A 144,179-nucleotide genomic window follows, 5' to 3' on the forward strand; every position below is an offset into this window, starting at 1 on the left:
CAAGAAAAGGTTCGGAATGCAAAAATGTGATAATGTTTCGGAAATGACGTGTAGTGCGACCACCAGACCAGATGGGAGGAAACAGATGCCAACAAACTGTAAGTAATTACTTATTTACATAAAACCGTGACGTGATCTGTTTCGTAATCCAAGTTTAACATGTATCAAAACAAGACTGTATTGTTCCACATCCTACCGAAGATGCTTTAGAGTTAAAAAGACGAAGTGCGTCTGGGAGAAATAAATTGCAGTGCAGCAAGGAAAGGCGGGTTTTATTTACCATACAAATATTTCTCTGCTTGCTGCGGAGGATGGCCACGAAAACAAACTTATTAGGACGTTATTGACCTAACTGTTTAGGGTATCGTCTGGTATTTATAAGAAAAATGTTTATTATAATCACTGCAGAACGTCCAAGTTGATTTTAAATATTCTAGTGTATGGGGTGGAGTGGAAATGGAAAATTCTTTCTATATTGATATATTGACGAATATACGTATTTAAGATTTCCACTCGCCCATTTTTATGCAGTGTAAAAGTAAAAAGGAAAATGCACTCACACTTATACAAGGCAGAATAATGTGACCACCTGTACTTACTTGGGAATGGTTTATTAACAAGAGGTTGGATCCCATTTGCCCGTAATACAGCTGCTATTCTTCCTCGAATACTGGCATATAATTATTGCTTACAATACTGTAATGTTATGTCACTCTTCGATCAGAACCTCTTCTAACTTCTGTAGTGACGAGGGAGGCGGAAATCTGCTCCGGTACATCCCACAAGGGTTCGATAATGTTCAAGGCCATGAACTCTGCGGCAGTCCAGTTGCATGCTCCTCATACCACGATTGTACCGTCCTATCTGTGTGGATGGGTGCATTATCGTCCTGAAACATGGCATCATTTTTGGGGAACAACATTTGAATCATGGAGTGCAGCTGAGCTTCCACCTCCATGCTTAACTATTGGAATCAAACAATCATAACTGTAGACTACTTTCGGCGTTCTCAAGACGTAAACCCGCCACGATGTAGGGATTAACGAATACGTTGACTCTTCGGACCATATGACGTGTTTTCACTGATCAGTCGTCCAGGATTTATGCTCCTGACACCAAGTTTTACGCTTCTTTGCATTGCTTGTGGTCATTAATGGTTTCGGTATGGCAACTCATCCATGAATATTCGCTTTATGCAGTTCTCGGCGGACAGAGTCAATAGATACGGTGTCTCGAAATTGGCTACTGAGCTCTACAGTCACTTTAGCCGCCATAGTTTTGTGCTGTTTTCACACAAATCCTGTTAGCATACGACGATCTCCGTTATTTAGTTTTTATTTTCGCCCACTATTACATTTACGCGATGATGTCTTCCCATATTTTCTGTAGGCAGTTGAAACAATTGCTCTTGAAAATTGAATAAGTTGACTGTCTTGGTTACTGATGCTCCAGCTCTTAGGAACTCTGTTAGGTCCTTCAGTGCACGTCGACATCGGCCTCTCAATGCAAATATGAAGTGTGCACTACTCGAAAACAACCTGCTCTGCTGCCTAGTCCGTCCTGAAGATGAACAGTACTGCGTGAGACTTGCCATACCTGCGTCAAACACAACCATCCAGTTACGGTAGTACCACTGTTCACATTATTTTGCCTATCCCACCCTACTTTCGGAAACATAACAAGAGTGGCCATAGCACCATATCAGCAAATACCCTCGCTTCTCAAGTACCCTTATAACTCATAGCTATCTACGATCCAGCAGTTAACTTCACAGAAACGTAAAGAGAAGAAACTGCTTTGTGCGCTAAAATGTTAAAGCCAAAACATTTGAGTCCTGCTGTAACGTAATTAATGAGTTAGCCTAAAAGAGCTACAGAGGGACGCTCGAATGTATTTCCAAACAAGTCAAATCAAAATATTTATACTTGAGCAAAATTTAATTATAATAGTCATAGCATTTGTACCCCTCTTAAGATGCTTAACACAACTGAATAAAACAAGTTTGGTTGAGAACATAAATAAATTTTGGTCTATAAGAGGATTCGAATTGAATCAAACATTAGGGAAGAATGACTGCTAATGTTTGCAATGTAATCAACAAGTGATGGTCAACGTGTTTATTGGGCTATAGGAGGCCTGGCACATTAGAGAAGACGTCTTTCTAAAGCTGAATCCCTATATTTTCTTCTGTTTTGCCTGAGCAGCGCACAAACTGCGTAACATTTCCGGAATTCGTGAGAGGTTCCTCGGTTTTGTTCCTGCATCCACAACTGTACTCTGCAAACGCGACGCAGAGTACACGGTACATCATACGCTGAAGCGCCAAAGAAACTGGTGTAGGCGTGCGTATTCAAATACAGAGATACGTGAACAGAGAGAATACGGCGCTGCGGTCGGAAACGCCTATATAAGACAGCAAGAGTCTGGTGCAGTTGTTAGACCGGTTACTGCTGCTACAATGGCACGTTACGAACATTTAAGTGAGTTTGAACGTGGTGTTATAGGCGGCGCACGAGGTGGCGATAAAGTGGGTATTTTCTCGTACGACCATTTCACTAGCGTACCGTGAATATCAGGAAATCGGCAAAATATCAAGTCTCCCTCATCGCTGGAGCCGGATAAAGGTCCTGCAAGAATGGGACCAACGACGACTGAAGAGAATCATTGAACGTGACATAAGTGCAACACTTCCGCAAATTTCTGCAGACTTCAATGCTGGGCCATCAACAAGTATCAGCGTGCGATCCATTCAACGAAACATAATCGATGCAGGTTTCGGAGCCGAAGGGCCACTCGTGTACCTTTGATGACGGCACGACACAAAGTTTTACGCTTCGCCTGGGCCCGTCAGCACCGACATTGGACTGTTGATGACTGGAAACGTGTTGCCTGGTCGGACGAGTTCAAATAGCTGTAAGCGCTATAGAATGTAACATCTGAGGTCATCAGTCCCCTAGATTTAGAACTACTTAAACCTAACTAACCTAAGGACATCACATACATCCATTCCCGAGGGAGGATTCGAACCTGCGACCGTTGCAGCGGCGCGGTTCCGGACTAAAGCGCCTAGAACCGCTCGGCCAAACCGTCCGGCTGTCGGACTTGTTTCAAATTGTATCTAGTGGATGGGCTTGTACGGGTACTCTGACATAATGTGGGGCGTGTGCATTTGGAGTGATGTGGGATCCCATGATACATCTAGATACGATTCTGACAGGTGACACGTGCGTAAGCATTCTGTCTGGTCACCTGCGTCCATTCATGACCATTGTGCATTCCGACGGACTTGGTTAATTCCAGTAGGACAATGCGACACACCACACATCCAGAATTGGTACAGAGTGGCTCCAGGAACACTCTTCTCAGTTTAAACACTTCCACTGGCTAGGAGACTCCCCAGACATGAACATTATTGAGCATATCAGGAATGCCTTGCTTCGTACTTGTCAGAAGGGACCTTCAGCCCCTCGAACTGTTACGGATTTATGGGCGGCCCTGGAGGATTCGTGCTGTTAGTTCCCTCCAGCACTGCTTCAGACATTAGTCGGATTCATGCCACGTCGAGGTGCAGCACTTCTGGGTGCTCGCTGGGGTCCTACACGATATTAGACAGGTGTAGCAGTTTATTTGAGCACTTCTGGGTGTTCGCTGGGGTCCTGCACGATATTAGGCAGCTGTACCAGTTTCTTTGAGCTCATCTGGGTGCTCGCTGGGGTCCTACACGATATTAGGCAGCTGTACCAGTTTCTTTGAGCACATCTGGGTGCTCGCTGGGGTCCTACACGATATTAGGCAGCTGTACCAGTTTCTTTGAGCACATCTGGGTGCTCGCTGGGGTCCTACACGATATTAGGCAGGTGTACCAGTTTCTTTGAGCACTTCTGGGTGCTCGCTGGGGTCCTACACGATATTAGGCAGCTGTACCAGTTTCTTTGAGCACATCTGGGTGCTCGCTGGGGTCCTACACGATATTAGGCAGGTGTACCAGTTTATTTGGCTCTTCAGTGTATTATACCGGTTGTTTCGGCTTCCTCCCGTTACATTCAGGTATGGAGCGCGGGAACACTTCTCTGTGGGTGCTGTAATTCTCAGATGCTCAGTTTCAGACGACGAAATCGGTCGTGTAAATTCTATTATTTGAACAATGTTTTATAGAAAATTCCGGTATCTCGAGTTACCTAGCCACGTTTGGTAATGCAGAGCCAGCGGGGAATGAACACGGGGCCCTATGTGCCGGTGGACGCGGCCCGTCACCGCAGTGCGCGTGGAATGACGTGGCAGAACCCCGCGGGTCGCCGCACCCCGCCGGCGCTGCCACCGGTGCCAGCCGTTGACCATTACGCCATCGCGTAAACCGATTAAATTTAATCAAAGCTGTGAAATTAAAACGGGAGCGAGCCGTACTTTCACCGGAGCAGTTAACACTTCAACGGTGCCGGTTCTAGTTACTGCGTAATCCTGAATGGTGCGGCGCCGCGCCGCACACAAATTAATTGACTCACCTGTTTATGAACAGAAGGCAGCGCCGCAGCGAGCGCGCCCAAACCGCAATTCTGTTACGCAGATTGAAATTCAATTTACATATATACTGTAAAGTAGCGCGCCACCGCGGTTAGGGGGCGCGGAGCGGGCGGCAAGTCGGCGCCTGTTCCATCCCGGCTCCAGAGCGTCCGCACAGTATTCGAAATGAAAGATATTGCGTTTCTTGTACCACTACTACGAAAGAGTGTGGTGCGCCACAGACCTTACGGTAGACCCTTCTTTCGACCCTCTTTCCAATGTCGATGTTCCCTGGCTGCGTGTAGCTGAAATCCTTTTCGGGATTGCTATTTTCTCCCCCTTTATACTCCAGAAGTGGTTGCAGAGTGAAAGACAGGCGAACACGAAGTGAACGAATTCTGGGTGTATTACATTTACATGCATAATTTGGGTCTCTTTGTTAGACTTAAATCAGAACTTCCAACATGACGTAACTAATTTTATCTAGTTTACTGCTTATTTTCCACTTGATATTAGCGAAATAGTTCGAACTAATGTACCATTCAACAGAATAATCACTAATACTGTGGATCGAAGGCTTCTTAAATAATAGAACCCAGTACGTTGTCCTCGATGGTGAGTGTTCATCGGAGGTAAGGGTATCATCTGGAGTGCCCCAGGGAAGTGTGGTAGGTCTGCTGTTGTTTTCTATCTACATAAATGATCTTTTGGATAGGGTGGATAGCAATGTGCGGCTGTTTGCTGATGATGCTGTGGAGTACGGGAAGGTGTCGTCGTTGAGTGACTGTAGGAGGATACAAGATGACTTGGACAGGATTTGTGACTGGTGTAAGGAATAGCAGCTAACTCTAAATATAGATAAATGTAAATTAATGCAGATGAATAGGAAAAACAATCCCGTAATGTTTGAATACTCCATTAGTAGTGTAGCGCTTGACACCATCACGTCGATTAAATATTTGGGAGTAACATTGCAGAGCGATATGAAGTGGGACAAGCATGTAATGGCAGTTGTGAGGAAGGTGGATAGTCGTCTTCGGTTCATTGGTAGAATTTTGGGAAGATGTGGTTCGTCTGTAAAGGAGACCGCTTATAAGACACTAGTACGACCTATTCTTGAGTACTGCTCGAGCGTTTGGGATCCCTATCAGGTCGGATTGAGGGAGGACATAGATGCAATTCAGAGACGGACTGCTAGATTTGTTACTGGTAGGTTTGATCATCACGCGAGTGTTACGGAAATGCTTCAGGAACTCGGGTGGGAGTCTCTGGAGGAAAGAAGGCGTTCTTTTCGTGAATCGCTACTGAGGAAATTTAGAGAACCAGCATTTGAGGCTGACTGCAGTACAATTTTACTGCCGCCAACTTATATTTCGCGGAAAGACCACAAAGATAAGATAAGAGAGATTAGGGCTTGTACAGAGGCATATAGGCAGTCATTTTTCCCTCGTTCTGTTTGGGAGTGGAACAGGAGAGAAGATGCTAGTTGTGGTACGAGGCACCCTCCGCCACGCACCGTATGGTGGTTTGCGGAGTATGTATGTAGATGTAGAATACTGTGAAGTCAACATTAAACTATAACTGGAGAGTCTTAAATTAAAAAACTGTGACATGAATAAATACAATTTTAACTTTCAAGAACAATGTACCGTTAAGCGGGTATACTTCGATTTTTAGATTCAAACGTGATTATAATGACTGTTTTTTAACTTCTGAGATATTTATGTTAGTGAACGTAGAGGCCACAATGAAAATATTACATTCTAATTATCGCAACAGATTGCCACTTACTATAAAGATGTCAAGTCAAGTTGCTGACAGGCACAATTAAAAGACACATGCAAAAAACAGTCTTCAGCAGCAAAAGAGACACACACACAATTCATGCTTACAATCACGCACACCTCACACGAAGGTGAGCACCAACTCCGGCAGCTCGGTGCCAGAATGCAACTATCAAGTGGGATGGAAGCAGCAATCTGGAGGAGATAGGAAATGGGAAAGGATAGTAGTGTATGGGTGGAGGGAGAGTAGAACGGTGTCTGGCGAAGTGTGCAGAGACTAGAATGCCAACAGGCACAGCGTCAGGATGTTGTGGGGCAGGGAGGTGGCGAAAAAAGAAACACAAAACGGAGAGAAGTGTGCAAAGATGCTTAGGTGTGTTGGCGGGGGACAGCAAACAAACAGGGTAGGAGACGAGCGCGGGGAGGAGGTGGTAGGAGAGAGGAGATGGACACTGTTGGGTGGAAGGTGTATGTCACCAAGGTCGAAGGCGAGACTTGGTGGGCATACGTTCGTGAGGTGCACTTGCTTCAGAGCCAGCAGAGAGCTGTAAAACTTCTGATGTGTGAGCGACCAAAGTAACAACGGTGGTTAAAGCATACCCGGTTTAAGGCAACTCCAAAAACCAGCTAAAAATTTAAAGAGCCCTTCTGAAGAGCTTTTAATAGTGATACTTCCACAGCTTCAGTTTGTTGTGCCACAGATTCTGTCGCTTACGAGGAGAACACGTTAAGTGCCATAACCCAATTTCCCAGAAACATCTACCAGTAGAAATAGGACTCAAAATAAGTGAACCTGTGTCTTGGCTTATCCTGAGATACTCGACCTTTTCTGAGAAAACAACGATCAAAGATTTCGAGGTACTTAATGTGCCTTTTAGGGAGAAAATAGTTCATCGAAGAGCTGGCACAGTGGCACGCGTCGTGGCTTCGAACTTTTGCGCCACGTATTCGAACCCCTATTACTACTTCTATTTTTTTCACTTACCTATCCATATCTGAATAAGGTTTATTACATGAATTTCAACCTATATTGAAATAATGTTGACCTTAATCGTCTACTAATTGCATGTCTGGTGAATGAACTAAGAAAGAGACAGTAAAAGAATGAAAAAACATTTGAAATCATTCTCGGTGAAATTCCTCCACTGTATCGTTATTCATAATCAGTTATAAGCACCACTTTACGGAAAGTGATCCGTTATGCGTGTTTTTCCATGAAATTATTACCACTGCGTGAAATCTTCAGCAGGGTTCAGACATTTCTTCCCGAGTGAGAGTCATACCAAGAAATATCACTGCGGAAATCCTGCTTTCGTGTGGTGCTAGTGGTGCTCGGAATTTCTGTGTTTCGAATGTTTATACGATCGATATCATCGACGGTGATGCAAGAAACCATCATGATGAATAAACATAAGTATAAAATAAAGGACTATAAGAATTGATATGGATATGAAGTATAATAATATGAAAATAAGATTCCACCCCATGTATCATACATATATACGTTATATAATAAATGAATGACATATTCCGAAATTCATTTACAATTTTACAAGTAATGTAACGCCCCTGCATCCCTTACTTATTGACAAACATTCGTACAGTAACCTTCTTTAGGCAGGGGTGGATAAACGAGAAAAATAATAGTAAAATAAAATGAATAAAAAAATAATTGGGTTTCGAACATAGCGGACAATAAATTGAGAAACCGTGACCCTAGCCATTGTGCTACCAATTCGGCTGAGTTTATAATGTGCTAAAACGCACATAAAGTACCTCGGAAAATTTTTCCATCGTTTTCTCTGTAATGTCCAGTGTCTATGGTAAGTGTACACACGTGTTCACTTATTTTCACTCCTCTTCCCCTCAGAGAAGGTTCTGGAAAATCTAGTTACGGCACTTGCCGTGTTCTCCCCGTTAGTGGTCTAAGACCCATGGCCAGGTCAGCTGGAAAATGTCGCCGACCAGTATTTATGGCAGCTCGGTCCACTACGGTTTTGACAGGCCATCCATCCTCATCATGTAGAGAAAGGGAGCAACTACTATATCTACTATATTTATCATTTAATTAACCTGCTTTCGACTGACAGCCGAGAATCAGGTACAAATATAAATTTGAGTGGTTGTGAACTTTGTTTAAGAATGCAGAGTCCAAGAGACTGTCTGCTGGCTGTCAGGTAAGACGATGATTAACGTTCGATGAAAGGCTAAACTAAGAATAATTATTTCATTAAAATTCTGAAGCAAAAACTAGTAAGCTTAGATAAATTGTATTACACTATGAGTTAATGAACTTCAATGGATCCTAAAAGAAAATTAAATCTGGCAAACTACAGTAAACGCTTGTGACATGTTTAAAGGGTATGACTGAACAACATGAATCTGCTTCAGACAAGTACTGTAAAATATTACAAACAAGTACGATATTACAGGTGATACACACATGTTGAGACTTGACTAGTAAGTGAAATAGCCGTAACTGAACAAAGTAAAATTGCAGGGCAAGTAAGACCACAATAACAGAAATAAAGTACCACATAAGTTGGAAAGGTACCTTACAAACTATTTACAGTGGGTTTATTTGCATCATCTGCTGCTCCAAAAAGGGAACAAGAGAAAACTGTTCATTCAGCACTTAGGCAAATATTCGCTTGTTCATTAGTTGCCATTGCTTAAAGTTGGCTTGTATTCCTCCCTTGTGGATGCTGTGTAGAATTTAATGTTGCAATTTTGTCCTCAGTACTGCAGTGCCAGCGCTTATAAGTGAAGCAGCGACCGATAAACTTATCCTGAGAGTTACTCTTGTAAATCCATTACCATTGAAAACGGTCCCAACAGCAAAATTATCTTTTCTTCTGCTGCAAAAAACTGATTATCAGTATTTAGGCTAGTCTAAGTTTGCTGTTTTGCTAAAGACTAGGACTATGAAAGAATCAATACTTCTCTGTTTTTGTGCCGGCCAGTGTGGCCGGGCGGTTCTAGGCGCTTCAGTCCGGAACCGCGCTCCTGCTACGGTCGCAGGTTCGAATCCTGCCTCGGGCATGGATGTGTGTGATGTCCTTAGGTTAGTTAGGTTTAAGTAGTTTTAAATGTAGGGGAGTGATGACCTCAGATGTTAAGTCTCATAGTGCTCAGAGCCATTTGAACCATTTGAACCTTGTTTTTGTACCTGTACCAGATATCTGTCATCATTCCATAGTTAGCCAAATTTCTGTGTCTTACTAGAATCAGTTAAAAATATGTATACAGATTATTCCTTATGTATATTGTTGGTTTTCTTTTATTAGGGATGTGGGGTTGAATGAAATTACATACCTTAATCGTTTGGCTTATTTATAGTCTCGACAATCCACGATTTCCGCAGAAATTCTTAAATCTCAACAATAGTTCATGAGGGCCTCTTGTGGCAACATCTCGATAAACAGTTACTGAATGAAACCGGTGGGAACATAAATCTCTTAATCTAACATGGTTCAAATGGCTCTGAGCACTATGGGACTTAACATCTATGGTCGTCAGTCCCCTAGAACTTAGAACTACTTAAACCTAACTAACCTAAGGACAGCACACAACACCCAGCCATCACGAGGCAGAGAAAATCCCTGACCCCGCCGGGAATCGAACCCGGGAACCCGGGCGTGGGAAGCGAGAACGCTACCGCACGACCACGAGATGCGGGCAATCTAACATGGGGGTCGGGGGGAAAGTTAAAAGAAATCGTGTACGAAATTAATGATTATCATGAACTGAGTTAGTAAAGGACAGATCTGCTGAAGGTAACACGTAGAATTTTGGAAGATAGTACCTCCAACCTATTGTAGAATGCTGAAGCAAACGTTTCATGACTTGCAAGATAACTCATTAGATGATACAGTTGTAAATTGATTTGACTTTCCATGCAATTCACAAAGAAGAGGTTCGAGCTCACAATGCTGTAGCTGTTGGAACAAAAATACAGTGACCTCAGACTGCAGCAGAGCCAGCCAGCGTCCTCCCTTCTACATTGGCGCCATAAGTTGAAGATCTGTGATGGAGATCTAAGCAGAAGTTCTGTGGAGAAGCTGTGAGAGGCGAGCAGGAGGACAGAAGAGATGATCTATATTTTTACTGTGTGATGGCATTCTTCAAAGAAGCCTTACTGTTCCCAGTTTTTCGTCACAAATTAGACATGATTGGCTGGATTCTACTTCTTGCTAGTTCCAATCGCTAAGATGGCGTCTGTGAGAGCGTAGGTACTCTTCTGTGGGCAATTTTTGACTTGATGAACCAGTGATATTCTTCCCAACTGTTCCCTTCTAAAAAGTCGTTCTTCGCTCTTTCTGCCTGCTTTTTCAGCCAATAAAGTAGCTTCCTTTCGGCATGGACGATCTCTCACTCAGTCTGGGAAAAGTCGTTGGGACTAACGATCATGTCCATCTATCTTATGCTGTTACGCAAGTTTTTGTGTGTGAGAGCCCCATACAAAGCATCGTCCCAAGGTTTTTGAACACAGGGGGATTTCTTTTCACCTTCCCGGTAGCGATCTCTGGTGTCCATCCCAAAAGTCATGTATACTTTTAGTGGACAATAGCGCTTTCTGCTCAGGTTCCTCCTCACTCCACCTCATAAAACGTTCTCGTGCGCAGTCGCTACAGAAAGCTCTCCTTGCTGCGCAATTCGCACTGCGGCGCCGCAGAGCGTCTGAGAAAGCTCTGTCGCCCCTCAGCCATTGTGTGACTGCCAACCCTCGTGATCCCTTCTCAGAAGAAGTGCTGCGAGGCACCTGGCCGTCCTGCCATTCAGTTCACTGGCCTAGTCACCCAATTTGCTTCCGAAACATTTCCCTCCTTCCCAATAGCAGTCAAGTCCTTTTTTATTCTACTGGAAGTAACGATCACTCGTATATTTAAGATCAATTAATTACGTAGCTCAAGGGTGGGTCTTTAACTCAACTCTTGTGAGTTCGCATATGTTGCTGGCCCTTCCGAAAAACGGTCCCAGTAGAAGCAAATAGGAGCATTTCTTTTAACGAGGTGTACTGGGGAATGTTACTCTACAGTTCTACAGTTTATCACTTTAATTTTGTTAACACATTCTTCTTCAATTGTTTTATTCGTTTTGTTTATTTAAGGACCACACGCTAATTTCAATGCTTCTTTCTCTGTTTTTCTTTCCCCTTGCTCCAGAATTCTTTCATCTTCACACTCTGTCCTTTTTCTCTCCTCAGGCCATTTTAACCCTGTCTTCTTTCCCCTCCTGTCTTTTTTAACTCTTTCTTCTTAAATATCTCTCTTTCTGTTGCATCTTTTTCACATACACTACTGGCCATTAAAATTGCTACACCAAGAACAAATGCACATGATAAACGGGTATTCATTGGACAAATATATTATACTAGAACTGATATGTGATAACATTTTCACGCAATTTGGGTGCATAGATCCTGAGAAATCAGTACCCAGAACGACCACCTCTGGCCGTAATAACGGCCTTGATACGCCTGGGCATTGAGTCAAACAGAGCTTGGATGGCGTGTACAGGTACAGCTGCCCAGGCAGCTTCAACACGATACCACAGTTCATCAACAGTAGTGACTGGCGTATTGTGACGATCCAGTTGCTCGGCGGTCATTGACCAGACGTTTTCAATTGGTGAGAGATCTGGAGAATGTGGTGGCCAGGGCAGCAGTCGAACATTTTCTGTATCCAGAAAACATGCGGTCGTGCATTATCCTGCTGAAATGTAGGGTTTCACAGGGATCGAATGAAGGGTAGAGCCACGGGTCATAACACATCTGAAATGTAATGTCCACTGCTCAAACTGCCGTCAGTGCGAACAAGAGGTCGAGACGTGTTACCAATGGCACCCCATACCATCACGCCAGGTGATACGCCAGTATGGCGATGACGAATACACGCCTCCAATGTGCGTTCACAGCGATGTCGCCAAACACGGATGCGACCATCATGATGCTGTAAGCAGAACCTGGATTCATCCGAAAAATGACGTTTTGCCATTCGTGCATCCAGTTTCGTCGTTAAGTACACAATCGCAGGCGCTCCTATCTGTGATGCAGCGTCAATGGTAACCGCAGACATGGTCTCCGAGCTGATAGTACACGCAGCTGCAAATGTCGTCGAACTGTTCGTGCAGATGGTTGTTGCCTTGGAAACGTCCCCATCTGTTGACTCAGGGATCGAGACATGGCTACACGATCCGTTACAGCCATGCGGATAACATGCCTGTCATCTCGACTGCTAGTGATACGAGGCCATTGGGATCCAGCACGGCGTTCCGTATTACCCTCCTGAACCCACCGATTCCATATTCTGCTAACAGTCATTGGATCTCAACCAACGCGAGTAGCAATGCCGCGATACGATAAACCGCAATCGCGATTGCCTACAATCCAACCTTTATCAAAATTGGAAAAGTGATGGTACGTATTTCTCCTTCTTACACGAGGCATCACAGAGTTTCACCAAGCAACGCCGGTCAACTGCTGTTTGCGTATGAGAAATCGGTTGGAAACTTTCCTCATGTCAGCACGTTGTAGGTGTCGCTACCGGCGCCAGCCTTGTGTGAATGCTCTGAAAAGCCAATCATTTGCATATCACAGCATCTTCTTCCTGTCGGTTAAATTTCGCGTCTGTAGCTCGCCATCTTCGTGCTGTAGGAATTTTAATGGCCAGTAGTGTATGTTGTTTCTTTCCAAACCTCTCCTAATTTCTTGAATCCAGGCTATTTTTGACTTCTTGTCCCAAGGATATTTGAAAATCTGTTTGGTTAGCCTGTCGCCATTTGTTCTGTATAATTGTCCGAAAACAGAAGTCGCCTCTTCTGTAGTGTTTTAGTTACGTTTTCTATGTTGCGATATACTTCTTCATTACTTCCTAACTTCCAGTAGTAACTACTGTGCTGTAAAGCTAGATTTTCAGATTTTTAGACGGCTTTTGTTGTAAATATTAATCGTCATATGTTCTCTCCATTTTATGTACTCTTTCCTTTACAGTGAATTTTTCTAAGCCAGGGTCTCTATTTCTCACAAACATTTAAATTTATTAACCCTTTATAAACAGTAGATTAACATTCTCTGGAACGCCTTGTTAAAATAAATGCTCACTACCTGTTAATAGGATTTCTGAAGTATTTCTTGTTTGTCATAATTTTGTTTTTTCAACAGAAATTCTTAAGGCAGCCTTGTTGGCAGACTGATTCATATTTCTGCATTGTTAGGTGTTTAGAAAGAATGTCAGTATCATCTGAAAATGCTAGACCATTAAATTCAATAGCTTTCTTCTTAGTCCCCAATCTTGATGGTGATAGCTTATGTTCTTTTGGGTTTGGTTTCCTCTCTCTAACTATTTCCTGTAGATTGCAGTTCGAAGACTAGTGGAGAAAGGCCATCACCTTGCCTTACAACTACTTTTATTCCTAATGCCTTAGATATTTCACCCCAAAACTTATCTTTTAATTTGGTGTCTGTGAGCGTTTTATGAATAAGGTTTGCTCATTTAGATTTAATGCCAGGTTCTCGGATCACTTTACCTTGGGTTTCCCTGTCAAATGATCAATTCTACAAATGTTGCAGTGTTTTTAGAGTTTTTAAGTCTCTGACGGATTATGGGCATTAGATTGAAAATCTGTTCTGTACAAGTTCTGCCCTTTCTACTCATAATTCCACTCAGATATTCTCTCAAAAGGTGTCAAGATTAACACAATATAATTGTGTAAACTGAAGGTTCCTCGGGATCACATCAACTCAGGTTAACGAAAATGTACATAAAGAATAAATCTTTTCTCATTTGTCATAACCCTTAAATAAAGGGATTGATGAAATGGAAGATAACTAACGTTGGTGATTTCTAGAAAATAAAGAAGCAACACGAAAGAAAAGTGATCTCCCAGTGTAGAAAAAAAAATAACGATGAAAGGCCTCGGTTCTGAGCCAGTGGACCGCAGATTTTTACATCGTCCAAAGCAAGCTACACCCCAGCTTAATACCACAGTTCAGCGATTGTGTAATCTAGAGTCCCTGCACATTAAATTTCGCCTTTTATCGCCAACTTCATTGTGGCCTGCTTGTTTCCGTATAATTTCATGGGAGGAAATTTAGCATTCGTAACTCTAAAATACATGTAGGTGGTAATTTACTACTTCCCACCACTACAGCAGTTTGAAGCTGACTGACTTCAACAGTAGCTGAACGATGACTGACTATATTGTACCCACCTGTCAAGACACAAGATACAAGGGACATTGGTACTTACAGTGTCTCATGGTAGACGACCATGATACGAAAACCAAAGGTATTATTCACTTCGGAAAAATCAGGCAATACCAGTTTACTAGCAGATTCATAGTACCAGTCACAGTTTTGTTTCCAGTATGGACACGATCTGAATAAGCATCTCTAATGGTAAGCTAAAATATTATGATCACTGCTCATCGCGACGTTGGATGCCGCCTAGTGGCGTTGCGGGGAAGTGACGCAATACCAGAATTATGTAAGCGAAGCAGACACGGCCAGGGAATAGCGAAGAAATGGACAGGAAATGAGGAAATCCAATGAGATACATGACTGTGACAAAGGGAAGATTACTAATACACAGCCGCTTGGGATTAGCCGAGTTGTCTAAGACGGTGCAGTCATGGACTGTGCGGCTGGTCCCAGAGGAGGTTCGAGTCCTCTCTTGGGCATGGTTGTGTGTGTTTGTCCTTAGGATAATTTAGGTTCAGTAGTGTGTAAGGTTAGGGACTGATGACCTTAGCAGTTAAGTCCCATGAACATTTTTGTTTGAACTAATACACAGAGCCTCTGAACAGGTACCTCAAAAATGGCGACGCTGGTCGTATGTTCAGGTGGTAGGGTTGTGAGCATCTATGGAAAGAGGGAGATGGGTAGCGTGACTTTGGATGTTCACAACTCACCACAGAAGGTGGAGTTTGGAGACATGTTTGCTCTGTAAAGTAGGATAGATGGTGATCTGTGGCATCTCTGGCGAAAGAACACAATGCTGGTGCAGTGTTGCAGAGCACACCATTCATCATATATTGTTAAACGTTGAGCTCCACAGCTGAACATCCCTATGTGTTCACTTGTTGACCCAACATCGTCAGTTACGATTGCAGCGGCAATGGGTCCCGCCATTCCACCCTCAATGTTGCAAACCTGTCAGCTCTTTAGGTGAATCACAGTTTTACTACAGTAGGTCGATGATCATCAGTAGAAGGGCAACAGCTATGCAGCCTCACTCTGCATTGTTGCCAGATTTATTTAAGATGGTTGACCCAAGATGGCGGCCATAGATTTCGCAACTTCGCACTGACTGCATGGTGGGAAATTCAAATTTTTGTGGGAAAATACGTCAACCTCCTCTAACCGAACTCCGCCACCCCTTTCCCCACACCTACTCTCCCCATGTGGAAATTTGGCAGGAAAAGACTCAGTCTGTGCTGGACTGCTGGACTGTTGGACAGGATGGACACAAGTCTTTAATTTGAATGCGTGCCATAATGCTTATTTAAACAAATTGAGTTGTCACTGATCAAGGACTAGGCAGAAGCTCTATGCAGTGTGTTCACCTTGAGGTCTGGAGATCAACTGACCTAGTACACAACACCACCACCAGAGAGCGCTGTTGACCCTCCCCTCTCCAAATCTGTGAGGTAATTCAAGATGGTGGCCCAGGCAAAAATGACAGGAATTACTCTCTGTCTGTATCTGGCTGCTGTACTGGAAGGATGGATGTAATTGTTGACTGTGTACTATGTGTTCAATAGATGAAATGGTTCAAATGGCTCTGAGCACTATGCGACTTAACATCTAAGGTCATCAGTCCCCTAGAACTTAGAAATGCTTAAACCTAATTAGCCTAAGGACATCACACACATCCATGCCCAAGGCAGGATTCGAACCTGCGACTGTAGCAGTCGCGCGGTTCCATACTGAAGTGCCTACAACCGCTCGGCCACAACGGCCGGCTCCAATAGATGAGATGTGTTTGCTGGAGAAGTAGGAGTTTAATGGATACACAAATAGTAATCATGAAGCTGAGAACTGTGATACTAGCAGTAATCATGAAGCTGAGAACTGTGTGCATAGCCACACACACAATGCCCGGAAACCAATGATACTTGCAGAATACATCCGTGACGTTAGTATTCGTTAACCATATATGAAAGGAACTATCCGCTTCCTACATTTTTGAATTTTCGCGAAAGATCTTCGCAGACATGATAAGATTTTAGTTATTCAGTGGCTTGCAGCATGTTCCTCATAATGAACTCGCTGAAGTTTTGGGTTTCTAGAGATACAATTTCCACTCTTTATCTTCGTAATTACACTGTGCAAAAGACTGGTACCATACTGCTATGAGGCTGATATTGGGATCTATAACGTAAATGGTAAGATATTCTGGCAAACAAGTCAAGAAACTTATGTTCTTGTAATCCCAGTGTCTGTAATTCATCGCAACTCGTTACACCGGTTCCGCTGTGTATGGAGAGCTCTCTGATCGCTCATCATGGATGTGGGGAGAGCTGTTGACTCGCGACCGTGGGCGCGAGGATGACTGACTGACTCTGTGGGAAATATACAGCGCTGGGACTATATATGGTGCATACAGGGTGTGGTAGATAAGTAATGAGACTCAGTCTAGAAAAACAAATTTATTGATACAATTTGTACAAAACGTTCATATTCTTCAAAGTACTGGCCTTGGGCGTCGACACAACGTTGCCAGCGCGTTTTCCAAGCTTCATAGGCCCCACTGTAGTCCGTTTGAGTTATCCCAGTTAGTGCCTTCGTGACAGCACGTTGGATGTTCGGAATATCGTCGAAACGATGACCCTTCAGGCATCTTTTGACCTTCGGAAATAGGAAGAAATCAGGAGGACTCAAGTCAGGGCTGTATGGTGGCTGTGGCAAAACTTGAACTCCAGTTCAGGTCAAGTAGGAGGTCACGAGGAACGCTGTGTGCGCCGGAGCGTTGTCGTGGTGGAGACGCCAGCGTTGAGCAAGGTCCTGTCGCTTCCATTTGACGGCTCTGTGCAATCGCTGAAGGACTTCTTTGTAGAATTCGGCATTGACAGTCTTCCCCTGAGGGACAAACTCTTTGTGAATTAACCCCCGCTTGTCGAAAAACACAATCAGCATTGTCTTGATGCGGGACTTTGACATTCTTGCTTTCTTCGGCCGCGGGGGTGCCGGTGTGTGCCACTCCGAGCTCTGGGCTTTCGTCTCCGGGTCGTACTGGAATGTCCACGATTCGTCGCCTGTTACTACATTGTCTAAAAAGTGTGGATTATTTTCCAAATCATTCAACATCTCATGGCAAACGTCCACTCGTTGTTGCTTTTGTTCGGCGGTGAGCACTCGGGGAACCAATTTTGCGCAAACTTTCCTCATCATCAAATCTTGCGTAACAATTTGGTGAACCGTAAATTTATTCACAGAGACCTCATCGACGATCATTTTGAGACTTAAACGACGGTCGGAGTCCAGGAGTTCTTTCACTTTGGCCACCGTTTCATCCACACGACTCGTTGAAGGGCGTCCAGATCGTTCCATGTCTTCAACGGATTCCCTCCCGTTTTTAAATTCATTAAACCACCGGAACACTTGAGCTCTTGATAGGGAATCTTCTTTGTAGGCCTCCGTAATCATAGCAAAAGTTTCCGAAGCAGTTTTGCCCAAGTGAAAGCAAAATTTGATTGCATACCGCTGTTCTATCGAGCGATCCATCTTCAGCGTTTTCACAAGTGTCACGGGCACACAAACAACGTAATACGCGAAGCTCGACCCTCACTGCACCAGAGCTCCGACGCGACTGCAAACCGGTTCTATTGTTAGCTCAGATCCCCCACCACGTGACGTACAGGTGGAGACCGCCCTGCGAGCGACTGCGGCGCCGCGCGGCGGCCAGTCTCATTACTTATTTACCACACCCTGTATGCTTACGTTTTTTGGGGTTTGCCTGGCTGTGCAGTCTATGTACATGTGTCTGGTGGTCGATAGCTATATGCAGAAGTCATTATTTTTTATGGTGCACGATACAAATAGTGTTTACTACATCAACATGTTGTGGTGGTACAATAGCCTGTGGTAATACAGCCTGACTGGGGATCGGTTTCACGACGAAAATTTCCTCGACAGTAGCAGTGTAATTGAGGGAGTGTTTTTTTATCTGTAGTTTCCGTACTTCATTAGCCGTAGACCACTTTTGCAGGGTATAATTGCCAGTGCAGTATAACTGCTGTATGCTTTTTCTGTCTGTACAAAATAATTTGCTGATTAAATTCTAGTAATTTGTCTGTCTGCTTAAAGTGACAGACAGTGCTTCCTCACCAATATCACCAGATTGGCTGGCAAATTCAGTGAGAATGCTCCATTTACAGTAAGTTCCAGCATGTCAGAGAATTAGAAGACATCCGTTGTGGCTTTGGACATCTTCAGGCCAATGGATGTAGGACACGGAAAATTTGCCGAGAATTCCACCCATTTTTCTCATCTGTAGGACACTGCTTACAATTCTGTTTGTGTTTCTTTCACGATTGTTGTGGGTTTCGAAATATGTTATGAACTTTTAGATGTATAATTTTTCTGGTTTTCCTGCCTCTGCTTAGACACTAGCGTGCTTCGAGAAGTGAAGAAAATGAAAAAAAAAAAAAAAAGAGTAGGAGCTTTACATCCCTGACTCCAGCAGTAAATATAAACTAAGGCCAGTCAACGTTTCAGGCAAGTGATGGACACCAAAGCTGCTGTAGCACTCAGAAATGTTTCTCTCTCTGAAAGTGCCTTCAAATAAGCAGCTAAAGCTCGAAATGTGGCGAGAGTCCTATTTAGAGTTACAAAGTATTTATTTAGACTTCCAGATGTTGACGTTTTAGCGTGTAAAATCGAATATTGCAGCTGATATCGGTTTCGAGCTCTATTTCCCACAAAAGTGAGCGAAGTTGGGGAGGTTTCATAAGTGAGCCACGATCTTTTTAGAGTTAGCCTTCAAGGGTGGCGGTATTCCTCGGAATAAAAGGTGTAATTACATCGCAAATTGCTTAAATATTCTTGCGTCATCTGCGTGTGTGTGTGTGTGTGTGTGTGTGTGTGTGTGTGTGTGTGTGTGTGCACTGGTTCATTTAGCTTCTGTGTCATTCTCAAGACATGTATGTAACAATACCCTGCACATTCATCCCTGCTCATCACCAGCATTTCTTCAATTGTACACACGGATGCTTGCAATGCAGTGGGTGAAAATCTTGCCTCTTTAACTTTGACTGGATTTTTATCTAATGATCTACAGTTACAGCACATACATATATCAGTAATAGTTTAGAAGTGTAACATAGCTTCATCCTGCTTCATCTTCATTATTTTGTGAAGCATATTCATATTATTCATACATTCCGCAAATATCATTTGTTTCCAAGCATTGTGCGTGTGGCTATGGACACAGTCCTCAGCTGATGGATTATTGCTAATATATCCATAAATCTCCTACTTCTCCAGTACACACATCTTATCCATTGAATGCATAGTACACAGTAAACAATTACATCTGTCCTCCCAATACAGCAGCCAGACACAGACTGAAAGAAATTCCTGTTATTTCTTTCCTGGGGCGCCATCTTGGATTACCTAACAGTTTGGCAGGGGGATTGTCAACAGTGCCCTCTGATGGTGGTAGTATAAACTAGGTCGGTTGGCGTCTGGATCTCAAGGTGAACAAACTGTATGGAGCCACTGCCTAACTCTTGATCAGTAACAACTCAATTTGCTTAAAAAAGCATTATGGCACACTCCATACAAAATAAAGATTATGTCCATCCTGTCCAGCAGCCCAGCACAGACTGAGTCCTTTTTCATTCAAATTTCCATCAGGGGGATGGAAGGGGTGGGGAGGGTGCGGTGGAGTTGGGTTAGAGGAGGAAGCCCAGTTGATCAATTTTCGCAACAAAATTTGGTTCCCAAAATGATATCAGTGTGACATTGCTACATCTATGGACGCCATCTTAGATTCACCATCTTGAATATAGATACAACAATGCAGAGTGGGGCCACACCCCTGTTACCCTACTGCTATCATCTCCAATAACACCTTCACCGAGGTGAATGGCGGCTCGAAACGTGAAGTACACCATGGGTTCAGGCTGCTGGGAGCAGTGTTATCTGACATTCTCCTGCCCTCGCATGGGACGCTGGTAGTACCGTGCTACAGTGTCTTAAGAAGCATTATAGTGAACTCAAGTTGATGTCTCAGCATGATTCACGTGATGTAAATCCTGCGGCCCATCTGGGTCGCTATCAGTCGCCATCACAGCGTTGGCAGATCAGCACCCCTTTTTTCCGCGAATTACATGACCTGTGCGTGGATATCTAATGCGACGTACCTCCACAAAACTTCTGACAAACTGTCAGAGCCCTGTTATGCAGAATCAGTGACGTATATCGCGCCATAGACGGATAAACAATCTGTAGTGTTGGCAGAAAAGCCAACACTGTTTTTCTAGAGGAGGCCGAAATGCACGCGTTTAATTACACGCTGACTGGCGTGAGGTCTGGAACAGGACAATATCTTGAGAATTGCAAATAAAGTACGTAGATGATGTAATACTTAACTTTAATCCACAATTGTAGAACATCTCTCGTTACGGTACATGCTTCATAATATTAATTATCAATTGAATACGGCGCCTTGCTAGGTCGTAGCAAATGTAGCTGAAGGCTATGCTAACTATCGTCTCGGCAAATGAGAGCGTAATTTGTCAGTGAACCATTGCTATGAACGTCGGCTGTACAACTGGGGCGAGTGCCAGGACGTCTCTCTAGACCTGCCGTGTGGTGGCGCTCGGTCTGCAATTACTGACAGTGGCGACACGCGGGTCCGGCGTATACTAATGGACTGCGGCCGATTTAAAGGCTACCACCTAGCAAGTGTGGTGTCTGGCGGTGACACCACACAATCTATTAAACAAGTGTTCACAATGTTTTGGTGCATTAATGTGTAATGTACCCCTTATCTGATAAGGGCGCATTTTACTTTATTCCTAGATTTTTTTCCATTTTACATACATGCAGTGAATGAATCACTGGCGCTGTCGGAGCCAGTGGGATGATGTGCAGATGCAGAAACCGCTGGTGACTCTGACGGGAATCAAGTAATTGTTATTAATAAATATTTGCTAACCAAAGTTGCCTTTTACCACTCAGGCATTAGGAGTCTACGGGTCATAAATACTACCTTTCAGCAATTTTACAGAGCCGGGAAACGTTGATACTTATAATTAAATGAATGACTTTGGCATAACAGAAGATGTACGATCTTACATGAACTATACCAGATTGTACGCTCAAGTTACAAACTGTGCATCATAGTCGGCAGTCGTCAAAAATGGTTCAAATGGCTCTGAGCACTATGGTACTTAACATCTATGATCAACAGTCCCCTAGAACTTAGAACTACTTAAACCTAACTAACCTAAGGACAGCACACAACATCCAGTCATCACGAGGCAGAGAAAATCCCTGACCCCGCCGGGAATCGAACCCGGGAACCCGGGCGGGGGAAGCGAGAACGCTACCGCACGACCACGAGCTGCGGACCGGCAGTCGTCGATAGGATGCATGTTGAATATAGTCCTGCGGTATATAATGCTCTCCTACCGTTAATAGTTAGCTTATAACCAGTGTGAAAAAGTTAATTTTACCGCGTTTCTTAAATAAACACAATGTAATGGCACACTGTGTAAAAATTATTTGCACAAAAAACCTCTTCCCGTTTCATTACAGAAAACATAGACAGTGGTATTGCAGAATCCGACAGTGCTGCTATGGCTCTGCAAGGGTTCATAAAACTACAAGAGCATATCCACATAACAGGTACGAATAATTCCTAAGCGGCGCCCCACTAACTCATTTCAAGGACGGACTAGCTTAATTATCGCAAAACTGGAGTGGGAAAACGTCAGTTATACTGTACGCCCTTGTACCACCATCTACGGACTCACCGGCCAAAATGAATCATATCTGGAGATTTAGTACGAGTGCGGGGAGGAGGGGGGGAGGGAGGTTCTTGCATTTGGCATCCCTTCCGGGGATGAATTTCTTGCAAATTCGGAAAGACTAAAATGGATGCTTCTTGTACGTCGTCGCAGTTTGGGTAATTTTCAGTGGATATGTCTTGTACTTGTCATCTTGTGAGTGAAATAAGACTGTAGAGAAATAACTTGCAGCAGAAAAAACTATTTATTTCACCGTGTTTAAGGAGGAGACAACGCGACACGACGGCATCGTGTGGATAGCAACTCACCGCAACGCAGCAGCGCAGATCAGGTGCGTTAAAGGCGCTATAGATGAGGTCCGGAGTTCGATGCACGGCGAGGCAGTGAAGAATTACTGCGCCTGGTAAACTATACATTTTTCAAAGTACGTTAACGTGATATAGCAGTGTTGTATCATTTAATGATACTTAGAAATGGTTGAACAACTAAAAGTAAAATTAGCGAACCTAATATTAACGAAAATATGGCTCAGGAAACCTCTGATTGTCAGAGTTCATTATGTATTGCCGCTTGCAAAATGAAAACAAGGCCCTGTAGTCAGGATGAATGATGTTGTAGGTAACGAGGGCAGTAAATTTCAATAAATACTTTAGATACCATAGAAAATGCTGCTGAGTCAGGCGCTCAGCCAGTGTTTAAGTATCACGACAGAAAATGAACCTAACAAAACTAATGGTTCAGAATTTAATGTGAAGACCATGTTTTCAGCTGTGGTGAGTAAACTAGAGGAAAGTACTAGGGAAACTAAACAACTGAACCAAAAACTGGAAATCACTAACAACAAAATAGAAGACACTGCTAGTGAAACTACCAAGAACCAGAAGAAAATAACCAAAGACTCGAAGCAACTAATAAGAGAATAGAGGAAAGTAACAGAGAGACTATAAGAACAGTTAACAAAAATTATCAAAGAAATTAACAAGTACACAGCCGATAGGCTAGATAAATATATGAGGTATACTAACAAAAATTTCAAAGCAGTAGTTGAAAAAATGAAGAATTATCAAGAAACAACGGGCACTGGCTCAAAATTTGTAAAAAAGAGTTACCACTGGGGAAGCAGCCGTAAAAAATCACATTAAATTTATTAAAGAATTACAACATAATGTTAAAATTCTAGATCACAGTTTTGGTAAGGAGATCGAAATATGCAATGCGTCGAACTCCAAAGTAAATAAAAAAAGGAGATGAAGCAGAGACAGCTTTATGTAATGGAATGTCTGCAGCAGAATCAAATACATTTTTGACAAATGTGGCTAGCGTTAAGAAAGAGGCTAGTCATTTTATTAACAGAGGCCCTGATATTTTTGCCGAAAGAGTTCAAAAGAAATTACATTCAAAATTAAGATATATTATTGCTATAACTAATGGTCTAATGGTGAAAACAATACAGATGAAGGGCACTCTTTAAAAGTTTGCATTTTAAATAATCTTTTGGCAAAAGGGAAACTTCGTCCTACAGCTTTTATGAAACACTTCCAAAGTCTGTTAGCATAAAAAATGGAAAATCGGATGTGTTACAAGTAGAATGGAAGGAGATGCCCTTTTATGGGGACTGAGAGCTAGAGAAGTATGTCAAACGTATAGTTAATTTATTACAAAATTCTTAGACAAGTTCTGGTTCATCAGTACTCAATGTAATGTTACAAGCAGCATCTTCCAGGGGAGAACATTCTTAGGCAGTGGGCATGATAGCTATGAAGAATATTTTCAAAGTTTATCCGAGAAGGACTTGTATTTAGATAACACACTTAGTGAGGAAGACCTCATTGGTGTAGTATCGGTCAAACTACCAGTGAGTATTTAGGGAATACTAACAGAAAGACGTTTTACAAGCTCTAGACCAGCTGAACGCAGTTTCTGGGGAGGAAACATCCATTAACGGCTGGAGAGAAGTAAGTTGGAGATCGAGAGAAAGTGGAAATTGGAGGCAATAAAACAGAAACCATAACGAGCAGAGGGAACATAATAGAAATCAAAACGGCAGAGACAAAGAGAAAGGATGGAGATGCGTTCAACAGACGTGGTAGAGTAGTTTTGATCGGAGGAGGTAATAATAATCACTGGTTGGTAGGATGCAACACGGGAAAGTGGTGGAAGTATCACATAGAGAATCCCATTTAGTAAGGGGCATACATGATGTAGTCGATGTTAAGAGATTCCATGATAATTAAAGGGGGGGGGGGGGGGGCGGCCGAAGTGGCCGTGCGGTTAAAGGCGCTGCAGTCTGGAACGACAGGGAGTTATCAGCATGAGCAGGCATTGTTGGAAGCGTGTACATTGCAAATGCATGTGGGGTCCATATGTGGGCTCTCCTGCAAATAGTATTTGTTGTGTTCTGCCCACTCGTGTGATATATGGTGCCTAGTAAAACCTGCTTTCTCGGATCGTTAGACAACAATTCAAGCAAGTCGCATTAATAGATTTTATTACAGTAAGATAAATGACAACATTTAACTTTGCATCTTCACAAAGGTGTGTCGCAAGCAAATGGCGACATGGAGATAATCAGTGTCCTTCGATATATACAATTCCAATTCAAGTCAAGCAATGTGGTTCGTAAGCCTTCACCTCGGGCCGCGGCTAGGAGGCGCGGCGCTTACATTCTCTCCGTGTAGATGCCGCTCCCGTCTCGATGTCGTCCTAGAGAGGGGTCATTCGGCGTAGTATTGGCTGACGTCGCCTCACAGCCCCCTCTGCTCTAACGTTGTTGATCGTCCTGCCGGCACTTGAATTTATGCCGGAGTAGCATTTTTTCTGGAATTTAGAACAAGTAGGCAGTTTGACGACATAACTGTAATTCCTACAGTGGATGTTTGGGGCTTGAAATCCATGTGCAGCTATTTAAAAAAAATAAACTAAACCCTGTCCGAAGAGAGCCGTGATGGTCCAATGGCACCGACCGGCCGTCGTGTCATCCTTAGACCACAACCACTACGGGGGCAGATATGGAGGGGCACGTAGTCAGCACACTGCTCTCCCAGCTGTTGCTAGTTTTCGTGGCCATAGCCGCTACTTACCAGTCAAGTAGCTCTTCAATTGGCCTCACAAGCGGTAAGGGCACCCTGCTTGCCAACAGCACTCGGCAGACCGGACGGTCACCCATCCATGTGTTAGCCCAGTCAGACATGCTTAACTTTGGTGATCTGTCAGGAACGGTGTTACCACTGTTGCAAGGCCGTTGGCTTTGTGCAGGTATTAGAAAAGACAAGACTATGTCGAAGCACTTAGTGGGGACAGAATTCTGGGCACACGAATCTCCCCAGCAGTTTGCATACAAAGCTTTCAGTTGACAAGGCAGGAAAACCGCCTATGTGGATTAATCTGTTAGGCGCCTCATGCCATAACACAGGCTGGCGGCGAGAGAGAAATCTAGGTTGCTCAGCCAACACATTACGACAGCGTCGTAAACATCCTTTATGAACAGGGATGACGGCCACAAAAATTCGCGACTTTCCTTGCGCACTGTGGGCAGCTAACAAGGCAGGAAAACAGCTTATGCGGATTGACCTGTTAGGCGCCTAATGCCATAGCAAAGGCTGGGGGTGCAAGAGAAAGCTAGGTTGCCCAGCCAACACATTACGACAGCGTCGTAAACATCCTTTATGAATAGAGATAACGGTCACAAAAATTCGCGAGTTTGCTTGTGCACTGTGGGCAGGACAATGTTGAGGAACGCAACATTTATGGGGCAGCTCCTAAATGATCTATGCTAGAACACAAAAGTACTTCTGTTGGTTTAGTGGGGGCTCCTGATCGGACATGCGGTAACGTTCAGCCCATCGAGATTATGAACTCCATGATAAATTTGTTGTTTACTTTAGAGCTTTACGGAAACTCAAAATAACGCACTGTCTGAAGTGGCCATGCGAAAAAAATACAAGCCGGGAGCACACTGTCTCCTCCTCTCTGCCCAGGAATTTGCAAGTTTGAGCTTGTCTGCTTCTCCTGAAAAGCGAAGGATATTGTTAACTTTGATTTTGATTGGCCAATGACTAGAGCAGACGAGTTAGAGGGGACACATGGAGCTCGTGGAGTCTTGTGACTGGCACGAAACCCTTGTGGGGGCGGTTGCTGGAGTGCTTTTGTGGAGGTCTGATGCAAAGAGGTCTTCCGATTCAGACTCCAGGCTGCAGTGGGTCTTCTGATTCAGACTCTGGTCTGGAGAGGATTCTGATTTTGACTCTTGTTATGAATGGGTTGCACTACGAAAACTTGTCCTATGCATGACTTCGCACGGGCATTGGTCTTGACTGGGGAGCCAGTAGTCAGGACGCAGCTGTATCGACGGTTTAGACCTCAGTCATCTCGGAATCTCTTTGTGCACATTGCCGTATAAGTCAGTCAAACTGGTCCGTGGTATGACTGGCGAGTGGGAGTGTTACACACTGGGCTGTAGCGAGATTTCAGGGCTCAGTTGGAGAGTAATTCCAATCCATCTAACAGATCGCCAGCCACGACTTTGCATATTTTGTGCCCACGACAGTGAATCACAGACGCTGAACATCGCTGTTCTGCGGACGCTTGAACTACGACGGTCACCTGAGACAGCCCCGCACATCGAGAAATTGGGTATTGTATTGCACTGCTCTGGCGCTTGTTAGGGCGAAAAAGATAACAGTCCTGTGACTTGTTCTCAGCTGGATCAATGTTGTGTAACTTACGTGTAGAATAAATCCATCAAGGTCTATTCAGCGTTAGATAATTTCAGATTGCGTTATCTATATTTTGAGCCAGAGTAAATAGTTTAATCTGACAAACCCTAGTATTGGCAACCAGGCACCTCACAAAGTTTTCAACTGTTCGTGGCATGTTTGTGCTACCATCAGATCATGTTTATTTTCGTCATCACATTAAACATTTATTATTGTCCGGTTTATCAATGTACTTTGGCGTCACTTTCATAAAAGATCAATCCAATTTTGATATGTTTATCACTCATCAACAATAAACAAAACTTATGACTGGACTACCCATTTCAATAACGCCACTTCTGCATTCAGTTCATTCAGATTCTGATAACTGAAATAACCTCTAATGCACGCTGTCAACAGCCAACACAGTTAAAGGACAAAATCGGTTTAGCGGGTGCGTGGGACAGGTAGTCAAGGAGAAGGTCTACTACTTAAAGTGACTGCTGTCAGGGTGGTAATTCTGAGTCACCTGTTGCCTTCCAAAAATAGCGCATGTCCACTGTAGTTTTGCAGTTGCTATTAAACAAATTGTACTCTTGTGACATGTACTAAACCAATTTTATATCCCTGACCAATGTTTCAAAAGCTAATGTTTATTTATGTTTGTGAGTATACTTGAACTGTTTTCTACGGTATGTTTGGTTGACATACGTTATGCCATATTTTGACAGAATATTGGTTGTTATAATTTACGAGAGAAGGTAGTCAAAAATTCGAAAATTATTCAAATATTAATAATCAGAAGATAGGAAAACTGTTTCAGTAAGTGCAAATGTAATAAGATTTCATACACCAGTAGATTTTGCACTGTAAAGATTTCTGGCGAACTACCAAAATTGTGTTTAAAGAGGAAAATAAATTTAAAGTAACTGGCACAAAATAAAATAACCTGTAATGTAAATGCTGCTCCTAAAAAGTGAGATACTGTATTTCTAATGTTTCCGAAATTCCGATTTTGGCTGAACAACAAAAACCACAATTTAGGAAAGAAATTACCGAAGAGGATGTGTAAGGCACCCATTACTTGCAGACAAGAGCGCACTGTACTTTATGTGCAGTTTTGCTATTTCACTTACAGGAAGTGAATGTAACAGTGTTGCAGTGCGTACAGAGTAACGAGCGAGCGATAGATTCCCACGCTGGCTAGCAGAGATGGTTCCTCTGACGGTTTCAGAGCCAGTGGGATGAGGCGCTGAAGCAGAAGTCGCCGGTGACGTCAGCAAAGAGACACGTACGGAAATTACATTGACTCTGGCGCTAATCAAGTAACTTTTATTAATAAATATTTGTTAACAAAAGTTGGCTTTTGCCATTCAGACGAAGGAGGCTACGGGTCATAAATACTATATTTCGTAATTTTACAATGCCAGGAAACGTTGATATTAATAAATAAATGAATAACTTTGGCATAGCTGGAGATGTACGATCTTTACGAACTATACCGACTCTACGCTCCAGTTACAGACTGTGCGCCATAGTTGGCAATCGTCGATAGGATACCTTTCAGTTCAGTCCAGCGGTAGACTGTGCTCTCGTACCGTTAATAGTTGGCTTATAATCAGTGAACAAGTCCATTTTACCGTGATTCTTAAATAAACACACCATAATGGCATCCCTTGTAAAAAATCCCGCATCATTACGTAAAACTTTGACAGTAGTATTCCATTTTCCGAACCCGACGGCGCCGCTACAGTTCTGCAAAGGGTCATAAACCTACGAGAACATCTCCACGTAACAGATAAGAAGAATTCCTACGCGGCGGCTCACAAAGCCAGTTCAAGGACGGAGTGGCTTTATTATGCCAAAACTTGGGCGGGAAAGCGTGGCCAGTTACACTACACGTCCCTAATACCACCATCTACGGACTCGCCGGCTAAAATGAGTCATTCCTGGAAATCCCGGAACCCACTTTCAGTTGCTTGTTGCGAATCTAGTGTATTTCAGGGGCAATAAAAATTTAATGTTCAATATTCTGCGTATTTCTGGGCGACATTTAAAAATTTAAAATCTTGTCGAGATCTATATATGAAACGGTGTAGTACTATAATTTAACGCAGTAACAGAAGTATTACAGTTAGAATTTTGGTACATGTCTTGAGAAGGCGTGGCTTACGACGCTGAAGTACCCAGACTTTATTCATGCAGTATTTGTGAATGAGAGGGCTTAGTGACTTGCAGCAAGCTTTACACATCATTTGAAACCTTTGCAAAACTTTTCCTCGCTGACACGCCGCAAAAAATGATGAAACGAAAAATGTTTATTGCTTACTACGTTTTTGCTGTTCATGCACTCAAACTTCAACATCACACGCGAAAGAACTTGCCCCACTTCTAACAGCCGTGTACCGCAAGTCTCTAGAGAAACGGAGGGTTCCAAATGATTGGAAAAGAGCACAGGTAGTTCCAGTTTTCAAGAAGGGTCGTTGTGCAGATGCGCAAAACTATAGGCCTATATCTCTGACGTCGATCCATTGTAGAATTTTAGAACATGTTTTTTGCTCGCGTATCATGTCATTTCTGGAAACCCAGAATCTACTCTGTAGGAATCAACATGGATTCCGGAAACAGCGATCGTGTGAGACCTAACTCGCTTTATTTGTTTATGAGACCCAGAAAATATTAGATACAGGCTCCAAGGTAGATGCCATTTTCCTCGACTTCCGGAAGGCGTTCGATACAGTTCCGCACTGTGGCCTCATAATGTAAGACCCTACGGAATATCAGACCAGCTGTGTGGCTGGATTGAAAAGTTTTTAGCAAACAGAACATAGCATGTTGTTCTCAATGGAGAGACTTCTACAGACGTTGAAGTAAACTCTGGGGTGCCACAGGAGAGCGTTATGGGACTATTGCTTTTCACAATATACATATATGACCTAGTAGATAGTGTCGGAAGTTCCATGCAGCTTTTCGCGGATGATGCTGTAGTATACAGAGAAGTTGCAGCATTAGAAAACTGCAGCGAAATGCAGGATGATCTGTAGCGGATAGGCACTTGGTGCAGGGAGTGGCAACTGACCCTTAACCTAGACAAATGTAATGTATTGCGAATACATAGAAAGAAGGACACTTTATTGTATGATTATATATAGCGGAACAAACACTGGTAGCAGTTACTTCTGTAAAATACCTGGGGGCATGCGTACGGAACGATTTGAATTGGAATGATCATATAGAATTAATCGTTGGTAAGGCGGGTGTCAGGTTGAGATTCACTGGGAGAGTCTTTGGAAAATGTAGTCCATCAACAAAGGAGGTGGCTTACAAAACACTCGTTCGACCTATGCTTGAGTATTGCTCATCAGTGTGGGGTCCGTACCAGGTCGGGTTGACAGAGGAGGTAGAGAAGATCCAAAGAAGAGCGGCGCGTTTCGTCACAGAGTTATTTGGTATGCGTGATAGCGTTACGGAGATGTTTAGCAAACTCAAGTGGCAGACTCTGCAAGAGAGGCGCTCTGCATCGCGGTGTAGCTTGCTGTCCAAGTTTCGAGAGGGTGCGTTTCTGGATGAGGTATCAAGTATGTTGCTTGCCCCTACTTATACCTCCCGAGGAGATCACGAATGTAAAATTAGAGAGATTCGAGCGCGCACGGAGGCTTTCCGGCAGTCGTTCTTCCCGCGAACCATACGCGGCTGGAACAGGAAAGGGAGTTAATGACGGTGGCACGTAAAGTGCCCTCCGCCACACACCGTTGGGTGGCTTGCGGAGTATGTAGATGTAGACACACTTAGCTTTTTTTAAATTCTTTACTACTAACTCTATTTGCAGCACACTTTGCAGACACTATCTACGTATATCACTGAATGTACTTACAAAATTATACCACTGTGTGTCTCATAATTCAGGGGACATGATGTCATAAACATTGAGTTGTTTGAAACACAAGCTTTGGCTCAAAATCCGCGCGTATTATACAGTTTGTGATAAAGGAAGCGATTAGCAATTTCTGATAAACTTAAAGTATAATTTCAAATCTTTGTGTTGTTCAAATGCGTGTGAAATTTAATGGGACTTCACTGCTAAGGTCATCAGTCCCTGAGCTTACACACTACTTAACCTAAATTATCCTAAGGACATACACACACACCCATGCCCGAGGGAGGACTCGAACCTCCGCCGGGACCAGCCGTACAGTCGATGATTGCAGCGCCCAAGACCGCTCGGCTAATCCCGCGCGGCTTCAGATCTTTCCTAAACATTTTCTCACTTACATGCTTAAAGACAGTAAACACATTACCTCATTTTTACAGTAATCAGAGATCGATTCTTTAAGGAATATAATGTATGTTAGGACTCATGGTCCGCTTTCTAATAAAGAAAATAACGAGCCCAGAAGGGGATGAGGAAACGAAATGAATCTTTACGGCTTCAGAGGTTGTGTGATGTTAACTCAGTGATTACAATATCTAGCCAAATTTAGAGAGGAGTTAGCAATATGAGCCATTTAATATTGAGCCAAATTTACAAACAACTTAGAAGTATGAGCCCACTTACCAGTTTGATGTTGCATCTCCTCTGACCTAGATGTATCGTGCAGAACCACGTTTAATCGCTGAACGCCGTGCGATACCATTCATCTGCAGTCCATGCTTCGTGGTCACGGTAACATTCCATGGCGGTAACAACACTAAACACCAACAACACGAATGGACTCTGCTGGCATTTCTACCTGTCACACAAAATTACAGCTCTAACAATTTACACAACCGCCGATGTTGTACATGGTGGGCGAGAAGCTCCCATGATGATGATGATGATGAGTCCCATACTTCTTTACAGAGCGTAGGGGAGCGACGCGGGAGAACCGCGCCGCCTTACTAGGCAAGGTCCTAGTGGAGGTGGTTTGCCATTGCCTTCCTCCGACCGTAATGGGGATGAATGATGATGATAACCCCTATTAATTGATTTTCCCACAAGTACTTACTTACGTATTAAGTGTCCAATATACCGGTATGTTCCCCATCATACTATACACACATGTTTGTACGCGTACATGTCCCTCTTGACATATTTTTGAGCAGGTCCGGTGTCATAGTGCGAAATGCGACCTGGACAACATTGCGCAGCTCTTCGTTTGTATACTCTTTTTATCATAAGAGTAAACCTGATGTAAACATTACGCCATGTATTCTTCCGCGTTTGCTTCAATCTCATTGGATTTTGTTTCACACGGAGCGGAAGCCAACCTGTGACCAGTTCAGTCAAATACGATCATAATAATACGTTTTATGCTTTGTTACACGCGCATAGAGCTACAACGCGGGAAACAGCTTTAGCTGCGCATTGAACTTTGACAACACTGGCCAGCCAGTGGTCCTACTAACATGCAACAGTGTGAGCAGTTGCAGTTCAGACGTAAAATGAGACGAGCAAAGAAACAATATAGCTTCGAATGTCATTTAATTTTTAAAGAGAATGAAACATTTCGCAAAACTCCAGCACTACCGCACGCTTTTTATGTGACCAGACGTTCAGCATGAAATGCTCTCGTTCTAACCTGATATGGTATTCTAATTACAAGCAAGAGCGATGAAAATTCCTAACTTGAACACAGGGTAATTTTTCTGAGCAAGCTATCTGTGATGCAAAACGTAGTGCAGTGATTTCACCGTACTGTTGAATACTGAAGCCAATGAAGATATTAATTACAGTCAGTCGTCAGGTAATCTCTTATCTCCTTCCTTATTCGAATCTGAGAAATACGTTTCAGTTTCTGGTACTGCCATGTTCGGCAGTGACATGTCAAAAATATGCGTGCGCTAGTTTCAGTATGTCTGGCAACTTAACAGTCACGTTATTTCTCGCGCCAAATTCCGTAATTTGATTCCTGATCAGTTCTGTTGGGTACATGTAAAAATGCAGCATTGGTATGGTGTGCTCGGTGCTGTGAAAAAGATTGTTTTCTATATTTCTACGACATTTATAAACATCTGTCGTATAAAAGAATGGACATAGTCCAAATAAGGAGTACTTGGATTTTTATGTTTGCCTTCAAAAATTAAACTGTTATGTTTTCTTAATTTAAGCAACCTTTATTAACAAACTTTCATAAAATATGGTTAATTAAGCATTTACATTTGAAATGAAAACAGGAATTTTATGTGCAATATGTAATTAGAAAGAAGAAGACGTGCATTATTCATAACAAGTAATGATAAATTTTACAATTACGAGATGTAGGTATTTCATTTTCAACGAGAAAAAAAAATGATTCATGCATGACCGAACCAGCGAATCATGAACCGAAATAAATAATCAATCTGTTTCTCTACCGATAACGCTATACATTCCACGTAAAATGGTGTCTCAACTGTATTTAATAGGTTCCATCGAAAAACTTCAAAGTCGGTTATCTCTGTGAATTTATGAAAAACATTAAGAACAATCTATTACTCGGCAGTTTTTAACCGTATTCCACTGCGGAACAGCAAGCTTATCGGCCATTTTCACACTGCGTATTATCAGCGCGACAATGAAAATGTGACTGTACACAATTTTTGAAATAAAAGCTACATCGATGAAGTCTGATTAAGAACCACATTGATAATTGTTTATGCATTTGAATACGTTATAGTTTCATTTAACGTGACATAGTAATAATATATCTCATATATAAGTAGGATCTACTTCCAAGAGCTTAACAATACCAGTGTACGTGTGCTACGGCTTCTGACCAATCGTCGCATTTGTGTTTTCTTACATCATATTTATTCTTATGATGAAGGGAGTACAGTAAAACGACTTTCAGATACATGCCGCTTAACGACTTCGCATAAATGGCACATTCATCTGAAAACATAACCATGGCACGGCTCACTGCACATAGAAATGTGACAAAGCACGGCATGCCAAAACACGCTCATTCCGGTCTGTATACGATAACCCCTTTACGGACATCGGTCTCAAATATCTGACGTTACGATCCTTTTTATGTAATCTTGCACTGTTGTCCTCGGTATACCGAAGCACGCTTCCATGTCGACTTCATAGGAAACTGGTCAGTCGAAGCAGAGACTCCGGCACGTGTTTCTCCTCGTGTCTTCTTCCTTACACTCCGCGCCCTATGTTTAACACCACCAAAAGCAAAAGCATGCCTTTCCCGATCTAGAAGTGCTGACTTTCGTGGTGGAGCTTTATTAAATCCTTTCTCGAATGCTTCCATAATCTGCCTCATTGCCTGCTCTGTTTGTGTCGTTCGTGCATCCGCACGCTTGTCACTAAGCGCTCCTCAATAGTATAACTATGACCGTTCACATCTGCCATGGCTACAAATTAAGAAGACTCGAGTGCGAGTGCGACTGCGAGAACATGTAAACATGAATTCCAGCAACTGATAAGTAATATACGTCTCAACCTGCATAACAACCTTTGTTACTAAATGGAGGTCACAGGGGTGTGGGGACTTCTCGCTTACCCTGTACGTAATGTCATTGACAACCTGCTGTTTTTTTTTTTTTTTTTTGATCAAACAGTGTATGTATGTGGGCTGCGTTCTTTGTTTCTGGAAAACCAATACAAAAAACTTATCAGTTGCAAACAGATTCGTTGTTCCTAAAAATATCGATCTTCACAATTTTTTCCAGTCTGATGCTAGTAGCTTAAAACAACATTTGTTCTCGAAGTACTGAACAAATACTTGAGCTCAGGAAACATGCAGGTTACGCTGTTTTTTTTTCAGGTAAGGGAACGAAAGATGGTTACGTCATAGATAGTGTGATTAGGAAGAGTGAGGTGTTTATTCGATAATTTCATCCGTCCAGTAATTAGTTGTTTTGACTTGCTATGTGACTTCTGGAATTGAAGTGTTACGCGACATTTTAAGTTATTTTTCCTAATTTCAGCGATGAGAGTTTGAAAATGTTGACTACCATTCAGTACCGATATTTCTGTGGTCCTCTAAAGTAGAGATGGTATCATGTCAGGTGTTACAGTACAGAGCGTTTTGTAGCAAGAGCTTCGCGAACGAACCTCATTTGTTCTTTTAGACTCATCTCAAATCACCAAAACGGTTGACTGCAGCGAAATTTTTGGCTGTTAGCAGTGCAGGATGTATGACAATCAACGACGTAAATGCAAACATTTGAAAGTACACGATGCTAGAAGCAGAAAAGTCTCAGTAAACTTAGGTCCGCAAATGAACCGTTTGCGAAATAATTGTGACTTTGTGGTTACCAGCCACTACTGACCTGATTGCTTGGGGAAAAGGTAACAATACTGAACAAGGTGAAGAAAAGTTGTTAGAGATACTTTGGTAGAGGTGAAGGTGTTTTGACTCGTTACATAACAGTACTCGAAGTTTAGGGTTGGTTCAAATGGCTCTGAGCACTATGGGACTTAACTTCTAAGGTCATCAGTCCCCTAGAACTTAGAACTACTTAAACCTAACTAACCTAAGGACATCACACACATCCATGCCCAAGGCAGGATTCGAACCTGCGACCGTAGCGGTCACGTGGTTCCAGACTGTAGCGCCTAGAACCGCACGGCCACCCCGGCCGGCGAAGTTAAGGGAAATGTTCAAAGTGTTGTCCTTGTACCCGGATGCAGGCCGGTACCTGTCACCACACTGAGTTTCCAGTTATTTCAAACACGCCGTGATTATTCCGAAATTCTTGGCAGGCATTGGCAAGTCCTTGTTCCAGTCCTTTAAACGTGTTCATTGGAGTGGCGTACACAACACTTTTAAGGTGACCACAAACACCGACATCCATGGCGTTCACGTCAGGTGATCTTGGAAGCCACGTAAATGTCCTCCCCGCCCAATCCACTTTTGGCCATATCGACGCATTAGATGTCGTTTCACCACAGCAGCAAAATGTGTCGGTGCTCCGTCATAAGTGCACCATATCCTCTGGCGTTGCTCTAAGGGAACATCCTCATCAAACCCTGCAAGGCATGTGTTTCGATTTATCATAAAACGTCTTCAGTGTTTAGTTTTTGAAGATGCTTAAAAATTAAGCGATACGCTTCTGGTCTAAATAAGACTTTTATTACAATGGCGAAGATTCGATGTATCCCATAGTACTTGTAAAACTGCAGCTGCAGAAAAGAGGCTTAAAAGATAACATGTACTGACAACAGAGATTACAGTTTTAAAAATGATTTACTTTTGTAATGAACGATAATAGAACGTCTTGTTAACCCTCACAAAGCTGGGTGTTTATAAATTAGTTATACAAAGAAGCAAAAGTAAAAATTATACAAAAGTAACCTGTGAATAAGGTAAATAATTTACAGAAATGTCTGGTACAGCACTGAATGAGGTATATCTTCAAGTTTTATTTACAAATGTTCAAAGTGGCACCGGCCAGTGTGGCCATGCGGTTCTAGGCGCTTCAGTCTGGAACAGCGTGACCGCTACGGTCGCAGGTTCGAATCCTGCCTCGGGCATGGATGTGTGTGATGTCCTTAGGTTAGTTAGGTTTAAGTAGTTCTATGTTCTAGGGGACCGATGACCTCAGATGTTAAGTCCCATAGTGCTCAGATGCATTTGAACCATTTTTTTTTTCAAAGTGGCTACCGTCTGCAACACGACGACTGTTCCACCTCTAACCAGTTTCCTGCCAAACCCTATGAAGCGTGTCTTGACGTATGGTGGCAACTGCTCGTGTTGTCTGCTGTCGCAGTTCGTCAACGTTTCCTGGAGGTGAAGAAACAAACACTCCACACGCAAGTCCAATGGGGATTAACTCAGGTGATTGTGGTGGTCATATAATTGTTCCACCACGTCCAGCCCAAGTCGGCACATTACTACGGAATGTGCCTTCATCCAGGTGCAACATGCCAGGTCGAGTTGACTAGAAAGAAAAGAGAGGACCGTAAATGCTGTTACATCTTACAACGAACCTTAAGTGTGACCCTTTATGTTCGGTTAAGTCGATTCTGTTCACCCTACACCCAAACATTGTACCGATTCATTTTACCACGAATGTGGAAATTCTTGATGACTGAACACAGTTTTATTAAGAAAATTATCTTCATTCTGTTACACCACACTCAGCTCATTTTTCTTCGTCACTATCTCTTCAGGCTTGCAACAGTTCCAATTTGTAGCGTTTGAATGACATGCGTTTCCGGAATACCTTCCTCACTGTAATACTACTGTGCGATTAAAATTACTCGATAGTTGACACTTCACGCGCTGGAGCTGGTTTCTCCAATCAGAGCGCACAACGTCACGGCCGAAGCGTTCGCCGCTGCCCGCCGTCCTTTCTTGTTGTGTTTAGGTTCCGAAGTCTGGAAAAAATTTGGAAATTTCTGGTAAGTTCCTATGGGACCAAACTGCTAAGGTCAGCGGTCCCTAGGCTTACACACTATTTGATCTAACTCGAACTTAGATTAAGGACAATAGCGCGCGCGCACACACACATGCCCGAGGGAGGAGTCGAACCTCCGACGCGAGTAGCCACGCGAACCGTGGCTGGTGCCCTAGACCGCACGCCTCCCCGCGCTCCCCAAGCCTAGCCTGGCCCTTTTGTTTCGTATTTCATCACACATCATAGCGGCACCAAAGATAACGCACATATAACGATATTAACGTTATACATCCGTTTCATACACAGCACAACTCAAATACTACTGGATCCTTCGGCACTAGACGCGATTCAGCGTCACATGTTATACACTTACTATAATCACAGAGATAAAATTGCATTAGATAAGTTTTGCATGACATTACGTAAAGCCGAGTTTTAAAGGCTACGTTTCATCGTTACTGCTGAGATAGCTACAATGTACAGTACGGTGTTGTAGCGCAGTAATTAACACACAAGTCGCCTTTCGGCACGCTAGCGGCACGGACGTCTTGTTTACGTCGTCGCAGCGCAGCTCGCTCGCAGAGTTGTTTACGTGATTCTGTCGTCTTAGCGCACTATATTTCCTTCGAAAGATAATGGCTTATGCCCACAGAAAATCGACACTGAAGCTAGCTCAAAATGTTCAAATGTGTGTGAATCCCTAAGGGACCAAACTGCTTAGGTCATCGGTCCCTCGACTTACACACTAGTTAAACTAACTTAAACTAACCTATGCTAAGAACAACACACACACCCATGCCCGAGGGAGGACTCGAACCTCCGACGGCAGGGGCCACGCAGTCCGTGACATGACGCCTCAAACCACGCGGCCACTCCGCGCGGCCGAAGATTAGCTTTTAACCTGAATGTGCCCGACGAAAAGCACTTGAATTCGAACAGTTTATCTGAGATGAAGTCAAGATTTATTGCAACGACCTTGTTGGCATCCACCTGTCTATAGTGAGCAGTGTAGTATACGTGAAATTGGTTAACGAAGACATACGTGACAAAATTCACAGTGCAACTCGAAGTGGTCTTAAATTCCATAACTCTGATGGACACATCGGTGACATAAGGAAGTTGAACTTTTTACAGATTGTTTATTGGAATATGGGCTACAACTTAACACAGGGATTTTACAAAATTTTAGTTCAGTTATTAAAGATGATATTTTTTCAATTGTAATGAAAATTCACAACATTGTTTTGCAATTTTTTATTTATATATTCAAAAATATACAGTTTTTTGGAAAAAGGCTGTGTTAAATTATGCAGAAGGTACTGTGTAACATTTACTGAAAGTTTGAAACAAATATGTTTGGAAGATCCTTAGAAAACATGTTATTAGTATGAGAAAATAAAAGTTTTGGGAATCGAGCGACAAAGATTGGATTAACTTTTGAGTGCATTCCAGGTCCATAGGATGGATTATCTTCATCCTCTGCAAACTCCTCCTCCAGCTTCCTCTTGTTCCTCCTCCTGTTTACTCTTGCTTGTATTTCTAGACTCTTTACAGCCCTGTCTGCAGCCCGAAGGCGTTCCTTGTCTAAAGCAAGCATCGCTCGTTGTTGTGTTCGTGGATTTTGCTACCATTTTCTTCAGTTGCAGTTACTGCAACACTGTTCCAAAAGGTGGTCATGTATGAACACTTATCACATTTCAGTTGTATTTCACTAGCAAGTCCTACGTGCTTTATTATGGAGAGTTCCAGACCAACTTCACTACAATGAATACATCTTACACAGTTTGAAAAAATTCCTTTGTGAACCGACATATCAAATATTTCATTCACATCCGATTCGCCCATAAAACATTCATAGTTTTCACTCATTGAACCATGCTTCTTCTGTGAAGTATTTTCTTTCCCACTTTGACTGCTATGGGCAGGTGTACTTGAGAGGTTAAGTTCACTCACTTGGTTATCGTCTTTATTGTTTACAGTAATAACACATACCTTTGGCTTTCCAACATTTCTCCTTTTCTTAAAAGCCTTCAGAGGATTTTTAATAACTTTACTTTTACTCATTATTATACTTCAACAAAACAGAGACTCAAGAAACAGAATTAATTACGAATATTTTCGAGATAACGACAGAGTAAATAAACGTGAAACAATCGACAATCACCCAGTGATATATATTGAACCATCACAGGTTAGCCACAACACATACTTTATCTCACATCACTAAAATGTACCTGATGAACACGGACGTTAATAATAACACCATTTGACAGCAGTTTAACAGCGCCACAGTGGGTCACGCCCATGTAGAACACATTTCAAAAAAATTTAAAAATAGTTGTAGTCTTCGGAATTGAATAAATTATACATCCATTGAAAGGTAATAGTCTGCAGATTCAGAAAACGCAAAAAAGTAAAAATTGAACTTTTCATGATTTTGAGCCTTTCCGGAGCCCCTTAAGTCCCATATTGCTCAGAGCCATTTGTACCCTCTGCCGGCTACGATCGCTCCGACAACGCTACCGCTGACGGTTGTCGAGGTTCTCTGTAACGACCCCCGGCCGCGATCACCACTGGCTCGTACTACTGCCACATCGTCGTCTCCGGTAATGCCTCAGGCTGTTGCGGACCGACCGACGCCCTTGCCTCCTCCTCCCGCCATGTGCAGTGCTGAGCAATCTCTAGTGCAGGGGATGGCCCTTGACTCCATGGTTGCGCCTACCGATGATTTTGTACATGACCATCCGGATCTTCAGGCGTCTTTGAAGATCACGTTCGAAAGCAACGGTCGCCGAAGAGACGTCGGCGGATCGCCCCGTCTGACTCCTGTAGGACGCAGTCTCAAGACGACGAGGATCACACCTATCAAGATGTTCCCCCGATGGACGATTCCGTGATGGAAGCACCAGTCTGCACCCCGTCGGAGGTACAACCATCTTTGCAGGCATCAGACGCTCTACCTATGGACGTTGAGCAGCAGCTGAGCCAGCACCACTCTTCCACCGCCGACGTGACGCCGCCTTCGGACTCTACAGGTACTCCACTGGACGGCACACCATCCACGCACCTTTGCATAATCTGACGATGTAGACGACGAAACACCCACCGTTTAGACAGCAGCGAATGCTGCTGCTCCAACCCACGACTGCTAATCGACAGGGTTACTGGATGGGGATGTACAGCCTTCCGAGACAACGTTCCTGTACGCTGCTGCTCTTCGTGCCTCCATGAGCGCCCCAATTCGCCCACAAGCTCACAGGATTGGCTCCATCAATGTCAACACCGTTGGCACCCCTGTCAAACTACAATTGCTCCGTGAAATGTTGAGGGCGTCGGACCTTGATGTTGCCCTTTTACAGGAAGTTTGCCTGGCGACGTTTCCTAATGGTTCAAATGGCTCTGAGCACTATGGGACTTAACTTCTGAGGTCATCAGTTCCCTAGAACTTAGAACTACTTAAATCTAACTAACCTAAGGACATCACACAATTCCATGCCCGAGGCAAGATTCGAACCTGCGACCGTAGCGGTAGCGCAGTTCCAAACTGTGGCGCCTAGAAAGTTTCCTAATATCTATGGCTATATTTCCTACCTCATGCCATGTGCTGCCGGTGACAGTGGGACAGCAATTCTTTTAAAGGATGGCATTGAGGAAGACGACGTGATTTTCCTCCCATCGACTAGGGATCTTCCTGTGACTTTGCATGGTGTCGGAATGATCAATGCTTACGCTCCCTCGGGCACGGCCAAGCGACGTGAGCGGTCGTGATTCTATTCAGAACAGCCGGCCGCTGTGGCCGAGTGCTTCTAGGCGCTTCAGTCCGGAACCGCGCGAACGCTACCGTCGCAGGTTCGAATCCTGCCTCGGGCATGGATGTGTGTGATGTCTTTAGGTTAGTTAGGGGACTGATGACCTCAGATGTTAAATCCCACAGTGCTCAGAGCCATTTGAACCATTTTATATTCAGAACAGGTCTCTCCTTTGTTTGTAGGCCGCTACGACCATATTATTCTTGGCGGCGACTTGAGTTGTGTGTTATCCCAGAAGAACCAACATCCCCATTTCACCACATGCCAAAAACTCAAGCTGCTAGTGCACCAACTGAACCTCACCAATACTTGAAACTGCGTGCATGTTGATCGACCTGGATATACATACGTCACCAGCCAATCAGCAAGTCGTCTTGACCGTGTCTACGTTTCCCAAGGAATCGTAACTGCCACGCTTGACGCTGAGTTATGGCCTTCCGCCTTCTCCGACTGTATCGCCTACATTTGCACTGTTTCACTCCAGAGGCAGAAGGTGTGGGGCGGTGGAGACCCGTGAAAGCTGATTGTCGCCCATCTCACGGATCCGGAATGCAGGCAGGCCGTGGAACAATTGTGTGAGACTCCTTCCAGCGTATCCTTCAACACTCCGGTGGTGGATCGACTGTATCAATCCTGCTTTACGTCGTTCGATGATGAATTATGGTTGTGACAAAATGCTGTGGCAACGACACACCATGGAATACTATTTCACAATTCTCCAGGAACTCTCAAACCATGCCCCCTCCGTTCAACGACAGGTTGGAATTCAACGTATCAAGGCGAAGATAATTACTCTTGTGCGTCACCGCCTTGAAGGCACAATAGTACGCGCAAGATGTCACGATTGTGTATTAGGAGAGCCCCCTTCCATGCGTCATATTGTCCGAGAGAAGCAGCGGTGTCGTAGAAAGCTGGTCAACGCCCTCGATTTGCCAGATGGTCGTCGATTGACGTCCCAGAATGGCATTGTAAAAGCCTTTGTGGATGACTACAACCAGTTCTATGCAGCAGAGGACCAGAACATGACGGTAACGACTGATGTCCTCCGTTCCTTACAGGTGCCCTTGACGAGGCCGCTGCGGAGATTCTCACAGCGACAATTATGGCTGATGACCTCGATGATGCTCTTTATAATGGTGCGGCGAACAAAGCCCCAGGTCCCGACGGGTTTCCGCTGGAGTTTTACCACACATTCCACGACAACATGGGCTCGCGTAGGACTGCGATGTATGAAGAACTGATGCACCCTGACCTTCCCTTCTCACCCGAATTCGTAGAAGGCTTGCGTATCCCGGCCCCAAGCCACCGGGAGATCGGGGAGTTGGACATTATCGGTCGCTGACCTTGTTACATTGTGACTTCAAGATTTTTACCCAGATACTTGCCACTCGACTTCGGAACCTCATCCCTCATTTAACTGGATCAAACGTGCTTCGGTGGTGACAGTAATATTCAGACAGCACTCAGCGATTACCATGACGTCATAGCCCTGGCCACGAACTACAGCAATCGCGGTGCCTTAGTGACAGTGGACTTCGACCACGCCTTTGATAGAGTGAGTCATGACTTTCTAGAAAACGTACTCCGACGGATGGCCTTTCCCCACAGGTTTATACACATCGTCTTGCGGCTCTTCCGAGGTGCTACGTCACGAATGCTGATCAATGGCCATGTGGCGGGCCCTATTGATGTTCAAAAATGTTCAAAGGTGTGTGAAATCTTATGGGACTTAACTTCTAAGGTCATCAGTCCCTAAGTTTACACACTACTTAAACTAAATTATCCTAAGGACAAACACACACACCCAAACCAGAGGGAGGACTCGAATCTCCGCCGGGACCAGCCGCACAGTCCATGGCTGCAGCGCCTTAGACCGCTCGGTTAACTATTGATGTCATGCGGTCGGTCCGCCAAGGATGTCCGTTGCCACTGCTGCTTTTCGCCATCGCCCTTGAGCCACTGTTGTACAGTTTGAGGAGCCGGCTGACAGGGATAACAATGAGGCGGCATGCTTTCATCTGCCGCACCTACCCAGGTGACTTGGTGTTCTTGGCTCTATCGCAGGATGAAGTGAGAAAGGCACTGGCATGGATCAACCAGTACGGGATTGCTGCGGGCAGCCGTGTGAAATCTAGTGCTATGTCCGTCGGTAGAGGTCTTCCAGCAGAGAGTATTGCTCCATTGCCATTAGTGGAGACGCTCAAATGTTTGGGGATCACCTTCACGCGTATTATACAGCGCACGATCTCATTTAACTATAAACGCCTGCTTCACGCTATCAGCACGGACGTTTGTGGCAACCTCTGGACGGCATTGGACATGTTACAAAGGGTGGATTTTGTTAACACTCATCTAGTCTCGCGACTACCCGAATTAGTACAGAATTTACCGATGCCAAAGGCTATGGCACACAGACTTCAGGGCCGGCCGCGGTGGTCTAGCGGTTCTAGGCGCTCAGTCCGGAACCGCGCGACTGCTGCGGTTGCAGGTTCGAATCCTGCCTTGGGCATGGATGTGTGTGATGTCCTTAGGTTAGTTAGGTTTAAGTAGTTCTAAGTTCTAGGGGACTGATGACCACGGATGTCAAGTCCCATAGTGCTCAGAGCCATTTGAACCATTTGAACAGACTTCAGGCGGCGTTAGGCTACTTTGTAAGCACGGGTCTTGTCTTCAAAATCCGCTACGGTACGCTGACACTTCCTCCTCGAGATGGCGGCCTCGGCCTTGTCAACGTCCAAGCGAGAGCAGCTGCCCTGTATGTAAGTACGATGGTTAAATCGTGGACCCGCCGCCGAAGTGGATCATCGGAAAGCCTGATTGACGAACTGGCCCCTCCCTATCGAGTGGCACCCTCTGCAGTAGCCCATATTTCTTCCTCTCTCTCACATGTCAGGACCTATTTATCAAATACAGCTATATTCATGCCGACATGCCTAGTACCAGGAACTCTAAGGCACGTGATGTTTACCGCCAACTGATGAGAAATCATACTCGCAGTGTTGTGAAAAGCCGATATCCTACGATCGCATGACCCGTGGTTTGGCGTTCTGTGCACCATATCCTCCTCGACACTAGCGCTCGTCCGACCTGGTATCTGGTCGTTAATGGAAAATACATGACAGAACGTCGTCTATATGCCATAAAAATGACAGATTCACCGCTGTGTCCTAGTTGTCACACGCTTGATACGGACGAACATCGACTGATGTGTGGATCTTCTGCAGAAGTGTGGCAGCTGATTGAGAAGATGCTTGCCTTTCTTCTACCTACGGCTGCCCATGCCATTACACCGAAATCTTCTGTTCCCAGATGAGACATATTTCCCCCGTACGAAGATCAACGCTGTGATCTGGATAAAATGCCTCTCGATCTCTTATTTGTTCCATGAAGGTGATAAGAGTGTTCTTGATTTTTGGACGTTCCTGCAAGATCGCTTATCTCTTCTACCATCCGTGATACCGTCAGTACTATGCCAACTTTTTGGGTAGTGCCTTCTTCGATCGCGCCCTGCAGCTGGGGTGTCCCAAATATGAGAAGGTGATTGCATAGTACCTGGACTCGGTCCAGTGTACCAGAAAAATGCAATATTCTTCGTGAAGACGTGCCTATAACATGCCTGACTGGCATGAGATTCAGTGTGCGTCTAACCACTTGCCTTTTTGTTTGTTCCGCCAGGAGGGCGTTTTCTTTATTTAATTCCCTTTTTATTTTGTTTGTGATTGATGGTAATTATACATCACTACTTATTGCCTGGAGGGCGTTCTATGTGATGTCAGCGAATATAAAAATGTTCAAATCTGTGTGAAAACTTATGGGACTTAACTGCTAAGGTTACTGCTAAGCTTACACACCACTTAACCTAAATTATCATAAGGACGAACACACACATTCATGCCCGAGGGAGGACTCGAACCTCCGCCGGGACCAGCTGCACAGTCCATGACTGTAGCGCCCTAGAACGCTCGGCTAATCCCTCGCGGCACCGAAGGACATCACACACAACCATGCCCGAGGCAGGATTCGGACCTGCGACCGTAGCGCTAGCGCGGTTCCAGAATGTAGCGCCTAGAACCGCTCGGCGACACCGGCCGGCCGCATTTTTCAGTTTCTCCTTCGCTGTCCACTCATTCCTGATTCCGGTGATGTTATTTGATAGATTTTTCCTTTTTAGGTTGCCTTATAGTACGTTTTATACGGTGTCATTCCTTCTTGACGGATGTTTTTTCCATAATATTTCTGATTTTTGATACCCCTTATATTTTCATATGGTGCCATATCCGAACGAAACGAGTCGTTCTTAATTTAACAAAGAACATTCTGGAATCTACGACCGTTTTTTAAATAGTAGCAAGAGAAGTTTGTTGTACCACCACGTCAAGATGGAATGGAATTATTTTTGAATTACAGGGTGTTTGTAAATTACACAAAAGTAACCTTTAATTGTGAAAAGAGTAAATAACGCACAGAAATGTTTGATACAGCACTGAATGAGGTGTATCTTCAAGTTATATCGCCGCCTTACGCTGTTATTTCCCAGTGTTTCCATCAGGTGTCATGGTGAATGTGTTATTCCAACGGTCATCATGAAGTCGTATAACCAGGTCATGGGCGGCCAGCAGACTCGAACGCTGCAATTGGACCAGTTTGGAAGACTTACATTCGTAAATAAACGAGACGTGCCAGCTTAGAACTAAATATGTCTACAGTTCAATTAAAATTACTTGATAGTTGACGTCTGGCACTTACCGCTACAGTTTTGCCACGCCGGCTGCCGGCTGCCGCTCGGTTATAGCGGACACACGAACACGGCGATCCACTCCACAAATGCTATTAATGTTTGGTATTGAGTAATGCAGAGCAATGTGGGGAGCGACCGCCTGAGGTATAACGGAAGATGCTCTGTCGACAGCCGATTTCAAGTGACCAATGACTGAAGCGCAACAGACGACGCGTTTTGGAGCCCTGATTTTAAACTCACATCCTAATCTAACCACAACCTCGTGATGTGTTATGTACCAGACAAAACGGCGGTCAACAATCAGCAGCACAACCACAATCACGATCACTTTGTTCCTAGCGATGAAAGTTAACCACTAAGAGCAAACTCAAGACACAAAAATTTCAGTTTCAGCGCTACAAAACAAGCTGTAATTTATCGTTATCATTCACTGGCTACCTGAAACTATTCTTGCACTAGCTACACGAACTGCCGCGTTACCAGTCGATATGTAGCTCTGGTGGAACTTTGTTGTAGATTGTAGACAATAAAGAATGACAGGGAGGAAAACATAGCAAATAAAAACGTGAATACGATAGTGAAAATGACGCGGCAAAGTATTAAAAATCTTAAAAAATTTAACTTCAAATCAAATAACTGAATAAAAGTAATAATGAAAGTTTTTGATTAAATTTGTTTACAAAAAATATATCACTGTATTTCACGAGATTCGCCTAGGAACTTCCACAAAATACTTAAAAGTTTTTTGTAAAATTATATGTAACTTAACACTTTTTTTATATTTGTTGATAGCTACGCGGGATTAGCCGAGTGGTCTAGAGGCGCTACAGGCATGAACACTGTGCGACTGGTCCCGGCGGAGGTTCGAGTCCTCCCTCGGGCATGGGTGTGTGTGTTTGTCCTTATGATAATTTAGGTCAAGTAGTGTGTAAGCTTAGGGACTGATGACCTTAGCAGTTAAGTCCCATAAGATTTCACACACATTTGTTGTCCTTAAGTTAGTTAGGTTTAAGTAGTTCTAAGTTCTAGGGGACTGATGACCTCAGATGTTAAGTCCCATAGTGCTGAGAGCCATTTGAACCATTTGATCTGAAAAATGAGTATTACATCATGGAGACGACGACGGGCGTATCAGCGTAAAACAGGACTTCGCGCGCAAACTCTAAGCAGAGTCGTACACTACCCCAGACCCGTCAGTATTCACACAGTGCAGCCATATGAATGATAAACAGAAGAGCCAAAGAAACTGGTACACCTGCCTAGGTCCTCGCGACCGCGCAAAAGTACCGCAGCCCGACGTGGCATAGAATCGACTAATGTATGAAGTAGTGCTGGAGGGAATTGACACCATGAATCGTATAGGGCTGTCTATAAAATCGTAAGAGTACGATGGGGTCTTCTGAACATCACGTTGAAAAGCACCCGTGATGTGCTCAAAAATGTTCATGTGTGGGGAGTATGGTGGCCAGAGGCAGTGTTTACACACAGAAGAGTGGTCCTGGAGCCAGTTCATAGCAGTTCTGGACGTGTGGAGTAGCGCATTGCCCTGCTGGAATTGCAGAAGTCGATCGGAATGCGCAATGGATGTGAATGGATGCAGGTGATCAGACAGTATGCTTATGTACGTATCACCTGTCAGAGTCGTATCAGGTGTCCCATATCTCTCCAATTGCACCATTACAGAGCTTCCATGAGCTTGAACAGTCCCCTGTTGACATGCAGTGTTCGTGGATTCATGAAGTTATTTCCATACCCGTACGCGCCCACGCGCTCGATACAATTTGAAACGAGACTCGTCCGACTACGCAACATGTTTCCATTCATCAATCGTCCAGTGTCGGTGTTATTGGCCCAGGCGACGCGTAAACCTTTGCACCGTACAGTCATCAAGGGTCACGAGTAGGCCTTTGGCTCCGAACGCCCATATCGATGATGTTTTATTGAATGGTTCGCACGCTGACACTTGTTTGTGGCCCAGCATTAAAATCTGCTGAAGTTTTCGGAAGGGTTGCGCTTCTGTCACATACACTCCTGGAAATGGAAAAAAGAACACATTGACACCGGTGTGTCAGACCCACCATACTTGCTCCGGACACTGCGAGAGGGCTGTACAAGCAATGATCACACGCACGGCACAGCGGACACACCAGGAACCGCGGTGTTGGCCGTCGAATGGCGCTAGCTGCGCAGCATTTGTGCACCGCCGCCGTCAGTGTCAGCCAGTTTGCCGTGGCATACGGAGCTCCATCGTAGTCTTTAACACTGCTAGCATGCCGCGACAGCGTGGACGTGAACCGTATGTGCAGTTGACGGACTTTGAGCGAGGGCGTATAGTGGGCATGCGGGAGGACGGGTGGACGTACCGCCGAATTGCTCAACACGTGGGGCGTGAGGTCTCCACAGTACATCGATGTTGTCGCCAGTGGTTGGCGGAAGGTGCACGTGCCCGTCGACCTGGGACCGGACCGCAGCGACGCACGGATGCACGCCAAGACCGTAGGATCCTACGCAGTGCCGTAGGGGACCGCACCGCCACTTCCCAGCAAATTAGGGACACTGTTGCTCCTGGGGTATCGGCGAGGACCATTCGCAACCGTTTCCATGAAGCTGGGCTACGGTCCCGCACACCGTTAGGCCGTCTTTCGCTCACGCCCCAACATCGTGCAGCCCGCCTCCAGTGGTGTCGCGACAGGCGTGAATGGAGGGACGAATGGAGACGTGTCGTCTTCAGCGATGAGAGTCGCTTCTGCCTTGGTGCCAATGATGGTCGTATGCGTGTTTGGCGCCGTGCAGGTGAGCGCCACAATCAGGACTGCATACGACCGAGGCACACAGGGCCAACACCCGGCATCATGGTGTGGGGAGCGATCTCCTACACTGGCCGTACACCACTGGTGATCGTCGAGGGGACACTGAATAGTGCACGGTACATCCAAACCGTCATCGAACCCATCGTTCTACCATTCCTAGACCGGCAAGGGAACTTGCTGTTCCAACAGGACAATGCTCGTCCGCATGTATCCCGTGCCACCCAACGTGCTCTAGAAGGTGTAAGTCAACTACCCTGGCCAGCAAGATCTCCGGATCTGTCCCCCATTGAGCATGTTTGGGACTGGATGAAGCGTCGTCTCACGCGGTCTGCACGTCCAGCACGAACGCTGGTCCAACTGAGGCGCCAGGTGGAAATGGCATGGCAAGCCGTTCCACAGGACTACATCCAGCATCTCTACGATCGTCTCCATGGGAGAATAGCAGCCTGCATTGCTGCGAAAGGTGGATATACACTGTACTAGTGCCGACATTGTGCATGCTCTGTTGCCTGTGTCTATGTGCCTGTGGTTCTGTCAGTGTGATCATGTGATGTATCTGACCCCAGGAATGTGTCAATAAAGTTTCCCCTTCCTGGGACAATGAATTCACGGTGTTCTTATTTCAATTTCCAGGAGTGTAGATACTATTCTATTCAGTCGTCGCTAGTCCCGTTCTTGCAGGATCTTTTTCCGGCCGCAGCGACGTCGGAGATTTGATGTTTTGCCGGAATCCTGATATTCACGATACACTCATGAAATGGCCATACGGGAAGATCCCCACTTCATCGCTACCTCGGAGATGCTGTGTCCCATCGTTCGTGCGCCGAATGTAACACCACGTTCAAACACACTTAAATCTTGATGACCTGCCATTAGCAGCAGTAACCGATCTAATAACTGCACCAGGCAGTTGTTGTTTCATATGGGCGTTGCCGACTGCAGCGTCGTGTTCTGCCTGTTTAAATATCTCTGTATTTGAAAACGCATGCCTATACAAGTTTTTTAGGCGCTTCAGTGTAGTACCTCATGCAAAATACGGACCTAGTAGTAACGACAGTCGCCATGCGGCGCTGCCGCCAGTTTTACAGTGACATCCACGCTTCTCTACACAATTATATTATGTCGGTTTTTTAAGCTTATTTTCCTTTTATAATAGTCCAGCGTAGGACCGAACCGGATTTATTGTAATGTCGCCGTCCCTTTATAAGGATGTTCGGATATTCCCGTTACAGACTTCTAGGAGTTATAGAGAGGGGTTAGTGCATAATATCTGGAATGAGAACCAATGTCCGGAAATGAACTGTCTACGTTCTACGACGATTTCAGTTCACATGTGCAAGTATCCACGTCTGCTGAAGGAAAGAGAAAAGTCTGAGTTGCTTGTCCTGGTATGCAGTAGGGTGGACTGGATTACGTCAGACGGCCGTCTGATGCCACTTAACGTCTGCCTTGGTGCGAGACCTATTCAAGACGATGGTGCACCACCTACCTCACTTCTCACGTGCGATTAGGAGACGTCTCAACAGTCGATATGGTAAAAGATTGGTCTAACTGCATGGCCGCCGTAATCGCCGGATTTAACTCCTTTTGCACGGTTTCTTGTGGGGTCGTATGCAAAGTGCGATTTACATGACTGTAGAGACATAGAAGGGTCTGCTGGCACTTCTCACCGCTGCACTATAAACAGAAGAGACACCAGGTGGAACGAACAGTGTGTACCAGCCGAACTAAGTTAATAATTGGCTCCTTCTACCGACCCCAAGACTCCGATAATATAGTTGCTGAACAGTTCAGAGCAAATTTGAGTCTCGTAACAAACAAATACCCCACTCATACGGTTATAGTTGGTGGGGACTTCAACTTTCCCTCGATATGTTGGCAAAAATACTTGTTCAAAACCGGTGGTAGGCAGAAAACATCTTCCGAGATTGTCCTAAATGCTTTCTCCGAAAATTATTTCGAGCAGTTAGTCCACGAACCCACGCGAATTGTAAATGGTTGCGAAAACACACTTGACCTCTTAGCCACAAACAATCCAGAGCTAATAGAGAGCATCATGACTGATACAGGGATTAGTGATCACCAAACGCAAAATAATTTTATTTAAAAAAGCGGATAAAGTGTCACTAGAAGCCTTACTAAGAGACAATCTCCATTCCTTCCGAACTGACTATGCAAATGTAGGCGAGATGTGGCTCAAATTCAAAGATATAGTAGCAACAGCAATTGAGAGATTCATACCTCATAAATTGGTAAGAGATGAAACTGTTCCCCCATGGTACACAAAACAGGTCCGAACGCTGCTGCAGAGGCAACGGAAAAAGCATGCGAAGTTCAGAAGAATGCGAAATCCCGAAGATTGGCTAAAATTTACAGACGCGCGAAATTTGGCACGGACTTCAATGCGAGATGCCTTTAATAGGTTCCACAACGAAACATTGTCTCGAAGTTTGGTAGAAAATCCGAAGAAATTCTGGTCGTATGTAAAGTACACAAGCGGCAAGACGCAGTCAATACCCTCGCTGCGCAGTGCCGATGGTACTGTTACCGACGACTGTGCCGCTAAAGTGGAGTTATTGAACGCAGTTTTCCGAAATTCCTTCATCAGGGAAGACGAATGGAATATTCTAGAATTTGAAACACGAACAGCTGCTAGCACGAGTTTCTTAGAAGTAGATACCCTTGGGGTTGCGAAGCAACTCAAATCGCTTGATACGGGCAAGTCTTCAGGTCCAGGTTGTATACCGATTAGGTTTCTTTCAGATTACACTGATACTACGTAGCAATCATATACAACCTCTCGCTCACCGATAGATCTGTACCTGCAGATTGGAAAATTGTGCAGGTCGCACCAGTGTTTAAGAAGGGTAGTAGGAGTAATCCATAGAACTACAGACCTATATCATTGACGTCGGTTTGCAGTAGGGTTTTGGAGCATATACTGTATTCAAACATTATGAATCACCTCGAAGGGAACGATCTATTGATACGTAATCAGCATGGTTTCAGGAAACATCGTTCTTGTGCAACGCAGCTAGCTCTTTATTCGCACGAAGTAATGGCCGCTATCGACAGGGGATCTCAAGTTGATTCCGTATTTCTAGATTACCGGAAAGCTTTTGACACCGTTCCTCACAAGCGACTTCTAATCAAGCTGCGGGGGGCCTATGGGGTATCGTCTCAGTTGTGCGACTGGATTCGTGATTTCCTGTCAGGAAGGTCGCAGTTCGTAGTAATAGACGCCAAATCATCGAGTAAAACTGAAGTGATATCAGGTGATCCCCAGGGAAGCGTCCTGGGACCTCTGCTGTTCCTGATCTATATAAATGACATGGGTGATAATCTGAGCAGTTCTCTTAGGTTGTTCGCAGATGATGCTGTAATTTACCGTCTAGCAAGGTCATCCGAAGAACAGTATCAGTTGCAAAGCGATTTAGAAAAGATTGCTGTATGGTGTTGCAGGTGGCAGTTCACGCTAAATAACGAAAAGTGTGAGGTGATCCACATGAGTTCCAAAAGAAATCCATTGGAATTCGATTACTCGATAAATAGTACAATTCTCAAGGCTGTCAATTCAACTAAGTACATGGGTGTTAAAATTACGAACAACTTCAGTTGGAAAGACCACATAGATAATATTGTGGGGAAGGCGACCAAAAGGTTGCGTTTCATTGGCAGGACTCTTAGAAGATGCAACAAGTCCACTAAAGAGACAGCTTACACTACACTCGTTCGTCCTCTGTTAGAATATTGCTGCGCGGTGTGGGATCCTTACCAGATGGGATTGACGGAGGACATCGAAAGGGTGCAAAAAAGGGCAGCTCGTTTTGTATTATCACGTAATAGGGGAATGAGTGAGGCAGATATGATACGCGAGTTGGGATGGAAGTCATTAAAGCAAAGACGTCTTTCGTCGCGGAGAGATCTATTTACGAAATTTCAGTCACCAACTTTCTCTTCCGAATGCGAAAATATTTTGTTGAGCCCAACCTACATAGGTAGGAATGATCATCAAAATAAAATAAGAGAAATCAGAGCTCGAACAGAAAGGTTTAGGTGTTCGTTTTTCCCGCGCGCTGTTCGGGAGTGGAATGATAGAGAGATAGTGTGATTGTGGTTCGATGAATCCTCTGCCAAGCACTTAAATGTGAACTACAGAGTAATCATGTAGATGTAGATGTAGGTACAATGTTCGTAACTTTGCACGGCTTCTTGTGGGGCAGTCTGCGAAGTATAATTTACAAGACATTGTAGAGGCAGAGAAAGGTCTGTTGGCACGAGTTCTCACCGCTGCACTAGAAACTGAAGAGACATGAGATGGAATGAAGAATGTGTACCAGAATATGTTTCGTAGGGACAATGTTCGTAACTACGTTCGGTGGTCGTCACGTCGAGTCGCTGTTGTAATGCATCGATACTGTTCTGTATGTACAGTGTGCTGTTTTTTTTTTTTTTTTTTTTTTTTTTGTTTCGGAATAATGCAAAGACGTAGTGTTTAAGTATTAATATAAATGTACTTAAGTGATAAATGGATGTTTCAGTATGATCCAAGATGCTACCAGGCGGATGTAAAAGTAAATGTGCGTAACGGAAAATAATGAATCCTAAAATGAAGATTTGGCCCTGTCTGACTACCCCCTGAAGCAGGTTTTAGGATCTCTTAATGGACTTCAATATATACATTGGTTATATTGGATCATATAAGCCCTCGGTCACAAATATTTGTGACCGAGGGCTTATTTGTTCCAATATAATTCTGACACGGTCACTGAACCTTATCAGCTATGTTGAAAGTTTTATATAAATTACAACCTAAACATAAATGAATGTTAAGGCAACTAATACTACTAAATGATAAACGTTGTTCCTGCTTATATATTTATTGTAGATTAAAAAACCTTTATACTACAAAGTTTATACAGTAAAATTACTAATCAGTTGCCCAACTCTGCCCCTTATTATTCCAGTAACGTGAAATGACTGACATTATCTACGTACCAAACACTAAACGACAATACTTTCAAAGATGATCTACGGTGGTGTGGAGCCTCACTAGAAATGAACTAACGTGATCACAGCTGTTATAGCTTTTATAGCCCTAATAAGGCGAAGCAATTTGCGATATCACCGCATGTACTGCATCCGGTTCGTCTGCGACGATGGAAGAACTCCAGCCACAAATAAACTCTTTCAAACACTAGGACGGCAGAAGGCTGTTCTCTGACTAATATACTCTGTCTTCTCCTCCCGTGTTCTACAGACGAGAAACGCCAACTCCCAGCCACGAGGACGGAGTTCAGATAACATCTCAACGTAAGAATAGGCAGAAGTAGTGCCCTCAATTACTGATCACTGCGTGCTCAACGACGACTTCCAACCCGGAGGTGAAGTCCAGAATCATAGTGCTCTGAATTACTGATCACTGCGTGCTCAACGACGACTTCCGAACCGGGGGTGAAGTCCAGAATCTTACATGTTCCCAACAGTACAGTGCCTAACTATTCCAACTATAAACTCTCCTGAGAGCAAAGACAGCAAGTCTGTCTGTACCAACAAAGCTGATATCGAGCGACCGTCACACACGGGCGCTCACTACGGAAGAGCTCGTCTCTCCACTACTGGCTTCCCAGCAAGGCTCGGCTCCCCACCCTCGTAATTCCGAAAACGAATCATATTCCCGAAACCACGGAATATTCTCCCTCTCTACAGATTCTTCCGAACGCCAACCCCAACCATATTTTAGTCTTTTATCCTCCAGAGCGGAAACTTTTGCGAGGAAAAACCTATACTCGTACAGTGGTACGCTTCTGAGTAAAACTCCTTGGCAATAACCCAGCCTGCATGGTTTCCAAGCTGCCGCTTCTTCGTTCCTCTCACCTGCGTCCAAGATTTTCAGCGTTCGGAAGTATTATCCGGTTATCCTTCTGGCCTCTACTACAACAGCGGCCGGCCGTCACCCTATTGTGATCCAGAGCTCAGGTGCCAGGACATCTGTCTACCTACTTCCTGCTTTTAAGCAGGATCAACACCTGTGCGGGCCTTTCACTCAGAGCTTGAGTTCTGCGTGCCGTTTCATCTCCACTGACGTTCCAACCTCTACTAGTATAGGCACTTATTCATTACGCCGTTTTTATAATAAAGCCACTCCGTCACCTTTCATGCAATAAGCGTTAAGAATTATTTACAAGACAAAAAAATGGTTCAAATGGCTCTGAGGACTATGGGACTTAACATCTGAGGTCATCAGTCCCCTAGAATTTAGAACTACTTAAACCTAACTAACCTAAGGACATCACACACATCCATGCCCCAGGCAGGATTCGAACCTGCGACCGTAGCGGTCACGCGGTTCCAGACTGAAGTGCCTAGAACCGCACGGCCACACCGGCCGGCATTTACAAGACAGACGTGACAATTGTGTATCTAGATCAAGGCAAAGTATGTGGATGAGTTCTTTTAAAGTGCGGAATTATAGCCACCTTAAAATGTTTCCTTTCGAATTGTTACCTAATAACTGTACTGCCTCACCCATAATTCAGTTTCTCAAGCAGAAGTGAATGAGATAAACATCTGAATTGAAACCGTCGTAGATCAGAAACGCTACGTTTCCAGACATGGGTTCCTATTCCGAATGTTACGTACTCACTCCCCTGTACAAGCCCTGGAAGTCTGTAACGGAAATTCTCGAACACCCTGTGTTTTTAGATAACCTGACGATGGCCTAGCCGGGCGAAACGCATCGTTCTTAAGGGGCTCCGGAAAGGCTCAAAATCATGAAAAGTTCAATTTTTACTTTTTTGCGTTTTCTGAATCTGCAGACTATTACCTTTTAATAGATATATAATTTATTCAATTTCGAAGACTACAACTATTTTTAAATTTTTTTAAAAATGTGTTCTACATGGGCGTGACCCACTGTGGCGCTGTTAAACTGCTGTCAAATGGTGTTATTATTAACGTCCGTGTTCATCAGGTACATTTTAGTGATGTGAGATAAAGTATGTGTTGTGGCTAACCTGTGATGGTTCAATATATATCGCTGGTGTGATTGTCGATTGTTTCATGTTTATTTACTCTGTCGTTATCTCGAAAATATTCGTAATTATATCTGTTTCTTGAGTTTCTGTTTTGTTGAAGTATAATAATGAGTAAAAGTAAAGTTATTAGAAATCCTCTGAAGGCTTTTAAGAAAAGGAGAAATGTTGGAAAGCTAAAGGTATGTGTTATTACTGTAAACAATAAAGACGATAACCAAGTGAGTGAACCTAACCTCTCAAGTACACCTGCCCATAGCAGTCAAAGTGGGAAAGAAAATACTTCACAGAAGAAGCTTGGTTCAATGAGTGAAAACTATGAATGTTTTATGGGTGAATCGGATGTGAATGAAATATTTGATATGTCGGTTCTCAAAGGAATTTTTTCAAACTGTGTAAGATGTATTCATTGTAGTGAAGTTGGTCTGGAACTCTCCATAATAAAGCACGTAGGACTTGCTAGTGAAATACAACTGAAATGTAATAAGTGTTCATACATGACCACCTTTTGGAACAGTGTTGCAGTAACTGCAACTGAAGAAAATGGTAGCAAAATCTACGAACACAACAACGAGCGATGCTTGCTTTAGACAAGGAACGCCTTCGGGCTGCAGACAGGGCTGTAAAGAGTCTAGAAATACAAGCAAGAGTAAACAGGAGGAGGAACAACAGGAAGCTGGAGGAGGAGTTTGCAGAGGATGAAGATAATCCATCCTATGGACCTGGAATGCACTAAAAAGTTAATCCAATCTTTGTCGCTCGATTCCCAAAACTTTTATTTTCTCATACTAATTACATGTTTTCTAAGGATCTTCCAAACATATTTGTTTCAAACTTTCAGTAAATGTTACACAGTACCTCTGCATAATTTAACACAGCCTTTTTCCAAAAAACTGTATATTTTTGAATATATAAATAAAAAATTGCAAAAAAATGTTGTGAATTTTCATTACAATTGAAAAAAAATCATCTTTAATAACTGAACTAAAATTTTGTAAAATCCCTGTGTTAAGTTGTAGCCTATATTCCAATAAATAATCTGTAAAAAGTTCAACTTCCTACCTCAAATGCTTTGTGAGGAAAGATGTAATTTATAAGCGTTATTTTAACATTGCAAGTATAGGGCGTTCCGGAGCCCCTTAAGTTAATAAGGGACATTCTACGAACTATGTGAGTTGTTTTTTTATTTTTATTTTTTAAATAGTACCCTGCATTTCAGATTAAGCCGTCCCCCTGCCCAGCAGTACTGAGCCCTCAGGTTGGCACAGCCTGGTGTAAGTGACGAACAGAGGCGCAGCACGGTGGCGGCGGTAGGCAGACGCTTCGCGGGCCGCCTCGCCAGCTCTCCGTATCGCCAGCTCTCCTTGGCGGCGTTCCCAGCGCCGCGGCGCGCCGCCCTGCGCCCCCGCCGCCCCCGCCGCCTCCGCCGGCGGCACTCCTCTGAGCGCCGAGGGGCGGGCCAGACAATCGATAACGACTCGAGAACGGCAATAAGCAACACAGCCAATTTATTTCATCGTCAAAGGAGAGGGCGGCCGCCCGGGCTCCTTGTCCAAACTCGGGCGCAAGTTGGGTCGGCTGCGCTCGCGACCCCACCGACCGGCACTTGAACAAATCGGATTTCCCCTTCCCGCCGCCGCCGCTGCCTGGCTCTGGCCCGGCAAGTTAGTTTATAGCGAGCGCCGCGCCGAGTTTCCAGGGGACAGACTGCCTGGTGGCCGGTCGCCGCCCGCGTAGGCACGCGCCTGCCAGCCAGAGGGGGAGAGAGAGACCGCCGTAGTAGCGCGCTCAGGGGCAGCACAGGCCTACAGTTCCGACTCCCCCCCCCTCTCTCTCTCTCTCTCTCTCCCTCTCTCTCTCTCTCCCTCTACACACACACACACACACACACTAACACAAACAAATGAACAGCTAAATTTAAAGTAAATGTGGTACATATTACCATATTACATACTCTCAATATAATCGCCACGTATCTTGATCACTGCGGTGGTCTAGCGGTTCTAGGCGCTCAGTCCGGAACGGCGCGACTGCTACGGTCGCAGGTTCGAATCCTGCCTCGGGCATGGATGTGTGTGATGTCCTTAGGTTAGTTAGGTGTAATTAGTTTTAAGTTCTAGGGGACTGATGACCACAGATGTTAAGTCCCACAGTGCTCAGAGCCATTTGAACCATTTTTCTTGATCACTTTCCGCCACATGGATGGTGTCGTACACTCTCCGCGCTTTCTTTGTAAGTAGGCTGTTTAGGTTTCTATGTTGGTAACGCCTCGTAGCGCTCTGTATGAAAACTGACTGTGCTGTGTGCAGTCTGTGGCTGGTTGGCATTGTTGGAATATTTGGTATTGTAGTGTTGGGCAGTTGGCTGTTAACAGCGCGTAGCGTTGCGCAGTTGGAGGTGAGCCGCCAGCAGTGGTGGATGTGGGGAGAGAAATGGCAGAATTCTGAGAGCGGACGATCTGGACGTGTGTCCATCAGAAAGAGTAAATTTGCAATATTGGATATCATGGACCGATATACAGGGTGTTACAAAAAGGTACGGCCAAACTTTCAGGAAACATTCCTCACACACAAATAAAGAAAAGATGTTATGTGGACACGTGTCCGGAAACGCTTAATTTCCGTGTTAGAGCTCATCTTAGTTTCGTCAGTATGTACTGTACTTCCTCGATTCACCGCCAGTTGGCCCTGTTGAAGGAAGGTAATGTTGACTTCGGTGCTTGTGTTGACATGCGACTCATTGCTCTAGAGTACTAGCATCAAGTACTTCAGTACGTAGCATCAACAGGTTGGTGTTCTTCACGAACGTGGTTTTGCAGTCAGTGCAATGTTTACAAATGTGGAGTTGGCAGATGCCCATTTGATGTATGGATTAGCACGGGGCAATAGCTGTGGCGCGGTACGTTTGTATCGAGACAGATTTCCAGAGCGAAGGTGTCCTGACAGGAAGACTTTCGAAGCAATTGATCGGCGTCTTAGGGAGCACGGAACATTCCAGCCTATGACTCGCGACTGGGGAAGATCTAGAACGAGGAGGACACCTGTAATGGACGAGGCAGTTCTTCGTGCAGTTGACGATAACCCTAATGTCAGCGTCAGAGAAGTTGCTGCTGTACAAGGTAACGTTGACCACGTCACTGTATATAGAGTGTGCTACGGGAGAACCAGTTGTTCTCGTACCATGTACAGCGTGTGCAGGCGCTATCAGCAGCTGATTGGCCTCCACGCATGAGGCTTCATTCCAACGTGATCAAATTGTAAATTTTCAAAATCAACATGTGTGGGCTGACGAGAATCCGCACGCAATTGTGCAATCACGTCATCAACACAGATTTTCTGTGAACGTTTGGGCAGGCACTGTTGGTGATGGCTTGATTGGGCCCCATGTTCTTCCACCTACGCTCAATGGAGCACGTTATCATGATTTCATACGGGATAGTCTACCTGTGCTGCTAGAACATGTGCCTTTACAAGTACGACACAACATGTGGTTCATGCACGATGGAGCTCCTGCACATTTCAGTCGAAGTGTTCGTACGCTTCTCAACAACAGATTCGGTGGCCGATGGATTGGTAGAGGTGCACCAATTCCATGGCCTCCACGCTCTCCTGACCTCAACCCTCTTGACTTTCATTTATGGGGGCTTTTGAAAGCTCTTGTCTACGCAACCCCGGTACCAAATGTAGAGACTCTTCGTGCTCGTATTGTGGACGGCTGTGATACAATACGCCATTCTCCAGGGCTGCATCAGCGCATCAGGGATTCCATGCGACGAAGGGTGGATGCATGTATCCTCGCTAACGGAGGACATTTTGAACATTTCCTGCAACAAAGTGTTTGAAGTCACGCTGGTACGTTCTGTTGCTGTGTGTTTCCATTCCATGATTAATGTGATTTAATGAATCTAACATGGTAAGCAAGCGTTTCCGGACAGATGTCCACATTACATACTTTCTTTCTTTGTGTGCGAGGAATGTTTCCTGAAAGTTTGGCCGTACCTTTTTGTAACACCCTGCATATGATGAATTTGGAAAATTATTAAGGTAAATACATTGTTTGTTCCCTATCAAAATCTGTCATTTGCTGACTATGCCTATCAGTAGTTAGTGCCTTCAGTAGTTAGACTCTTTTATTCAGTGGGCAGTATTGGCACTCGCTGTATTGCAGTAGTTCGAGTAATGAAGATTTTTGTGAGGTAAGTGATTCATGAAAGGTATAGGTTATTGTTACTCATGACCATTCTTTTGTAGGGATTGTTGGAAGTCAGATTGCGTTCCGCAAAAAATATTGGCTGTCAGTTTAGTGTTGATCAGAATAGGTAAAGAGCGAAATGTCTGAGTACGTTCAGTTCTGCTCAGCTGTTTACCAGCACAGTAATCCATAATTTTTTTTTCATCTTCTCTCACAATGTCTCGCAAGGACCGCCCTATGGCGCGGATGATGGCTCTTGTGTTGTATCACAATGAGATTCATACTGAACAGCCAAAGAAACTGGTGGTACACCTGCCTAATATTCTGTAGGGCCCCCGCGAGCACGCAGAAATGCCGGAACACCACGTGGCATGGACTGGACTAATGTTTGAAGCAGTGCTGGAGGGAATTGACACCATTGATCTTGTAAGGCCATAAATCTGTAAGAGAACGAGAGCGTGGAGACCTCAGCTACATAGACCATTCGCTTCAGTCATCGTTGGTCCCGTTCTTGTAGGATCTTTTTCCGGCCGCAGTGATGTCGGAAATTTGATATTGTCGCCACACCTGTGAAATGGTCGTACGGGAAAATCCCCATATCGTCGCTACTTCGGAGATGTCGTGTCCCATCGCTCGGCCGGCCGGAATGGCCGAGCGGTTCTAGGCGCTTCAGTCTGTAACAGCGCAACCGCAACGGTCGGAGGTTCGAATCCTGCCTTGGGCATGGATGTGTGTGATGTCCTTAGGTTAGTTAGGTTTAAGTAGTTCTAAGTCCCACAGTGCCCAGAGCCATTTGAACCATTTGAACCCATCGCTCATGTACCGACTATAATACAATTTTAATCTTGGTAACCTGCCACTGTAGCAGGATTAACCGATATAACAACTGCGCCAGATATTTATTGTGTTACATAGACGTTGCCGACCGCACTGCCGTATTCTGCTTGTTTACTTATCTCTGTGAATGCGCATGCCTGTACCAGTTTCTTTGGCGCTTCAGTTCATTTTGGCTTATAGACAGTAACCACACTTATTCATATCGAGTGAATTCGGTGGATGCTCCAGTATCTTCCAACCTCACATATGCAGGAGTTCCGGCAGGGGATTCGCCGTGTGAAAGTGTGTGTTGTCATGAAGGCTCATGGGATTCAGGCCACAGGAGATCCACTGAGGTAAGGAGCTCAATTGTCATGGCGTCCATGGGGGTTGTGGTAGGGGGATCGACATTTCGAACGGAGGCGATCTCGAATGACATCCCTGCCATCCCGAAACACTTTCACCCATCTCGCCACCTTGCCATATGGCAATGCTGTATCACCACACGCCTCACGCACTTCCTGAATCATTGTTGTGTACCTCGACCACGTGCCACTTCAGTCTCGATCCATGCGTGTTGTTTGTATCTCCTTAACATACTGCTAGCCCTCTTGAACTGGCCTCCCGCACTTCCAGACAGCACACACTGCAACTGACTCAAACGCAGCCGTCGCCGCTCACTGTTCTGCTTAAACTGACCGCCTGCTATCAACTACACAGAGCGCGCATGCCGTTGGATGCACAACTTGAATATTTTGGCAGTGTTCTTACTACTTTTTATCCAGTCCTAGTACATAGAATTGTAAAACTACCATAGACTGTCATAGACTATAATAAATAAGGGTTGACTACTGTCACTTTCCCAGTAGCTCTGGTCAGTTATGCTCGTATCCATGTTGCCTGTATGTTAGGTGTGTTGCATAAGTATCGGCCATTCTCTCAGAAAGATAACTTTTTAAAATTGTGCGATCGATGTCTTACTAGATTCACCTAAAAACCGCAAGCGGTGTACTGTCTAGAAACTGAGTAAGGATATACGGGATGTACATAAAGCCCAGGAACACTTTCAATTATTTATTGCACAAGAACTAAACATTGTAGAGATGTCATACATATTGAATTTTGAAGAGGAACTCTAAAAGTTGGTTTCTTTTTTATGTTTTTTATTTTTTGCTTCAAACATTCGATATGCGAACCATGAGTGACACGGCAGACATCAATACGGTTAATCGAGCTCTTGCCATACCCGCCCCAACACGGCATCGTCGACTGTGGCAGTCGCTTCACGTACTCTCTCCCGGAGCTCTGCAACATCACGTGGTAGAGGCGGTACAGACACCAGATCTTTAATGTATCCCCACAGAAAAAAGGCACACGGAGTGAGATTTGTTGATCGGGAAGCCCATTTCATGAAACAGGTCGTTCCGAAACTGAGCTCGCCATGTTTCCGACTAGCGCTGACTATCGGCAAATCACCAAATTACGCCGTGGGGGTGTACATGAAAAAAAAACTTTCAGGGTTTCTCTTCAAAATGACATACATATGACATCTGTACACTGTTTGGTTTTTGTGCAATAAATAATTGAAAGTGTTCCCGGACTTTATGTACACCCTGTATAAAGCTCCGTGTAACCTGCAGAACATTTTTGTTCTATATAATTACCCTGCTGTCTGTTACATAAAAATAAATAGTACTCGTAGCAAAACTGATATTTTCAGTGTTTAAATCAAGATTTATTCGAAAATCCTTCATTTCTAACGTGAAACAGAGGGATGTTCGCCGGCCGAAGTGGCCATGCAGTTCTAGGCGCTACAGTCTGGAACCGAGCGACCGATACGGTCGCAGGTTCGAATCCTGCCTCAGGCATGGATGTGTGTGATGTCCTTAGGTTAGTTAGGTTTAATTAGTTCTAAGTTCTAGGCGACTGATGACCTCAAAAGTTAAGTCGCACAGTGCTCAGAGCCATTTAGAGGGACGTTCCAGTAAAAGTGAAGAAAACAGTACAGATTTACGACGGATTTATTGCTAGAAAACGTAATTTCCTGAACAAGAGGGTAAAGTAAAAACAACCTAAAACAAAATATATCAAACATAGCTTTAATACTTCGTCGAACTTATATGAAACATGTTTCTCACGTTCATAAACAAGTTTCGCATTCAACAATAATAACAGGAAACTCTTGCCTTTATTCATGATGAGGAACGTTATATTGCGTACAAAATAACAACAATAATTATATGTATATTGTTTTATGTTTGTGCAGGTAAGCTGTACTTCCATCAAAAGTAATCGCTTTCTTTACATAAAAGTGAAAAAGTTACCTGATCAATTAATTTTATTACTTATAGAAGATAATTTATATTCTATAAGGACAGAAAATAGACAGTGTACTAACACTGGGTGCTGTACTGTTCTAATTATGCGCAGAAACAAAGAAGAAGAAGGTCGTTGGTTCCCAGTCTCTCTCTTACATGTTCATTTATGGTTCTTTCCCTACCAGTGGTACCAATACTACGGGTAATACTATCATAATAGTACCATTTAGAACGTAATTTATGTAAAGTACCAAAGGTACCGAACAGTACTTGCTACAGGGCAACGCTAATCGTATGGGATTGTTGGCGGGGTGGTGTCACCCACTTGTCGGAAAGGATTTTGTACCTTCACACTCGCTGATCCCTGTCCTTCCGTCCGCAGCTCGTGGTCGTGCGGTAGCGTTCTCGCTTCCCACGCCCGGGTTCCCGGGTTCGATTCCCGGCGGGGTCAGGGATTTTCTCTGCCTCGTGATGACTGGGTGTTGTGTAATGTCATTAGGTTAGTTAGGTTTAAGTAGTTCTAAGTTCTAGGGGACTGAAGACCACAGATGTTAAGTCCCATAGTGCTCAGAGCCATTTGAACCATTTTGAACCTGTCCTTCCTCATACGTGAGAGTTGTGTTGTTGTGTAAACAATGCGTTTCATCTACCCCTAACGATATCGTTTTATGCAACCCGCAATGTTACATCTCTCCTTCAAAAACTACATGCGAGATTTTTACATGCTCTTGCTCACTAGGAGCAATCAGTACTATAGAAAAAGTTAACAGGCCCTTTTTTGCAGGAAATATGACGTAGTTCAATTTTGTGCTGTGATACGTTCTCGCTGGAGGCGACGGTTTTCGAGTTATTCAAGAAAAACGCACAGAAGTGCCCTTCAAACACTCCTCAACCCCTACACTAATCTCTCTCACCAGTCACGATTCCTAATACGTTGTTCGTAGCATTCCCTCATACCACCGTACAAAAATTTCCGACTACGCGAACTATTCCCGATATTTCACCTTTTTCGTCTCTAATGATTGGGCTATTACGCCACCAGCTCAGTCGGCTATTTCGTTAACATTATTAATTTAGACGTGCCCGTGACAGCAATGAAAGATAAATGACATCTGTAGACGTTACACTAAAACTAGTCATGTTGACTATTCTGTCCAAACTTAACACTTACAAGCACAGTAGTTTCGTAGTCGTACGGCCTGACGAATATAACGACGTAACGGTTTATTTTATGCTGTTAAAATTCACAAAATTGTTGTATAATATTTAACCGAACGTTTATTTTAAACTTTTTAGTGGCCGACTAAGTCGGTGGCGTAGTAACACCAGTTAATGAAGACCAAAACAGGTCGATTGTGGAAAATAATTCACAATGTTGTGCTCGGTGGTAGGTGTTAATGCCATGAACATCATACCAGGGTCGATTGTGGAAAATAATTCACAATGTTGTGCTCGGTGGTAGGTGTTAATGCCATGAACATCATACCAGGGAATTCCGGACTGGCGGGGGCTGAGTGTGGCAAAAAGGAAAGATCACTTTTCTGCGTTTTTCTTGAAAACTGGAAGCCTACGGCCTCTAGCGAAAACGTATCCCAGTATGAAATTTAACAGCACTGAATGTCTTACAAAAACATCCTATTCATTTTTTTTCCCTAGAAGTATCAACTCGCGAATGTGAAAATCTCGCTCGTGGTTTTTGAAGGCCAGATACAACATCGCGAGTTCCATAAAACGACATCGGTAAGGGTAGCTGAATCAGCCTGCATGCAGAGTGTAGTTCAGTGTAACAGGTGTGTGTGCGGTTACTCTTATGTTTGTGGTGTATGATGATGATGACGATGATGATAAGCTATAAGGGGGAGAACTGTACCAGCACACAGCCTACTCCTTTGAAACAGCATCAGCAGTATGACGTGTCCTCCGCCCCCTCCTCTTCATGAGACGCTGCAGAGACGTTTGGAATTGAATCCAGGACATCAGCGCAAAGCGCGATGATCAGAAATTGTACGCCACTACCACACCTCCACCTGCCAGACATATACCGACAGCGGAAATTTCACCCACCACCCATATTCGAATAAGTTTACCTCCGAGTCATGCGCCATCGCAGGGACGTGCACTAGCAACTTCGTCTACGAAGGTGGGTCTGAACAGGTCCTCAGGTGCCACAGGTATACAGTTGGCAACTATGCAGGTGTCCAGAGAAATACTGGTGTGTTCTCTGCTTTTAGTACGCTACCATTTCGGGACAAGTACTTAAGTATTTAATTGAGTAATGGATTTTTGTCTTGGATGTTCTTACTAATTCCAGTTCCAGCGGGCCCAATGATGATATTTTTTTTTAAGAGGTGGAGCCCCTCTACGCCCACACCGGCACGATGAGCTACCATCTCTGCATAAGGGTTAGTTTTCACTACATTGAGGTCTCGCATTTCTTATTCCCTTTATTTATTTCAAATACGAGCGAGAAAAAATGTTGATCCCAAATTGATGCTGGGTGATTGGAGAAGGGCTAAAAGTGAAGGCAGTCCTTTTATTAATATCTGGAGGGGAGAAATACGTTTCATGTTGATTTCAACAAAGAATTACCGAGCCGTTACCCACCTTAGAATTTCGCAAAATGCAGCATCTAAGAGGCCGAGGAACTTGAAGCAGAGGCGCGGAACAATGGGCCAAGCATTACGCAGACCACAACGCAATGTCGCCCTGCTGAAAATAAAAGTAAAAATAAAGCAAATAAATAAATAATGTCCGTTTATCAGTCGTTGATGCCTGTCCATTTTGGAATGACGTATTTTTGGTTGCAACAAGATATGGCTGCTATTATCACTTTTAATGTTAATTTGCAACAGTTACGTAGTCAGTACCACGAGGCACAGTGACCGTATTTTTCTTTCAGGAGTATATAATGTTATTTTTTCTCACTACTTTATCGTTATTTTCACAAACCATTTGAATCGAGACTGTTTTATTTTATTTCCTGTTAGTGGCGGAGAGTGCCATTCTTTTTTCCGTTAACTGCTGCCTGAAGCTAGGGTCATTGTTTATTCACAGTTTTAACATCGCTTCCTCTCTGCAGGGGACCGGAGCAAGTTAACTGTTCTAGTCAGATGCGTATTCCAGGCCACCAGTCATGACCTTTGAGCTGATGAACTAATATTTTCGAGGGATTTTCACTTTAGACCCTTAATATAAGTGTCCCACCGAGGTCAAACGTCATAAAAAGTTGACATAACAGTTTTCTGGGTATGGTTCCGTATCATATCGTAGAAACTTATTGGTTAAAAACGGTTGCAATTTTAGATTTTTATTTTTCATCTACGCGTTTCGCCTTATTTAAGCATCTTCAGGTTGATCCTAATTTGGTATTTCTTAGAACGATCCGTTAGCCAGTTTAGCCAAAAGGCATCGTCGAATACATCAGGCCAACATTGCCTTCGTTAAACTCAGTAAAAACTTTTCTAGGTGTTTTTACCGAGATTAGCGAAGGCGATGTTGGCCTGATGTATTCTACGATGCCCTTTGGCTAAACTGGCTAAAGGATTCGAGAATGAGATTTTCACTCTGCAGCGGAGTGTGCGCTGATATGAAACTTCCTGGCAGATTAAAACTGTGTGCCCGACCGAGACTCGAGCTCGGGACCTTTGCCTTTCGCGGGCAAGTGCTCTACCGTCACTTTTTTTTTTTTTTTTTTTTTTTACATCTCATTTTGCTCGTTTTCGTTTGTTGTATCTGCTCGGGGCGGACGTCGCAAGACACACATTTCAGTTCGTCGTTGATCCATTAACTCAGTTCTTTTTATTACAGAGGGCAGCTAACCCTCTGACCGAACACGCAGAGTTACCGTGCCGGCACCGTCTGAGCTACCGAAAGCACGACTCACGTCCGCTACTCACAGCTTCACTTCTGCCAGTATCTCGTCTCCTACCTTCCAAACTTTACAGAAGCTCTCCTGCGAACCTGCAGAACTAGCACTCCTGAAAGAAAGGATATTGCGGAGACATGGCCTAGCCACAGCCCGGGGGAGGTTTCCAGAATGAGATTTTCACTCTGCAGCGGAATGTGCGCTGATATGAAACTTCCTGGCAGATTAAAACTGTGTGCCCGACCGAGACTCGAACTCAGGACCTTTGCCTTTCGTGGGCAAGTGCTCTAAGAAATACCAAGATCAACCTGAAGATGCCTAAATAAGGCAAAACGCGTAGATGAAAAATAAAAAATCTAAAATTGCAACCAAGACTGTCTTTAACCAATACTGTTTACCACTGGTTTGCTGTATGCCACTTATGATTGGAAGAATTTATATATAAACCTATTACTTTTGAAACAAACTTTCAGCCACTGTTACAGTAGCCTTTTTTCTGGTTTCACTGGTGTCTTTTTGCCGTCCAGAGTCATCACTGCTCAAATGAGTAAGACATTACTTCATAATTAAAAAAGTCGATATAATTGCAGAGGAAGGAGGAACTTTACTGTACGAGGGTGGTTTGAAAAGTTCTCGGAACGGAATAGAAAAAAGTACTTACATCACTGAAACTTTTTTTATTTTTCAATGTAGTCTCCTTGTAGATTAATGCACTTGCTCCAACGATGTTCCAGTGCCTTGATCGCATCTCAAAAATGAGTTTCCTCTAGGCCAGCAAAATAAATGTCAACTCCGGCTATGAAATCTTCTTTTGACGCGAATCTTCGTAGACCAAGAACAATTTTCAGTTTTGGGACGATATGGAAGTCTGAAGGTGCCATATCAGGCGAATAAGGCGGATGTGGCAACAGTTCGTATCTTATTTCGTGTAATTTTGCCATGGCGACGGCATACGTTTTTGATCCAGTAGCGGCAACCATCTTGCAGATAATTTTTTCATTTCTAATTCTTGTGTTAAAATGTGATGTACCCTTTCAGATGACATTTGGCAAGAGTGAGCAGTTTTGCGCACTTTCAATCAGCGATCCTCCATGACCATATTGTGCACTTTTGCAATGATTTCTGGATCAGTGATGCATATTGGTCGACCACTGCTCGGTTCGTCATCTAAGCTCTCCCAACCAAATTTAAATTCATTTGTCCACTTGGCAACAGTTGAATATGAAGGAGCAGAGTCTCCAAGTGTATTCTGGAAATCGGCATGAATGTCCTTTGCTTTCATATCTTTCTTTACGAAGTACTTAATCACTGCTCGAATCTCGATTTTTTCCGTCTTCCAAATCACTACACGGGAGCAACAACAGAGCCACATTACCGCCACAGGTCACTTCCAAGAGCACTGACATGGCACGTGTTTACAAGCAACAGTGTAATGGATATCACGTGAGCAACTCGTTACGCTAGCGCTGACCTCTCGTGGTGATTCTGAGAACTTTTCAAACCACCCTCGGTAAAGGTTGCAGCGGTGGATGGGTGTGGTTCTGCTGTTGTCTCCAACCTGTTGAGCTCTGATGGCTTACAGCCAGGTTTGGGGCTAGCGTGAGTTCATCCTTTCTCTTTGCCTTGTCGAGGTGTTGGGATACTTCGATAACTTTCCTGATGTTGCGTTTCACCATCCTCAAGTTCGCAGATTTCGCTAAGATTTGTTTCCTTCCCACAGTCTTTCTAGACTTCAGCCACTACAGTTTTGTTATATTGCTCAAGTCTAATTCCTAGACGTCTGGGACAACGGATGCCACATTAGGGCACAGAGTATATCAAGAGGCTACACGTATTTGCAGCCCCATCGAAGCACCACCTTGCACGGAAGAACTCAGTCATCCGGTCTGTGGCTATCCAAGTATAGTACCTAAATGATTCCTGCAGTACAATATCTGAGCTCAAACAAGCTTTGGCCAATGGCTATTACCATAAATCGATCCACACTGTCACGACAAAAAACAAAAGAGTGCTGCTAGACAAGCAGGAAACCGACAAACTACAGCAAGCAGCTCACTTACCGCCTGTGAAGAATGTTATCGACCAGACTGGTAAACATCTTCGCCAGGTTGGTGGCCAGCCAGTCTTCTATAGCAGCCGCTAGATGCACGATGTGTTAGCCTCCATCGAGGGCAGGGTAGATCCTCTGCTCACAGCAAGTGCGTACAAGGTGGAATGTTAGTCTGGAGAAGTTACTACGTTACAGTCATGTGATGACTATTAAGTGAAACAAGAATGAGAATTAATTCGGTTTATTGTGTTGAAAACATTTGACATGCAATGATAATGTTATTCTATTTAAGCCTTGGCACATCTGGTAGAACTGTCTGGGGTAGGATTCTAATAATCATGTAAAGGAAACAACTGTAATCAAGAAGTTGTACCATGGTTATCGTGACATTAAATCTGGTCATTGAATCAGAATGCAAGTATTCAAAGTGAAGCTTGAAGTTAAGAAATTCTATAAAACGGAATTAATGTCCTTATACATAGTCTTACAGTTGCGGCTCGATCCCACGGTATTACATTATAGGTGGAGGCTGAAGTTGCTGCAGAGTCAGTCAGTGTCGACCTGTCAACGACCCTCGCTAACGGCCAAGTGCAGATGAGTCTGAAATATCTCGAGATCCCCCGATACATCTGCTCTGTTGCGTCGCATTCCGCTCTCGGAGATCAAAACGAAACGATGAAATGGACCTCTACGAAGAAGTAATTTTGTGAAGGAAAACTCGCATTGCCGCATTTTCTCTCTTTATTCCGATGAATCGGGCTACAGATCTTCTGAATGCCAACTGATAAAAATATTCCTTAGAAAACCATTCCCTCTTCCCTGCGCTCTTCTTTAAGTTGCTAACTAGTAAGTTGCACTTTACCCTTTGACACTGAAAAGGGCACTTCACTCTCTTAGCCTGTCTGTTTGTCGCTGATGAGTTGGCCTCTCATCAGCAAAATAAAGTTTCTCTGTCTACCCCCTAGTATACTCATGTTAGGAATTTGTAATGTACTGTAAACATTGGATATTTCTGATGTAGTGTAGCAATGGATTTTTGCGAAGTCAACGTTTAGCGCATCCCCTCTTCGTTTTCAAGATAGCATACGTAGTATCCAGTACCTTCCACAGAAAACACAGCTTTCTACGTTCAGCGCACAACAGTGCCTTCTTGGAGTTCGCCAAAAATGACATTCTCTCACATTCGAGTTCTGAGTTGTAAAAACGGTCGCTGTTGGGGTGTTGCGCCACAGGAGATCTTATCTGTGTTTATTTCTGTGCTTCGAACAGCCATCAGCAGCACTATGAAAAATCGTGCACTGGTCTGCAAGCCATTGGCGTGCACACCTCACAGAGTCGGCTTCTGAGAACAGATTGAAGGCTGGGGGCCCATGTGAGTCCATGATGCTCTTGTCTCGTTCCAGTTTGCTTTCAGTGTCCTGTATTTTAAGGCATGTAAATTTGAACAATAAATTGCAAACATTTCTCACACACTGGCATAGCAACATTGGCAAAATTCCAGGTGATGACCACCCCAGATACCATACTGCGCTACTTGCGTAAGAATAATTTACAAACAACAGTGATCACAAAGAGCGAAGGCCAGCCCCCTCCCAAACGCACAGGTAGAGCCTGTGAAAAAACATGGCCCTTGCATGGAGCAAGGAAACGTATTTCTATGCTGAATCCCATGTGGTAGTAGTAGACCAAAGAGAGAGGTGGTTCATTTTGTTAGTGCAGGTTGCCTACATCAGGGGCAGCTAAGAACTCAGCGGTAAACCTATTGTACTCCTTTGATCGACAGTTACTTAACCCCTTGTTCTTCTTTGATTGACAGGTACTTAACCTATTGTTCTACTAAAAGAATCCTTCCTTTTGATTGACAGGCACTTAACCTATTGCTTGCCTGCGCCCTCCCAATCCCTTCCCCCTCAGGAAATCTCACCACTTGCTGCTACTGGTACACTTTCAAGTCTGAGTTATTGGATAGCACCTCTCATCAATTTCATTGACTACTTAATTAAATTGATCATCTATTTAACCTCTCCCCCTCTGGTAAAGCCCTCACCTCCCAAACCCCCTCCCAGAAATTGACAGGCAAAAGATTCAGTTCATCAGTCATTTGGAGGGAATTCGATTGCAGTGTGTGGAATATTGTTTAAGCACTTTAGACAATGTATAGGATATTAAGTAATTATTTATGGCACTGCATAGACTATAGTTTATTTATTTAGTTAAAGAATTTGTCCAGTAAACGATTTCTGCGTATGGAATGTATGGAAATCCGTGTAGAGGATGGATCTCATAACAGGAAATTCAAGGGTATATTGTTTATTTATCAGTTTTTTCAGTTTGTGGGGGTTGGAATTCTCTTCCTTATCATCCTCTGCTGTTTGGGAACATCTATGTCTTGTAAGAAGTGGCTGCATGGGACAAATCTGTTGCATAACCTGATGTTCGGCACTGTACTCTGGGTGTCTTAAACTAATGTTCAACCCTTTGTTGGCACTTAATCTATAGTTCTGTTAAGTGGTATTCCAAGTCACCCCAATTTTCTTGAACTATTCTACCACGTTTGATACCAAATTAAGTAGTTAGTTATGTCCTCCCATCACTTTCTGGTACAATTTACGATTGTCACATGCTTTTGAACGCCATTTTTGGTGCTTTCATATTTTGTCATCCACCTCCTTAAACTACTGTACTGCATTTTACATAAGAATTATACAAATTATCCTAGTGTTCTGCACGTAACATGCTGTTATGCTATATGTCACCCACTCATGCACACCCTCCCCTTAATTACTGTACTGCTAGCACCACACTGATATAAAAATTTATGCGAATTCGTTGCATTAATGGGGTAGTTTTTTTTTAATTTGTAGCATCCTATTGGTCGGTGAAATCGATGGAATATAGTTTAAATAATAGAACACTGATAAAAAACACATACCACCACTCGTCACCTGACACCAGCGCCACCGAATCCACAAGGTGTCTGTTCCGGTCCCGCAAGTGTGAGGTGGTGGCATCTCTTTCATACATGACACCCAAGAAATTCCTGACGAAATACATGTTGACTTAGGTACTGATGCTGGCGCAATGACGCATAGCTGTGGGTCAAGTGCTGAGAGAGATGTTCCAGTGCTTCCCAGAGTAGCACAGGGTGCATTCTTCTAAGCAAACCTAATGGGACAGCCCATTTGTCACTAAATTTACCCGTCAAACTGCTGCCGCTGCCAGTTTGGGAGCGCCGTCTGCCATTGTTTTCTGCAGACAACACTTTCAGTAGCAAAAAACTATTTTGTACACATTGCCATATTGCACTGGCAGTTAAACCCCACAACAGTTGTCTATAGATCATCAACGACATACAAGACTCACAATAACATTGGGAGCCAGGAACATATTTACCGGTCTAACTACAATTAAATATTACGATTTCTGCTGCAGTCTGACACTGATCGATGTGCATGTGTTGTTGTTGTTGAGGTCTTCAGTCCTGAGACTGGTTTGATGCAGCTCTCCATGCTACTCTATCCTGTGCAAGCCTCTTCATCTCCCAGTACCTACTGCAAACTACAACCTTCTGAATCTGCTTAGTGTATTCATCTCTTGGTCTCCCTCTACGATTTTTACCCTCCACGCTGCCCTCCAATACTAAATTGATGCCTCACAACATGTCCTACCAACCAGTCCCTTCTTCTGGTCAAGTTGTGCCACAAACTTCTCTTCTCCCCAATCCTATTCAATACTTCCTCATTAGTTATGTGGTCTAGCCATCTAATCTTCAGCATTCTTCTGTAGCACCACATTTCGAAATCTTCTATTCTCTTCTTGTCCAAATTATTTATCGTCCATGTTTCACTTCCATACATGGCTACACTCCATACAAATACTTTCAGAAATGACTTCCTGACACTTAAATCTATACTCGATGTTAACAAATTTCTCTTCTTCAGAAACGCTTTCCTTGCCATTGCCAGTCTACATTTTACATCCTCTCTACTTCAACCATCATCAGTTATTTTGCTCCCCAAATAGCAAAACTCCTTTACTACTTTAAGTGTCTCATTTTCTAATCTAATTCCCTCAGCATCACCCGACTTAATTCGACTACATTCCATTATCCTCGTTTTGCTTTTGTTGATGTTCATCTTATATCCTCCTTTCAAGACACTGTCCATTCCATTCAACTGCTCTTCCAAGTCCTTTGCTGTATCTGACAGAATTACAATGTCATCGGCGAACCTCAAAGTTTTAATTTCATCTCCATGGATTTTAATACCTACTCCGAATTTTTCTTTTGTTTCCTTTACTGCTTGCTCAATATACAGATTGAATAACATCGGGGAGAGACTACAACCCTGTCTTACTCCCTTCCCAACCACAGCTTCCCTTTCATGTCCCTCGACTCTTATAACTGCCATCTGGTTTCTGTACAAATTGTAAATAGCCTGCTTTTCCCTGTATTTTGCCCCTGCCACCTTTAGAGTTTGAAAGAGAGTATTCCAGTCAACATTGTCAAAAGCTTTCTCTAAGTCTACAAATACTAGAAACGTAGGTTTGCCTTTCCTTAATCTTTTTTCTAAAAAGGGAACCTCCCCATCGCACCCCCCTCAGATTTAGTTATAAGTTGGCACAGTGGATAGGCCTTGAAAAACTGAACACAGATCAATCAAGAAAACAGGAAGAAGTTGTGTGGAACTATGAAAAAAATAAGCGAAATATACAAACTGGGTAGTCCATGCTAATGATATGTATATAACATTAAGGACCACGGCGCTCCACATCTCACACTGTCCTTGATATTGCATATGTTGCACATAGACTACTCAGTTTGTATATTTTGCTTATTTTTTTCATAGTTCCACACAACTTCTTCCTGTTTTCTTGACTGATCTGTGTTCAGTTTTTCAAGGCCTATCCACTGTGCCAACTTATAACTAAATCTGAAGGAGGTGCGATGGGGAGGTTCCCTTGTAAGATAAGTCGTAAGGTCAGCATTGCCTCACGTGTTCCAGTGTTTCTACGGAATCCAAACTGATCTCCCCCGAGGTCGGCTTCTACTAGTTTTTCCATTCGTCTGTAAAGAATTCGTGTTAGTATTTTGCAGCTGTGGCTTATTAAACTGATTGTTCGGTAATTTTTACATCTGTCAACACCTGCTTTCTTTGGGATTGGAATTATTATATTCTTCTTGAAGTCTGAGGGTATTTCGCCTGTTTCATACATCTTGCTCACCAGATGGTAGAGTTTTGTCAGGACTGGCTCTCCCAAGGCCGTCAGTAGTTCCAATGAAATGTTGTCTACTCCCGGGGCCTTGTTTTGACTCATGTCTTTCAGAGCTCTGTCAAACTCTTCACGCAGTATCGTATCTCCCATTTCATCTTCATCTATATCCTCTTCCATTTCCATAATATTGTCCTCAAGTACATCGCCCTTGTATAGACCCTCTATATACTCCTTCCACCTTTCTGCTTTCCCTTCTTTGCTTAGAACTGGGTTTCTATCTAAGCTCTTGTTATTCATACAAGTCGTTCTCTTATCTCCAAAGGTCTCTTTTATTTTCCTGTAGGCAGTATCTATCTTACTGCTAGTGAGATAAGTCTCTACATCCTTACATTTGTCCGCTAGCCATTCCTGCTTATTCATTTTGCACTTCCTGTCGATCTCATTTTTGAGACGTTCGTATTCCTTTTTGCCTGCTTCATTTACTGCATTTTTATATTTTCTCCCTTCATCAATTAAATTCAATATTTCTTCTGTTACCCAAGGATTTCTACTAGTCCTCGTCTTTTTACCTACTTGATCCTTTGCTGCCTTCACTACTTCATCCCTCAAAGCTACCCATTCTTCTTCTACTGTATTTCTTTCCCCCATTCCTGTCAATTGTTCCCTTATGCTCTCCCTGAAACTCTGTACAACCTCTGGTTCTTTCAGTTTATCCAGGTCCCAACTCCTTAAATTCCCACCTTTTTGCAGTTTCTTCAGTTTTAATCTACAGGTCATAACCAATAGATTGTGGTCAGAGTCCACATCTGCCACTGGAAATGTCTTACAATTTAAAACCTGGTTCCTAAATCTCTGTCTTACCATTATATAATTTATCTGATACCTTTTAGTATCTCCAGGGTTCTTCCATGTATACAACCTTCTTTCATGGTTCTTAAACCAAGTGTTAGCTATGATTATGTTGTGCTCTGTGCAAAATTCTACCAGGCGGCTTCCTCTTTCATTTCTTAGCCCCAATCCATATTCACCTACTACGTTTCCTTCTCTCCCTTTTCCTACACTCGAATTCCAGTCACCCATGACTATTAAATTTTCGTCTCCCTTCACTATCTGAATAATTTCTTTTATTTCATCATACATTTCTTCAATTTCTTCGTCATCTGCAGAGCTAGTTGGCATATAAACTTGTACTACTGTAGTAGGTGTGGGCTTCGTATCTATCTTGGCCACAATAATGCGTTCACTATGCTGTTTGTAATAGCTTACCCGCATTCCTATTTTCCTATTCATTATTAAACCTACTCCTGCATTACCCCTATTTGATTTTGTGTTTATAACCCTGTAGTCACCTGACCAGAAGTCTTGTTCCTCCTGCCACCGAACTTCACTGATTCCCACTCTATCTAACTTTAACCTATCCATTTCCCTTTTTAAATTTTCTAACCTACCTGCCCGATTAAGGGATCTGACATTCCACGCTCCGATCCGTAGAACGCCAGTTTTCTTTCTCCTAATAACGACGTCCTCTTAAGTAGTCCCCGCCTGGAGATCCGAATGGGGGACTATTTTACCTCCGGAATATTTTACCCAAGAGGACGCCATCATCATTTAATCATACAGTAAAGCTGCATGCCCTCGGGAAAAATTACGGCTGTAGTTTCCCCTTGCTTTCAGCTGTTCGCAGTACCAGCACAGCAAGGCCGTTTCGGTTATTGTTACAAGGCCAGATCAGTCAATCATCCAGACTGTTGCCCTTGCAACTACTGAAAAGGCTGCTGCCCCTCTTCAGGAACCACACGTTTGTCTGGCCTCTCAACAGGTACTCCTCCGTTGTGGTTGCACCTACGGTACGGCTATCTGTATCGCTGAGGCACGCAAGCCTCCCCACCAACGGCAAGGTCCATGGTTCATTGGGGGGGGGGGGGGGGGATGTGCGTGTAATGTCTCCAATGACGGCTGTGGTTCTGGAACAAATTTCAGTATCTATAGCGCACACATATTCCCTGTAAAAACCTCCCTCATACCCTCGCGGTTATCATTGTGTTGAATCCATACATCCCTTACGATAGGACACACATTTATTTTCTCTGGTCATGCCACGACATTTCCACAGTAACATTACATTGTAATATATACACCTTTTACAGAAATGGTACAGCTATCTTTTATATAAGTACAGCACCAGAAGAATGTATGGTATACCTTCTCTTGTACCCGCAATATGTCTCGATTCTCCTCAGCCCTAGGAAATTATCTGACAAAGTCTTCGAATCAGCACTTCTGGAAGGTGCTGCATCCTGCCAAGATTCTCTCAAACAATTGTTATGAAGTACAGCCGTCTTCCACGATGTGATAATGAATCCCACAACTGCGGACATAATGCTTGGGAAGACATCACTGATGTGGGTTGGTGTACTGCAATCAACATCACCATCGACAGAACAACAAGGAAAATGCTAGAGTACACTTAGGGATGCCGATGAAAGGACGTATTGTTACAGCCATATTGCCCATCCTGTTTGCCGTCTATTTCATGACTTCAATTTCGGCCTTAGGCCATTATCAAGACTAGAATTTTGTGGCTTTAAGCCATGTCAACTTAAAAGGAGTTGACACAATTATATGTCATTGTCGTTACTATTAAATACACTCCTGGAAATTGAAATAAGAACACCGTGAATTCATTGTCCCAGGAAGGGGAAACTTTATTGACACATTCCTGGGGTCAGATACATCACATGATCACACTGACAGAACCACAGGCACATAGACACAGGCAACAGAGCATGCACAATGTCGGCACTACTACAGTGTATATCCACCTTTCGCAGCAATGAAGGCTGCTATTCTCCCATGGAGACGATCGTAGAGATGCTGGATGTAGTCCTGTGGAACGGCTTGCCATGCCATTTCCACCTGGCGCCTCAGTTGGACCAGCGTTCGTGCTGGACGTGCAGACCGCGTGAGACGACGCTTCATCCAGTCCCAAACATGCTCAATGGGGGACAGATCCGGAGATCTTGCTGGCCAGGGTAGTTGACTTACACCTTCTAGAGCACGTTGGGTGGCACGGGATACATGCGGACGTGCATTGTCCTGTTGGAACAGCAAGTTCCCTTGCCGGTCTAGGAATGGTAGAACGATGGGTTCGATGGCGGTTTGGATGTACCGTGCACTACTCAGTGTCCCCTCGACGATCACCAGTGGTGTACGGCCAGTGTAGGAGATCGCTCCCCACACCATGATGCCGGTGTTGGCCCTGTGTGGCTCGGTCGTATGCAGTCCTGATTGTGGCGCTCACCTGCACGGCGCCAAACACGCATACGACCATCATTGGCACCAAGGCAGAAGCGACTCTCATCGCTGAAGACGACACGTCTCCATTCGTCCCTCCATTCACGCCTGTCGCGACACCACTGGAGGCGGGCTGCACGATGTTGGGGCGTGAGCGGAAGACGGCCTAACGGTGTGCGGGACCGTAGCCCAGCTTCATGGAGACGGTTGCGAATGGTCCTCGCCGATACCCCAGGAGCAACAGTGTCCCTAATTTGCTGGGAAGTGGCGGTGCGGTCCCCTACGGCACTGCGTAGGATCCTACGGTCTCGGCGTGCATCCGTGCGTCGCTGCGGTCCGGTCCCAGGTCGACGGGCACGTGCACCTTCCGCCGACCACTGGCGACAACATCGATGTACTGTGGAGACCTCACGCCCCACGTGTTGAGCAATTCGGCGGTACGTCCACCCGGCCTCCCGCATGCGCACTATACGCCCTCGCTCAAAGTCCGTCAACTGCACATACGGTTCACGTCCACGCTGTCGCGGCATGCTACCAGTGTTAAAGACTGCGATGGAGCTCCGTATGCCACGGCAAACTGGCTGACACTGACGGCGGCGGTGCACAAATGCTGCGCAGCTAGCGCCATTCGACGGCCAACACCGCGGTTCCTGGTGTGTCCGCTGTGCCGTGCGTTTGATCATTGCTTGTACAGCCCTCTCGCAGTGTCCGGAGCAAGTATGGTGGGTCTGATACATCGGTGTCAATGTGTTCTTTTTTCCATTTCCAGGAGTGTACATTCATGATACTGTTATACAAGGTGATTCAAAAAGAATACCACAACTTTAGGAATTTAAAACTCTGCAACGACAAAAGGCAGAGCTAAGCACTATCTGTCGGCGAATTAAGGGAGCTATAAAGTTTCATTTAGTTGTACATTTGTTCGCTTGAGGCGCTGTTGACTAGGCGTCAGCGTCAGTTGATGCTAAGATGGCGACCGCTCAACAGAAAGCTTTTTGTGTTATTGAGTAGGGCAGAAGTGAATCGACGACAGTTGTTCAGCGTGCATTTCGAACGAAGTATGGTGTTAAACCTCCTGATCGGTGGTGTATTAAACGTTGGTATAAACAGTTTACAGAGAATGGGTGTTTGTGCAAAGGGAAAAGTTCTGGACGGCCGAGAACGACTGATGAAAATGTAGCACGCATCCAGCAAGCATTTGTTCGCAGCCCAGGAAAATCGACTCGCAGAACTAGCAGAGAGCTGCAAATTCCACAATCAACTGTATGGAGAGTCCTACGAAAAAGGTTAGTTATGAAACCTTATCGTCTGAAAGTGGTTCAAGCACTGTCTGCAGCTGATAAGATTAAAAGAATCGATTTCTGTGATTTTATCCTTGCTCAAATGGAAACAGATGAATCTTTCGTTTCAAAGATTGTGTTTAGTGATGAAGCAACTTTCCACACTAACGGGAGAGTCAACCGTCACAATGTCTGTATATGGGGCACTGAGAATCCGCGGGAAACAACTCAGTATGAACGTGACTCGCCTAAGGTGAACGTTTTCTGTGCCATTTCAGCCAATAAAGTTTTTGGTCCCTTTTTCTTCGAAGGTGCTACTGTAACTGGACTACAGTATCTGGAGATGTTAGAGAATTGGCTGTTCCCTCAGCTCGAACAAGAAGCACAACAATTCATATTTCAGCAGGATGGAGCGCCACCACATTGGCACTTATCTGTCCGTAACTACCTGAACGTCAACTACCCGAGGCGTTGATCGGCCGCCAGGCAGCCCGTGACAGAGCACTTCATCACTGGCCTCCAAGAAGCCCTGATCTTACCCCCTGCGATTTTTTCTTATGGGGGTATGTTAAGGATATGGTGTTTCGGCCACCTCTCCGAGTCACCATTGATGATTTGAAACGAGAAATAACAGCAGCTATCCAAACTGTTACGCCTGATATGCTACAGAGAGTGTGGAACGAGTTGGAGTATCGGGTTGATATTGCTCGTGTGTCTGGAGGGGGCCATATTGAACATCTCTGAACTTGTTTTTAAGTGAAAAAAAAACCTTTTTAAATACTCTTTGTAATGATGTATAACAGAAGGTTATATTATGTTTCTTTCATTAAATACACATTTTTAAAGTTGTGGTATTCTTTTTGAATCACCCTGTATATTGCGAGCACATATGTCCATATATCATAGAACAATGTAGTCTGTAGACATGCATCATCCCTTGGTGTTGAAATTACTGTAAAATTGCATCTACTTTGATGCTTATTATTAGAGTACATTGATGGTGGCTTTTCCACCCCATCTGTCCACTGGTATTCTGTTGGTTACCACATAATGATTGACTGACGTCACTTGGGGAAAAAGTTTTAGTGGAGGGACAACACCCTCTGGTGGATGGATAGCACTGAAACAGTGATTGTGAGCATGACTGCAATATGAGGATCAGTTGAAATGGAATGTAGAGCCATCAGCTATTCCATCACTGTGACAGAGGAGATTAAATGTAGAGGTTGTCAATCCATTTTGGAGAGCGGTTTGCCTCCAAACTTTTCCAGTTTCCTTACATTGTAACCGTCTTTTATTTAAAATCATCCAGTGTGTGTGGCATGTTATGGTAAATGTAGTTACAACATGATTTACACTGTGCAATGTCTAGTTTTCTGTGAGATGCAATGGATCAGAATGTGTTAATGTCAGTTTAAAATTTGACACAGACCTGAAAGTCGTGACGGAAAAACAAAATGTATGGCAGTGTACAAAGCATGTTACAGCAGAAAAAAAACACTGTTTCAAACAACGACACAGGGTCACAGGGAGCATCTCTTGTGACTTACAGTATAGTCTATGAGATACGGTCATCCTCCTGCAGTACAGGTGATGAAACTTGCGTGCAGTGGATCAATACGTGTATATTTAATAGGATCGTCACATCTGCTTGATGCTGGCATGCATGCAGCATTTGTGTTCGATATATGGGAGGAGAGAGATGCGGTAAAAATCTTATCGAGTCCTCTATCTGATGAAGTTAGTGGAGCTTTTATAGTTTGTAATTTTTGGCTGGGGGATTGTACACAATAACAATGATAGACTGTTGGGACGATAGATGTTAATGGCCCCTGAGGGATGTGGATCTGTAGCACCTGCTTGTTGTTTGGAGAAGTACCACAATGCAGTAGCAAATCCCATGACCTTCCCCCAGTTCCTGTACTGTCCTTTACACTACCTTATGTCGCAGGAACAGGCTTTGTTTCTGTCAATGGTCAAAACATAGTTCTGTTGCAGGTGGTCAAAACATAGTTCTGTTGCAGTAACTCAGCTTCGCCTGTTTGTACACAGGTTGCAGAGGGTGGTAGATTAGATTTCTCTGACTTCTTCTCACTTCCGACTTACATTGGACGATCACATGCGCAAAGCTGCAGCGACAGTAGCGCAGAGTCTGAGGGGTAGTTGCTAGATGCATAGGGGCTACTTAAACCTTGCTGGAATTTTACTGTAGCAGATTGGTTCGAGAAAGGTGGCTCCTTTCAAGGTATGAGAGTGCCAGAAATATGATCCACTAGTGGCTGTAATCATTAAAGGACTTCTCCATAGGATCCAACGCAGGTATATACTTGAATGAGGAGACTTGATTCCAAATCCCAGACAGCATTTCTACCGAAAGTGTAGCACTAGAGATCTGGAAAGCTAGTGTACATTTCTTACGACCTCAATCAGCACACCAGCTACTACTGTTTGTGATCCTTCTGAATCAACCATCACCTATAACCCAGTCGATATATCACCGAACCTCTGACATGGCATTGAGACAAAAAGCGTTACAAATACTGGAGGAATATCTAGTGGCGGCGGCATGAGAGAGTTGGAGATACTAGATTCATACCACGCTCCTTAGCCAAATCACTTTCAAAATTCTGTAATTTTATTATGAGGGTGCACCATTGGCGACATGTAACTGCACTGCGGGTCTACTAATATGCACTGAACTATCGCTGTCTATATTCAGTGTCATGGTATGCGTCTGGAAAAACCACATCATTTGTGGGTAATGCCATATGTGGATTCATAAAGCCGGTATGGCTGTCAACATGGATTCTTGTGAGCACCTGTAGAACCGAGACAGCATGTGATGGTAATATGGTTGTGTTTTTTTTTAATATGTAGCGGTTTGTAAGACGATTACACCTCTCTTTCTAAGACACAGTGGTAGCACTCATAAGAAAAACTTATGAGACATGTCCACCCATGGTTGGTTTTCATTATTTCGTATCGCTAGCAATAACTTATTGACAAAGTATTATACTTAGTAGTATTGGGTGTGTGATAAGTTCACCTTGAGCGTCAGGCTTATAAAGTGTGTTTTTATATTCCAGCATGTGCAAAGGAAATGACTATGTCCAGTCGTAGGGAAGGTATGGATCTGACTTGGAGTACTGTCATAGCAAAGGGAAGAGTATGTCAGGTCATAAGAATGGTATCGATATTTCTATTTCCAGAGCCACAGCCACTGGCAGGATCTATCTCCGATACTCTGCTCATTGTCGAATGTCGTTCAACCGAGACCGCAATCGTAACATTTAGTTGTAAGTATAGGAATAATATATATATGAGGCCAGTTTTTTTTCCTAAGACGATTCTGTCTATTCGTGCTTGGCATGCAGCGCCGGAGACCTGTAGTGGGAATGAATTATGTTTCCCATTAACAGTAGGAGCCGTCCGAATGAAGAGGCCTGTTGGAGTGTAGGAATGTAGCTTACTTAACCGTGTTGTCCTCTAGACGGCAGAATAGCGAACTGATACTTAGTATGGGTTGGATAGCTTTCGTGACTCCATGGAAATTTGAGAAGATTCAATATGAACCTGTGTCTGCGCTGGACCTTTATTCCCTTCCATGTAAATTGTTCAGTTGACTAATTATGCACATTTCGCGCCTTTATTTAGTTGAGGGCACGTCAATTGTAGTTTGTGCGTTTAGCACATGAAAGACAGATGGAAGACATGTTTGCTGGTTCTCTAGATATGAGAAAAACCTTAGTTGACTTTGTAAATTATAGGGATGCTTCCGAATCTGTTATCGGTATTGCGAGTGGAAATATCAGTTTCCTCTATTTTTTCTCGAGTTCTCACGTAAAGGTCTTCGCAGATATTGTAAGTTTCTAAATATTCAGTGGTTTACAGCACGCTCCACTTCGCTAAAGTTGCGGGTTTGTAGAGAAATAATTTCCAGTCTATATCTTCGGAGTTATGTTGCGAGAGCGATCAGTAGGACTGCTGTGTGCGTCATACTGAGAACTACCCCGAAAATGGTATAATGGTATAATGGTATAACCATGCGAAAACACACGTGTTCTTGTAATCCCCGAGCCTGGAGATGAGTGCAGAAAAGCAAGCAGGTCGAGACCAAAAAGAGTAGCCGGCCGCTGTGGCCGAGCGGTTCTAGGTGCTCCAGTCTGGAAGCGCGCAACTGCTACAGTCACAGGTTCGAATCCTGCCTCTGGCATGGATGTGTGTAGTGTCCTTAGGTTAGTTATGTTTAAGTAGTTCTAAGCTCTAGGCTACTGATGACCTCAGACATTAAGTCCCATAGTGCTCAGAGCCATTTGAACCGGAAACAGTAATGCGATTGTGCCGAGGGTAAACGAGCTCGAATTTGTAAAACAGCTCTGAGAATGACTTCGGTCCACTGAGGGAGCTCTAGTCACGCGTCAGGAGTGCATGACTTATGACCGTCGGCTGAAGGGGAATATATAGTGCTGTGAGGAGTATATATGGTGCTGTATGTCTTCACAGTTTATGTGCAAGTGTCTTGTGGCTGATAGCTATGCAGATGATGTAAAAGATGCTATTTTTGTAAGGCGAACATGCTTACTTCGACATTAAATATATGAATTCTCACCAAGACATAACTTTGGGTTTGAAGGAGCAGGCAAGACACGAATTTTATGTATACTACATCGACACGGTATGCGGTGATATATTGCTGGGTTGGAGACTGGTTTCACACTCTAATATTGAAGCTCCTGTCCTCAGTGGCAGAGCAGCGTAATTGACTAAGAGCCTTTTCATATTTGACGATCTGTAGGGCACCTTGCAAGGTTTAAATGTCGGTGCACATGCTGTAGCTTGAATGTAGGTACCGTGGCTTATGCTCCGACATATGTTCGTAGGAAGTAATCAAACTACTATTCACGTATAAACGAAAAAAAATTACATATGTCTAGTCGTAGTGGAAGGATTGATTGGACATTGTGAATTGTGATTGCAATACACTGAGGAGTATATTCGAACGTAAGTGGTGATAGATTCATTTCGTAAACAGCTGCACAATATTGCAAATGCAAGTGTTCAATTGGACCTGCTATAGTGAACAAACAGGCCAGGCAAGACGGCTCTAACAATACGTCCCCTCATCGGCATCTTGAAGCGTACCCTCGCATTTTCCTTGTTGTTCTACCGCTAATGGTGTTGGTTACTGTACGCCAACCAGCGACGGTGATGTCTTTCCAAGCATTACATGAGCGGGTACGGCATTCATTATCACATAGTACCAGATGCCTGTCCTTCATAACACTTGTTTGAGAGAATCTTGGTAGGATGCAGCACCTTCCAGAAGCGCTGATTCGAAGACTTTGTCACATTATTTCCTAGGGCTGAGGAGACTCGAGATATATAGTTCGCGTGAGAATAGATATGCCATAATTTTTTGGGCGCTGTGCCGATATACACTCCTGGAAATTGAAATAAGAACACCGTGAATTCATTGTCCCAGGAAGGGGAAACTTTATTGACACATTCCTGGGGTCAGATACATCACATGATCACACTGACAGAACCACAGGCACATAGACACAGGCAACAGAGCATGCACAATGTCGGCACTACTACAGTGTATATCCACCTTTCGCAGCAATGCAGGCTGCTATTATCCCATGAAGACGATCGTAGAGATGCTGGATGTAGTCCTATGGAACGGCTTGCCATGCCATTTCCACCTGGCGCCTCAGTTGGACCAGCGTTCGTGCTGGACGTGCAGACCGCGTGAGACGACGCTTCATCCAGTCCCAAACATGCTCAATGGGGGACAGATCCGGAGATCTTGCTGGCCAGGGTAGTTGACTTACACCTTCTAGAGCACGTTGGGTGGCACGGGATACATGCGGACGTGCATTGTCCTGTTGGAACAGCAAGTTCCCTTGCCGGTCTAGGAATGGTAGAACGATGGGTTCGATGACGGTTTGGATGTACCGTGCACTATTCAGTGTCCCCTCGACGATCACCAGTGGTGTACGGCCAGTGTAGGAGATCGCTCCCCACACCATGATGCCGGGTGTTGGCCCTGTGTGCCTCGGTCGTATGCAGTCCTGATTGTGGCGCTCACCTGCACGGCGCCAAACACGCATACGACCATCATTGGCACCAAGGCAGAAGCGACTCTCATCGCTGAAGACGACACGTCTCCATTCGTCCCTCCATTCACGCCTGTCGCGACACCACTGGAGGCGGGCTGCACGATGTTGGGGCGTGAGCGGAAGACGGCCTAACGGTGTGCGGGACCGTAGCCCAGCTTCATGGAGACGGTTGCGAATGGTCCTCGCCGATACCCCAGGATCGACAGTGTCCCTAATTTGCTGGGAAGTGGCGGTGCGGTCCCCTACGGCACTGCGTAGGATCCTACGGTCTCGGCGTGCATCCGTGCGTCGCTGCGGTCCGGTCCCAGGTCGACGGGCACGTGCACCTTCCGCCGACCACTGGCGACAACATCAATGTACTGTGGAGACCTCACGCCCCACGTGTTGAGCAATTCGGCGGTACGTCCACCCGGCCTCCCGCATGCCCACTATACGCCCTCGCTCAAAGTCCGTCAACTGCACATACGGTTCACGTCCACGCTGTCGCGGCATGCTACCAGTGTTAAAGACTGCGATGGAGCTCCATATGCCACGGCAAACTGGCTGACACTGACGGCGGCGGTGCACAAATGCTGCGCAGCTAGCGCAATTCGACGGCCAACACCGCGGTTCCTGGTGTGTCCGCTGTGCCGTGCGTGTGATCATTGCTTGTACAGCCCTCTCGCAGTGTCCGGAGCAAGTATGGTGGGTCTGACACACCGGTGTCAATGTGTTCTTTTTTCCATTTCCAGGAGTGTATAATGGCACAATTTCTGTATACATTGCAGTGTGATGTTACAGTGGCTTATGTTGTGGCACGACGAGAGAAAATGAGTGTGTGTCCTATCGTAAGGGATGTATGGATTCAACGCAATGATAACCGTGAGGGTATGAGGGAGATTTTTACGGGGAGTATTATGTGCGCTATAGGTTCTGAGATTCGTTCCAGAACCACAACCGTCAATAGAAGACATTACATGTACACTGATCGGTGTCAGACTGTAGCAGAAATCGTAATATTTAATTGTAGTTACACTAGTAAATATATTCCTGGTTCCCAATATTATTGTGAGTCTTGTATGTATTTGAGGATTAGCATATAACTTTTGTGGGGTTTAACTGCCAGTGCAATATCGCGATGTGTACAAAATAGTTTTTTACTGCTGAAAGTGCTGTCTGCAGAAAACAATGGTGGACGGTGCTGCCACATCGGCAGAGCAGCAGTTTGACTGGTAAATTCAGTGACAAATGGGCTGTCCCATTAGGATTGCTAGAAAAATGAAACCTGTGCTATTCTGGGAAGCATTGGAATATCCCTCTCAGCACTGGACCCGCAATTATGCGTCATGGCGCCAGCAACGGTACCTAGGTGAATATGTATTTCGACAGGAATTTCTTGGGTGTCGTGTGTGAAAGAGATGCCACCACCCCACGCTTGCGGGACCGGAACAGACACCGGTATGGATTCGGCGGCATTTGTGTTAGGTGTCGAGTGGTGGTATGTGTTTTTTACTAGCGATCTTTTGCTTAACCAACTATATTCCATCGATTTCACCGACCAATAGGATGCTACGATTTAAAAAAAAAAACTACCCCATACATGTGAAGAATATCGAATTCATTAATTTGCATGAATTTTTATATTAATGTGGTGTCAGCAGTACAGTAGTTAAGGGGAGGGTGTGTGTGAGTGGGTGACATGTAGCAGAACAGCATGTTAAGTGCAGAACACTGGGTTAATTTGCATAACTTTTATGTCAAACGCAGTACAATAGTTTAAGGGGCTGGATGACAAAATATAAATGCGCCAGGAATGGCCTTCAAAAGCATGGGAGGACACAACTAATTACTTAATCTGGTATCACAAGCGGTACAATAGTTCAAGGAAAATGGGGCGACGTGGAAACCACTTAATAGAACTAGAGATTAAGTGCCAACAGAGGGCTAAACATTAGTTTAAGACACCCAGAGTACAGTGCCAAACAACACGTTTGCCCCATGTAATTACTTGTTACAAGACCTACATGTTTCCAAACAACAGAGAATGATAAGGAAGAGAAATCCAACCCCCACAAACTGAATTTTGTATAAATAAACTATATACCCTTGAATTTCCTGTTATGAGATCCTTCCTCTCCACCGATTTCTGTATATTCCATACACAGAAATCGTTTCTCTGGGCAAATTCTTTAACTGAATAAATAAACTATATTGCATACATTTCCATAAATAATTACTTAATATTCTATACATTGTCTAAAGTGTTAAAACAATATTCCACACACTGCAACCGAATTCCCTCAAAATGACTGATAAACAGAGTATTTTTCCTGCCAATTTCTGGGAGGTAGTTTGGGAGGAGAGGGGGGTTTACCAGAGGGGGGAGAGGTTAACTAATTGATCCAATTAGTTAAGTAGTCAATGAAATTCATAAGAATGAGAGCGGCTATAGAATAACTAATACCTGAAAGGTGTACCTGTGGCAGTGAAGGGTGAGTTTTCCTGAGGGGGGGAGGGGAGTGGGATGGGGTGGGAGGCAATAGGTTAAGTGCCTGTCAATCAAAAGGAAGGATCCCTGGCTGGCCGCTGTGGCCGAGAGGTTCTAGGCCCTTCAGTCCAGAATCAAGCGGCTGCTAAGGTCGCAGGTTATGCATGGATGTGTGTGATGTCCTTATGTTAGACAGGTTTAGTTAGTTCTAATTCTAGGGGACTGATGACCTCAGATGTTAAGTCCCATAGTGCTTAGAGCCATTTGATCCAGTTGAAGGATCCTTTTAGCAGAACAATAGGTTAAGTACCTGTCAATCAAAGGAGAACAACAGGTTAAGTACCTGTCAATGAAAGGAGAGCAGTAGGTTTGCCTCTGAGTACGTACCTGCCCCTGATGTAGCCAACCCGCACTAACAAAATGGACTAGATCTCTCTTCTGTCTAATAGTTGGGATCCATTTGCTTTGCCCTGAACTGGGGACCACCTTAGTTGATTGTCACGTGCCGACCGAATAAATTCGAACTTTCTCGTTGATGTCACAATGTGTTGACAAATCAGCTGCGGTTTCGAATTGTTCACACCTGCAGACAGGAGACCCAGTCAACAGAATTCGAAAGTGAGCTGCCTGCTGTTGTGCCTTGCTAGGTAGTTACTGGCAGCGATTTCAACGAACTGCATCTCAACCAGTGCCCATATTGAGGACCCGTAATGTGGGATAAAGAGTAAGGGCGGTGCCCTTCCCACTGATGTGGGTGTGTTTCTTGAATGTCTTGTAGTTTTTGTGCAGTGTCTTCTGGAAGTCCATAAGTAGTTGTGGATAACCGTGTATATACTGAGAGTTCAAAACTACATGTAAAACACAGATTATATATATATATATATATATATATATATATATATATATATATGACCTAGTAGATAGTGTCGTAAGTTCCATGCGGCTTTTCGCAGATGATGCTGTAGTATATAGAGAAGCTGCAGCATTAGAAAATTGCAGCGAAATGCAGGAAGGTCTGCAGCGGATAGGCACTTGGTGCAGGGAGTGGCAACTGACCCTTAACGTAGACAAATGTAATGTATTGCGAATACATAGAAAGAAGGATCCTTTATTGTATGATTATATGACAGCGGAACAAACACTGATAGCAGTTACTTCTGTAAAATATCTGGGAGTATGCGTGCGAAACGATTTGAAGTGAAATGATCATATAAAATTAATTGTTGGAAGAGTCCTTAGAAAATGTAGTCCATCAACAAAGTAGGTGGTTTACGAAACGATCCGTACCAGTTTGGGTTGACAGAGGAGATAGAGAAGATCCAAAGAAGAGCGACGCGTTTCGTTTCAGGGTTATTTGGTAAGCGTGATAGCGTTACGGAGATTTAGCAAACTCAAGTGGCAGACTCTGCAAGAGAGGCGCGCTGCAAAGCGGTGTAGCTTGCTGTCCAGGTTTCGAGAGGGTGTGTTTCTGGATGAGGTGTCGAATATATTGCTTCCCCCTACTTATACCTCCCGAGGACATCACGAATGTAAAAGTAGAGAGATTCGAGTGCGCACGGAGGCTTTCCGGCAGTCGGTCTCCCCGCGAACCATACGCGACTGGAACAAGAAAGGGAGGTAATGACAGTGGCACGAAAAGTGCCCTCCGCCACACAACGTTGGGTGGCTTGCGAAGTATAAATGTAGATGTAGATGTAAATGTTATGTTTACATATTATACATAATTAAGAAGTGACATATTCAATATGTATTTTAATTGTCATCGTCAGTACCGACGATGTCTGCTGCAGTATATGTATATATCGTGAGAAACTATAGACGTTGAACATCTGTAAGTGTGGAATTATCTACAAGTTATCCGTTATATGCATCTGTGTGATGGCTCAATTCTGTCTCGTCTGCGAGATGCTTACAATGCCCACCCAACGGCTCCAGCGTGACATGCGCGCGCCGCCGGACGAGTGCTGACGTCAGCCACAATTAGTGAGGGTTGCTCCGTGGCCCATTCTGTCTCATCTCCTGTACCGTGAAGTGGCCAAAAACTAGACATCTCCTGGATAACTTGCGCCGTGCACGCAGTTTGCTACGTGTTTCGATCCGGCAAGAAGTTCGACCCATCAATGGATTTTCCTCCCAGCGTTCCGTTTTTAGATGTAACCTGATTTGTTTTTCTCTCTGGTGGTTCCTCTCTTGCCTGTCTTTTGTTTTAACTGCATGATTTTGTAGTGCTGATAATAGAAAATTGTTTAATTAGGATTCTTGTTGCAACATCACCACTTCCACCTAGAGTCGCAGTTTGTGCGTACACTTCAGCTGCCGAAGTGCACCTGCCCTACCGTGCGATGGCCGTCCACACACAGTGGAATCCCCACCACTCCCACCATCCCCTTCCCAACTGTGCCAGCAGTGCTGGCACCGGCAGAAATACTCTGTGCGCACTCTAAGTGCAGGGCAGCCGTAGTTAATGCAACTAAACGCGTCATTAACGCCACAAGCTACGAGGATCCCTCATACCCACAGCAAGGAGAAAGGTAATGAGGCACAGACACTGCAGGCAAAACTGATTATACCGCTGGAATGAGAGGAATCGGTTGTCCCAGCCCGGGTGGCTGAGTCGTCCATGTCTAGCGACTTCCTCAGAACGAAAAACGTACAAAGTTCTTCTTAAATCCTCGACGGACGTCGCAAGTTGAGTATAAGAATGTAATACATATCAGGAATTTTCTTAACATCTGGAAACGAAAGGCCGAGTATTATCTTTTCATTGCCCCTAAAAACTTCAGCGAAACAGGATGACAGCTAGTGAGTATTTTGTTTGACTTTCGTGTTTGCCTGAGAGGTTCCTGTGTTACTAAGCATCCAAAATAACAACTTACTACATGTCTTTCATTTGGGGCAGACACAAAAGAAATGACTTACCGGCAAATACCGCAAATCTGCCTTTAGTGAAATCGGGGTTGGCAGATAAATATGTCCGTTAGTGTGTAGTTCAGTCAGGACATCTCACGGGTGTGGTATCGTTCAATCAATAACAAGCAGAAAACGTGCTAGGTTTGTTGATTGTTGACAGAGTCACAGGAGAGCACTATCGGTTTATATGGCGTAGATACGGCAGCTAAGACGTCTAAAGGATTTATAAATGGGTTAACTGAGCTGCATAGATGAAATGAGATCAAATATCGTGTGGCTACTGCCTCCTGTCGGGTAGACCTGTCGCTTGGTGCAAGTGTTTTGAGTTGACGCCACTACGGCGTCTAGCGTATCGATGGGGATGATATGATGACGATGATAATGAAGACAATACAACACTCAGTCCCTGAGCAGAGAAAATCTCCAACCCAATTTGGAATCGAACCCGGTCCCCCTATGCAAAGCATTCCCTCGCGCTGACTAATGAGCTATCGAGGGGGTTAGTTGCATACATCATTTCTGTCTTTCAGTAAGGACAATAACTTGGCATAAAACAGTCGATCGAAAATCTTAGAATCATGGTTTTTAACGTAGTAAAGAAGGATAAATAGTCGAATCAAAGTGGAAATTATGCTGTTGATATTTACAAACGACATTTGTGGTTCTAAGACTTGTGGCTTGTAACAAAGGCGACGATGTTCCTCAAGCAAATTTGGAAAGTATGGAGATGTTTAGCTAGTAAGCTTTCCTTCGGAAGGACTTTTCATTAAAACAGTAACAACTACCGCTAATTAATTGACCATTGCACTCACAGTCTACTAAAGATTCCTTCAGATTGTTCAGGTTTGTTAGTAAAATTAATCTACCAGTGGCAAGCAAAATATTTTTAGGATTCGACGATGTATTTGTGAACATCACCTTTGAGCAGAGAGATCGTTTATCCGTCAAAGTACACTGACAAGCCAAAACAGTGTGACCACTGCACATAGCGGCGTTGGATGCCACCTGGTGGCGGTCCTTGCACGTGGCATGGTTACAACAGAATGTCAGAAGATCAGGCACGGACGGGGATCACCCTAGAGAAGATATGGTCTACAAATTGGGAAGTGCCTTGAGATAAGCGACTTGGACAGAGCCTGTGAACGAGTATCTCGAAGCTGGTCGAATGTTCACTTCCTGCTGTCGTGAATATCTACAGAAAGAGGTAGAAGGACAGTGAAACTACCACTAGGTGCTAAATCGTTGTGGGGTTCGGAGGCTTGTCTGCTCTGTAAAGAAGGATAGATGGTGCTCTGTGGCCTATCTGCCGGAAGAGCACAATGCTGATGCAAGCACAAGTGTTTCGGACCACAACGTTCATCGTACATTGTTGAACATGGAGTTCTGCAGCACATCTCTCATACGTGTTCAGATGTTGACCTAACAACATCGTCAGGTACGATTACAGTGATCACGGGACTATCGGGATGCGGCCGTCGATCAGTGGAAGCGTGTTGGTTCTTTGGGTGAATCTAGCATCCAATACTTCATTTGGTTCTAACGGTTCCACCACGCACAACTTTCGCGTGAGTAAGTTAGGTTTACCGTTAATTCGGAGCGATTTCCCGGTACCCTTGGGTACACAAACTTGTGAATCGAACCTTAGTTCAATTGATTGCAGTTTAATTGGTTTGTAACTGCCCTTGTGACAGTCCTAGCCCAGCAACAGCTTCTCCTAACTGTAATTTCATTACATCAAGCTCCACAGCACGTTGCCGAAGGTCGAATTTAGCACAATACTAATGTACAAAATCCTACTCTAGAGTCATGTCATAGCTATGATATACATGTATCACAATTTCTACACATTGGTTGAAATGAAACGTACCCAAACAGAAATCTGTGTCCACTGATGCCAACGGCTTTTCCGTCACTCCACATAACCCATATGTGGTAGGTTGCACTATTTCTGATTTACCACATCCCTACTGGCAGCGACATATGTGCCGCAGTGTCTAATACCACCGTACTGTTCTCCTATCCTACTACTCATCTCATCGCACAATCCACGTCAGTATACGCTTTCGTAGCACATAACTGGACTGGGAACGCAGCAGGTAGACTCTAGGTTACCCCTTGCGTTTAACGCTCGTCTTTTCCCTGGGCCACTACCGCTTGAAACCACTGCTACCATTATATTTAAGTCTGCCCTTACTTCTGCTGTTTGCCGCGCGGGATTAGCCGAGCGGTCTTGGGCGCTGCATTCATGGACGGTGCCGGCCGAAGTGGCCGTGCGGTTAAAGGCGCTGCAGTCTGGAACCGCAACACCGCTACGGTCGCAGGTTCGAATCCTGCCTCGGGCATGGATGTTTGTGATGTCCTTAGGTTAGTTAGGTTTAACTAGTTCTGAGTTCTAGGGGACTAATGACCTCAGCTGTTGAGTCCCATAGTGCTCATGGACGGTGCGGCTGACCCGGCGGAGGTTCGAGTCCTTTCCTGGGCATGGGTGTGTGTGTTTGTCCTTAGGGTAATTTAGGTTAAGTAGTGTGGAAGCTTAGGGGCTGATGACCTTAGCAGTTAAGTTCCATAAGATTTCACACACATTTGAACATTTGAACTACTGTTTCCCGGCTGGTGACACTGCCTTTGCACATGTGCCACCTGCCCACACTCATATTACCTTATATCAGCTGTAAATGCTACTAGTCAGACGTGAAATCTCGTCGACACGTCAATTTCCGCGCATTCTAGTACCAACTCGACAGTTGCGTACAAATCAACAGGAACTTCTACATTCACTCTTCTTGACACTTATGGAGGGAACTCCCATAAAAATGCATCGAGCGCCCTTCGCTCAGAGCCGGCCGCGGTGGTCGAGCGGTTCTAGGCGCTTCAGTCCGGAACCGCGCGACTGCTACGGTCGCAGGTTCGAATCCTGGCTCGGGCATGGATGTGTGTGATGTCGTTAGGTTAGTTAGGTTTAAGTAGTTCTAAGTTTTAGGGGATTGATGATCTCAGATGTCAAGTCCCATAGTACTCAGAACCATTTTGAACTTTCGCTCAGCCCTCGCAATAGTGCTCAGTTCGCTACAACATCCTGTCCCAATTCATATGTACAACCAATGATCCATCTTACTCTATCCACAAATTCTTCCTACGACTCTCCAAGCCTCTTCACTAAAAAACTTCTCTCAGAAATGCATGGCACTCTTCTGCTACCTGTACCTTCGTATCAACCCTTCTCTCAAAATCCTGAAGTATCCTTGTAAGGTAGTAGTATTTTGCACCTTAGTGTAATATAATAATTGTTGCAAAGACGAGTTAGATATCGGTTATTATGTTATTTATCAGGCAATCAGCCTATTGAAATTATTATAGGGAGTATCAGACGGCATAAGACGCGTATTAACTTTAAGAAATTCGCATGTTGCATGAAGTCGGCGTTCAGGTGATATTTTCACGGAGTTTGGCTGGAGCGGCCGAGCGGCACTGCTCAAAGGCAGGGCAGAGGGGTGCGGAAGTTTACAACCGACCATTACGGGTCGGCATGCGAAAGCGTGTCACTGGGGGAGACCCGCCGCCGGAGCAGGTAGGCACCCATTGCGCGGACAACACAGGCAGGGCTTCGAGGGACGGCGCCTCGTTGGCGCTGGGCGTTACGCCGACGCCACTATGTCGAGATGAGCTGGCGCCTAAGGGAGCCTTCCCACGAATCTTAACGTTTTCTGGGGCTTTCTAAGAAACGCGGTTGAGCTAGTGCGATGACCTTTTCCCGCATGAGGGCGAACAGAGAGGCACGATTGGTGGGTTCAATTTTGAACGGAGTTTCAGTTTGTTCCAGAACATTCTAGGCGCAGTAAGGCGCAGAATGTTTTAATTGGCTGGGAGAAGCCAGGAAATAATAGTGGGAGGGAACTGTGCTGGTCTAGAGCCACGGGATTGGCCAGCTCGAAAAATAGCGTGGGGGTGCTGACTTTTGCAGAGGGAAGCTTTTGGAGCTGTTATCTAGAGAAGCGTCTTGGCTCCTGTAGCGAGCGGACGTCGTGATTTCGGCTCTGCTGTAGGAGAGTAAATTATTTTCAGTGTGCTGTGGAGAACCTTGAATAAGTCTGCCAGCTGCAACTGAAACTAGTATTCAGTTAGGGGTACTGTCATGTTTTACTGTTAGAGACAGGCTGATTCCGCTAATTACGGTTGGGAATACTGTATCATAGGAAGCAGACAGGAGCAGAGCAATTTCCTTGAGCCACACTTTATTAAAGACGTTATTCGATTCCGCCTTTGGGCTGGTGAGTCCCGTCTTAACGAGTGCGAGACGATTGGAAAGAAAGAAAGCAGAATTAGCTTTTGAATAGGAGTTTACGAACAGGTAGCCTGTTCGTAAAAATAAATTCATTTTTGTTGCAGTTGAGGCTCCTCGACGACGCAGACGCCATCGGCAGCTTGCTGACCTGTCCACGGTGCTGCATTTGGTAACAGCATCTAATCCGATATTACGCACGCCTGTGATTACCAGAGCTCAGTTTTGCAGCCACGCTCTTATTGAGAATTTGTTAACTGCAGTGTATTTGTCTGACGTATTTTATTCCGTCTGACAAGGGGAGAGAGTAGAAAATAGCAAGTACAGATGCGTATCCGACCTTAAGAGTTAGTTTTGGAATTTAAGGGCCATTGCGATTACTAGCTTAATTGTATCACTTATAAATGTATGTCATTGTTCAGCTTGATGTTAGGAAGATTGGTGTTCAATAAATGTGTTCAATGCTATCCTTGTTTGTTTAGTAGTGATCAGTTCCCTGAACACTATTTAGTTATTAAATATTAATCAAAATTAGTGAAGGGGCAGTTTTAATTAACAGGTCGGGTCTCATAAGAGGCCTTCAGCCAGAGCCAACGACCCTATCCAGTAGGCAAAGTGAACAAGTAAAAGCATTCTTGTTAAAACCCCCACATTTGGCTGATCCGCCTAGGGTCCCGCATCATCATGAAAGAAACCCCTTCCATCCTTGCTCCCATGAGAGCTTCTCTACATCCCACAAAGCCTTCTGCTTCTCCCAATAACCTTAACTTCGCCACTCTTAACAGCTCCGTTTCAGACCAACCTTCCATCTTTGGCAAGTTCTTAATCCACAACAAGAGCTTGCACATCCTCTATCGATTTATCAGAGATAGGAACAGCTAGACCAAAGCCTGACAAATCTACACCCAGCTGCTGTCCTATCAGACCATGGAACTCTCTATTAACTGCTAGTAATTATGCTATCCCTCCTGACAACATACGTACTACCTGTGCTGTGCCATTCCTTTGTGTCCTAACCCTGCGATATCATTGCCTTTATCTTTACTCCTTTTGAACCATAAATCAACTATAAATACAACAGAGCAAAGCAAGCATCTTAATTCCTACGCGTAAACGTTAGCCACTTCGATTCTGTCAGTCTCTAGGCATGTTCCTAAAATTTTTAGAAGTGAAATGTACCACTGCTACCGATTCTGTAAAAGGCGCTGAATGACGTAGCAGTTTAAATCTCGCGGACACTAACAAATTCTATTTTCTATGGCTAGAAAATTCCGGCGCTCCCTCGAAACTACGTCCATGAGGGCGTCGGCCAGTCCTTCTACCACCGCAGAAAATCATATAAAAGGCACTTCTCAGACGAATGTCTGACTATTGCTAGCCTCAATGTCGAGGGAATAACGAAGAACAAACAAGACATAATTTCGCAGCTATGCCTTACGCATAAACGCACAGAGATGAATCAGCATATAGGCCCCAAATTAATGGGATGCGTTTAGCCATAGACGTACCACATACTAAACACGATAGTGCAACGTTCATTAGAGCTGACCTGCCTTAACTTCCACAGGAAAAAGAGCAGTAAATTGCACTGAGATCTTAGCTATCGAATGCGGAACCTTCACAGTCCCCGGGTAAGCAGGTTCTACTTGACTCTCGTAGTTATCAGTACTGTTTCATTAGAGTACTGTGTTAGATAAGATCTTTGTGCCAACTATTAGAAATGACGTGCTCCGAAAACAGAACAATTATTTACAAGTTATTTTAATATTTACACTAATGATCAACGATAATTAAAAATAACTGAACAAAAGCTTATGCAGGTTAAGTAGAAAATTTCTGTAAAATAATTATAATCTTCCTAGTGTTAAGTACATGGCCCTTATATGTAAGCAGTTTTGCAACAACTGCTCGAAAGTAACTTGCTCCTAAAATAGCGTGAAAATCTTGGATTTATTTTATGAACATAACATGGTGTCACAAGAGCAACGACGTGCATGACATAATTTTCTACTATAACATCCATAAAGTAATTTATAATGCGCCAAGTATATCTACAGATATGACTTGTTCCTATATCCAAATGACGTGTGTCAAAAATGTATCCCATGTATAATACTTCCGTTTCAGACACTTGAAAATGGCCTAAGACCGAAATTGTGCAATGGTAAATGAAATAAAGAGAATGGCTGCTGAAGGCATCAAGAAAGCTTTCAAAAAAGTCATCGCAGCTGCGTACCCTATCACATAGCACGGAAGTCCAGCTTACTCTCCACGACGAAACCACTTTCCACACTAAACAATAATAATCTCTTGGCTCAACGCAATATAGACTGTAGGTTCAGAATGTCGTGCTCAGAAGATGGGCCAACAACTCTGACATCACTTTATATGAAGTTGACAGCTACTGGCAACGTTTGTGAGCAGTGTCAGTAGTTAATATGGTTGGCAGCACCAGAGAAACAGTTTACAAATAATCTGTGTTCATTATTATTGCACCTAGCCACAGGCCACTACAGTATGTCCGCGATTTGGGCGAGGTATTCCCCAGCCTCAGATAGTGCTGAGGCGCAGGTCTGCTGACTGAGCGCAGTATTGGCTGTCCGTGGCCTTCGTGACGCAATCATCTCTGACAGCGGCGTTTCTTCATGCTGAGCAGCCTCTGCAAGGCCACTTGTACTGGTGGTGGTGTGGATCCTCGCCTCACCTCCCCCCCCCCCCCCTCCCAGCGTTGGAATGCGGCTGGCCTGCGATATAGTAGGCAGCGACCCACTGCCTGCCTGCTAGTAGTCGTGGCTGTAGCGTTGGGACAGTGTTGGCCTCCTACAGCAGCAGCTTCGGAAATGAACAGCTTCACAGTGGACTGTCATGATGCAGATGCATACTGCGTTCTTCGATCAGCATCCCATGTGGTGGCCATTCAACACAGCCCCCATGGTGTTAGAGCTGTGGCGATCACATGAAGTGATTTTAAATACAAATGGCTGGACTGTGCAGCTGATACCGGCGGAGGTTCGAGTTCTCCCTCGGGCATGTGTCTGTGTGTGTGTGTGTGTGTGTGTGTGTGTGTGTGTGTGCGTGTGTTTGTCCTTAGGATAATTTAGGTTAAGTAGTGTGTAAGCTTAGGGACTGATGACCTTAGCAATTAAGTCCCATAAGATTTCACACACATTTGAACAAATACAAATGGCATGGGTATATATACTCTTCTGAGCTGTGTTGCGTTTGGCCTGTGCTATGTCTTTTGGCAGGTGCATTAAACACTTCAGTGACTGCTGGTGTGAAGAGGCTTGTGACACTTTGCTGCTTGAGTACTGCTGCTTTAACTATTTCCACACAGTACCAGTCCGAGATGCCTCGCAACACTGTTTTGCTTACCTTACAATTTGTAAAGCAGAATAGCCACATCGACTTTCTAGCTTCGCGCATTTATGTACACAGTAGTGATTCTATGAGGGAGAAATTAGTGTGGAGAGCTATCTAGTCTTCAGACAGATGACCACATCAAGAATAACACTATGCTGCAGCATGAAATAGAAAATCGATGATACATGCAGAGCTGTGGGACAGGTGAGAACTGTAGCGTTGTATGGGAAATTTAACAATGCCCACCTGTCCATCAGTTCTGACGTCATGGAGCTTGGATCCACTGAAGTGTACGGACTACCAGGGGGCCAGGGCCTGATGTTTCTCTAATGAGCCATAAATATGCTATAAAACAATACCATCGACCAAAATTTCTCTTTTTTATAATATAATACGTCTTGTGTTAGGGAGCAATGCGTGAGCAGTAACCAACCCACTAATTAAAAAAGCAATCAGGATGTACAAAATATATTTCCATAACATGATTTAGTGAAGCACTGTTTCTCAAATATTGTAACTCATAATACACAACTGTGCAGCGTTAGTAGGCTAACAGCAGAAGTGCTCTGTCCGGTGTAACGTGGAATACGCTCTGGCAAAGTGTATGCTGTGGCCTGTTTTTTGGATTGCAGAGATAAGAATTATCTTCGTTAGAGACTCATTGGCAGTGTGTGCTCTTTGATTACGTTTAGTGAAATAACAGTAGATCTTTTTGTTGGTTGACAGAAGCTATGGTTCGTGGAGGGTATCAGTTTTGTTCATGTACTCATATTAAAAAGGGTTGGCCGTCATACTTAACTAACAACTCAAAAGAAGTCGTTAATATTTATGCTCATTCAGCGAATTTAATTTAAACCCTCACATTTCCTATTGTTGCAGTCTTCAGTGCAAAGAACGGATCGATGCACCTTCTCATGCTATTCCATTCCTTGCGGATAGCTCCACCTCTGCACAATTACCACACCCTATATTTGAGGTAGCTTAAATTAGTCAGACCTTCTTGTCGCTGTAGAACTCCCCATGCCCTGCTCCCCTCCCAAAGTTTCGCTTTATTAACAAATTAATTAATTCGTAGATACACAGCATAAGGTCGATCAGTCTATTCTTAGTTTCAGTAGAGTTGTGCCACAAATATCTTTTCTTGCTGATTCGATTCAGTATCTGTTCATTTGTTACCCAATGTATTCATGTAACTTTTACCTTTCTTCTTGCGGAGACTATAGCAAAAGTTTCTGGTCTCTTATTCTCGCTGTTGGTTATCATCCAAATTTTTCTTCCATGTGAAGTTACGTTGTAGACAAAGGCTTTCTGAAACTGCAGTTTCTATAAGACGTTAATACCTTTTCCTATCTCACAAAAGTCTTAGTGTTATTGGTCATCTGCGTTTCATATCGTTAACTTCTCCCATTGTCAGTTATTTTGCTGTCCAATTAGCAAAACTTGTCTAGTACTTTTATTGTCTCATTTCCTAATCTAATTCCCTATGCATCACCTAACTTAATTTATTTACACTCCGTTATCATTATTCCATTTTGATGATGATAAACTTATAATCTCTTTCCAAGTCGCCATCTATTCCATTCAAATGAACTTCCTGATCCATTGTCATCTCTGAAAAAATTGCAATCCTCAAAGCATTTGATTTTCCTCCTAGAATTTTCTTTTGCAAATTTCTCTTTTGTTCCTTGGTTCCTTACACAATGCGCACACTGAATGTGATGGGAGATAATGTACAACTTTGTGTCACTCTCTTTCATGTTTTTCGACTCTTACGACAGCAGTGTGGTTTCTGGGCACGTTGTGGGTAACCTGCCTTTCGTTTTATTTTATCCCAGATTATTTTAGAATTCGGAGGAAACTTTTTACGTTGGTATTGTGTAACAGATGTTACGCAACAACCGAGCCTAGAGGGATAGACGAATGAAGTGACAATAAATAAATAACATATTTAAGTTCGCAAAAGCGCTGCTTGTCAGATTCGAGCACATATATCAGCTGGCCCCGGCAGGCAGTGCTGCCACTTCATTTTCGATCACATCCCTACAAAGCATGTGAGAAGTCCGTAAGTCCACCTTGAAAGTTGTACGGACGCAAAAGATTCTAGACTGACGAAAAAAGAGGGCTACTCACGTTTTGGTTAGAAACATTTTCCCTTTATTAACAATTCTTTACACTAAGCGGTCACTGTTTTCAAACAAAATATTCTCAATGTTATTTGGGAGGTTTGCTGCTGTTAGTGTTTCCATCAATTTTTATCGACGAATATGTGTTTTATAAGCTGACTTATATGATCTTCTATTTACAAGGACAGTGAGCACTCAGCAAATGCTGCCCCAAAACTTATTTCAGCAGCTTCGGTTTCCTCTTCGAGCATGAGACTTGCGATGCTTGTAGCAGGTTGATGTACCCACGATGAAAGCACTGATAGTTTATTGAATAGTGAAACTAGACTTCTGTGCGAATCGTGATTCGTGTGGATCAAAAGTTCGCTTCTTCCAGCAGACAAATTACATAAATCAAAAATAGTTTTGCATCACCCCGGTTCCCAGAACTCCTGAAGATAGACGCTGACCGGATCCGTTTGACTGTTCAGAGATGTAACTAAACCCGCCCAAAGACGTAAACAACCATGCATGAGCAGCGCCTATTAGACGGAGGGGGTCCGACAGCCGATCAGTTCCAGTCATTCCACCAAGAAGGAAACACACGGCTCGTGTTGTCTGCCTAGACGGTCTATACAGCGGTTCGATATCGTACGCGTTGTTACATTGTGCCAGGAAGGGCTCTCAACAATTGAAGTGTCCAGGCGTCTCAGAGTGAACCAAAGTATATGTTGTTCGGACATGGAGGACATACGATGACATGCCTCGCTCAGGCCGCCCAAGAGCTAATACTGCAGTGGATGACCGCTACCTTCGGATTATGGCTCTGAGGAACCCCGACAGCAACGCCACCGTGGTGAATAATGCTTTTCGTGCAGTCATAGGACGTCGTGTTACGACTCAAACTGTGCGCAATAGGCCGCACGATGCGCAACTTCACTCCCGACGTCCATGGCGAAGTCCATCTTTGCAACCCCGACACTATGCAGCGCGGTACACATGGGCCCAACAACATGCCGAATTGATCGCTCAACATGCCGAATCGACCGCTCAGGATTGGTTCAAATGCTTCAAATGGCTCTGAGTACTATGGGACTTAACTTCTGAGGTCATCAGTCCCCTAGAACTTAGAACTACTTAAACCTAACTAACCTGAGGACCTCACACTCAACCACGCCCGAGGCAGGATTTGAACCTGCGACCGTAGCGGTCGCGCGGTTCCAGACTGTAGCGCCTAGAACCGCTCGGCCACACCGGCCAGCCTCAGGATTGACATCACGTTCTCTTCACCGATAAGTGTCGATATGCCTTCAACCAGACAATTGTCGGAGACGTGTTTGGAGGCAACCCGGTCAGGTTCAACGCCTTAGACCCACTGCCCAGCGAGTGCGGCAAGGTGGAGGTTCCCCTGATGTTTTGTAGCGGCATTATGTGGGGCCGACTTACGCCGTTGGTGGTGGTCATGGAAGGTGCTGTACGATATGTGAATGCAATCCTCCGACCAACAGTGTAACCAGTTCGGCAGCATATTGGCGAGACATGCTCATCTTGTGAATGACTTCCTCCAGGATAACGACATCGCTCGACTAGAGTGGCCAGCATGTTCTCCAGACATGAACCCTGTCGAAAAATACCTGCGACAGATTGAAAAGGGCTGTTTCTGGACGTCATGACCCACCAACCGCCCTGAGAGATCTACGCCGAATCGCCGTTGAGGAGTGGGGGCAGTCTGGACCAACAGGGCCTTGATGAACTTGTGGATAGTATGCCACTACGAATAAAGCCATGTATCATTGCAGGAGGACGTGCTACTGGGTATTAGAGGTACCGGTGTGTACAGCAACCTGGACCACCACCTCTGAAGGTCTAGCTGTATGGTGGTACAACATGCAATGTGTGGTTTTCATGAGGAATAAAAAAGACGGATCTCTATTCCAATTTTCTGTTCAGGTTCCGGAATTTTTGGAAACGAGGTGATGCAAAACTTTTTTTTTGAGCGTAATATCACATGCCATGCAAAGAGCACGATAACTCACCTTAGCATTTTTACTGTTTCGTAACTCTTTCTTCTCTTTCGGTGTTGAAGCCATAATAAAGTAATCATAATACTAAAGTTACACATCTCAGGAAAAAAAATTAGAAGCTTATGTTAAGGCTAAATGAACTGAACTACTGGTCTACGCGAGCTATTTGTTCTTTACTTTCAACACATGAACAGAAAGTAAAGACAGAGACACAATCGCCGCAGCGGAAGTTAAGGATGTGACTGTGGAAGTAACAATGGTGCAGAGATTACCGTAGACGCCCTAAAAGTTGCCTGATGGACCCCAGGTTTCGGTGGTCCGATGTAGGCCCGATTCGGAGCACGTCACGTTGATTACATTCCGTTCACGATGTTGCTAGCGTCGGGGTTCCTTCAAAAGTGGCCATCACTGCGTTGTACTGCAACAAATATATTTTAATTTACCTTCTTTGGTACAAATAAGCACCACATTTCAAGATGATTTTCCCGTAATGCGCATTCCCAAATCTAAGTTACATCCGCGTGAAATTTGTATATTAGGAGACAGCAGCTCATTGCCACGAGGAGCGCTAAGCAACAAACACGTCAATATTTCAGCTGTCATGTACGCTCTTCAGAGACTGGAGATACGTTGATGATACCTTGCTGCTATTCAATGGAACAAAAGACGAGATCGAACAACTACTAGCAGTATTCAGTTCCTACCACAAAAACATAAAATTCACATTAGAACATGAGGACAACAAAAGTATAAACTTCCTGGATCTTGAAATCACCAATCACAAACAAAAGCATAACTTCAACATACACATAAAACGCACATACACAGATATAACACTGGACAACTTATCGTGCCATCCCACCACACGGAAACACGCTGCATTTAGGTTCATGCTACACAGAGTACACTCTCTTGATATAGAGGAAAACACTCTCAAGAATGAGATAGATACAACTGACAATTTAGACGGATAAACTAAATTAAGACAACGAATGGTCCTCACTGTGAAAGAAGAGAAAATATTCGCCAGTACCCCGCACGTGGGCCCCATATCACAAAAAACCGCAAACCCTTTCAAAATAACAAATGTAACAGTTGCATTCTCAACTAATAACAAGGTAGGAAACATACTCGTTCATAAAATAAAATACCCAAACATACAAAACAGTGGAGTGTACAAAGTAATATGTCCCAGTTGTCCTTTTTTTTTTTTTGGTTTTAGGGCGCAAAACTGCTATGGTCATTAGCGCCCGGTCCGTGACTTAGAAAACAGTAAAAAACCGAAAATGGAAACCAGCAGCAATGGGAACGAAAGTCATAAAATTGGAGAAACTAAAAGCAGATAGAAGGCTTAAAAATCTACTAGAGAAAGGGGTTGGTTGTCCCCAAAAAAAAGCTTCAAATGACTAACGTCATTTCACTGGCACGAATAAACTCGAGAACGCGATCGGCTGAGCGCGTGTCATCTGCTAAAATCGACGATATATCAGGCGATAGCTGTAGACGGGAGCGTAAGGGTTAAAATAGGGGCACTCAATTAAAAGGTGTCTTACCGTCTACAGCTGAGAGCAGTGGGGACAGAGTGGGGGAGGATCGCCGCTTAAAAGATGTCGATGGCTAAAAAGACAGTGCCCTATCCGGAGTCTAGTTAAAATTACCTCCTCCCGACGACGCGTTCGCGAGGAAGAGGTCCAAGCACAAGGAAGAGCTTTCACGTCCCGCAATTTATTATGGGGAAGTGTCGACCAATGTGCGTGCCATAAATGAAGAACACGACGACATAAAGCGCTCCGTAGATCGGCGAAGGGAATCGATTGGATAGCTGGCCGAAGAAGAGAGACTGCAGCCTTGGCTGCAATATCGGCCGCCTCATTTCCACAGATACCAACGTGTCCCGGGAGCCAGAGGAACGCCACCGAGACGCCCCCCAGGTGGAGCAAGCGCAGACAGTCCTGAATCCGGTGGACCAGAGGGTGCACAGGGTAAAGAGCTTGGAGACTGAGGAGAGAGCTGAGAGAATCTGAGCAGATAACGTACTGTATCCGCTGATGGCAGCGGATGTAGTGGACAGCCTGGAGAACAGCGTAAAGCTCCGCAGTATAAACCGAACACAGGTCGGGAAGCCGAAAGTGATTTGGGCTGTCGCCAACAATATAGGCACTCCCTACACCTAACGATGATTTCGAGCCGTCGGTGTAAATAAATGTGGCTTCCGTCATTTGTGCACATAGAGCAGCAAATGCCCGGCGATAAACAAGTGAAGGGGTACCATCCTTGGGAAATCGACAAAGGTCAGGGAGCAGGCAGATCCGGGGACGGAGCCAAGGCGGTGCTGTACCCCAAGTTGTCAAGAAGGTTTTAGGAAAGCGGAAGGAAAGAGAATGGAGCAGTTGACGGAAGCGGACTCCCGGTGGTAGTAGGGAGGAGGGGCGGCCTGCATACACTACATCAAAGGAGGCGTCGAAAAAAATGTCATGGACTGGATTAGCCGGCATGGAAGACAGATGGCTAGCATAACGACTCAGAAGGACTGCTCGCCGATTGGACAGCGGAGGTTCAGCAGACTCAGCATAAAGGCTTTCCACAGGGCTGGTGTAAAAAGCTCCAGACACTAAACGTAATCCACGGTGGTGGATAGAGTCGAGACGCCGAAGAATAGACGGCCGAGCAGAGGAGTAGACTATGCTTCCATAGTCCAATTTTGAGCGCACTAAGGCGCGATAGAGGCAGAGAAGGACCACTCGGTCCGCTCCCCAGCAGGTACCATTCAGGAGACGGAAGGTGTTGAGGGATAGCAGACAGCGAGTCGAAAGATAGGAAACATGGGAGGACCAGCACAGTTTTCTGTCAAACATAAGACCCAAGAATTTAGCGACGTCTGAAAACGGAAGGTTGACAGGACCTAGATGTAAGGAGGGCGGAAGAAACTCCTTACGTCGCCAAAAATTAACACAAACGGTCTTACTGGGAGAAAAACGGAAGCCGGTTTCGATGCTCCAAGAGTGGAGGCGATCGAGACATCCTTGACGACGTCGTTCAAGAAGGCTGGTCGGTTGAGAGCTGTAGTAGATCGCAAAATCGTCCACAAAGAGGGAGCCCGAGACATCAGGAAGGAGACAATCCATAATTGGATTTATGGCAATGGCAAACAGTACAACACTCAGCACTGAGCCCTGGGGTACCCCGTTTTCTTGGGAGAAAGTACGGGAGAGAGTAGTGTTCACCCGCACCCTAAATGTGCGCTCTGCCATAAATTTGCGAAGAAAAAGGGGCAGCCGACCTCGAAAGCCCCAAGAAAAAAGTGTGCGGAGGATGCCTGTCCTCCAACAGGTATCGTATGCCCTCTCCAGATCAAAAAATATTGCTACTGTTGGGCGTTTCCGGAGAAAATTGTTCATGATATAAGTGGAGAGAGCAACAAGATGATCAGCTGCAGAACGATGCTGTCGGAATCCGCATTGGGCAGGTGTTAAAAGACTGCGGGATTCCAGCCACCAAGCTAAACGGTAATTCACCATACGCTCCAAAACCTTTACTCGTGAGGGAAATGGGGCGATAGCTAGAGGGGAGATGTTTGTCCTTTCCAGGTTTCGGAACAGGAACGACGATAGCTTCCCGCCATCGTCTGGGAAAAGTACTGTCTGCCCAAATTCGATTATAAAGGCGAAGGAGGTAACGCAGACTATGGGTTGATAAATGCAGCAACATTTGGACGTGGATACCATCCGGTCCTGGGGCGGAGGAGCGAGAAGAAGAGAGTGCATGTTGTAGTTCCCGCATGGAGAAAACAGTATTGTAGCTTTCGCGATTTTGGGAGGAGAAAGCAAGATGTCGCACTTCCGCTGCACGTTTCTTCGGGAGAAACGCTGGCGGGTAATTTGAAGAGCTCGAAATCTCAGCAAAGTGCTGACCCAATGAGTTAGAAATTGCGACAAGGTCCACTAATGTATCATGCGCGACAGTGAGCCCAGAGACCGGGGAGAAACTAGGCGCGCCTGAGAACCGTCGAAGCCGACTCCAAACTTCCGAGGAGGGAGTGAAGGTGTTAAATGAGCTAATAAAGAATTTCCAGCTTGCCTTCTTTCTATCGCGGATGACACGACGGCATCGCCCACGGAACTGCTTATAGCGGATACAGTTGGCCAAAGTAGGATGGTGGCGGAAAACGCGGAGAGCACGTCGCCGCTCACGTATTGCGTCGCGGCATGCCTCGTTCCACCAAGGAACTGGGGGGCGCCGGGGCAATTCGGAGGTGCGTGGTACTGAACGTTCTGCAGCTGTAAGAATAACGTCGGTAATGTGTTTGACCTCATCGTCGACGCTGGGAAAGTGGCGGTCATCGAATGTCGCTAGAGACGAAAAAAGTGTCCAATCGGCTTGGGCAAACTTCCAGCGTCGCGGGCGCATATATTGCAAGTGAGGCTGCAGTCTAAGGACACATGGAAAGTGGTCACTCGAGTGTGTATCATCAAGGGCGAACCATTCAAAGCGCCGAGCTAGCGGAACAGTACCGACCGCAAGGTCCAAATGAGATAAAGTTGTCGTGGAGGCAGACAAAAATGTAGGGACCCCAGTGTTGAGGCAAACTAGATCCGCTTGGTGGAAGACGTCTTGCAATAGTGAGCCACGTGGACAAGGATGTGGAGATCCCCAAAGCGGGTGGTGGGCATTGAAGTCCCCAACCAGCAAATAGGGGGGTGGAAGCTGACCAAGAAGATGAAGGAGATCAGCTCGTGCTATTTGTGTGGACGATGGAATGTATACAGTACAAAGAGAGAACGTGTATCCAGAAAGGGAAAGACGGACGGCGACAGCTTGGAAGGAAGTGTTTAAGTGGATTGGGTGATAATGGAGAGTATCATGGAGAAGAATCATAAGTCCTCCATGGGCTGGAGTGCCTTCAACAGAGGGGAGACCATATTGGACAGACTGAAAAATGAGGGAGAACAAAGCGGTCATGGGGACGCAGCTTTGTTTCTTGAAGACAGAAGATGACCGGCGAGTAGGATCGTATGAAGATCGACAATTCATCCCGATTGGCTCGAATGCCGCGGATATTCCAGTGGATAATGGACATAGGTTGTTCAGGAGCAGCTCCTGCCACCAGCGATCGGCCGGTTGATCGGCCGCCAGCAGTGCGCCTCGGCGACACAGAAGACGGCTGAGGGCGATGTCCGCCAGGTGGTGCTGTAAATGGGACACGCCTTGGCGGAGAAGGAGATGAACTGGGTTTCTTTGTAGCCTTCTTGGAAGTATGATGTTTAGATGAAGGAGGAACCGATGGTTGTGAAGTTGGGGTACGTAAAAAATCTTCACGAGTATGCTCTTTTTTCGAAGTCTTGGTGTCTGACTTTTGGGCTCGAGATTTAGCAGAACCCGATGAAGGGTGAGCCAGAGAGTGGGCAGGCGAAAGTGGTGAGGTTGAACGGGCGATCTTTGCGCTGGCCGACCTGACGACCGTTGCACTAAAGGTGAGGTCGCAAGTCTGCGTGGCCGCCTCCTTTGTTGGCCGAGGAGAAGCAAGGACAATGCTGTATTTTCCTGTCTGAGGCACGGTGGGCTGTCGACTGGCGAATAATTTTCGAGCACCAAAGTTCGACACCTTTTCCTTCACTCTGATTTCCTGGATGAGCTTTTCGTCCTTAAAAACGGGGCAATCTCGAGAGGAAGCAGCGTGGTCACCCATACAGTTGATGCAGCGAGGGGATGGAGGTGGACAAGCACCCTCATGGGCATCCTTGCCACACGTAACACATTTGGCCGGATTGGAACAGGACTGGCTGGTGTGATTGAACCGCTGACACCGATGGCAACGCGTAGGGTTTGGGACGTAAGGGCGAACGGAAATTATCTCATAGCCTACTTTGATTTTCGATGGGAGTTGAACTTTGTCAAATGTCAAGAAGACAGTGCGGGTTGGAATGATGTTCATGTCAACCCTTTTCATAACTCTATGAACAGCCGTTACGCCCTGGTCAGACAGGTAGTGCTGAATTTCTTCGTCAGACAATCCATCGAGGGAGCGTGTATAAACGACTCCACGCGAGGAATTTAGAGTGCGGTGTGCTTCAACCCGGACAGGGAAGGTGTGGAGCAGTGAAGTACGCAGCAATTTTTTGTGCCTGGAGGGCACTGACTGTTTCTGACAACAAGGTGCCATTCTGTAATCTGGAACAAGACTTTACAGGACCTGCAGTTGCGTCGACACCTTTCTGAATAATGAAAGGGTTGACCGTGGAGAAGTCGTGACCTTCGTCAGACCGAGAAACAACAAGGAACTGTGGCAACGATGGATGAACTGTCTGTGGCTGAGACTCAGTGAACTTACGCTTGTGAGCAGACATAGTGGAAGGTGAGGAAACGATTGCGGAAGAATCCCCCATGATTACCGGCGTCTCCGATGGCGCGCTCCTCCCTTGTGGGGGCCCTCTCTGAGGGCACTCCCGCCTTAGGTGATTGTTCACACCTCAGGTCACACCTCCCGACAAACGGACGGAGGGACCAATCGGCACTTTCGGAAGGTATCAGCTCGGGTAATCACCCCTCCCTGGGCCTGGCCATTACCAGGGGGTACGTACGTGTCCTACCTGTCTACCCGGGGCGGGGAATTACGCGTTACCCCGTCACCGGCTACGCATGGAAATGCGTGGGTCGGCCTTCAGACACGCACAGGGAGGAAAAAAGGGAAAGGAAAAGGAAAGGGGTCTCAAACGCCGCAGCGGAGAAAAGGGCAAAGAGAGGAGGTAAGGAAAAGAGAAGGGCAGAGGAAGGACGAAGACTTGCAAGTGTAGAAAGCAAGGAATTTGTAACAGTTTCGACCGTCCGTCTCCGGACGTAGGCACAAACCATACTCCCAGAGGGGGAGAAAGGGAAGGAAAGAGCCAGAGGTGAGGGGGGGGGGGTAAGATGGGGGATGGGGAAGGATGCGGAAAGGGAAGGTATGCAGCCCGGAAAGGAAGGAGGGCCACATTAGCTCGGGGTTCCGTGCTCGCTACGCACGTATCCACAAAAGAGTTGTGGACCCCCTGGGGGGTCCCAGTTGTCCTGCCCACTATGTAGAGAAAAGAGGCAGAAACTTCAAATCCCGTTTTCAAGAACATGTAAATGCTTTCAGGCTCAACCACTTCGCAAAATCACTCAGTGCAAAACGTATGTTGGAAACGAAACATGCCATCAACAGTCTAGAAAACAGTTTGGTAGCACTACATAATGAAGCCAATAGTAAGACCCTAAATCTAATAGAACACTGATTGTAGTGTCACTGCCAGACACCACACTTGCTAGGTGGTAGCCTTTAAATCGGCCGCGGTCCGTTAGTATACGTCGGACCCGCGTGTCGCCACTATCAGGGATTGCAGACCGAGCGCCGCCACACGGCAGGTCTAGTCTAGAGAGACTCCCTAGCACTCGCCCCAGTTCTACAGCCGACTTTGCTAGCGATGGTTCACTGTCTACTTACGCTCTCATTTGCCGAGACGACAGTTTACCATAGCCTTCAGCTACGTCATTTGCTACGACCAAGCAAGGTGCCATATTCAGTTACTATGTCTTCGGAACAGATAATATTGCGACTCAAGTACCGTCAAGAGCGACGTTCATCATTAATGGATTAAAGTTAAGTATCAAAGTAATTACGTCCGCTTTCTGAATACTCATTCCTTGTCATGTTCCAGACCTCACGTCAGTATAGTCCTTCCCTCCTCACGCCAGCCTGCGTGAGCTAAAACGCGTGCGTTTCGGCCTCCATTCGTAACACGGTGTTGGCTCTTCTGCCAACACAATAGATACACCTCCACAAAATCAAAAAACCAGAATCTATGTTAAATGAACAAACATATTTCGCAAGCCACAGTTATTTCAGTAATTTTAAAGATTCTAAAGCTATTTCCTGCATATGTCAATTGTTTAATAATTATGTCTTTAGCACTACGAATAAACTCATATATGACCACACCACGTACAATAACATCTGTGAAGTATTTACGATCATGTGTATGGAAATGTGCCTCATGAATGAATTGATATGTACGAAAGCGAAGGAGAAAAGAATGTACGCTGGTGCTAAAATGTTAGAAACGCTTCTCTCGGATTATGTGGTAAGTTAACACTTTTCATTTTTTCCACTACTTCACACGTATTTTCCGCGTTTGACTTACGAAATTCATAACCTAACATCGAACCTCTTCGTGAGAAGAATATGCATTCCACCTCATTGAGCTGGCCATGGTGGCTGAGCGGTTCTCGGCGCTACAGTCTGGAACTGCGCGACCGCTACGGTCGCAGGTTCGAATCCTATCTCAGGCATTCATGTGTGTGTGATGTCCCTAGGTTAGTTAGATTTAAGTAGTTCTAAGCTCTAGGGGACTGATAACCTCAGAAGTTAAGTCCCATAGTGCTCAGAGCCATTTGAACCCACCTCATTGAAAGGAAGAAATAAAGCAAGTACTAAGGCAAATTACATCTGATGATGGACCCAGAGGGACCGAAATGCATCGTGTACTTAATAAAACACGGAAAGTTCTGACTGAAGGCGTTTTTTAATTTATACCTCCAGTGTATTGAATACAGTAAGGTTTGAAGCTGCAAAATATGGATACAAAAAAGTAAATAATCCACTTCTGCACATCGGTTCGTCCCTTAGGCAGGCCCTTACAGGCCAACTCCGCAACGGTGACAGGCGTACCAATGTCTAAAATTTATACAGTATGGTAACTTTTACTTTTTCAATTTCTTATTTTGTAATTTTTCTTTCTTGGACAACTTGAGGACTTATGGTCCCTATGTAACGCCTGAGCCTTACAAATCGGAAATCCGTCCCTATGTTTTGAAAAAAAAAAAGACCAAAAGTTCCTACGCGAAGGGGTAGCGTCGCTACGGCTGCCAACTATGCCAGCAGGTGCCTCGCGGCGGTTAGTGGGGTTGGGGTTGCAGGGGGCAGCGGGCGGCGGTCCCACAGGTGGCGGCACGCGGCGAGGAATGCGCCCCTAGCGACAATGAGGCGCGGCGCAGGTGGCCGTATTATGCGCAGCTGTCGCGCCGACAATACGCGTGTTTCTGTTAATTAGAGGGCTTTCGCCGCACAATGCGCGCCCTGCCGCCTGCGACGCTTCCTCGGCGCCCGCCCCCGCCCCGGCCCCGGCCCCGGCCCCGGCCCCGGCCTTCGCACCCATCGCCGCCTCCGTCGTAATAAAGCCGTCCCGGGCCGCACGCCGGCTGTCGCCTCCGCTGCCTGCGAAGCGGCGCGAGGAGGGGTGGGGAGGGGAGGTTTCTCCAGCAAGTGGCTGCTAGTAGCTGCCAGCCCGCGCGCCTCCTATTCAGCGTCGTCCGCAACAGCAGCCTGTATACACTGAGGAGCCAAAATAATATGCCCACCTGCTTAATGCCTTGTTGGTCCATGTTTGCAACCCAATACGTCACCAATTCAGCGTATCATGGATTCGACAGTTTTTTGGTAGGTTTGTGAAGGTATGTTGAAAGGTCTCTGTTGGATTCCTTTCATGTTAATTTCTCAAAACTGTCATTTACAACATGCAATCCTCTTCTAAATTTACTGTGGTGTTTCTGACTGTCTGGGAGGAGACTGAGCAGTGGAATGTGTTACTTTTACACATAAACAAGAATGATCTGTCACATTACTACACTTTAAAACACAGTTTATATCTAATTCATGTCACACAGTCTCATACGGAACCTACATCCGCTTTCTTTTATGTACTGTATATGATAAGATACTGCCATCCCCCTTCCCTTGTCCGCAGCTCGTGGTCGTGCGGTAGCGTTCTCGCTTCCCGCTTCTGGGCTCGATTCCCGGCGGGGTCAGGGATTTTCTCTGCCTTGTGATGACTGGGTGTCGTGTGATGTCCTTAGGTTAGTTAGGTTTAAGTAGTTCTAAGTTCTAGGGGGCTGATGACCATAGCCGTTAAGTCCCAAAGTGCTCAGAGCCAATTGAACCATTTTGAACCCCCTTCCTTCTGTGTGAAAGGATGAATGAGCAATGTATTTCTAGTTGCATACTTGATGGTAGCAGACAAGCGGCGAGCGTCTGAAGTGGTAAGATCTTCGGCTAAGCGCGTCTGTACGGCAATGGATTTCTTAAGTTCAACCTAACTGAAAATTTAATCACCTGTATTTCAGGTTTAGATCTAAAATATCTAACTTTACCTTAAATTGCAACGCATTGCAATTCGAGTGTGAAGCTCAGAATATCTTCCAGTAGTTGCTTTGTAACTACTTTTTGAGTAAAGTGGAACCACGTGTGGATTATCTGTAACTCTAACTAAGAATGCGAATGTGCGTGAGATTATAACGTCTCGTCTTGACAATATTTTTCAATATAGCAACTTTTCTTTATGTTCAACCCACGTGAGGTGTACTTTGTGAGACCAGTACCACGTGCTTATACAATTGTTTGACCCATCAGGTTAATAGTAAGACGACAGGAACCAGTTCGAGGTTTTTCTTTTGTAATTTGTGTTTCGATGTAATTTATTTTAATTATCAAAATTATTATGGAGTTACGCTCTTTGTGTAAACCAAGTTGACCACGTGAAGCATGTAGTGTAATCATCAAAGTAGCCCTCAGCTATGCTTTTCGGGAAGATTTCACAGAGAGTTAGTATGGATTTAGTATACCAGTGTGTGGTAATTTCATGACAGACAGGATTGCACTACGAACGCAACTTCTTTGGGTGAAAATTGAATCGGTCGGTTGTGGTTAATTTCCTCTTGCATATGTTTCAACGTTCTTCGTGTGTTATTTTATGAATGCAGTGTTCTATGCAGTCTACCAATCTTAGCTCCATATTTGATGTGTTCCGTAAGATTACAAACTCACATTTTCACAATCCTAAATAAGGCACCAGTTTAGTTATGAATCAATTTTAATATGCTGAAATTTTAACGGAACAATGATCAATGTTAAAATAAATGTCCAAATACAAACTGATTTATTTCTTTTTATTTAAATTGTCTTTTTATATATATATCACCAGTTATCGTAAGATGACTACTAAAAGATTATAATTAATGTTAGTCTGGTTGGGAATTTGGTAAGCTAGACTGGATACCTGGTGAAACAGTTGCTCAGTAATGCAAGGTTAACTTCCCCAGATAGCTCACAGCTTTTAACCCGCTTTTATTGTCTTGAATATCAGCACCGCTTTCAGAACAAATTAATGTATCACCATTACAATGTCACACCCGACGTCCACCCACAAGTCAAAATGTTTTTTACAAATGTGTGTGAAATCTTGTGGGACTTAACTGTCAAGGTCATCAGTCCCTAAGCTTACATCTACATCTACAAACATACACCGCAATCCACCATACCGTGCGTGGCGGAGGGGAATCTCGTACCACAACTGGCATCTTCTCTCCCTGTTCCACTCCCAAACAGAACGAGGGAAAAATGACTGCCTATATGCCTCTGTACGAGCCCTTATCTCTCTTATCTTATCTTTGTGGTCTTTCGGCGAAATATAAGTTGGCGGCAGTAAAATTATACTGCAGTCAGCCTCAAATGATGGTTCTCTAAATTTCCTCAGTAGCGATTCACGAAAAGAACGCCTCCCACTCGAGTTCCTGAAGCGTTTCCGTAACACTCGCGTGATGATCAAACCTACCAGTAACAAATCTAGCAGCCCGCCTCTGAATTTTTTCTATGTCCTCCCTCAATCCGACCTGATAGGGATCCCAAACGCCCGAACAGTACTCAAGAATAGGTCGTACTAGTGTTTTATAAGCGGTCTCCTTTACAGATGAACCACATCTTCCCACAAATCTACCAATGAACCGATCCGCTTTCCCCACAACCGCCATTATATGCTTGTTCCACTTCATATCGCTCTGCAATGTTACGCCCAAATATTTAATCGACGTGACTGTGCCAAGCGCTACACTTCTAATGGAGTATTCAAACATTACAGGATTCTTTTTCCTTTTCATCTGCATTAATTTACATTTATCTATATTTAGAGTTTGTGCCATTCCTTACACCAATCGCAAATCCTGTCCAAGTCATCTTGTATCCTCCTACACTCACTCAACGACGACACTTCCCGTACACCACAGCATCATCAGCAAACAGCCGCACATTGCTATCCACCCTATCCAAAATATCATTTATGTAGATAGAAAACAACAGTGGACCTACCACACTTCCCTGGGGCACTCCAGATGATACCCTCACCTCCGATGAACACTCACCATCGAGGACAACATACTGGGTTCTATTACTTGAGAAGTCTTCGAGCCACTCACATACTTGGGAACCAATCCCATATGCTCGTACCTTAGTTAGGAGTCTGCAGTGGGGCACCGAGTCAAACGCTTTCCGGAAGTCAAGGAGTATGGCATCTGTCTGATACCCTTCATTCGTGGTTCGCAAGATATCATGTGAAAAAAGGGCAAGTTGCGTTTTGCAGGAGCGATTGTTTCTAAAGCCGTGCTGATGCATGGACAGCAACTTCTCTGTCGCAAGGAAATTCATTATATTCGAACTGAGATTATGTTCGAGAATCCTGCAACAAACCGATGTTAATGATATTGGTCTGTAATTTTGAGGATCTGTCCTTCTACCCTTCTTATATACAGGCGTCACCTGCGCTTTTTCCCAGTCGCTCGGGACTTTACGTTGGGCAAGAGATTCGCGATAAATGCAAGCTAAGTAAGGAGCCAATGCAGTAGAGTACTCTCTGTAAAATCGAATTGGAATCCCATCAGGACCTGGCGATTAACCTAAATTATCCTAAGGACAAACACACACACCCACGGCTGAGGGAGGACTCGAACCTCCGCCGGGACCAGCCGCACAGTCCATGACTGCAGCGCCATAGACCGCTCGGCTAATCCCGCGCGGCTCCACAAGTCATTTAATTTCCTTAAACAGCGGGCCGCTGACTTGTGTGTGCGGTGATAACGCCTGATAGTGACCCAAATGGGCTCCATTATATTCAATCTGAGCGAATTTCGTCGCCAGGACTACCATCCTCCTCAAACCACAGTAGCACGAAGCATGAGGGGGTGCAGGTGATCCACAGCTATGAGCGTGATTTCAATTACTACCACAGGTCTAATGTGAGCGCAGCGCGTTGTCTCCCGTGGTATAATATCGCTTCCACCAGCCTCTGGCCGAGCGCAGTGCCCATTTCGAACGCCGTTCGCTTGTATGTCGGCATTTGTGGAGTCGACCATTGACCTGGTGTAGCATAAAAATGATTCATGAGACGAGCCAAGACGTTTCCATTGATATACTGTCCAATCTCGAAGATCTCTGTTTCACAGAGGAAGACCGCACTGCAGTTCCTTCTCTAAATCCTCGCACAAACGAAAAAGTCATCGAAATAGGTGTCCAAGGAATAGAAAAGCAATTGGAATCACTCAACAGAGGAAAGTCCACTGGACCTGACGGATACCAACTCGATTCTACACAGAGTACGCGAAAGAGCATGCCCCCCTTCTAACAGACATGTACCGCAAATCTCTAGAGGAACGGAAGGTTCCAAACGACTGGAAAACAGCACAGGTAGTCCCAGTCTTCAAGAAGGGTCGTCGAGCAGATGCGAAAAACTATAGACCTATATCTCTGACATCGATCTGTTGTAGAATTTTAGGTTTTTTGCTCGCGTATCATGTCATTCCTGGAAACCCAGAATCTACTCTGTAGGAATCAACACGGATTCCGGAAACAGCGATCATGTGAGACCCAACTCGCTTTATTTGTTCAGGAGACCCAGAAAATATTAGATACACGCTCCCAGGTAGGTGCCATTTTCCTTGACTTCGGGAAGGCATTCGATACAATTCCGCACAGTCGCCTGATAAACGAAGTAAAAGCCTACTGAATATCAAACCAGATGTATGGCTGGATTGAAGAGTTTTTAGCAAACACAACACAGCACGTTGTTCTCAATGGAGAGACGTCTACAGACGATAAAGTAACCCCTGGCGTGCCACAGGGGAGTGTTACGGGACCATTGCTTTTCACAATATATATAAATGACAAAGTAGATAGTGTCGGAAGTTCCATGCGGCTTTTCGCGGATGATGCTGTAGTATACAGAGAAGTTGCAGCATTAGAAAATTGCAGCGAAATGCAGGAAGATCTGCAGCGGATAGGCACTTGAAGCAGGGAGTGGCAACTGACCCTTAACATAGACAAATGTAATGTATTGCGAATACATAGAAAGAAGGACCCTTTATTGTATGATTATATGATAGCGGAACAAACACTGGTAGCAGTTACTTCTGTAAAATATCTGGGAGTATGCGTACGGAACGATTTGAAGTGGAATGATCATATAAAATTAATTGGTGGTAAGGCGGGTGCTGGGTTGAGATTCATTGGGAGAGTCCTTAGAAAATGTAGTCCATCAACAAAGGAGGTGTGGGTTACAAAACACTCGTTCGACCTATACTTGAGTATTGCTCATCAGTGTGGGATCCGTACCAAGTCGGGTTGACAGAGGAGATAGAGAAGATCCAAAGAAGAGCGGCGCGTTTCGTCACAGGGTTACTTGGTAAGCGTGGTAGCGTTACGGAGATGTTTAGCAAACTCAACTGGCATACTCTGCAAGAGAGGCGCGCTGCATCGCGGTGTAGCTTGCTGTCCAGGTTTCGGGAGAGTGCGTTTCTGGATGAGGCATCGAATATTTTGCTTCCCCCTATTTATACCTCCCGAGGAGATCACGAATGTAAAATTAGAGAGATTCGAGCGCGCACGGGGGCTTTCCGGCAGTCGTTCTTCCCGCGAACCATACGCGACTGCAACAGGAAAGGGAGGTAATGACAGTGGCACGAAAAGTGCCCTCCGCCACACACCATTGGGTGGCTTGCGGAGTATAAATGTAGATGTAGATGTAGATCCCGTGGCCACTGCATTCGTAACTGACGATGTGTATGGGCTAACATGTGAACACGTAAAGGTCATCTACAGCGGAGTCCAATTTTCAACAACGTGCGATGAATGGTGTGATTCGAAACACTTATGCCTACGCCGCTTACGCCTACGCCATCATTGAGTTCTTTCGGCAGGGGTGTCGCAGGTCACCACCTATACTACTTTACAGAGCAGGCGAGCCTCCAAATCCCACGTTCTATGAAAAGTAGTGGACGTCAAACCATTTATCGCCCAGTGGTAGATTCGCTGTCGTTACACCACTTTCCGTAGGTGCTCACTACAGTAGCACTTGATCATTCGACCAGATACGCTGTTCTTGGAGATATTCGTCACAAACTTTGGGTAATAATAACATCGCCTTTGCCAAAGTAGCTTATCTCAGTGGATTTCCACATTTGCGGCCCGTGCCGTCGCTGGAATGGTTCTCTATCCTCCTTTGATCCACGTACATGTCTTCTTTGCTGTGTCACGCTCCCGTAGTGCCACCAGGCAACATCCATTCTCGCGGTGGACAATGGTCATAATTCTGTGGCTTATCAGTGTACATATAATACAGATTCTTCCATGGTTTTCATTTTAGACAGTTCATGACTGCACCAACAACACCGCCTACAAATAAATAGAACCCTAAAGTTCATTACAATACATTTAGGTACCGTAGTGAATCGACAAATTGTTTGTGATACAATATAGCATGAAAATTGCTAAGGAGATCGCCCCACGCGGGAAGCCAACAATTCAGTGACATCAATAATTAAATTAAATCAAACACAAACGGTTATAAGATTAAGAGGTTGATGTATGAAAGAAACAGACTACTTAGGTGATTAAAATATGTAAAAAATGTATTTACTTCTTTTGATGTTGTTGTGGTCTTCAGTCCAGAGACGGGTTTCATGCAGCTCTCCACGCTCTTCTGTCCTGTGCAAGCTTCTTCATCTCCCAGTACCTACTGCAACCTACATACTTCTGAATCAGCTTTGTGTATTCATCTCTTGGTATCCCTCTACGATTTTTACCCTCCACACTCCCCTTCATTGCTAAATTGGTGATCCCTTGATGCCTCAGAATGTGTCCTACCAATCGACCCCTCCATTTGCTCAAGTGGTGTCACAGATTCCTATTTTCTCCATTTGTATTCAGTACCTCATCATTAGTTACGTGATCTAGCCGTCTGATTTTCACCATTCTTCTTAGCACCACATTTCGAAAGCTTCTATTCTCTTCTTGTCTAATCTAGTTATCGTCCATGTTTCAATTCCATACATGGCTGCACTCCATACGAATGCTTTCAGAAAGGCTTCCTGACAAATCTGTACTCGATGTCAACAAATTTCTCTTCTTCAGAAACGCTTTCGTTGACATAGCCAGTCTAAATTTTATATCCTCCCTACAACGACAGTCGTCAGTTTTTTTGCTTCCCTACTTTAAGTGTCTCAGTAATTCCCTCATCATCACTTGATTTAAATAGACTACACTCCATTATCCTCATTTTGCTTTTGTTGATGTTCATCTTATATCCCTCATTCAAGACATTGTCCATTCCGTTCAGCTGCTCTTCCAGGTCCTTTCCTGTCTCTGACATAATTACAATGTCGTCGGCAAACCTCAAAGTTTTTACTTCTTCTCCATGGATTTTAATTCCTACTCCGAATTTTTCTTTTGTTTCCTTTACTGCTTGCTCAATATGTAGATTGAATAATATCGGGGATAGGCTACAACCCTGTCTCACTCCCTTTCCAACCACTGCCTCCCTTTCAAGCCTCTCTACTCTTGTAACTGCTATCTGGTCTCTGTCCAAATTGTAAATAGCCTTTCGCTCCCAGTATTTTACCCCTGCGACCTTTAGAATTTGAAAGAGAGTACTCCAGTCAACACCGCCAAAAAAAAAACTTAGAACTAGTTAAACCTAACTAACCTAAGGACAACACACACATGCCCGAGGCAGGCTTCGAACCTGCGACTGTAGCGATCTCGCGGTTCCAGACTGCAGCGCCTAGAACCGCACGGCCAATTGTCAAAAGCTTTCTCTATGTCTACAAATGCTACAGACGTAGGTTTGCCATTGCTTAATGTATGTTCAAAGATAAGTCGTAGGGTCACTATTGCATCGCATGTTACAGTATTTCTACGGAATCCAAACTGATCTAACCCGAGGTGACTTCTACCAGTTTTTCCATTCATCTGTAAAGCATTCGAGTTAGTATTTTGGAATCATGACTTATTAAAGTGATAGTTTGCTAATTTTCACAATTGTCAACACGTGCTTTCTTTGGCGTTGGAATTATTATACTCCTCTTGCAGTCTGAGGGTATTTCGCCTGTTTCATACATCTTGCTCACCAGATGAAAGAGTTTTGTCGTGACTAACTCTCCCAAGGCTATCAATTGTTCTAACAGAATGTTGTCTACTCACGGGGCCTTGTTTCGACTTAGGTCTTTCAGTGCTCTGTGAAATTCTTCAGGCAGTATCATATCACCCATTTCATCTTTAACTACGTTCTCTTCCATTCCCATAGCATTGCCCTTAAGTATATTGCCCTTGTATAGACGCTCTATAAACTCTTTTCACGTTACTGATTTCCGTACTTTGCTTAGCACTGGTTTTCCATCTGAGCTCTTGATATTCATACAGGTGGTTCTCTTTTCTCCAAAGGTCTCTTTAACTTTCCTGTAGGCAGTATCTACCTTATCCCTAGTGATATATGCCTCTACACCCTTACATTTGTCCTATACCCTTCACTGCTTAGCAATTTTGCACTTCCTATCGATCTCCCTTTTGAGATGTTTGTATTCCTTTTCGCCCGCTTCACTTCCTGCATTTTTATATTTTCTCCTTGCATCAAATAATTTCAATATCTCTTCTGTTACTTCAATATCGTTTACATAAATCAAAACAGAACTACAAATCTCAGTGCTCATTTGGCTGGGCTTACTCACTACTCTTAAGGGTATGGTTGTCCCGGGGGGGGGGGGGAGTATGCGAATGATCTCACCATTATTCCTGATCGTTCATCGTGTACTGCTATCGGTATGGCTCGCCGCCTCGGAGCTGTGCGGTGCGAGCCGGCCGCTCCCATCGGCAATCGTGGCCTTGAAGCGAGGGTTAGGTACGATCTGCAGGTTGTCTGCCTGTTTTGGGTAGCGTAGGCAAAGCTGCGATATCCCGGTGACGGATGTTAGCTGTGGATGGAAGAGCTTCCGCGCTGTGTCTCCGACTGCCTTTTCTCACTCCTCCTCCATCTCTCCTCTCGTGGCGTTGTCATTGGCGGACTCGATTTGAAATGCCGCGGAATGATTGATCGCCACTTAATGACTACGCCTTGCGTGGGCTCGTGTGTGTCTCGGTTCAAATGGCTCTGAGCACTATGGGACTTAAATTCTGAGTTCATCAGTCCGCTAGAACTTAAACCTAACTAACCTAAGGACGTCACACACATCCATGCCCGGGGCAGGATTCGAAACTGCGACCGTAGCAGCAGCGCGGTTCCAGACTGTAGCACCTAGAACCACTCGGGCACTCCGGCCGGCGTGTGTCTCGAGAAGTGGTATCTTTCTCACGATTTCACCTGGATTGGTGGCACAGTCTTCTGACGTTTTTCTGCATTCCGAAGTTGTGAGAGGAGCCACACAACACTTATTTGTAACCACTGTCCCTGTGTAAGGCCTGGACAGACTTATGCAAGTGCTTCGTCTGCTGCCGTCCGTAATTTATAAGGAATATCCACACCGTCCAGAAAATATTTTCTTTTAGGAAGACTGACTTCTTTCTCACAACTCTCTGTGCGAGTTTTTCGCGTTTTGGGCACGCTCCTGCCATTCCGCGTGGGGTGCTGGAATTGTGAACAGGTTCTTGCATTAAGCAGGTAAAAAGACTGATGCTAGGTCAGAAGAACTCACAATCTTCTGGGTGCGCATTCTTGATGTTACTTCCTAACGGCTCCAGGGGTCCATCAGTTTTCGTCACGTTTCTCTTTTCCGCCAGGCTCTTCGCAACTGGTCCATTCTTAAGTGAAGCGAGGGCGTCCTCCCGCCTACAGTCTGTGTCCTTTCAGAATGGCTCCAGTGTCCGCTTCTCGAGCGCTCGAGACCCTGGGCGCAGGTATCACAGTACGTTTAAGTAATCGCTCGGCAGGCAAAACCGCAGCCCACCCCGAGACTGAATGGGACCTGGTGATGTAGCGGCTATGTGACGCGGTAAGGAAACTACACTGTCCAGAAGAAGTAAAGGATGACTTTTTTTACAAATCCTTTTTCTTCGATTAATATGGGGCACAAAGATGCCTACAACGTATCTCTGCAATAGTGCAATAGCGTGGCGTCCTGCGACATTACCGTCTGGCTTGGCAAAACTTCAAACTGCAAGGTGTAGACGCATGCGAAAATAGAGCCCAGAAGCTGTTCTGGCGTGCAGCGTGGGTTAAAGATGAGAGCAGGCAACCAGTTCGACATCCCTTACACTCCGTATGCCCACAACCAGGCATCAGAACAGTAGTGAAGAGCCACAGCTGGAAGCGCCTCGGTATCGGACAAGCGTTAACTCTGTGCACGTACATTTTTAAAGACCTCGAGAAAGGCGTGTGGGTGGCACAGAGAGTGTTACAGAAGTGGTGGATCTTAGAGAGCCCTTTCCATTTCATGCATGCACATGCCATTGTCAACCACCCCTCTATCCCCCCCCCCACCACCCTCCCATCCACCCCTACAATTATCACGTCACTAGAGGGCGTGGAACAGTAGGGCCTGAAGAGCACAAGCGCCCTTTTCTGATTTGGATCATGTTCAAACTTCGTCGAACGTTTTGAAAGAAATAATCCGCACTGGCTGTACAATGCCTTTTATTAAAATTCACGCCCAGTTTCGAGCCACTAGAGGACGTATCCTCAGGTGATCCGCACAATAATACGGAAACATTCTTTTTCACAGAATCCTTAACAGTGGCGTAAAGACCAAAGGTATGATGAAAAGTACTATTATAGAGCTGTGCTTAAAGAGAAGTCACAAAGACTGTTTTTAAGAGTCATCGCCGAAAGGTAATTAACTGCCTTAGAGCCACTCCCATTCATTCATGTCATATTGTAAACAAACAGCGCGTTTAAAGCGGTAGTCCTTATTAAATACAAAGGGGGTTGGAGATAAATCTAAAAGGGCTAAAACGAGCTGTAAACTATTAATGAATCGAGCACCCAGCGAATGAGAAGAGCCTAACCGCGCCAAAAGCAGGAAGGTGGTTGGGCAGCAGTACTGACCGCTGTGCAGTGCGAAAGATAATGGTCGAAGTAAAAGAAATGAATTACAATGTGTGCTCCGGCGGAGACTCGAACCCAGTTCTTCGAGTCCCGGCCGCAGCACAAACTGTAATTCATTTCTTCTGCTTCGATCAGTATCGTAGATCAAGAAGAGATTTAAATTCCTCGGGGAAAAATTTAATTATAATGCGAAAAATGTTTACATGTGCCGTCAGATGCGATGGGACGCTATAGAGGCCGTTTTGTTGGCACCGACTGTACATTTGCTAAACTACTTAAAAAACATGCAGAAGACTGAGTACCGTTTATAAAAGCACTGAAAGCAAACAATTAAAAGGCAAATAATGAATGTTACAATAACGTGCTTTCGTCTAATGGCTGTGAACGGCCGCTAGTGGTTCCGCCCTGTGTACTAGAGCAAAAACTGCGATCGCACTACACTCCACAGTAGTCAGAACAAATTCAATGGGGTTGCACCCCACAATATCACTGTATAACGGTTGAATCGACCCTGGTGGTGTCAGTAGTCTCAAAAGTCGTCAAGAGCATCGTCTCGTTGCTCACCGTACTGCGAACTGTCTTTTCCGACCGTGAAACGTGTGCAAATGAACGCCCCCAAGGGAGGAGATGGTTTCATTGACGCCCATTATGGCACCTCCTGAAGCCCCTTCGTGTCACTCCTGAGCGGAGGTGTGTCTTGAACGTCTCCTTCGGCAACGCATAAGAAAATTACATGACCTGAACGCTGGGCGTCGCGGTTGTGATCTCTGCTACAGAGGCGTCAAGAGAAGGGGTGGGACGTGGGTAAAGGGGGAAGGAGGCGGGTGATGACCTTCCCATCACGTGTCGCGTCCACAGCGGCACTGGGCAGATTGTACTGAAATTTTGTGACGTCATTAACCCACCTTACAACTCACATGAACTTCTGAGCTCTGGCCTCGTCCTGGGACTCCACGCTTTTGCGCCATTACAGAGGAAGTTTGTCGGCACCTTTGAAGTAAATTTCGTACTTCCGAATGACAGTGAGAAAAAAATGAAAAGATTCCGAAAAAATGAGCCTTTAATACTTTTACGCAGCGCATATAAGCAGAGCACACCAGCGTCTGGAAATGAAATCTTCACGTATCACCCGGTCTTTTCCAAGTATACCTCCTCTTCTTGTGATTCTTGAACAGACTATTTGCTATTACGAGTTGAAACTTACTACAGAACTCAATTAGTGTTTCTCCTCTTTCATTCCTTGCCCCAAGCCCATATTCTCCTGTAACCTTTTCTTCTGCTCCTTCCCCTACAACTGCATTCCAGTCCCCCGTGACTAACAGATTTTCATCTGCCTTTATCTACTGCATTAACATTTCAATATCCTCATATACATTCTCTATCTCTTCATCTTCAGCCGGTCGCGGTGGTCGAGAGATTCTAGGCGCTTCAGTCCGGAACCGCGGCGCTGCTGCGGTCGAAGGTCCGAATCCTGCCTCGGGCATGGATGTGTGTGATGTCCTTAGGTTACTTAGGTTTAAGTAGTTCTAAGTTCTAGGGGACTGATGACCTCAGATGTTAAGGCCCGTAGTGCTCAGAGTCATTTGAACCATTTTTCTTCATCTTCAGCTTCCGACGTCGGCATGTATAGCTGCACTATCGTTATCGGTTTTTGTTTGCCGTCGATTCTGATAAGAACAACCGTATCACTGAACTGTTCACGGTAACACACTCTTTGCCCAAGCTTCCTACTCATAACGAATCCTATTCTCGTTATACTATTTTGTGCTGCAGTTGATGTTACCCTATGTTCATCTTACCAGAAATCCTTATTTTCTTTCCATTTCACTACACTGAACCCTACTACTTCTAGATTAAGCCTTTGCATTTCCGTTTTCAGATTTTCTAGCTTTCCTATCACGTTCAAGCTTCTGACACTCCAAGCCCCGACTTGTAGAACGTTATCCTTTTGTCGATGATTCAATCTTCTTCTCACGGTCACCTCCCCCTTTGCCAATGGAGAGATCACCATGACTCTTCTTCAATTACAGGTCACATGACCTGTGGATACAAGTTACGTGTCTTTAATGCAGTGGTTCCCATTGCCTTCTACATCTTCATGCCGTTGATCATTGCTGATTCTTCCGCCTTTATGTTCACCCCGAGGAGAAGAGAGTGCCCTGAACTTCTGTCCGCTCCTTCGCCCTCTTTCACAAGGCCGTTGCCAGAATGAGGGTAACTTCTTATCCCTCAAGTCTTCGGCCGTGAATGATGGTTATTCGAAACCGGGACCGAGCAGCTTGTGATTACTAATCAAGAACACAACCCATAGACACCGAGAAAATACGTTATGCTATTTCAGTGTCTACAAAATCGAGTCCAATTTGCAGAGAACTTGGCAGCATGAGCACACTTATCAGTAGGATGCTGCGCACCGTTTGGGTTGGATGAACACTGTGATTCGACTGGAAAGGACGTCGTAAGGCAGTTGTATCCTCTCTTGTTGCAAGGTGGTCCTGAACTGTTGTAACTGGTCCTTGAAATCTTGGAAACTGGTATTCGCATGGAGTGTACGTCCAAGCTGGTCCCACACATGTTTTATATAGGGCAGATATAGGACTTTCGGTGCCACGGGGGTACCTCAGCAACACGCGGGAGTCGTAGCAACACGTGCGCTGGGTGGGCGAGCATTGTCCTGTTGAAAAATGGTACCTCGATGCTGGCACATGAGAGACAGCACGTGAGGGCGCAGGATGTCTCTGAAGTACTGCTGTGCCGTCCGAGTTCTCTCGGTCACTACCAGCCGTGACCTGTAGCCGTACCCGTTAGCTACCCACACCATGACGTCAGAAGTAACATCAGTGTGCCTCTCCAAAACGCTGGAAGAATTGGACTTCTCTGCAGGTCGCCGCCGTGCTTGCCGACGATGGTCATCTGGGGCAGAGCAGAAACGCCGTTCACTGCTGAACGCTGTGTGACGCCCCTCACCTGCATTCCACACTTCCAGTTCATGACACCACTCCAGCCAGAGCCGCTTGTGTTGTGATGTTAAAGGCAGCCGAGGCGTCAGACCGTAATTCCCTATTCCGCTTGCTGCTAGTCCCCAACCAACGTTGCAATACGACACAGAATGCTGCAAGGAGCCCATTATTCGTTCTAGAATGGCAGGCGCTGTTGCAAAGATGTTACGAAGTGCTCGATGCACTGTGCAGCGTTCCTGCCTGCTGGTGGTCAGACGTAATCGACCGGAGGCCTGGTCAAAGGTATGCCTTCCCTCACCTTGTAACGCCGGAAATGCATATCCTCCTATTTCCATCTATTGTACTGTAAATTTTTTCCTTATTTTGTTACCTGAATATATGACATTTCTGTGCCTTTATATATTGTAATTGTTTTACTATTTGTATATATATTTATTTATGCATTTATGTCGATGTATAATTGGTTTGTTTGGTAAATATTATTTGTATTTTTACGCTGGGTCTTGCCTAGGGAAAACTGCTATCGAACGAATACATCGATAGGTCGTGTGGAGAACGAAAGTGTTTAGGATCTTTGGTAGTGTTAACTCTGCCGCGTGGAGCGCGGGCAGAGCAGGGGGGGGGGGGGGGGTCTGGCTGGTGTAGTGCAGTGGAGCAGGTGTGTTGTGGGACGCTCCCGCGGGTTGCCGCGCTTTCGGGGTTTGGCAGCATGTAATTGCGCTCGACTTGCGATGATAGTTTCTGACATGGTGTCGCGGACGGGAAGCATTAGCTGGCGCACATCAAGAGCCCGTTTCGTGTCGAGAAGAAGGCGCGCCAACATCCAGCTTCTGCAACAGCGACGGCCGACAATGAGTGACTGTCGCCACCTCCTCGATCGACGACTTCAAACCTTCAATCAACCAACAAGGAAGACTAAAAGCACGTAAAGTTTCAGAACTGTATGGCAGACCTCAGCTTTTCAAACTGTTCCATTTGCCTCGCAAAATTACAGCAACTTAGCATGAACTTTTGTTGCTCATTGTCCCAATTGCATTACCAAGCAGGGTCCCTTCCTTTTCCGGAATGAACCCGAGTGTCGTTGAAATTCAAGCGCCAGCATCATTCAATTTCGCTGCCTTAATTTCAAAGTTCAGTTAAAGTATTCATAGCTGGCTACAATATTTAGATTACACAAGCACAAATTAAGAGTGCGAGTTTTGTTACCATATTTTAGCTTACCTGTGACTCCAGCTCAGCTTGGTACGTACAAAATTTTACTATTGTTAATTGTTCAGAATCATTTAATTCAAGTTCAAAGTTAAATCTCTTATTTCTAAATTGCGTAGATTCAAGTAGCTTTTGAAATGATTGTTGAGGTAGTCCAAGACTAACCGTATTTTACTGAATTTCGATGTGCTTAAGAAAGAAAGCTTCTTATTAATTTCAGCCACTAAATTAACTTTCAGTTTCCCGGTTTTATTAATTCTTTTGCTAAATTAAGTCAGAGTGCAGCGAAAGTTATTACTTCTGACAAACTTTCAGTTTTCACACTACACGTGTCAACCTTCAGTTGCCACGCTTCTAGTGCAAATTATATGTGTAATTACCTTTCTTTTTCAGTTACTATAGTAATTGTCCTGAGGACTGGCGACCGTAATTTCCCCAAAATCTCAAATATCTAATTACCGCTAGTTAATTGTTAACGTAACGGCCGCACATTTACTTTCTTCATTAACTTTACCCCTTTTCAAAATTAATTTCCACCAGTTTCATTTGCATTTTTCCTTTCATTCAGATGTAACCCTTTCCTCCCTCTTTACCGACAGATTAACTTCGGTGACGATTGCTTTTCCCAAATCTCCATTAGGTACACGCAGTTTAATTTTTCACTGTCATTAAGGTCGATAAGTGAGGGGGAGGCTACAACCTTCCCACGCACCCCAAACCTGGGCCACGTCAATATCCAGGTGTCCCATAAATCTGGATATTGCTTGACTGACCCAGAAGGTAAAACAGAGACCACGAATAAGACCACTTTCAAACTCTTCCAGTTGTCTATAACACTGTCTCACACGAGTAGGCAGCATCTCCGTGTCGTTCACAGTGGTCAAGAAACAAAACGCTGTTCATGTCCCTTACGTACCCTACCAGGCCTGGTAACAGCAGTAAACACGAACCACACCAATGACGTCTTTTAGTCGTTCCAGTTGTTGTGCAACGACAGTAATGCGATAAAATGCAAACTGGAATAGTTCAAGCTGAAATTCTTGTCAAATAAACAGAGGTTATTGTTTTACCACGTTACTGTTGCTTATAAGCACTCTGCACATCGTCTCGCTTCCTCTCCCTGACCCCATCCACGCTTTATGAAAGGGTTAGGAAGGATTTCTACACCGACCACCCATCCAAATGTATTTTCGTGGCTTTTCTCATCAAACCCTTCACTTGATTTTGGCCTACATCCCTGGACAAATCACCACTTCATCAGTTGTCGTTCGTTTCTGTTAAAAGCCATTCACTGTCTATAAAATATTGAAAACGTTTAATTGTGGGAAGCTGGTACATCGCCGGAACGACGTTTTTCCATATAACATGGAAATTTTCGTAGCCGCAAACTTTGTATTCAACAAAACAGTGCATATCAAATGGTTCAAATGGCTCTGAGCACTATGGGACTCAACTGCTGAGGTCATTAGTCCCCTAGAACTTAGAACTAGTTAAACCTAACTAACCTAAGGACATCACAAACATCCATGCCCGAGGCAGGATTCAAACCTGCGACCGTAGCGGTCTTACGGTTCCAGACTGCAGCGCCTTTAACCACACGGCCACTTCGGCCGGCCCCTACATCAACAAATTAAACTCAATGGGCTTTCCCAGACCATATTATAAAGCTCAGCCAAGGAAGTCCACCTGAATGTACCAATGAGCATTTATCTGTTATTACACCATTCATCCATGTTCAGGAGAGGTGGTTAGGACTACATCCCATGGTTAATATCAAAAGTAATGAAAATTAAAATAAAACTCCATCGATTTTTAAAGCAGCATAATGTTCAATCTGGCATGGTAAAAAAAAAAAAAAAAAAATGAGAAGACGCGGACAGAGAAAGAACTACAATATCACTCCCACCTTTCAGTTTAAATTACTGGTGGAGAATCTGTGTTCTATGCAGTTATTATGGGTAGAAAAAAAGATTGCTTGTTTTGAATGTCGCCCTTTGCTTGCGACACATCTGTGTAATTGCAGAAGTTAAGTACTGCAAGTTTCTTTTCGTAATAAAACTCATTAATACGATTTGTTTGGATGTTTCTCTAGCGAACCGAGTATGCAGGCATCCTAGATGCCACAGTTTTAATCTCCCAATGGGTAGAATTACAAGTTTTCGAACGATTCGGATTATGTAGTAATATTCTAATTATATCCCTATAAGCCACAGGCGCGAATTTCCTGTTTCCTGTTAGAACTGAAAACGAGGAAGAATCAGCATATTGTCGTCTACATAAATCTTGTTTAAAATTTTAAGTAAGGAGAAAGAATATACATCGGAGAAATAGTTTGTGTAATAGCTTAAAACCTCTGCTATGGTAGTTAAAAGTTACGGCCAGAAATAAAAGAAACCACGAATTTTCACAGCCCAGCATTTTCTTTTTCGCAGTCGACTTCACCAACCAACCTGTACATTTTTGCTTAAAACAAACGTACAGCCATTGGTGGTGTAATTCTCTATAAGAGGAGTGTGAAAAATTTTACGTGTATTTTCGAGAATTTTGCTGCCAACATTCTCGCTTTATACGTTATATGTGCATTTATTTAGGACAAATATTTAAAAAAAACGTATACCCTATATCCGTTCTATTGCCTATTAGAGCATCATGCAAAAATATTTGACGTAAATGCCTCGATATCTTTCCTACATTCTTTGGAAACCACTTTCCGTCTTTATATGTCGGTATAGGTAGATATATACACTGATCAGCTAGAACTTTGTGACCAACGACCTACCATTGACGTAAACCCGTCCAGGCGATAGCGGAGTCACCTGGCGAGGAATGACTGACTGCTAGTCAGACACGTACGGTGCGTATATTATTCGTGTGCGAGCCGTCCGTGTGTAGAATGGGGAAGGTGCACGATCAATCTGAGAGCAGACTTTGGTGGCCCGAGGCTCGGCACGAGCATTTCGAAATCTGCACGATTTCAATGCTGTTCTAAACCTACATCTACATCCATACTCCGCAAGGCACCTGACGGTGTGTGGCGGAGGGTACCTTGAGTACCTCTATCGGTTCTCCCTTCTATTCCAGTCTCGTATTGTTCGTGGAAAGAAGGATAGTCGGTATGCCTCTGTGTGGGCTCTAATCTCTCTGATTTTATCTTCATGGTCTCTTCGCGAGATATACGTAGGAGGGAGCAATATACTGCTTGACTCTTCTGTGAAGGTATGTTCTCGAAACTTCAACAAAAGCCCATACCGAGCTACGGAGCGTCTCTCCTGCAGAGTCTTCCACTGGAGTTTATCTATCATCTGCGTAACGCTTTCGCGATTACTAAATGATCCTGTAACGAGGCGCGCTGAGCAGTATTCAAGCAGTGGGCGAACAAGCGTACTGTAACCTACTTCCTTTGTTTTCGGATTGCATTTCCTTAGGATTCTTCCAATGAATCTCAGTCTGGCATCTGCTTTACCGACGATCAACATTATATGATCATTCCATTTTAAATCACTCCTAATGCGTACTCCCAGATAATTTATGGTATTAACTGCTTCCAGGTGCTGACCTGCTATTTTGTAGCTAAATGATAAAGGATCTATCTTTCTGTGTATTCGCAGCACATTACACTTGTCTACATTGAGATTCAATTGCTTAAGGCGCTTTTATTGTGGAGATATACATTTGACGACAGAATGAATGTTGCGAAATCGATCAGGTATGTAAATGAACAATAAATGAAGGGAGAACCGATAGAGGTGCTCAAAGTACCCTCCGCCTCACACCGTCAGGTGGCTAGCGGAGTATGGATATAGATGTAGATCTAGATAAACATCAAGAAAGTGCAGCCAGAGGAAGTCTGTAATCTTTCACATAGCGAAATACATCGCCGTCGCGTGAGTCTAATTGCACTTGCATCCCTTTAACCTTTGAACTGACTTCCTCAGTCGGAAATACAGAGGATCTAAGTCTTAACTTTAACCATGGTGAAGCATGGCACCTACGAAATTAAGAAGCCAGTGGCAAAGGCGATAGAAGCGGCAACTGACGCTTAAAGTCCCTCAGCATCCTGAGGATTGAAGCCTGAGTGACACTGCCGTAGAGGCGGTTGAAAGCGTCATGAGATGGAATTCGAGTTTCTTGGGCATTGACGGGGTTGGCCGATAGTAAGTGCTGAATGACTGTAGAGCAGTACCTTCTTGATTTCCTTTATATCTCTCCAAGTTTTTCTGACTTCACTGGTATGTAAACATGCACCCCTAGAATGAAGCAGCTATGTTTACACATTACAAACTTTTGTTACAAATTTCCACGAGCAACTAAACCATATGACGTAAAGACTTGCACAGCCAACGATGCTTTTCCGGTCTAACCCGCTGTCCTCACCGCAATTCTTTCTACAACATATATTGACAGCCAGAAGTTCGTTGTTGCGTAGTGAGGGCTACTGGCTAAATGGTACACTATTAATCAAAGTTAAAATTCGAAATTGGCCTTTGAGTGAAGAGAAAAGAGCATGCTCATCTTATCTGGATCATGGGATTTGGTGTCAACTAGCCGATGAACCACAGAGAAAGGTAACTAGCACAAAGAAAATTATAACAAAAGCAAATTGCTCTCATGTTGTAAAAACAGAGAGTGTTTCGAGGTGGCACGACTGCTGTTTTCGATATGCTGTAGCAAGAGGAGATAAGAAACGTTTCGGTCCAGTGTCTCCTCCTTAGCCTTTGCTGGCCGCAGCTGCTGCTTCCGCCTTCGCAGAGTCTGTGGCGTCGCTCGGCTAATTTGCTACTTGCGCTCTTGTTTGCTCTGAAGCGGTAGATACGCCGCTGTAGGCACTTAAGCCAATGACGGAAGCTTCGTCAAACACTACGAGTATGTTTGCAATGCCTTGTATTAATTAGTGGTGGGATTTGCCGTTGCGGTCTTCATTATAGTAATACTAGTCTTGAAGTACCTATATGTTACATTACACTACATTGCATTACATTATGTTTCGCGCAGGGAGAGTGTCAGTCGCATTTTGTGACCAGCTGCCCATTTCAATTGACGATACAAAGTTATGTAAAAAGGTATCGTATGTAAGCAGTCTGAATTCATATCGTTCTTCTTCCATTAGCTCAATGTGGGCCTGAGCACACAGAAATCTGGAAAACGATGAGACTTAACTACAGTCCGAATTATCCTTAATGTCTTGATGTTGCTCTACAGTGTTGATAAATTTAAAATGCTGTATACAACACGGTCGGAAAATAAGGAGTAACATGGAGGCTGCAATATCTGCAATGTAAATGTGAAGATTGTGAGCCGTACGCACTTTCGATACATCAAAGTACTAGGTAATTTCTTAGGCGCCAGCCTCGCGACCTCTGGCTCGAGATGGCGTGCGAAGGCCTTTGTAAGTTGGTTGAAGGGATTCCGGGCTTAACTCGAACATAGGGGAGACCACGGCGCGCGAAAATTCTCGCGGACCGAGTGTGCTGGCCGTTCCTTCCAGGAAGTGCTGGGTACAGCGCGACACTTGACTTTGTATTGCGGTGTGGTATTGTTTGATCGACACAAGTCCCTCCAGTTCGCCAGAAACCTGGTGTTAGCGCTGTTTACGTTTCGCTATTTGCTCGTGGTATGACGGACGTCCACAGGCTGAGTGGATGTTTGCCCGGTAAGAGGTAGTGTAGCTTTCTATAGTCACAAGACTTTAAAACTGAATGAGAAATCCTGAAGAAAGGAAAGTTCTCCGTGTCTATTCTACAGTCGCATAAGCGACGGTGCTGCAAATTTTCTATGAAACGATATTGCGGCATCATGTAGAAAGAATTTAAAGATTTAACTGTCAATGAAAGAGGAGAAAACAGGATTCACTCTTCATTACATCAAGAAGCACTTAGTTCTAAGCCGGCCGCGGTGGCCGAGCGGTTCTAGCCGCTTCCGTCCGGAACCGCACGACTGCCACGGTCGCAGGTTCGAATCCTGCCTCGGGCATGGATGTGTGTGATGTCCTCAGGTTAGTTAAGTTTAAGTAGTTCTATGTTCTAGGGGACTGGTGACCTTAGAAGTTAAGTCCCATAGTGCACAGAGCCATTTGAACCATCTGAACTAAGTTCTAAATTTCATGCATGCAGCACAGGGAGAAATTCGTGATACGAATAGTAAAATTTCTGAAGTCGCATGCATTATTGCATTGTCATTTGCAACAGTTTTCGCTGGAATTAAAGGAAGAGGATGGAGAGTTCATGTATTACTGCCAAATAAGTTGGTTAAGTCAAGGGCCACACCTGGACCGATTTTTCGATTTAAACCTCGGTATGGTTTAATTTATGAAGGAAGAAAAAGTGCAGGGACGAAAATTAGAACATTCCAAATTAATTGCAGACCTCCCATTTTAAGTGGACTTGACAGCACAATTTCCACAGTAAGACACTGGAAGCTGGGAAGCAGCCTCTTTCCAATTTGATTGTGGTGCATTTAGAATGGAAATCGCGTAACAAAAGGGAAGCACTCTGACAAACGCAGTCAACTTCACTAAGCCCACTACCGTTCAAAAAACGTGAGGTTCGAAGAATTCGTTGTGGCACTGAGAGAATTACAAGGTTAGTTTTCTAACGGTTTTGAGGACACTGTCAACTTTATATCTATTTCGTGCTGTTTCGAGACCATTTTCCTTTTCAGTTGAAAACATCCCTCTGCATGTCCGGCTGTAATTGATGACATGCATGATATGTACACTTTTAATGGCAAATATTTTTTACGTTGAAACTGTACAGTGCATCTTCATTTATTTCCTCAGGTAGAGTTTCCACGTCTCAATAATGAGGCTGCAAAAGTACTACAATATCTCGTTCCACCCCTTTTCGATTACGAAACTAAATAGCTCAAGATTACATGGCACCTTCAGCGTGAAAATGAGTGTTTGCCGACACTTAGTAACAGATAAAAATCGTATTATATCTTCAGCCCACCAAATATAATTCAGTAATACTGAAAATATGTTTTTTTGTGATCTATGCTGTTGAGAAATGTGAAATATAAAACCAAGTCGTATGCAGTGCAACTGAACTACACTTTAAATGCGGCGCGCCTGCAGTTTTCCCCTCCTCCCGCTTCATGCGTGACTTGGCGCTGGGGCAAATGTGCATCATGTCTGAACGCTGTACCATTCGGGTCCTCGCACGGCTTGCGAGCCAAGATCTTGATCGCCCACGGTGTAAAAGGTCACAGTACCTCTAAGAGCAGCGATTTGGTGGCGAAGTGTGGCTGTGAGTCCCTAATGCTTTCCGGGACGGGACCGCGTTCAGATTGCTAGTCCGGGTTGCGGAACTTGGCAGATAAAGACGCCGGCTGTACCGCATGGCGGTTTTCCTTGCCCTTGTGGGCCGTTACCTGCAGCAACGCCGCCAGTTTACAGCTGTTCAAACACGAGGACGTATCTGGCCAGCATCCCATTCAATAGAGCGGAGCTGATTGTAACCCGCGGTGCAAGTCCCGTGTGACAAGTCGGGTTTTTGCCACTGACTACATTCGTGAATTTGAATTCAGCCTGCGATTATAGAGCGATGGTGGATGTGAGCCCATATGTTATGCATAAATCACGATTATTAATGAGTCTTCTTGGGGCAAGAACTCATTCCCTCTTATCTGTATTAATTGAGTCCACTGGGGTGTTTTACTTAGACTGAATCAAGGCTACTGATTGGAAAGTTAAGATATGGTACAGGACTGGTTGTTGAGGCGTGCGCATGTGAAATTTTGAGCCTATTAATCACTAGTGCCAAATAATTTAATGTTAAATCGTTACTGCCCATTTTATGCATTGTTCGAATAAGAGGGCATCATTGTTTGATTGTGATCTACATGTGTTGGTTTTTGACCACTGTTCTCATGATCTATAATTACCTGACCTGAACTGATTGTTAGGTTTCCAGCTACACTTGTTGTGTTCTTCGAAAATTGTTACTGACTCTCTGACATCTGTTTTAGTTCTTACATGTTTGCATGATGCAAAAGGTTGAGAGTGAAAGGTATGTTTTGGGCCTATGTCTTCTGTTATAGATCTTAGGTGTTTCAACAATTCATGGAACTCAAGTATGTTTTGAGTTTGCTATAAACTGATACAATAGAAATTCTTATAATTGTTTAAGGCATTGTTAATTAAAAATGAGGGTTTTTGAACTTCAAAGAATCTCTTTTCTTGCACAAACATTAATTTCATCTTCTAGTACAGAAGTTCTTCCAGTTTATTGACAGCTGCTTCATTTCAAATATGAGTGGGGTCCCATATAGCGACAGATGCAAATCAGCAGTTCATGTGGTGTACTAACCAAAAACATTTAAGGAAATACTGCCATACACATTTGTGCTACACATAATTTTTGAGTTTGCTGTAACGTAAATATGCCTTGAGATGCAAAGGAATTACAGACGTTGGCTTCGAGCGGCCATGGATTGAAATCAACATGGAAAGTTGAAATTTCCTGCCATACCGGGGCTCTAATCCGGTTCTCCTGCATATTAGGCAGATGCTCTGAACACTAAGCCATCCAGGTTCAATGGTTATTGCAACTGCACGGGCTACCCTTGCACGCCTCTTGTCAGACACAGATTCTCATCCACACACAACTAATGTAGTGCCAAATGTAGTGAATCAATACTCATTTATAGCCACAAACACACACACACACACAATATATATATATATATATATATATATATATATATATATATATATATATGGGTTAAGATACAAACGTATTACCGAAAGTGGGTGTGAGTGGACATTGACTCACTACATTAGGCACTACATTAATTGTATGTGGATAAGTTGAGAATTTGTATATATATACCCCGGGGCAGTTGATAGACCCGCAACCAGGCGCCTCCCCAGGTGGCCGATAGGGGAATGCCTCCTAGATATAGGTGCTACCGAGGAAATGTGACCTAACAATCGAATGATGAAGCAACACATGGAAGAAGTTCAATAGCATCAACATACCAGAAAACTGGCAAAAATTTCTCAAAACACAGTATCAGACAAGTAAAATTACCCGTTACGACAAACAGAAAGTAGAACAGATAGAAGCAGACTTCACAAGGAACAACACGAGGAATTTCTACGGGACATTCAGAGAAAACATGATGAAACACCAAGCACCGAACCTCTGCTTTAGGAGACCGAACGGCAGACTACAACCAATAGCAAAGGGCTCTGAGCACTATGGGACTTAACATCTATGGTCATCAGTCCCCTAGAACTTAGAACTACTTAACCCTAACTAAACTAAGGACAGCACAGAACACCCAGTCATCACGAGGCAGAGAAAATCCCTGACCCCGCCGGGAATCGAAGCCGGGAACCCGGGCGTGGAAAGCTAGAACGCTACCGCACGACCACGAGCTGCGGACAACCAATACCAAGAACAACTGTAACCTCCTAGCGAAGTACTTCGAGAAACTTCTAAACGCAGAATCACCAACAGATAAACTGGACACAGAGCAACCCGCACCAAACCCAGACAGCGAACCGCAATTGATAGAAGAAGTAAGAGAAATCATCAAGAACCTCAAGAACAATAGCGCACCAGGAGAGGATGGAGTCATCACGGAATTCTGGAAGCTACAAGACCCCGATCTCACAGAACACATCCTGAAACAGATGTGGGAAACAGAAGAGATACCGAAAGAATAAACCAAATAGACCACTTGATTGGCGAATACCGGGAAGTGTTTCGAAAACACATGTCGTGTGCTGGACAGATATGGAACTTTAAGATGATACTGCAACAGAAACAGGACATAACAATCATCTTCGCCGACTTCAAGAAGGCCTACTACTCAATAGACAGAGTAATGCTCTTTAAAATCCTGAAAGAATGCAAATTAGATAGGAAGACACTAATCATAATTCTGCAAACATTAACAAACACTACATATGGAATGAAGTTCTGTGGAGAACTCTCAGAACAGTTCGAACTCAAGAGTCAGGCAGGGCGACGGCCTCTCGCCATTGCTGTTCAACATAGTACTGGACAAAATAGTGAAGTTATGGGAAAAGACACAAAAAGTAGTCCTGTTAGGAAAAGTAACATTCAAGTACCTAGCGTTCGCAGACGATTTAACCATCGTAACGGTACGAGAAAAAAAACCGTAAGAGTCATAGAGGAACTACACGAAGTGGCAACCAAGACCGCACTACAGATATCATATGAGAAAACACAGTTCAGGACAGCATGGGCAGCATAAGAAGCCAGCAAACTTTGGCGGCGTAATCGCAGTGGAGGGACACCCACCTCCACAAGGATGCTGTCCACTGGGCTGGTCCGGAAAGCACCAGTGGCAAGGCGTATCCCGCTATGGAGGATTGGGTCCAGCACCCGCAACGCAGACGGGGATGCTGAGCCATAAGCCAGGCTCCCATAATCCAGACGAGACTGGATTAATGCCTGGTAGAGCCGTAACAAGGTAGATCGGTCGGCGCCCCAGCTGGTGCGGCTCTAGCATCGCAGAGCATTTAGATGCCGCCAACATGCCTGTTTAAGCTGCCGAATATGAGGCAGCCAAGTCAACCGGGAATCAAAAACTACACCCAAAAACCTGTGGGTCTCCACCAAAGCAAGAAGTTCGCCGTCAAGAGAAAGCCGTGGCTCAGGATGGACTGTTTGGCGCCGGCAGAAATGCATAACGCGGGTCTTGGCAGCCGAAAACTGAATACCATGCGCTACAGCCCAAGACTGCGCCTTGCGGATTGCGCCCTGTAGCTGATGTTCAGCAGCTGCAATGCCAATAGAGCTATAGTAAAGGCAGAAGTCGTCAGCATACAGGGAAGCGGAGACAGAACTTCCCACCGCTGCAGCGAGACCGTTTATTGCAATTAAAAACAGGCAGACACTGAGGACAGATCCCTGTGGTACCCCATTCTCCTGGACTCGGGAGGAACTATGGGAGGCTGCGACTTGGACGCGGAAGGTACGATACGACAGAAAATTGCGGATAAAGATCGGCAGAGGGCCCCGAAGACCCCATCCATGAAGCGTAGAAAGGATGTGATGACGCCATGTCGTATCGTACGCCTTCCGCATGTCGAAAAAGACAGCGACCAGGTGCTGACGGCGGGCAAAGGCAGTACGGATGGCCGACTCCAGACTCACCAGATTGTCGGCGGCGGAGCGGCCTTTACGGAACCCACCCTTAGACGAAGCCAGAAGGCCCTGTGACTCCAGTACCCAGTTCAACCGCCGGCTCACCATCCGTTCAAGCAACTTGCAAAGAACGTTGGTGAGGCTAATGGGACCGTAGCTGTCCACCTCCAAAGGGTTCTTCCCAGGTTTCAGAATGGGGATAACAATACTTTCCCTCCATTGCGACGGAAACTCACCCTCGACCCAAATGCGGTTGTAAAGGTCGAGGAGCCGTCGCTGGCAGTCCACTGAAAGGTGTTTCAGCATCTGGCCCAGGAGCGGTATCAGGACAAGCGGCGAGGGCACTGCGAAATTCCGACTCACTGAGTGGAACATTGTAAGATTCAGGATAGTGGGTGCGAAAAGAAAGACTCCGACGTTCCATCTGCTCTTCAATGGAGCGGAAGGCCAGTGGGTAATTGGAAGAAGCGGAACTCAGAGCAAAATGCTCTGCCAAGCTGTTGGCAATTTCGTTGGAGTCTGTACAAACTGCTCCATTCAGTGAGAGCGCAGGGACGCTGACAGGGGTCCGATAGCCGTACAGGCGTCGGAACTTGGCCCAGACCCGCGATGGAGAGACATGGAGGGCAATGATGGACACATACCGCTCCCAGCACTCCTGCTTGCTTTGGCGGATAAGGCGGCGGGCCCGCGCACGCAGACGTTTGAAGGTAATGAGGTGTTCAATGCAGGGATGTCGCTTGTGACGCTGGAGCGCCCGCCGGCGATCTTTAATCGCTTCAGCGATCTCAGGCGACCACCAAGGCACAGTCCGCCGCCGAGGGGACCCAGAAGAACGGGGAATGACAGATTCGGCGGCAGTAACGATGCCCGTGGTGATCGATTGAACCACCGCATCAATGCCATCATTAGAGAGAGGCTCAGTAGCGGCAATGGAGCAAAACAAGTCCCAGTCAGCCTGATTCATTGCCCACCTGCAAGGGCGCCCAGAAGACTGACGCTGTGGCAGTGACAGAAAGATCGGAAAGTGGTCACTACCACACTGGTCGTCATGCACTCTCCACTGGACAGATGGTAAGAGGCTAGGGCTGCAGATCGAAAGGTCAATGGCGGAGTACATGCCATGCACCACACTGAAGTGTGTGAAGGAACCATCATTTAACAGCGAAATATCGAGCTGTGCCAATAAATGCTCAATGGTGGCGCCTCGACCTGTCGCCACTGACTCACCCTACAAAGGGTTATGGGCGTTGAAGTCGCCCAGTAATAAGAAAGGTGGCGGCAATTGGGCTATCAGTGCAGCCAGGACATGCTGCGCGACATCACCATCTGGTGGAAGGTAAAGACTGCAGACGGTAACAGCCTGTGGCGTCCACACCCGAACAGCGACAGCCTCTAGAGCTGTTTGTAGAGGGATAGACTCGCTGTGAAGAGAGTTAAGGATATATATGCAGATGCCACCAGACACCCTTTCATAAGCTGCCCGGTTCTTATAATAACGCCGATAGCCACGGAGGGCGGGGGTTTGCAATGCAGAAGAAAGGGTGAAGGCTGATAAGCTGTCGGAGTTCAGCTAGATGGTGGAAGAAACCGCTGCAGTTCCATTGGAGGATGATATTGTCCATGGCTGAAAAAGGCGTGAAGGGACTGGGAAGGCAAATTACGCCGCTGGGTCACCTGCTGCCTCCAATGAGGCACCTCGGCAAGTGCTAACTATTGCGTCTGAGGGACTGGCGAGATCAAAGTCCTCAGCGGACGCAAGAATCTCCACCACATCCTCAGACGCAGAGCTTGTAGGTAGCGGTGGAGTAGGTGCCACCGCAGGTGCGTTGGTCTTACGGGTCTTCAGTGTCGTTTTGTTTCGCTGTTCCTTTGGTTGCCGTTGCTGAGAGGGCTTATTGGAGTCAGTCTCCGGGACCGAAGACGATCGCGAAGCTCAACGACCAGCGACCTGTGGCTTCTTCAGCCATGGTTGGTGTCTGCTGTGCCGCTGGTAGGAACCTGGGTAGGTAGTGACCCAAGGGATCCCTTCCGAGCGAGAGAAGCTCAAGAAGACTTACGCTTCTCCGGCTTAGAAGTGGGGACCTGTGTCCCTGGTGGTTTAGTGGGTGCTGCTCCCGAGGTAGATGGTGTGGGAGCAACAGCGAGAGAAGGGGCCCCATCGTCACGGGGGCAGGTGAGGTCCTCTGACTCTGAGAGCTGACTGTTTGTGGTGCAGTTAAAGGAGCTGGAGCAGGAGTGACAGTTGAGGCATAAGATGCCATCATGCGCACGGGATGTAGCCTCAGGGTAAGTCAGTCGGTCCAGGGTCTTAAATTCCATGATTTTGCGTTCTTTCTGTAAGATCCTGCAGTCTGGCGAGCAAGGTGAAGGAGGCTCTCCACGGTTGACACAGGTGGGTGGCGGAGCACATGGAGTATCGGGATGAGATGGGCGTCCACAATCTCGACATGTGAGGCTGGAAGTGCAGCGGGATGACATATGGCCGAACTTCCAGCACTTAAAGCACCACATTGGGGGACGGATATAGGGCTTGACGTCACAGCGGTAGACCATCACCTTGACCTTCTCCGGTAATGTATCACCCTTGAAGGCCAAGATGAAGGCACCGGTAGCAACCTGATTGTTCCTCGGACCCCGATGAACGCGCCGGACAAAATGAACACTTCTACGCTCTAAGTTGGCGCGCAGCTCGTCATCAGACTGCAAAAGTAAGTCCCTATGGAAAATAACACCCTGGACCATATTTAAACTCTTATGTGGTGTGATGGTAACGTTAACATCCCCCAACTTGTCACAAGCAAGTAACCTGCGTGACTGGGCGGAGGAAGCCGTTTTTATCAAAATTGACCCAGAGCGCATTTTGGACAAGCCATCCACCTCCCCAAACTTGTCCTCTAAATGCTCTACAAAGAACTGAGGCTTCACGGATACGAAGGATTCCCCATCAGCTCTGGTACAGACGAGATACCTGGGCGAATACGTGTCACTGTCATTCATTGCCTTTCGTTCCTCCCACAGTGTGGCCAGGGAGGGGAATGATTTGGGGTCATAAACGTTACCTTTAAAAGAGCCCTCGAACGCTTAGAGACTGCTGGCGACTGGCCACCAGCGAGAGACGATGTACCACGCTTCATTGCGGATCATCCGCCCTGATGCCACCTACTCCGACCAAGGGCCCTCCCCACGGGCGCCACCCAGCCACAGCAAAGGCCACCTGGCAGGAAGGCCATTGCCGGGAGTCCCGATACCCCAGGGAGATGGGCATCTACTCCGTGGCATACGTGGGGAGTTAACGGCGCAGGCATCAGTAGAGCGATCGCTGTGTTGCCAGGGGGCGACAACCAACAGGATACATGGCGGCCCCACCACAACGGACTGGCTACCGTGCTGGATGTTAGGTAACATGTGGTCCATGGTCGCCGTCAGTGCAGAAAGAGGCACTGCACAGTGCAAGGTGTAATCTGCACGCAGGAACGTAGTCATGCCCAAGAGATGGAGAGCGGGCAGGACTGCAATTCAACGGCGAATAAGCTGGCGAAAGGTCTGACCGCAAGATGGACACAATGCACCAAGTAAGGCGCCCTTCCCCAATCGGCTCGCTCTTCGGAAAATTTTGAGAGATGGAGGTCAAACCCAACAGGGGACCATCACATAAGGCCGAAAAGTTTGAGACTCCTTTTAGTCGCCTCTTACGACAGGCAGGAATACCGCGGGCCTATTCTAACCCCCGACCCGCAGGGGGTGCCAAGCTACGACACTATGAGGTGGTGCTGCTACCAGAAGCACTATACGCAGCCGAGACCGCAGTGGCACAAAGACAGGCACGAGTCAAACAGGTACAGAAGACGGAACGGAAAATACTCAGGAAAATATACTAGGCGACGCAAAAAGACGGTATATGGATAAAGAGGCCAGCTGTAGAACTATACGAACACACAAATAACATTACAAATCAGGTAACGAATACTACGGTTTTACAGATACCTCATCAGAATGGCACCACATAGGATAACGAGACAGATCTTGGACTGGGTTAGCACTAGGAAAAACAACAAATGGGTGAGTGAAGTAAGAAATGACATGGAACAACTCAACATCACACCGGAAACAATACAAAACAAAACACTCCTTAGAAACCTGATAAGAAGAAAGAAACAGCAAGATACACCACACAACAAACGAACACAATTGACCGAACAGAGACGACAAGAACACAGCCAGAGGATGAAGGAACACTGGGCGAACGGGAACAAAAAGAGGCCGAAGAGAACACAGAACCTAAAGTGGACCGAAGAACGGAAGCAGAAACATAGCACACGAGTGAGGGAAGTTTGGCCAGAACATAAAGAGAAGACAACAGTGCAATGGACATGAAGTTTAATTTAAATGCACTCTTCAAGGGCATAACACAAATAATAATGTGCCGAATACTTTGAGAGATAGTAGTACTCATTGAAACAAGGAAAATAAGCCCAATAAACTAGGGTCCAGAAATGCATATATTCTGTGGTGATTCTAATATACATGTGTCCAGAAATGCACACTTTCTGCAAAAAATATGTGTTCCATGGAGGTGTGCAATATGGTGTCCATTCATGACAATGCACCTCTATACCCTCTGGCGTAAGAAGTGAAGTACACTTCGAAGAACACCCAGTTGTTGTATCTCCTTGCACGCATTGGAGACACCATCCTGTAGTATTTCCACAGTGTTGATTGGCGTGGTTCCTTCAAGTGTCCCCATAACCAACAGTCTAGGGGACTGAAGTCTGGGGAACTAGCAGGCCACAGTGTGTTCCTAACTCCCTGCCCCTCCCACCCCCCCCCCTCCTTTATCAATCAGGAAGTCCTGAAATACCTGAGTTAGATATTCACGTACATTGTGACAAAAGTGTGCTAGGGCGCCATATTACGTGAGTAAACCACATTTGTACTCTTTGCTGCAATGGCACAGCCTCCAGCCTCCAGCAATGAAAATGTCAGTCCAGATAATGCACCCCAGTTAACCTTTGTGATCGCGTGTATCGCCCTATTAATTTATCGTCAATTACGCCTGCCCAAAGTTCATTGAAAGTCGGTGTTGATGCCCTCTTTCCTGAATTGCTTGGGGCTTTACACCTGCCCACACCTTCTGATTACGGAAATTCACAACACCATCTCTTGTGAAAAAGTAAGTAAAATGTTGGATGTGCACAGTGGATCTGCGGCACACTTCTGCAACAGCCATTGACAGAACCGCCATCTGCCACGACAATCCTGTGGCATTAGGCCCTGAACGCCCTGTAGATGATACGGTTACAGTAATTGCTCATGAAGTACCCCACAGGTAGGAGACACGTGTTCTGTTGCTGCTACTGGTCACACAATGGTCGCATGGGTTTCTTCCACTGAACGTAGCATGTGGTCATCCATGTCAGGCGTGTGGACTGTGCTGGGTCTTCCACTGTCAGTCTTCCGAGGTGCAAGGGTACCTGCGTCGCTCAGGCGCTGGAGAAGTCTACCGAACAGCTTATAAGAGGGCACTCTGCGCTGTGGATACTTTTCAGCTTAGAGGGAACAGGCCCCCAGACTACGTCCATTTGCTAAACCATAGCAGAATATCATATCCTCCCTTTCGCTTGTCGAGTAATAAGCTTCCATTGCCAACAGTGGTGGAAGAGAGAAAATGTAATTGTAATACTCCAAATGTACTTAAAACAGCTGAATAACAGTACACACACACACACACGCACACAAGTGAATCCGCGTTTGGCAGAAGGTAAAACAAAAATAAAAATGGCATTACAATACCTGGTTGCTCGCAGAGTAATAGTTACAGGATGGTTTGGACCCTTTTCTTATGCGCCTACAAGCAATAGGATGATTCACGTTTCAGACATTCATGTAAGCCAGTGTATTTTCTTGTGGAACTATTTTATTACAGCTGCTCTAAAGCACATAATTTGTCAAGCGTTGGTTAAGTAACTTAATTTTCAAAGATCTTGAAGGCCGAAGAAGAATGTTACACTGGCCCAGGAAATAAGCGCAACACCTGACACATGTTATGTAGTTGTTTTGATTTCGAGACTGAAAATGTTTCTTAAGTTATAATTATTGTCCATTTATGTATCAAGGCTGACTGAAACCTTGTGTATGATGGAGCAGGGGTGAATCACTGTGGCAGAGACCAGTGTAAAATCCAAGGAAATGTTACAAGATTAGGGACGTTAGTCGTTCAGACCTAAGAAATGGTAGAAGTGAGTAAATAAAGCAAAGCCCTTTAACCACTTTGTAATTGTCTATCTGAAGGCAGAGATGTAGCAACGATCGACATGAATCATATTACACTCAGCAATGTTCACCTATGCATGTATCACACATGCTTTACGTGAATGAGTGACCCCTGAGCTGAATGAGATCAAGTTAGTATCTTTTATATGTGTGGTCTAGGTTGACAGTCACCCTCAACACTAATGCAGTCTTTGTGAGTTCTGAATACCATTTGATGATTTTCTCTGTTCCATGTCACACTGTGTCATTTTGAAGAGAGACACTACACATGTTGGGCGGTGAGAAAGTATGAGTCACTCCCCCATATTTTCCATATTCTCCATATTCAAGGGTATGATATATTGTACAGGGATTTACATGCACCATACATTATTGCTCTGCAGCCGTTTGAACCAAGACCATCACCTGAGACACCGCTGCATATTGAGGAAAGGGGTATTACAAAAAATGGTTCAAATGGCTCTGAGCACTATGGGACTTGAGTTCTAATGTCATCAGTCCCCTAAAACTTGGA

The 144,179-nt window shown here is 44.8% G+C and overlaps 1 protein-coding gene across 1 annotated transcript; it reads left to right on the forward strand.

Moving 5' to 3' along the window:
- The first annotated feature begins 4,212 nt into the window (after positions 1–4,212).
- On the forward strand, positions 4,213–111,247 carry LOC124798737 (cyclin-dependent kinase inhibitor 1C-like). The gene is made up of 2 exons (XM_047262265.1): positions 4,213–4,349; positions 111,025–111,247. Exons 1-2 carry the CDS (start codon positions 4,213–4,215, stop codon positions 111,245–111,247), a joined length of 360 nt encoding a protein of 119 aa, XP_047118221.1.
- Positions 111,248–144,179: the final 32,932 nt, after the last annotated feature.

The sequence above is a fragment of the Schistocerca piceifrons genome, chromosome 5 (assembly GCF_021461385.2).
Source record: "Schistocerca piceifrons isolate TAMUIC-IGC-003096 chromosome 5, iqSchPice1.1, whole genome shotgun sequence".
NCBI lineage: Eukaryota > Metazoa > Arthropoda > Insecta > Orthoptera > Acrididae > Schistocerca > Schistocerca piceifrons.

Coding starts and splice junctions, on each gene's coding strand:
- LOC124798737 (XM_047262265.1), top strand. CDS start 4,213: ATGAACACGGGGCCCTATGTGCCGGTGGACGCGGCCCGTCACCGCAGT. Junction 4,350..111,024: donor GTTGACCATTACGCCATCGC/GTAAACCGATTA, acceptor TCTGTTAATTAG/AGGGCTTTCGCCGCACAATG.